This window comes from Schistocerca serialis, chromosome 5 (assembly GCF_023864345.2).
Source record: "Schistocerca serialis cubense isolate TAMUIC-IGC-003099 chromosome 5, iqSchSeri2.2, whole genome shotgun sequence".
Classification (NCBI taxonomy): domain Eukaryota; kingdom Metazoa; phylum Arthropoda; class Insecta; order Orthoptera; family Acrididae; genus Schistocerca; species Schistocerca serialis.
This window is the reverse complement of record NC_064642.1, coordinates 258,508,735-258,652,913: the sequence shown is the minus strand read 5'-3', so window position 1 is coordinate 258,652,913 and position 144,179 is coordinate 258,508,735. Positions and strand designations below refer to the sequence as shown.

The 144,179-nt window shown below is 43.2% G+C and overlaps 1 protein-coding gene across 1 annotated transcript; it reads left to right on the top strand.

The window, feature by feature from the left end:
* Window positions 1-44,316: 44,316 nt before the first annotated feature.
* On the top strand, window positions 44,317-123,085 carry LOC126481884 (putative serine protease K12H4.7). Its single transcript, XM_050105844.1, has 8 exons — window positions 44,317-44,499; window positions 58,958-59,139; window positions 75,045-75,280; window positions 87,080-87,215; window positions 100,072-100,349; window positions 109,806-109,926; window positions 112,878-113,047; window positions 122,979-123,085. Exons 1-8 carry the CDS (start codon window positions 44,317-44,319, stop codon window positions 123,083-123,085), a joined length of 1,413 nt encoding a protein of 470 aa, XP_049961801.1.
* Window positions 123,086-144,179: the final 21,094 nt, after the last annotated feature.

Below are 144,179 nucleotides of genomic sequence, written 5' to 3'. Positions count from 1 at the left end.
TATATGTAAAAGTAGATGTAGAAGCTGCGTTGTTGTATGTGAGCACAAGGGATGCCTTTGCGATATCCTCAATACGTTGCCAGTATCAGTCGTGGTCATAAGAGTCTTCTTTGTAGTTGTTCATAAATTACGTCGCAGCTAAGTGAATTCGAACTCTGGCAAATTGTTGTTGTTAGTATGGCTGTGCTTTCGTAACCAAGGCGGGGGAAGTGTTTGATGTTTTAAGATATACCATATCGAAGATTCATACTACATGCAGTGAAAGCGGAACACAACCGCCAAGTCACACCACGGTCAAAAGAACGTGTTGAATAATCATGACAGACGTTCACTGAAGATGACTGAAACGAAAAATAAGGGGATGAGGGCTACAAAAGACATTGCACAACTAATTGTTGCACTCATGAAACTTGTCAGCACCAAACAAATCCAAACGGAATTCTGTAGGCTGGGAACTGCAGGCGAGCTGTAATTCCAAAAACACTCATCGGTGATTCAAATGGCCGTATTAGGAAAAAGTGTTGCCGAACGTTTGTGGTGTTTCCATATTTTCGTGCACCCCCTGTACTAAGCAATGTCCCGTCGACGGCGAGGCTGGTACAGGAGGAGCAGAAGCTCGGAATCATCCGTAAGCTTTGAATCTACCTCTTTAATTATGTTTTGCGCCAAAGCATCCACAGGAGATGTTTTGCTGCAACACGACAACGCTCGCCCCACACAAGTGTGAGGACTGCTGAAGACATCGCAAAACATTGGTGAACAGTGTTACCCCAACCACCGTACAGACCTGACCTATCCCCCTCGGACATCCACCTGTTTCAGCATTAAAGGATGGCATTCGTGGAAGACATTTTGAGGATGATGAGGAGGTGATTCACACAGTGAAGCACTAGCTCTGCCACCAGGACAAGCATTGGTACCGACAGGACATAAACGCACTTGTTTCACACTGGAGGACCGCCACAGAACGGGATGGAGATTGCATGGAAAAATAGGGTATGTATTTCTCATTATGTTCAATAAACAACTGTTGAAGAAAAAAATGATTTGCATTACTTTCTGGGCAACGCTCGTACAATCATACGCACAAAACTCACACACAAATGACCGTTGTGTTCGGCTGTTCTAACCAGAATCCTTTTTAAAGAGAGGGTGGAAATGTAAAGAATGAATAATTGTCGGCGGGGGGAGGGGGGGGGGGGAGGGAGGAGAGGAGAATTTAAGGTATGAGATGTAGCAACAAAACCAGCGCACTCACGTAGCCGTGTGTTCTGCGTTTCTGTAGTGTGGCTCGGATGTCGGACAGTTTGCGGTTTGGAAGGTAATTAAGACACAGGAAACAATAAAAGTAAACAGCACAAGGTCAAATGGTTCAAGTGGCTCTGAGCACTATGGGACTTAACTGCTGTGGTCATCAGTCCCCTAGAACTTAGAAATACTTAAACCTAACGAACCTAAGGACATCACACACATCCATGCCCAAGGCAGGATTCGAACCTGCGACCGTAGCGGTCGCGCGGTTCCAGACTGTAGCGTAAACAGCACAACCAAGATTCATGTATAAAAAAAAAAATTAAAAAAAAAACGTTACTTGAACGGCTCCACTTCTGAATGAGATGTGATACCTTTAAGGCCAGGTGCTAATTCAAATGTGCATCAAATAGTCAAAGTTTGGAGATTTTGTTTGAGAAAATGAAAAGACATGCAACGGATCTGTGTGGGGATTACGATTGATCATATGTTGGCCTTTATTTTAGATTTTGAATACAAAAGAAGCAATACGGTCACCATAATTATGGTTTGATGAAGGGCCTGCGAGTCTGAAGGACGCTGACTTCTTGCAGTGTAGCCCCTGAGGTGTTATTGGGAATGAAAAATGGATAACATTAGTAGATACTACATTAAATTTATAGAAGCTTATACCTAACCTCAATGAAAAAACTCTAAATTTAACAATATGTTTTTTTGGGAGGTTTGTTTAACTCCATATGGCTTTACAAAAAATTGTTAATATTAATAAATTTCATATACTGTAGGTATAAGCTCCCAAGAAAGTGTTTAGTTTTCGGCCATCAAAGGTAGAAGCTAGCAAGTTGAACTATTTTATTTTAAACAGCAAGCAGTTTTGAAAAGTCGTTTTTCGAGAAAAACCTGTTTAAAGCTTACGGAAAACTTTTATATGTATTATTAGTTCAATTTGCATAAAAATTACATGTTATTATATGTTTTTGAGCCTCTGAACACAAATCCGAAGTTATATTTCCAAAATTCAAAATGACTAATCCAATATGGTGGACTAAAACTTACCTTTTGACCAAAGAAAGTGTTTCCGTTACATAGGTTTAGCCTGCAATTCCGGGACCTTCTATCAACCCTTCTACTAACTCGAATCATTCCTGGAGAGCAATTCCCTCGCGCTTCCTGGCAAGAACCGATAGAGGTTCTCAAAGTACCCTCCGCCACACACCGTCAGGTGGCTTGCGGAGTATGGATGTAGATATAGATATAGATCTGGCTGAGCTGGATATGCTACGTTCGGCTGCTTACACACTTTGTTCTTCAAATTTTTCGGCGAATAAGTTTCCATGCGTACTGCAATAAAAATTATTTTGCGAACCGGGCGTCTCCGGCTGACAGTGTCCCACGGCGACCGTGACACTACTTCAAACAATGGGCTACAGAAACGTTTCTAACGTACTGATTGAAAAAACTTTTCGTTCCAACATTCTACACACATATACATTTCAAAAAATGCAATTAAAAATCGAATTTTCGACCATTCTGAATGTGAACATGGCCTTCAACTTTAGATAAGGATAGGATCGATTAGCACCCCCCGTAAACAACGCAAGTTGGTGTTTTTGATGAAACAACTACGTCACCACACATCCAAAGCATCATATGCTACCTGGAATACGACCACAGAAGTCGATGATACCCCCAACTGTCGAAACTGGGCACGGGCACGTGAGAGTGACTTTACGTGGAAGTATCTTTGCGGTGTACCACGGAGGTATAAACGCGGCGAACCTAATGTTGCGGGGTATGTAAGATGACGGACGTCGGCTTCCGGTTTTTGACGTAATGGCAAGTCCCGTTTTTTACCTCCATGGCGGAAACAACTGAATGTGTATCTAATGTCTTTGAGATCAGAAGAGTCTCTGGATGCTGTCTGCAAGGAGTTAAAGATATTATTGCATCGTTATACTTTGTGCGTCATAACATTTCACTTCAGTAAATATGTTGTAATTAAATGCTATTTTCTGTTTGTAATAATGACATAGGCCCCCCTAAGAGTTTCTGTACCTAAGGCTAAACAGTGAGGTCACAAGGTGAAAGAGGAAGGAAGGACGTTCAGAGTATGTTTTGCAACCTCCATGGCAGCTGTATCCACGACTAAGTGCACCAAATTCACACCTGTTTCCCTAGACGTTCGTGAAGGAGAGATATGTGGGTGTTCCGAACTGCTGTTTTTCCTGATTACTTCAATCGTAGGTTTCCAGACTCTTTGGTAGTCGAAGCAGATAAAGAGTTTTGTAATTCGTGTCTTCAAGATAACATGTATTTCTTCGCTTTCGATTGGTAAGCGGATCTTACGGTCTCTGTAGACCAAATCACAAAGCAGACAAGGCTAGCAGTGTTTCACTTGGCCTAGTTGTGAATTAATTAATGCAGATTTAATATCGTTGTTCTTGATCTCTTACTTTCTTCGTCCTTGCCTTGGATGTGAGACTGGAATAGAAGGGAGAACCGATAGAGGTACTCAGGGTACCCTCCGTCACACACCGTCAGGTGGCTTGCGGAGTATGGATGTAGATGTAGATGTAGATGCGACGATGAAGAGCTTGGTATCCTTCTCTTGCTCTCTGCTTGCTGAAAAACTTTTATTTTTCTTCTATAATTACGCGGTTACCTCTTTATTGTCCAGAACACATACAATTTCTTTTGAATATCATTAAACATCGCCATCACGAGTCCACTGTATGCAAGTTGATACAATGAAAGGTGTAATCGGAATGACTTTTAACTAACAGTTGATTTGTTTTATTTCATTTTCCAGGAGCGTCTCTGCCATTGATACGAGATGGGCTTGCCGCGACCGCAATGTGGCAGGTGTAATCTGTGTCTAAGGGTAAGTGGAGCAGCATCGGCTAGTGTGGAGTCGAGTTACAGTCTGCCTGCGGACGAGGAAGTCAACACACTACCGGATGGAGTGCGTTGGGAAGCAGCCAGCATGTACGAAGTCACCGAGGTGCAACCGCTGAGCCACGTCGGCAGTGCCGACTCGCTGGCAATATGTCAAAGGAGCCTGTCATTTGATCGCTGCCGTGTATGCAGTACGGCGTCTGGTTGGAGAGAGCCTGGATACGGGCGACGAATGCAGGCTGTCTGTCTGCCCTTTTCTGCTGCCGTGCACGGAGCGTGTTACCCAGACTGATGCTGCAGATTTTCAGGCAATGATGGCAGACTCTCTCTATCTGATATCTTTTTACTGCCGCGTCTGAAGCACGGCGTGCCAGTTCATGCAATGCTTGTCACGTTCGGGTGAATGCGGAAGTGACGAGAATACATTAGCATGGTTTGCGCCTATGGCTGAGGAAGGGCAAATAGCCACCACGCTAGTGAAATCCGGAGTGAAGTCGTGGTCTGTTCGTGGTGGATCACAGAGCATCTCTTCTGGTAGTGGCTACTTGTTTGTATCCCTGTTTACTGCTGCGCACTGGTACAGCAATGTGACGCGTTTCCTAGAGCGTGGGTTTAAGTGACGTTGTGCGGCAGCCATTGTGTTGCTCAGTTTTGACTGACGTTTCTTGGGAGCCAGTGCAGGTCGTCAGTGTCCGAGCCACAGTGTTTTAAAGCGTCTTGTCTATTACGGCGTTATCCTTGTCAGTGATGTCCGTTTGGTCATGTTTGTGTCAAGTATTGTGTTGCGTTAGTGTCCTGTCCTATTGAGGATTCATATCTTGTTACACCATATATGTTATTGTAACTGTATCTACTACAAGTGAAGCGCCGCTTTAGTATGACAACGTGTTTCTTCATCCTCCCCTATTTTAATTAAATTTAGATTCTTTAACAAAAAAATAATGTAAATAAATTTGTTGTTTCTTGGGTTATGGAAAGAATCCCCATTTGTTTCCTTTCAAATGTTTTGTGCTTTTATAGCGCCGAGAGTGTGCACGCATTTTGAAATGTCTAAGAGAGGTACCATGACTCAAAGATTAATTTGATGCTCACCGGGTGACTGTTTTGTAGCTGTCGGACTGTTAAGGTTCAGAGTGTTTCTTTCACTAGGGCTATGTGAAGCGTTTAAGGTCTATGAAGTAATCTGATTTGTTTTTTACGTAGTTTTTACTATGTGCCGTTGAGTTTCGCAAGATCAAAAATTGATTAACTTACTTGTCAATGTGACCAATTATGCCTATCAAATTGACTCGTGACTAATGTTAGTAAAATCGCTCTTGCTCTCGGGTGTAATTTGGTCATACTAAACTTATTGATACATGATAGATTGTAACTACGTCCAATGAAACTCACAGCACGTGCCACTCCCCACCACCACGCTCCTAAAGCATCACTAACCATTGGTAGCGTTGTATCTACTCGTATATATTCTCCGAGAAAGTTGCGCTTCTTCAATGTGGGCCGGCGCTATTAGGAGCTCACAAATTCACATCCACTCAGATACCCCCACCCCCCTCTCATGATGTCACTATAATCGCCGTTACATATTGAAGACATTCGCCTCCCTTACCATGTTTCTCTACTCGCAAAGAAAGTAACAAATCCGCGCAATGTCGGTGCTGTCTTCTATAGTGACTAGTGCTATGGTTTTCACTCACGACTATCATTCGTCAGTAAGAACACATATGGATAGTTTACGAAAAAAATGTGTGAAATCTTATGGGACTTAACTGCTAAGGTCATCAGTCACTAAGCTTACACACTACCTAACCTAAATTATCCTAAGGACAAACACATGCACCCATGCCCGAGGGAGGACTCGAACCTCCACCGGGACGAGCCGCACAGTTCATGACTGCAGCGCCCCTGACCGCGCGGCTAAACCCGCGCGGCGATGGTTTACGTACCATTCCTTTGAAGTGTTACGTACACTCTTCTTACAACCGTTTAAGTAAAATTGCATTTTATCTCGGCTGTAAGAAATTGCAGTTGCAACTTTTCTCACTTATGTTAAACTTTTGTCCGTTCGTTTTACGGAGTTACCAAATCTGATTTCTACCTTGAAGACGGAATAGATATCCTATAGGCTCCATTTGAAATGTTTAAAGAAGAAAAAACATAAAAAACTGAGCTTCTACTGAGTTATAACACATGAGTTGTGTGTAAATCTTTCGAATTTATCTGATAGGATTGTGCATGACACTTTCGTAATCAGAAATTCAGTCTTCAAAAGCTGGTAATTACAATTTCAAAACATCTTCTAGGGTGAATATTTATGCAGTAAAAATAACTACTAGTATTAGCGAGAACCTATGAACGTGAGGGCTTTTGAAAAACACATGCTCCATTCTTTCCGATGACGAGAAAATAAATTAATCGGCGCTAAGCGCCCTAGACCAGCTTTTGCCCAGAACTGCCTGATTAGCCGCAACACTGCACGACGTAACATCCGGGCCGAGAAGCCTGGACGCAGGCGTCACCCAGTGCGTTGATTCAAATATGAACAATCCGCTCAAACGATCATTTTCATAAAACACACTAATTTAGAAAGATGATAAATTGTTATTGAATGACACCCATTATGCACGCCTGTTGTTGCGATCTTCAATCCGAAGACTTTTGATGCAGATCCTCACCCTAGTCTATCCTGTGCAAAATTAATTCTTAGCGTAACACTTGCAAACCGCGCCGTTCTGGCTTCTGACCCTGCTTACAGTGCTGAAGTCTTGTTCCCCCTCTAAAATGCCCCCCCCCCCCTCCTCCACGACAGTTTTACCCGTTACAAATTAACGGTTCCGTAATGCCTCAGGATGTTTCCTATCAACCGATTTCTTCTTTTAGTCAAGATATATCATAAATTCTTCTTCTCCAATTAGCTTCAGTTCATTATCATTAGTTGTCCGATCTATGTATCTAATCATCTACATTCTCCTGTAGCACCACGTTTCAATAGTTCTTATTATCTTCTTGCCTGAAATGTTTAACGTCCACTTTTAATTTCCGTACATTGTTACACCCAGACAACTACCTTGAGAAAGACTTCTTTTATTCGACCTTTGCATATTTCTCTGTTTCAGGAATGCTTTACTTGCTATTGACAGTCTACATTTAATACCATCTTTTCATAGACTTGTTTTTCCGCTCAAATAAGATATTTGATGTCTCATTCCTTTGGTGTAAGTCCGATAACTTGAAAGAATGCGAGGTAAAAGAATATGCTTCGTATAAACTGTGTGCCGTGCGCTGAATTACTGCTATCTACATGTAGTCATAGATCAAACGGGGACATGATGAGTCGGTTCCCTTCATACTTGTCAGCCACGCTAAATAATTGTTCCGTAGACGAAGTGCATCAAGAGTTCGTATATTGCACATGATTGAATGTGATCCTTCATGTGCAGCTAGTATTTTAAGTGCCACAGAAAACGAATGGGAGGACGTAGATGCAAGTACTAGCTACGTGATAATGTGCCAGGGTTAGAGTTTTACTGAGGACACAGACTCACAGTTTGATTATCGGTAATTTCTTCATATTTTTTGCGACAAAATTCCGACGATCTTAACTGCGAATATGAAATTCATGTAATGACAGAATGAAAATCAATTCTTATTTTCAAGAACACTTTTATTGAATCTTTTAGCTGTTCTTATATATTCCTTGTGGAATAAGATCACTTATTCGATATATTCTGATTTCTGTATAACAGTTTTTGTGTTTAGGGCTCACTATAGCATAATGAATTTTTTCAAGGTGTACTATAACTTGTGATGTTAGGCTATGCCTTTCATAGTTAGTGTTTTTCATGCATTCTTTACCTCGTTATTCTGCGGAGAACCTTCTCATATCTCATAGGTCCACATATTTTTCAGCAGTGTTCTGTAAATTATCTACACAAGTCTGTTTCTTAAATCCTCCTTGCGTCGTCCGTCAGACATAATTTTGCTTTAGTAGTAGGTATATATCATCCGTCTAAACATTGTCTCTAACTTCGATATTACGTTTGTTGGTAATCTCATTTGTGCTCCTCCTAAACATTTTCTTCCTTATTCTGTGCTTAATATACGGATAATTCCATTAGAAAAGGCTTCCAATTTTTCCTCATATTCGAAGAAAACAGAAATATCAACAGAAATTCACATCGTTGGTTACTTTTGCCCTTAATTTTGGTCTTACTCCTGATTCTTTTATTTTTTCATCGCTTCTTCGACATGTGGCTCTACTAAACACGTTTTTTAATTCGAGAACTTTTCTCCGGGTTTCCACTCTTATTATTCCATCTTGATTCTTGTCCTTTTTATAGATATATTACCAGCCCTCCACCGTAGTGTATATCTTCTAAGGATTTAGAACGCCTTGCACCATTTTACATGGTGGAACGCTTTCACTAGGTCGACATGTATTCAAATTCTTGGCACTTAGTTTTACTATGTTTAGCTATACCAATAAAAATGTAAATGTTCGTTTCTTCAAAATCATAGCTTCTCAGCTCAACAAATGTCGTACAGAAGAGAAGGGAATCGAAGTGTTTGAGATGTGAACCTGTACAGGGATTTTGAAAACTAGGAGTACTGACAAGGAATGAAGTGTTTCTATGCAGAATGTACAATGAAAGGAAAATTTCCTGGAATTTCTCGTAGACTAATACAGATGTAAATCTGCTACCTATTAATCCGATAACAATGCTAAATTTTTTTTTTTTCCTTTTTGTTATTTTCTCTTTAGCCATGTCTCTGAAACGTCTCTGAAAAAAAAAAGAAAAACAACTACTGTTCTTCTCGCCTTTCTTACTATTCCCGGCTTTCACCATTAGACTTCCCATCTGCCCTTTTATCTTTTGGAGACATTTCTCAAATATATTTTACCGTTCATTGAGTCTACTGTCTTAGCTTCATATCACACGCCATCGGGACGGTATCGACACTCGGATCAGCACTCTCTTATTACTCCTTTACACATCCTCATGAAAGAGGATGCCTCTTTTGCTCTTGGAAGCTGTTTGTCCTCTGGTTGGCTCCTTGTTCTTCATGCTGTCCATTCACGTTTTATCTGTATTTCCTGCATTCAGTTGGTCGTTTCAAATTTTTTAAAACCACCTCTGGAGGAGCGAAGCGTTTTTAGTGTATGGGAAAAGCACAGGCCATTTCGGAAAGGGCATCGAACAGACGCACGCCTATGTCTCTGGCACTGGTCTGTTGTATAATTCTGAAGCAAGATTTATGCTCGCCTATTACGACATTTCTTGAGACCAAAAATATCCTCCGTAGGAATGAACATGGATTTCAAAAACAACGAACGGGTGAAACGAGACTCAGAAAGCAACTGATACCGGCGCCCAAAAAAATTAATGGTTGATTCTCATATATTCTGAAATCACAGCACTAGGAACGAATTCAGTGAGCCCTATATTACGTCAGTGGAGGTACAAGACCGAAATGAGTACTGTATTGAATAAAGCTGAGACCATGAATGAATCTGTGATACAAAACACTGAGTCTCAGTCTACCTTAACAAGTAATTCAACCAAAATAACATACGGAGTTAACAGACGACTGTCAAATGTTCATATTAAATTAAAGTATCTGCAAAAAGTTTGTGTTTGGAGCTACTTTCACTTTACAGTAATACGGAACAATATACAAATGAAACAATTTTATGGGTTATGAAAATACCACCCAATAGACGTTACAGTAGCAGAAATATGATACATAATAGACGCCCTAAAAATTAAATTTGTTAAACGACTTTAAAAGATGGTTTATGTGACGTGAGTAAACTGAAGTTTCTTCGGTATTTTGTGATCTGGGGTGAACGAAGTAAGAATCCAGGGAGAATTCTGAAAAGGTCACAGTTTTGGAAAGGAGGAGCTGGGTTATTTTGGTACAAATCGGTTAAAATGGCTCTTTCATCTGAAAAGGCCTCTCAGGCTGTTGACTGAAATGTCACCATGCGAAGGTGTTTGCCTGAAAGCTTGTACTGGGACTTAGTATATGCACCCAGTCATTATGTGGAGCAATATTTGGATTATCTAGAGGAGAAGTTGGTAGACGTTTTAGATTTTGGACACAGACATCTTCAGAATTCAGGGAGCTGTCACCAATTAGCAGGTCCCAAAAGAAGAAATAGAGGATGTCAAAGTAAATACCTTTCAGCCGTCAATTTTTAATATTATTTTATTTGGCAACGAGTTTCGGCGTTTTACTACTCCAACTTCGGGCCCCGACAGACGTGTAAGAAGAATCTACATCGGTTGTGATCAAAACAGGGGCCAGCAATGCTGGTATTAGTATCACTAATCACTACTACCATTATTGCTGGCCCCTGGTTTGATCACAACCGAGGTAGATTCTTCCTACATGTCGGTCAGGGACCTGAAGATGGAGTAGTAAAACACTGAAACTCGTTGCCAAATAAAATAAGGTTAAAAATTGACGGCTGAAAGGCATTTAATTTGACATCCTCTATCGCACAGCCGCGTCCCGCAACTATCTCTAAAAAGATGGACATACAAAAAAAAACAAGAATTCTCCAGAGACAGCATGATAATTCCAGAAATTATCCTTGTGGAGGAGGCTAAGACAGAAGTTTCAGAAGAAATTCTAGAAGCAGACGATTTAGCGAACATTTCGGAGGGGAATGATTTAGCAACGGGAAAAAATGGTGGTGTAGACTAATGTACATGTAATATAAGAAAGTAGTAATGTTCTGAAGATGGGCATATTTATGGGACAATGAAAAATGGTGATCAGAGGCCAATGATATTGACGAATTATATAGATGCGATCTAAATATCGATTTTGCGTATGAGACATGACAGACTGAAAATATATGTTACATGAATATTCTGTTAACGGAGAGTATGAGGTTTATGACATAAAGTTGGAAGACGGAATTATATCTGAATACTTTGATTGGAATATTATGAAACAGTGAATGTTTGAGGTACGTGATACTGTGGGATTAATAAAGGATGGTGGTATGATGTAAAATGAAGAAGATTAAAAATATAAAACAGATGAAACAATCGATGAAAGGAGATTAGAATTAGGGTAAAAGAGAGAAGGCGATGGAAATGAATTTTAGGAATTACTTTTGAATACATTACGGGAAAGGCAGTGATCTATGTCTTACAAATATTTACTATTAAAAACAGTCTTGATCACTATTTATTTATCAAGGTGACCGGTTTCGACCACTACTGTGGTCATCTTCAGACCATTGAGTAGGAACCTCTTTCTGTTGGAGAGTCACTACTAATATTTACTATTCAAAACAGTCTTGATCACGATTTATTTATCAAGGTGACCAGTTTCGACCACTACTGTGGTCATCTTCAGACCATTGAGTAGGAACCTCTTTCTGTTGGAGAATCACTACTAAAGTGATTCTCCAACAGAAAGAGGATCCTACTCAATGGTCTGAAGATGACCACAGTAGTGGGCGAAACCGGTCACCTTGTTAAGTAAAGCGTTATTAAGACTGTTTTTAATAATAAAGAATTTTAGGAAGTTTGGTGAAAGATGCAAGTGATGAAAGAGAAATAATCATTGTTTTTTATGTGAAGAAGTAAGAGGAGTAGTTAGTGGAGAAAGACAGAAATTATACTGAAATACTGAATTTTTAAATGCCTGTAACTGGTTTAAGAATCAGACAGGCTGCTGAAGGAGTAAAGAAATTAGTAAAGAAGAATGTTAAATTTCTCTGATACATGATATCTGTTCTGTATAGGACAATTACAGTGTTGCATCTTGTAAGGTACAAGTACAGTCTTGAACTTTTAAGCTAAGCGGAAAGTATGAATCTTCATGTCCCAGCCAACAATTTGGTAATGCAATCTGACCTCCTGTTTTAACAGAATAAATATCGTCTCAAACACGCTTACATAATTGAAGTGTAGCAAAAATGTGTTTTGTATAGCTTCTGTTCAACATTAAATGAATCATTCGTCGAGAAACTAAGAATTGTGTTTGCTTTCAGCTTATAGCCTCCATCACTGCGGATGACGAAGCTCCTCCGAAATGTAGGGAAGAACGGGGCACATTTTCGCGGATTTTATTTCGGAATTTTTAAAATCTTTTGGTTAGATCCATTGTGTTTGATATTTTTTTGTCATGTAACAAGGTTATCAAAATATAACTTAATATACAGTCTTCTAAATCAACGTATCATTTAAGGGTGCAAAATAATTTTATATACGCTCAAGTCGAGTGTGTAAACGTGCACCGGATATGGGGCGGGTTTACGCGCCAATAGGACACGTTTACTTATACCATAGAAGGCAATAATGAGTAAACAACACTATTAAACTTTCCAAAATAAATTTTATTGGCAGTGCACGAACTTACATTACAGCCTTACTCCCACCACTTGAAATGGTAAAATGCAAAATTTTAACTGGCAGCAAAATTTTTTGGGAAATAACTTTTATTAGCATAGTATGGCTTATATAGAAGTTCGAATGTTAATCAAAGACCTATTCATCATCATTGTTCGAACTGAAATTTATGAAGACAAAAGCAATGTATCTCCTTTGGCACAATCGTTGAGAGCTCATGGACCCATTCTTGATTTCTTTATCTTCTTCTTCTTCTTGCGTTACGGCCTCTGTAGGACCATGGGTAGCCCCTTCGTGGTCTGCAATTTTTTCTTCTTCTCCCAGAACCTCTTCATTCTTTCTCTTCTCCTCTCAAGCTCTTCTTCCGATATATTCAGTTCCCGTTTCTCCTGGCGGCTCCACTGGTAACATTCTAATCTTTTCCTGTATTCTTCTGTCATTGATCTCCGGCATATTTGTCGGTGTATATCTGTTCCTCCAATTTTCCTTTCCTTCGACCTTGATCCCCAATTCCAACCAGTCCTTCCGAAGTTCAACAATCCACTTGGTTCCTGTCTTTCCCCTTGTTCTCCCTGTTGTTTCCCACACTCTCTTCGTCATTCTGTCCATACTCATCCTAACTACATGCCCAGTAAAACGTTGCCCTTTTGAGTCTGATTTCCCCGGATACTGTTCTCATGTTCCAGTACAATTCTTTCCTATGTCTTCGTATCCACCTCTCTCCACCTCTTTTGGGACCTCGTATTTTTCTCAGTATTTTCCTCTCTTCTTTCTCTAGTTGCTCTGCCCCATTTCTTCCTAGTGTCATCGTCTCAGCAGCATATAATACTGCATTCCTCACTGTTGCCTTGTAGTGGCTTATCTTTGCCTCTGTGGACATATTCTTTTTATTGTATACCTCTCTCGTCATGCAGAAGGCTGACCTCATCTTCTTTATCCTCTCTGTTATTCCCTCCTTGCTCCTGTTCCTTCCTTCCTGTTAGAAATTCTCCCAGGTATTTAAATTTGTCCACCATTTGCACAGTGCCTTCCGGTGTTTCCCAGTTTGCAGTGGTGTTTAATGTCCTTATCTTGTTATAGGCGATCCTCAGTCCCACCTTTCTGGCTACCTTACTTAAGTTGTGTCCTTGCGTCTTCTTCCGTCTCACTTACTATTGCTACGTTATCTGCAAAGGCTTGGCAGTCCACTTGAGCCCTGTTGTCCTTTTTGTCCCCCACATGGGTCTTTGGTGTTCCCATTTCCTTGTTTATTGCTTTCCACTGCCTGATCATTACGTCCAGTGCTATATTGAACAACAATGGTGACAATCCATCTCCCTGTTTAGCACCAATCTTGATCTCAAATTCTTCTGACAGTGCTCCTCTGAATCTCACTCTTGCTTTTGTGTCTGTCAGAATTTCTTTTATGAGTCCTTGTGTAGTTCCATCAACTCCACTGTTCTTCAGGATCGTAACAAGAGTCTGTCTGTCGATGGAGTCATATGCCTTTGTGAAGTCCACGAAGGTTATTACTGTCTTTTTGTTTTTTAAGGCCCTATGTTCTATCAGTTGCTTCAGGATAAATATCTGTTCTACACAACCTCTTCCCTTCCTGAATCCCGCTTGGTAGTCGCCAACTGTACTTTCTACCTGTTCTTCTACTCTCTTGAGCAATAGTTTTGACAGCACCTTGTATCCGACCTTTAGTAGTGATATTCCTCTGTAGTTGTTTGCATCTCTCTTGTCCCCCTTCTTCTGTATTGGTACTACAATTGCATTCTTCCATCCTTCTGGCAACTTCTTTGTTCTCCAGATCTGGTGAATTATGTTGGTCATGTTCTCTATTGCTTCGTTGCCTCCCTACTTTATCATCTCGGCTGCTATACTGTCTTCTCCAGTGGCCTTATTATTCTTCAGATCGCTTATGGCATGTGCGACTTCATCCCTGGTTGGAGGGCGTCTCTCTCTCTCTCTCTTCTGTGTCAGTCCCCCGTTCGAGCTCTTCTTCAGGTGGTTCACAGTTCAGCAGGCCGTGAAAGTGCTCTGCAAAAATCCGACAGTTCTCCTTCGCACTGACAGCCAGCTCCCCTTTCTTATCTCTTATAAACAGTTCTCTACCCTTGTATCCAGTCAGACTCATTTGAATTTCCCGAAAAAGTGTCTGCTGTTGTTTTTCCTGAAGTTGGTCTCAATCTCGTTCAGTTTCTGCTTCATCTTCTGTCTTCTGGTCCATCTTATTGTTCGGGCTGCTTCCTTTATTGCTCCTAAGAAAACTTCCCATTTTTCCGGGTCCTTCTTGCTGCTCCAGTCTCTCCAAGCTTTCCTGCGAGTCTCTACCGCTTCCTCAGATTCCTTGTTCCACCACCAGTGCTTCCGTTTCTATTCTTCCTTTCCCCATAGTTCAGCCTGTTTCGCAATATTTCGCTTCATGTCGTCCCATTCATTGAATGATTCAATTCCTTCCTCATATCTGGATCGATTGTGTCTTAATTTGTCTCTGTATACCTTTATGTTATCTGTTCTTCTGTTCGTCTGTGGCAGTCTGTCCCTGTTTGAAATCCAAAGGCACTTAAGTTCTGTAAGATAGTGATGCAATTCTATTCTTGTGTTCTTCCTGACCTTTGTGTTTATGATCTCTTTAGCATTTGTCCAGCTGATTGCTATGTGGTCAATTTGGAATTCCCCAAGGCAGGTGCATGGGTTTGCCCACGTCTTTTTCTTACACGGTTTGGCCCTGAAGTGTGTTGTCATCGATCTCATTTTGTGTTCTCGACACAGTTCAATTAGCCTTTCTCCTTTTTTGTTTGTCCGCTGGTGTGCAGGGTACTCGCCCACTACTCCTTTATTTTGCTTTTCTCTTCCAATCTGTACATTATAATCTCCTACTAGTATCTTTACATGTTTATATGGTATGTTTTTCAGTGTAACATCTAGCTCTTCCCAGAAACTATCAGCAAATTTCTTGTCTTTCCTGTTCTTGTCATTTGTAGGTGCATGTCCATTTATTATTGTATACTTTTTGTTCCCTGCTTGAAAAGTCAGTGTTGATATCCTTGATTTCTTTATGCTTAGTTGTATCGTTTCGAGCAGTAAACACAAAGGCAATTTTCACCTCTTCATCAGACTGCTGCTTACCGGTTGTACACAAATTGTTTACATCACTTAGTTTAGTGGTATTCTGCTTACTTCTGAGCAGAAGTGAAGAGTAGCTGATTATTTATCTGTTTTTAATAGTGCTATATATTTTTGTTGTACTAGTTTGCGTGTTTTTCGATCTTTTGTGTTTGAGTGAGTTTACCTTCTAGTGCAGTTTTCCGCCGCGGAAGTCGCCCGTGGCGCTTTATTTGATTCCACGACCGTTTCAGATAGTAAACATTCGGTACACCTGCAGCCTCAGAGGCTCAGCGTTTAATCTCGCGTTTTGTTAGTGTATAATCTGTTAGTCAATAGCGCAGTTGCTACTCAGCTCCTTTGAGACTAGTGACCATTGTAATGAGCGTATTTAGCACTCAGTTCGGTGCCAGCTGTTGCCTGTGACACATCTCCATGGCATTAAGTTTTGTATCTAGCTGTTCCTGTGTTTTTTAGTAGTATATGTTTCTTTCATTGTTTGCATGTTTTGGTATTTAAGCATTTCAGTCTCACAATTTGTGTTTTGACAGTCTGTAGCTAAGTTTTCATTTCTTCTGAGCAGTCAGCTATATAGTGCACTGAGGTATCAGCGTCACTTGGTTACACGTCAGGAGGGTAACATGTTTCTTACCTAAGTTTCTGACAGATTTTATCGCTTACTCTTCTGTTAGACTTGCTAGGGTGGGTAGGATGTGTGACTGCTGTGTGAAGATGCAGGAGGAGCTGGGGGCAGTTCGTCAACAGTTGAATGTGGTTTCGACTGCGATCAGTCTCCTTCAGGCAACTGTCTTGGGTGGCGAAGATTCTGGAGCATCGCAGGGGCCACGTCAGATGTCGCTTGTTTCGCCAAAAGGCTTTACAGTCGACGCACCTTCTAGTTACCCGATGTGGTGGATTCGTAGGGTGAGAGGCGTGTGGTAATGCGTTCACGTCGCTCAAGACGCTGTGAGTAAACAGGTGGCCATTCCTTCGGCTACGTCAGAGCAGGAACACGTGGGCATGGGTCTGATATTACTGGGAGCTCCAGTGTTAGGAAGATAGCGTTCAGCGCCGGAAAGAAAGCCAATGTGCAATATGTCTGCCGGAGGTGCCTCATCCGAGATGTGGAGGCGGCCTTGCCTGTGGCTATCGAGTGCGCAGGGTGCAGTCCTGCAAGTTGTGGCTCACGCCGGCACCAAAGACGCCAATCGCATGGGGTCTGAGGCCATCCTAAGTTCTTACAGGTGGCTGGAGGTGAAGACTGCTGGCCTTGCATGCGAGGTGCAGGCATAGCTCGCAGGGCAGATCTCTCAGTTTTCAGCATCGTTCCCAGAGTCGATCATGGTCCTTTGATTTGGAGCCAAATGGAGGGTCCCAAACATAGGCTTCGTCGTCTCTGTGATGGTCTTGGTTGCAGATTTCTGGACCTGCGTTAAAGGGTAAGGATTTGTAGGACTCTCTGTGATAGGTCACGGGTGCACTACACAAAGGAAGCAGCTACTCGGGTAGCAGAGTGCTTGTGGAGTGCACATGTTTTTTTTCTTTTCACGCTAGGCGGTAGTTTGAGGTACTCTCATGGACACTCGCCAGTCGATACGCACACAGGGAAATCAGACTGCATTCAGAATAAAAACAGTTCCACTGTAAAAATTTTATCAATAAAATAGGCTAAGTATTTGTAACAAAGTTCCCACATTTACTGTACTCGGGAAATTCTCAACCTCAAGTTAGTCTTGTTACTGAGAGCTGGCTAAAGCCCGAAGTGGAAAGCTCTGAGATATTTCGTGAATCTTGGAATGTTTATCGGAAAGACAGATTAGACGCGGTAAGTGGGGGAATGTTGATTGCAGTCTACAATACTATTGTCTCTGTTGAGATTGAAATTGAATGTGATATTGAAGTTAACTGGTCGCGCATAACAGATATAGGTGAAACCAAGTTAATTATTGGATGTTTTTGCCGACCATCCGAATCCCTTGTGACAGTTCTCGAGTCATTCAGAGAATGTCTAAGGTCAGTTGTGCATAAACACCTAGATCATGCAATACTAGTTGATGGTGACTTCGACCTATCGAGTGTAGAATGAGACGTGTATGGATTCATTGCAGGGGCTACAGAAAGACAATCTTGTGAAGTACTTTTGAATACGTTTTCCGAAAACTCCTGAGCAGCCAGTTCTGCAGCCACACGCAATAGAAATATCTTGGACCTTGAAGCGCGTTAATTGAAACATCAGACAGGAATGCGAATGTAGTATTCGACTGAGTTCAGTGACACGTGTAAAAATCAATTTTATTACACAAATAAGCTACCATGTACACAAGCCACCAAAGAAAACATTTGACTCTTCTCATACATGAAATCAGGAGGAGGGATTCCCTTATTAATCTTAGTAACATTTGCTTCAGTTTCCTCAAAATATTGTTTGGAGCTCCATCCCCCAAAAAATATACAAAGAAAGAATATCAGACGACACGACTTAAGAACATAAATAAAATTTAAAAAAAAAACTATTAACGTCCACGCTTCGTCCTGTCCAGTACAGGGATTTATCATAACAGACTAGACATGATATATGAAAGCTATAATCGGCATATTTTTACTTTAAACTGAATCAACACAATAGTTAAGGAACAAGTATCTTTCGGGCTCAATAAACCAACATATCCAAACAGTTAGGAAAGGATTACACGAAGAGGTAACAAATTATATATGAATGAGTAACGATTCCTTCCCTTTTCTTTTTGTAGGTTTGGACCCCTTGCGACGACCTCCTTTCATCCAGTCCTCGAATACGGATCGTATCAGGAAGTTCAATAAAAAAGAGACAACATAACAATATCCCAGGTCACACCTGCAGCAGCGCAGTATTACACTTGTAACACTCCGGTTTGATCTTACTGACTTATCCCGCTCGATCGGGATCTGATAGCAGCCCAAATAGACAATAATTAATGTGACCGTGTACCTAATGGGGCTGGCAATCGGATTGGACTGCTACGGAGTTGTTACATTCCATCTTTGTCCTTCTCAAATACTGTAATAATGTACTGTCTAGTGGCAGGAAGAACAACACAGCTTCATTAATCAACGACCTATATTCTCACAAAAACACAAAGTAAGGAGACAGCCACTGCCTTCGTCAATACACTGTTAATAACGGCTAATCTCAGCACAGGCCTCTTTGTTATTCATTATCGTCACACGCAGATTTTAATCACTGTATCCAACACTGCAATCCAACACTGCAATCCAAATAATGCCGGCGCGGTAGATGCGGAATCTCAATAACGGCACATAAATATCACTGAATCACTCTGTTAATTATACTTTCTCACTTTCCCGTATAATACTAACACAAAGGGGTTGAACCGCGGCGATGGCCACTCCCTTTGTCGGTAATTTCTATTAATTGCTGGCTTCTGCTCAGCTCTGCCCGCCTCGCGGGAACCTACAACACGCACTGCCTTGACTCAACTCTCGCTCTCGCGACCCGACACACTAATCGATAGTTGCCCTGTCGACCTGTGTGAGTGCAAACCTAGTAGTAAGGGCCTGCGGACCCCTTACACACTCCAGCGACGCACAACGCATAAACACTGGCGCTTCCATAAACAGTGATACAGTACGAAGCTAGTTTGTGAATACTGGTTAGTACCAATATCCACACTCGACCTGCTCTGCAACAATGCATACAGAACTTTATTCTTGTTCTGTACTAAGCACCCTCAAAAGCAATCTGCCGCGGGGTACGTATTTCAAGTCCCGCAAGGAACACACCAGTCATCCATAAGCGACCCGCTACAGACGAATGAACGGAAAAAAGGTCGGGTGGTAACATTGGTGGAATACAGACCTCAGTGACACTGCATCATCCGTGAGCAATCTTCACCTCCAGCTGGCGAGTTCTACCCATGCCCAACATTACGGTACGCCACTTGCTCATCCACAACACAAGTCCCGCACTTCGCTGGGTCCGCAGAGTTCCCTTACTTCTCGCGCCACGCGAGGACTGTCTGTCCCGCTAATGTCCCGCGAAGCCACTAGAGGTCGCCTAACCCCCGACAGGAAGCATGACTACCCAACCCATAGTGCGCCTAAACCCGTAGTGCTGTACACGGCACAACCTTGTAGCTACAAACAGTCCATACCTTACCCATGGCGTCAGTACAGAGACGGGGATTAGTGATCGTGATGTCATCACACCAGATCCACATATACCAATAAAGTTGACATTGCTCTGAATGAGACATATAGAATCATCACGGACTGTTTGAGAGCCACACCCGTGGAAAAACAGCACTGCTTATCCAGCATAGCCCCTCCGGACATCCGACGGGATACAGCAGCAAAAATGAAATGAAAAAGGCATTAACATCGAAAGCCCACCCACTACATGCTCATCAACCGGCACAGCAAAGACTTCTGTCTAGAAAGAGCTTTCTTCGCAGCACAGAAGCACTCGTTGACACTCCACACCAACACTGGGAGAAGAGGTGGCAGGCCAACATCTGGAGGAGTGGCTGATTCCACAAGAAGCTCTTCCCCCAGGCCACACAGAGAAATGATCCACATGGAAATCACTTAATCGCCCGCGTTCCTGTATCACAAGATCGAAGAGCAACCTGCAGATGTGTGGCTTCCAGTTGGACTTTCTCAAGTGTGGCTGTGGAGCTGCCGTATGCCGTATGCCGTATGCTACAATGCACATTACCTCCAACTGTGGGCACTTCGGAAGATCTTGTAAATGCTACACAAAGTGCACTGGACTTTGCTCATTTTTGAGCATCCATTGTATAGTTAAGCTACCCAATGACTAGTTTAATTTATAAACCATAATGTATGTAGTAATGTAATACAGGAATGTATTCAATAACGTTTTAAATTGCTTCCAACACGAAATAAATAATCATAGCGACTACGGTCACGAAGTTAATAAACCAGTCAAGAGGGCTAGGAGAATGTTTTCGCTAGAAAGAGCAGATAAGCAGTTGTTAGTATGTACTTGGACAATGAACTGCAATCATTTAGCTCCAGAATGATGGACATAGAGGAATTATGGTTAGATTGTAAATCGTGCTCTGGACAAGTATGTGTCTAGTAAGTGGATTAAGGACGGAAAAGACCCACCGTGGTTCAATAACGAAATTCGAAAAATGCTGAGGGAACAAAGGCGGTTGGTTGCACTCTCGGTTCAAAAGAGGACCTTTAATATTTTTTTGTTTTTTTGTGGTATTCAAATAATTTAAAAACCTCTCTCACACCAGCTTGATTTAGCTTCACTGATCAGGATAGTAAAAACATGCGTATGTTAAGGGAATTTTCATTCACAAAGCAGGCTTATCACATTCACACAGTTCAATACTGTTCTATCCTGATTAAATTGAGCTTAACTTAAATTCCATAAGGCAGTAAAGCAATTTCGAAGTCTCGGTGCAACGAAAATTGTCAGTCAATCTCCTGAAAACATTTGTAACAATTATTAACTTTCCGTGATCACATGGGGAAGACCGGAGATCTGCTGGTAAGACCGTGTTAGCCAATTTATTTGAAGTAACTGGATATCTTGAGCATACAAAACGGCAGGTTCGTCTAGTGTAAATCAGACGTTCCCCACTGATCCCGTGCAACACAGCGTAGTAAGCAGACACTCTCAATAATAATCAGTTAAATAATACGCGAACACACTTACTTTAGTTTAGTTCATCTATTAAATTCCTTCTCATACAGGACCTCATCAAGATGGCGACTAGCTCAACAATACATACGTATACATCCTCCTTCTTTCACGGCTAATCGGCAAGATCTGAATCATTCTTTCTCATAAGAGAAAACATAGATAGCAGAGAAGCTATTCCATGAAGTAAATGGACGCTCCAAGGAATAATAGGGCTTGGAACTACTTTGCATTGATAATTATCGTATATTACAGTTTAGGAATCGGTAAGATAAGAAGAGATATTTCGAGATATGTACAGTTATATAATTTATAAATTTTCTAAAATATCGCGGAGAGACCGCTGCAAGAGACATTACAGACTGCAAATGACGACAGGCAAAAATTAGTAGAGATTCGTGCGTCTGTGAAAAGACCTACGCGCGAAGCATACAACAGCTGCCACCGTAATATCTCGGTTAAAGATTTGACGAAGAACCCGAAAACAATGTGGCACTGTGTAAAGTGGCTAATCGGGTCTAAGACTTCCATCCAGTCTTTCGTGGAACAGTGTGGTTTAACAGCAGAATACAGCAAGAGGAAGGCCTACGTTTTAATTTCCACGTTTAAAAAATCGTTCACGCAGGAGATCGTACAAATGTATCGTCATTTGACCATCGCACAGAGTCCCGTATGGATAACATTGTAATAAGCATCCCTGGCGTAGAGAAACAAATGAAAGAATTGAAAATAAATAAGTCGCCAGGTCTGGGTGGAATACCAATTCGGTTTTACAAATAGTATTCTACGTCATTAGTCTCTTTCGTAGTTTGCATTTATCGCGAATCTCTCGAACAGCTCAAAGTATCAAGAAACTGGAAAAAAGCACAGGCGACGCCTGTATGTAAGAAGGGTAAGAGAGCGGACCCGTAAAGTTACAGACCAATATCCTTAACATTAGTTGCTACAGAATTCTAGAGCATATTCTGAATTCGAATATAATAAATTTCCTAGAGACTGAAAAGTTCCTGTTCATGATACACGCAGCTTGCTCATTTCTCACATAATACATGCAAACTATGGATGAAGGACAATAGGCAGATTCCATACTTTTAGATTTCCGAAAAGCACCCCACTGCAGGCTTTTAACGAAGAGGCTCCCAGATTTGTGACTGGCTCGGAGACTTCCTAAGTAATAGAACCCAGTACGTTGTCCGCAACGGCGAGTGTTTATCGGAGACAGGGATAGCATTAGGAGTGCCCCAGGGAAGTCTGACAGGACAGTTGCTATTTTCTATATCTAGCGGACAGGGTGGGAAGCAATCTGGGTTGTTCGCTGATGATACTATGGTGTACAGGAAGGTTTCGAAGATAAGTGACTTCAGGATGATACAAGATGACTTGCACTAAATTTGTAATTGGTGTGAAGAATTTGAAACAGTCACATCGTTTAAATATCTGGGCGTAACGCTGCGAAGCGCTATGAAATGGAAGAGCTTGTGAGAACTGAGGTAGGGAAGGCAATGGTCGATTCGGTTTACTGGGAGACTTTTACGGAAGTGTGGTTCACATGTAAAGGAGACCGCATATAGGACACTAATGGGACCTATTCTTGAGAACAGCTGGAGTGTGTGGGATCCGCACCATGTCGGATTTAAAGAAGACGTCGAAGTAGTTCAAAGGCGAGCTGCTAGATTTGTTAACGGTGGGTTCGGTCAGCATACGGAAATGCTTCGGAAACTCAAGTGGGAATCTCTGGAGGTAAGAAGACATTTATTTCGAAGAACGATACTGAGGAAGTTTAGAGAACTGGCATTTGAAGCTGACTGCAGAACGATCCTACTGCCACCAACATTTCGCGTGGCGACCACGAAGATAAGATACAAGAAATTAGGAATCATACGGAGGCATATAGACAGTCTATTTTCCCTCGCTCAATCTGCAAGCGGAACAGGAAAGGAAACGACTAGTAGTCGTACAGCGTACCCTCCGCCACGCACCGTACGGTGGCTTGCGGAGTATGTAGGCAGATGTAGACGTTCATGAAGATATTCGATGAGACGGGAGTGTTTGCTAACATACGCTCTGGTAGGACTCGTTTTCTAGAGGAGTGTGGGAGGGAGGTGAAGATACAATATGAAAGACGACGTAAAGGGAAGCGGAAATTGCGCGGACCGAAGAGGATGGCGGAAGACAGGAGATATTGGAGAGTTACCGTGTCTAAACCTTCCTTTGGGTATAACACTAATGATACCAGAAGTAGACCTATCCACATTTTTCTTTGTTCTTGGTTTTATCAATTTCTTGCCCTTATCAGTCCTTACTTTTATACCATTACACCTTTTTGCGTAAGATTCCTTATGTTCATTAGGTTAAGGTAGCTTTTTTTTAAACATTTTCTACCTTTTATTCTCTTGGACCTTTTTTGGACTGCTTTTCCTAAGGCTGTTGTCTTAAAGTTTCTTTGACTGGAGTACCAGTCAGGAGAGCAAAGCAAAATAGAGGGCAACGGTGCCTCAACAGAACAGTGTTAACGTATAAAAGGTTATTTTCGAAATTACAGTGGTAACTTTTAGGTTTTCAGATTAGACAAATGTAACTTGTAAAGTAGAATATGTTCCTGTAAACGTACATTCTTATAAATTTGTTCCACAAATTCAGGTCTATGTCTGACACTAGCAGACTTTCCTTGGCCAGGAATGCCCATTTTGTCAGTGCTAGGTTGCTTTTACGTACTCCTTGCTCTGTGCATCATGGGTTATTTTGCTGCGTAGATAGCAGAATTCCTTGACTTTCATCTGCTTCGTGATCCCCAATACTGATGTTACGTTTCCACTGGTGTTATTTCTGCTGCTTTTCATTACTTTTGTTTTACTTCGGTTTACTGTCACTCCATATTCTGTACTCACCAGATTATTCATTGAACTCAACAGATCCCGTAATTGTTCTTCATTTTCACTGAGGACAGAAATATCATCAGCGAATCTTATCACCGAAATCCTTTTCACCGTGAATTTTAATCCCACACTTGAACCTTTCTTTTATTTCCGTCATTGCTTCTTCGACGTGTAGATTGAACAGTATGGGCAAAAGACTACATCCCTGTCTTACATCCGTCTTCATCCGAGCACATCGTTCTTGGTCTTCCACTCTTGCCGTGTTGGGTCTTGTATACACTCCTGGAAATTGTAATAAGAACACCGTGAATTCATTGTCCCAGGAAGGGGAAACTTTATTTATTATGATCACACTGACAGAACCACAGGCACATAGACACAGGCAACAGAGCATGCACAATGTCGGCACTAGTACAGTGTATATCCACCTTTCGCAGCAATGCAGGCTGCTATTCTCCCATGGAGACGATCGTAGAGATGCTGGATGTAGTCCTGTGGAACGGCTTGCCATGCCATCTCCACCTGGTGCCTCAGTTGGACCAGCGTTCGTGCTGGACGTGCAGACCGCGTGAGACGACGCTTCATCCAGTCCCAAACATGCTCAATGGGGGACAGATCCGGAGATCTTGCTGGCCAGGGTAGTTGACTTACACCTTCTAGAGCACGTTGGGTGGCACGGGATACATGCGGACGTGCATTGTCCTGTTGGAACAGCAAGTTCCCTTGCCGGTCTAGGAATGGTAGAACGATGGGTTCGATGACGGTTTGGATGTACCGTGCACTATTCAGTGTCCCCTCGACGATCACCAGTGGTGTACGGCCAGTGTAGGAGATCGCTCCCCACACCATGATGCCGGGTGTTGGCCCTGTGTGCCTCGGTCGTATGCAGTCCTGATTGTGGCGCTCACCTGCACGGCGCCAAACACGCATACGACCATCATTGGCACCAAGGCAGAAGCGACTCTCATCGCTGAAGACGACACGTCTCCATTCGTCCCTCCATTCACGCCTGTCGCGACACCATTGGAGGCGGGCTGCATGATGTTGGGGCGTGAGCGGAAGACGGCCTAACGGTGTGCGGGACCATAGCCCAGCTTCATGGAGACGGTTGCGAATGGTCCTCGCCGATATCCCAACAGTGTCCCTAATTTGCTGGGAAGTGGCGGTGCGGTCCCCTACGGCACTGCGTAGGATCCTACGGTCTTGGCGTGCATCCGTGCGTCGCTGCGGTCCGGTCCCAGGTCGACGGGCACGTGCACCTTCCGCCGACCACTGGCGACAACATCGATGTACTGTGGAGACCTCACGCCCCACGTGTTGAGCAATTCGGCGGTACGCCCACCCGGCGTCCCGCATGCCCACTATACGGCCTCGCTCAAAGTCCGTCAACTGCACATACGGTTCACGTCCACGCTGTCGCGGCATGCTACCAGTGTTAAAGACTGCGATGGAGCTCCGTATGCCACGGCAAACTGGCTGACACTGACGGCGGCGGTGCACAAATGCTGCGCAGCTAGCGCCATTCGACGGCCAACACCGCGGTTCCTGGTGTGTCCGCTGTGCCGTGCGTGTGATCATTGCTTCTACAGCCCTCTCGCAGTGTCCGGAGCAAGTATGGTGGGTCTGACACACCGGTGTCAATGTGTTCTTTTTTCCATTTCCAGGAGTGTATATTGTATGCCACACATCTTTCACTAAAGCTTACTCAGTTTTTCTCAGAATTTCGAACATCTTGCACCATTTGACATTGTCGAACGCTTATTCCAGGTCGACAAATCGTATGAACTTGTCTTGATGTTTCTTCATTACAGCTTCCGTTATCGATCGCAACGTCAGAACTGCCTCTCTGGTTTGTTTGCCTTTCCTAAAGGCAAACTGATTGTCGTCTAACGCATCGTCAAATTTCCTTTCCATTATGTTGTACATTTTTTTTTTCAGTAACTAGGATGCGTGAGCTGTTAAATTGATTGTGCCATTATACCCGCACTTGTCGGCCCTTGCGATCTTCGGAATTGTATGGATGATGTTTTTCCGAAAGTCAGATAGTATATCGCCAGACCCATACATTCTACATCTACATTTATACTCCGCAAGCCACCTAACGGTGTGTGGCGGAGGGCACTTTACGTGCCACTGTCATTACCTCCCTTTCCTGTTCCAGTCGCGTATGGTTCGCGGGAAGAACGACTGTCTGACAGCCTCCGAACGCGCTCTAATCTCTCTAATTTTACATTCGTGATCTCCTCGGGAGTTATAAGTAGGGGGAAGCAATATATTCGATACCTCATCCAGAAACGCACCCTCTCGAAACCTGGCGAGCAAGCTACACCGCGATGCAGAGCGCCTCTCTTGCAGAGTCTGCCACTTGACTTTGTTAAACATCTCCGTAACGCTATCACGGTTACCAAATAACCCTGTGACGAAACGCGCCGCTCTTCTTTGGATTTTCTCTATCTCCTCCGTCAACCCGATCTGGTACGGATCCCACACTGATGAGCAATACTCAAGTATAGGTCGAACGAGTGTTTTGTAAGCCACCTCCTTTGTTGATGGACTACATTTTCTAAGGACTCTCCCAATGAATCTCAACCTGGTACTGTGGTGTCACCGCCAGACACTACACTTGGTAGGTGGTAGCCTTTAAATTGGCCGCGGTCCGTTAGTATACGTCGGACCCGCGTGTCGCCACTGTCAGTGATTGCAGACCGAGCGCCGCCACACGGCAGGTCTAGAGAGACTTCCTAGCACTCGCCCCAGTTGTACAGCGGACTTTGCTAGTGATGGTTCACTGACAAATTACGCTCTCATTTGCCGAGACGATAGTTAGCATAACCTTCAGCTACGTCATTTGCTACGATCTAGCAAGGCGCCATTATCATTTGCTATTTATCTTGTGATGCATGTACCGTCAAGAGCTATGTTCACCAATTATGAATTAAAGTTAAGTATTCCAACAGATACGTACTATTTTTGCTAGTCTCATACCCCTGACCCGTTCCAGACATCACGCCATCCTGCGTGAGCTTAAACGCGTGCCTTTCGGCTCCATCTCCTAGTGGCTTGGCTGTCTTGCCAAGTCACAACAGGTACCCGCCTTACCAGCAATTAATTTTATATGATCATTCCACTTCAAATCGTTCCGCACGCATACTCACAGATATTTTACAGAAGTAACTGCTACCAGTGTTTGTTCCACTATCATATAATCATACAATAAAGGATCTTTCTTTCTATATATTCGCAATACATTACATTTGTCTATGTTAAGGGTCAGTTGCCACCCCCTGCACCAAGTGCCTATCCGCTGCAGATCTTCCTGCATTTCGCTACAATTTTCTAATGCTGCAACTTCTCTGTATACTACAGCATCATCCGCGAAAAGCCGCATGGAACTTCCGACACTATCTACTAGGTCATATATATATATTGTGAAAAGCAATGGTCCCATAACACTCCCCTGTGGCACGCCAGAGGTTACTTTAACGTCTGTAGACGTCTCTCCATTGATAACAACATGCTGTGTTCTGTTTGCTAAAAACTCTTCAATCCAGCCACACAGCTCTTACTTTGTTTATCAGGCGACAGTGCGGAACTGTACCGAACGCCTTCCGGAAGTCAAGAAAAATGGCATCTACCTGGGAGCCTGTATCTAATATTTTCTGGGTCTCATGAACAAATAAAGCGAGTTGGGTCTCACACGATCGCTGTTTCCGGAATCCATGTTGATTCCTACATAGTAGATTCTGGGTTTCCAAAAACTAAAATTCTACAACAGATCGACGTCAGAGAGATAGGTCTATAGTTTTGCGCATCTGCTCGACGACCCTTCTTGAAGACCTGGGACTACCTGTGCTCTTTTCCAATCATTTGGAACCTTCCGTTCCTCTAGAGACTTGCGGTACACGGCTATTAGAAGGGGGGCAAGTTCTTTCGCGTACTCTGTGTAGAATCGGTTTGGTATCCCGTCAGGTCCAGTGGACTTTGTTGAGTGATTCCAGATGCTTTTCTATTCCTTGGACACTTATTTCGATGTCAGCTATCGAGTTACACCAATGACCTTAGAAATTACGATGGAATTTTATCTATTTCTCATGCCTTTCTCGATCTGAAGTTTCCAAAGCCCTTTTAAATTCTGATTCTAACCTTGGACCTCTGTCTCTTCTATATCGACTCCTACTTGTTCTGTCACGTCATGAGATAAGTCTTACCTTCACAGAGACCTTCAATGTACTCTTTCCATCTATCCGTTCTCTCCTCTACATTTAACAGTAGAATTTCCATCGCACTCTTAATGTTACCGCCCTTGCCTTTAATTTCACCAAAGCCTCTTTTGACTTATGTATATGCTGAGTCCCTCGTTACAACAATCACTTCTTTTTTCATTTCTTCACATTTTTCATGCAGCCATTTCGCCTTAGGTTACGTGTACTTTCTATTTATTTCATTCCTAAGTGATTTGTATTTCTGTATTCCTGAAATTCCCAGAAAATGTTTGTACTTTCTTCATTCGTAGATCAGCTAAAGTATTTCTCTGTTACTCATTGCTTCTTATCAGCTACCTTCTTTGTACCCACGTTTTTCTTTCCAGCTTCTGTGATTTCCCATTTTAGAGATGTCCAGTTCTCTTCAGTTGAGCTGTCTACTTAACAATTTGGCTACGAAGTCTTTCGCGACGTATTTCTTGAGTAAAAATTTCTCGGTGTACATGCCGCGTCAAATCAGGATAAATCTCCAAGCTTTCGACCACTACCTCCATGATCGTCGTCAGGGCTAAAACTGACTGTCGTGAACTAGCGAGGTTCCCACTTTTATATGCAAAGGGCGGCTTCTTATTGGCTGGAATACGTCAGCGATATGGCGCGTAGCGAAGTGGTGCCCTCTACTTCATAGATGTAGTTGCTATCCCGCGTTGCTTGCAGCCCCATCCCTTGAATCAGGAGGTAAAGTGCGAGAAGTTTTTCTCTGCGATTTTTCTTTATCCAGTGCACTCTTCCAAGTGTTGCTAAGTGCATAGCCGTTGTCTCTATCAAAGTTACTATCGCTAAGTCTAATTTCGACTGCTTCCCGGATCACAGAGTCCCAGTAATTCGAAAGCTTGGAGATTTATCCTGATTTGACGCGGCATGTACACCGAGAGATACTTAACAATTTAATTACTGCAGAATTTATAGCCTCAGGGATTTTCAAGGGCGTCTCTTCATTTCTTAGTACTTCTGTATCACACTTCTTTGTGCATGGATTCGTCCTGTCTAGACTCTAAAACTTTAGCCTCCTTTCCGTCATTACCAAATTGTGATCTGAGTCTATACCTGCTCCTTGGTAGGCCTTATAATTCAGTATCTGATTTCGGTACGTCTGCATGGCCGCGATGTAATCTGACTGCAATCTTGCTGTATCTCCCGGCCTTTTCCAAGTCACATCTGAAGTCAGCCACCTCGAAATTATTGGCCAATGTTTCTGTTTGTGTCTTTCATATATTTTAATTTGAAATCGAAATAAAAAAAATGATCAAACGTTACATAAAGTTTCTTTCGTCATTGACAGGCAACGTAACAATAAAATAATATCAGTTATCAAAAGAAATCGTGGACCTGCACTGGTGAACAAAACGATTACATCAAATAGATCATATCTGTGGAAGTTGTGAATTTGCATCTGCTAATGTATATTCATGGGGTCTCATTTGCTTGCCAAAACTAAATGTAAAGTCATTTTTGGACAGAAACAATATTTTTTAATTATACAATATATGCCTATATCTTAGGATACTTCACTGTTAAGTGTTGTTACTCACTATGGAGATAAGTTTATTTTATTGTTTTTGGACAAATAATTGTTTCTTGTTATTATTTGTTATCTGAAGCTTTTGTTGCAAGTACCTGAGCACGAGGGTTTGCTGTATTCGTATGCCCTCAGGCGTTGTAAATTGTTGAAACTTCGTGGCAGATTAAAACTGTGTGCCAGACTGAGACTCGAATGCGGGACCTTTGCCTTTCGAGGGCAAGTTCTGTACCGACTGATGACCCGTCCTCACAGATTTACGTCCGCCAATACCTCGTTTCCTACTTTCTCAACTTCACAGAAGCTCTCCTGCGAAACTTGCAAGCGAAAGGCAAAGGTCCGGAGTTGGAGCTTCTGTCCGGCACACAAATTTAATCTGTCAGGAAGTTTCATACTAGCGCACACTCCACTGCAGAGTGAAAATTTATCTCTGGAAACACTGTTAATTGTTGTTTAATAAAACATAGGTTGATTAAAAGTCACTGCTATACAACCTACATCCAAACCCCACTATCACCCACAAACTGCATCATATTATTAAGAGATCACATTACAGAGATCAGACACAAAGTTAGACCCACAGCAACAAGAAATGACTTGGATAATTTCCACATCCGATAGCAACCGGATAATTGAAATGCATCACGCCAATAAAGCTACAGGAACTGACGTAATACAAAATTAATTCTCGCTAGTAAAATCTCTCACGTAAGAAGTGCTTGCTGCTCCTTCCAGACGTACTACATAGATTACTATCTAACGAATCTAAGAAGTTGAAAACTAAGCTCTCCATAAATCAAGAAAACCCAAGGTCTTGGCTCTGAGCACTATGGGACTAAACATCTGTGGTCATCAGTCCCCTAGAACTTAGAACTAATTAAACCTAACTAATCTAAGGACATCACACACATCCATGCCCGAGGCAGGATTCGAACGTGCGACCGTAGCAGTCGCGCGGTTCCGGACTGAGCGCCTAGAACCGCTAGACCACCGCGGCCGGCTCCCAAGGTCTTGGCAAAAAGTTACTGACCAGTTAAAATCTTGAGTGAACGCTAGAAACTTGAGTATCGGAAAATCAGAGCAAAAATAATGGTTATGAAAAGTGAACCGTCAAGCAAGATTCCATGTGCAGCTGTCCAGATCAGCTACTGAGCTTTACCACCTTCATAGAAGTGACATTCCATGCAGTCCTCGAAGAATAGCAACATTCTGTACCTGAGGACAAGGTACGGAGGCAAAATATGATCTACAAATTTTTAATTCTTATTCCACGTAAAATGTTGTCGGGGATTAAGAATAAAATGCGAAGCGACAAACTCGCAAATGGGAACGACCAGACAGATCAGTAAGTGAAGCAGTTGTTAACAGTAGAGGCGTCCACAGGAAAGCTTCATAATTAGTCCCTCTTACTGACTGTAGTAGTAATACCCCTGTGGAAATATGAACAGATAGCTGACTGAAAACTGAATGTAAAATAGCAGTTTCCGGGTGGAATATACAAGGAGGTGAGGAAAGACATGGGACAGCGATGTGGAGATGTACAAATGGCGGTAGTGTCGCATACACATGGTACAGAAAGGCAGTGCATTGGTGGAGCTGTCATTGTTCTGTATTCAGATGTGATTATGACAGCACTAGTGGAATTAACAGACTTCACTTAACGACCGCCGTAGCGGCGATTGCGTAGACTTGGCAGTGGTAACAGACAAGCAACCTTACCTGAGATAACCGCAGTAATCAATATGGGACGTACGACGAACGAATCGGTTAGGACAATGCGGTGAAATCTGGCGTTAATGGGCTATGGCAGCAGACGACCGACGTGAACGTCTCTGCTAACAGCACGACTTCGCCAGCAGCGCCTCTCCTGGGTTCGTGACCGTGTCGCTTGGACCCCAGACGACTGGGAAACTGTGGCCTGGTCAGATGAGTCCCATTTTCAGTTGGTAGGAGCTGATGGTAAGGTTCGAGTGTGGCACAGAACCCACGAATCCGTTGATGCAGGTTGTCAATAATGGACTGTGAAAGCTGGTTGGTGTGAACTGTTTCTACATTGGACTGACTGAGTTCTGTCATCAAAGTGAACCGATCTCTGACAGGAAATGGTTATGTTGGGGTACTTTGAGACCATTTGTAGCCATTCATGGACTCTGTGTTCCCAAACATGAATGGAATTTTTGTGGATGGTAATACGCCCTGTCACAAGGCCATAATTGTTTGCGGTGGATTTGAAGAACATTCTGAACAATTCGAGCACATGATTAGGCCACCCAGCTCGCCTTACATACATCCCATCGAACATTTATGGGACGTAATCGAGAAGTCAGTCAGAGCACAACACTTCTACAATTATGGCCGGTTATAGAGACAGCATTGCTCCATATTTCTACAGAGGACCTACAATTACGTACTGATTCCATGTCACGTCCATTTGCTGCACTACGCTTGGGAACGGAAGTCGGACACGATATTGGTAGGAATCCCATGACTTTTGTCATTGCAGTGTGCGTTAGGTATTTCATGACTTGACTCCCATGAGTACATTTTGCATTACGGTTTCGTGTTAGCTTGGTTCTTTTCCACTTATATACAGATTTGCACCTGAAGACACAGCTGTAAGTTCTGTGAGACCGGTCGTGCCTAAGAATAAAAGAATCTTACAGCTGAAGTGATTTTATTTCTCTGCATGATTTACCGTACTGTGGTTGCCCAGACTATAAATTTTCTGCAATCAACTGAACACAGGTTACCATGAACTTCCGAAAGACTGGCATGCGACTATAATTGCTGGCCACTGGTGCACAGCTGAAGTAGATTATTATTAGCTATTATGCATCTATCATCTACGCTCAGTTCGAGTAGATGGCCAGCCAGGTTAGAGTTATTTTTACTGCCGGTGGTGACAGCTCTGTGAACCAACTTTGGTAAAATGTGTACCATCACATCACCTACAGATTTAACTATTAACTATACACTATATACACAATAAGAAGAAATGTTATTATTTACTTCAAAGGCGTGCTGAAAAGCAATGACTCCGAATTTCTTAAGTGAAAACGCTTTCAGCTTTTTAAATAAAACAAAGGTTCTGCATTTGTCTACATATTTATTTCACAATGTAGTAACACTGGCGAGGAACACATTTCTCCCAACAAGAGACTGTCATTGTAGAATGTCTGACTCTGTTGACAGAGCCACAACCTCACTTGAGCTTGCCCCGTCCGTTACTATCAAAGTTAAGTCCTTCAGGACCTTTTTTAAGTTTTGGAAACAGATGAAAATCGGATGGTGCCTAGCCGGGATTGTATAGAGGATGATCGATGACAGAAAACCCAAGGCGTCGGATTGTTGCAAATGTCGCAGAGCTCATGTGTGTGGTCTGGTATTATCGTGTAGAAGGAGAGGCTGCTCCACGTGTGGACGAACTTTTTCAGCTGGAAACTCGATTACAGCACACTGTTTCTTACGTGCCGACTTAGTGAAGTTATACACTGTCATATTACACGCTAGCATTCTGAGTCCTCTAGCGGCAGAGGCCTACAAATGTGCAGACATGATGAATAAATATAGAGAATCATAAAAAACGTTTAAAACTTCCTGGCAGATTAAAACTGTGTGCCGGACCGAGACTCGAACTCGGGACCTTTGCCTTTCGCGGTCACGTGCTCTACCAACTGAACTACCCAAGCATGACTGACGCCCAGTCCTCACAGCTTTACTTCCGCCAGTACCTCGTCTCCTACTCTCCAAACGGGGCGTGAGTCGTGCTTGGGTAGTTCAGTTGGTAGAGCACTTGCCCGCGAAAGGCAAAGGTCTCGAGTTCGAGTCTCGGTCCGGCAAACAATTTTAATCTGCTAGGAAGTTTCATACCAGCGCACACACCGCTGCAGAGTGAAAATCGCATTCCATGAAAACGTTTGTTTTACGTAGAAAGCTTTAATAGTTTTCGCCTAAACATTCGGAGACATTACTTCAGCAGGTCGTCGTAGTTGTTTACTACTAGACGGTAATAGTTCTTCAGAAAGTTGTGCTGAAGGAAACAGTACTTTCGATCTATTCATCTGCTACACGTATGGTTATAACTATTTTGGTATCTTCTTGAGACTGGTCAGCAAAACGGCTTAAAATGTTTTGGTATTTGCTTGAGATGGGTCATCAAAATATAACTTTTAAATTCATTGAACCCTCTATACATGGAAATTTTTACGTTTAATTTAGCTTCGTCTGGCTTTTGTCCACGAATAAGACTTTATCTTCGTTTAAGATTGTGATTAATCTCCCATTCGTAGCAAGTCTGTAATATGGCTTTTCACTCAGAGGAAGTCCCTTATAACATTACTCAATGTACAGACGTCTAATGCGTAGTGTACAACACTTCGTATTTTATTCAACGTTACTGCATATCTTCGACAGCATATAAGTTGTTTATTGCACATGTAGTTTTCAAACCGTTACCTGTTACAGTTACCCTCAAATATACCATCTTATCTCTAACATACCTCTTCTAATTGTAATTATCTACGCAATAAAAATCTTATTGCGACAGATTCCCACCGTTACTGTAAATGAACCGAAAACTTGCAACAGCATGGACAATAAATAACGAAAGCGTACTTCTAGCGCTTGCACAAATAAATGTTTTCCGCAATTTTCTAGTACTGCTGCTCCTGGGCTCTACATACAATAGCACAATAGCATCATCTGCGATCAGCATCATTTCTAACAATATACACCAGATATTTTACACTTCACGTGATTGATATTTCACCATCTCTCTTCACTCTTATCTGCAATTAACTTCCTGTACCGCAATACGGGCTGTCTTAACACATGCAAGACAAAGATACGCTTACGAGGCTGATACTTCGGTTGCGTCATTTGATAATGTGATCACAGACTATTCTGATATTGCACTAGTGCACTGCGTATACACTGAAACACATGTAATACTTTTAGATGTTGATCTTGTGTTTACACTGTTAAGTCATTTGTCCTTTTCATCACTTTGTTCAAATCCCACTTTTTCACTTCGATGAAGGATAAGAGAAGAGCCTATAATAACATGTCATCAAATTCTGGAAATATGACTCAGTAAGCACAAAAAACTATACCAAATATTGTTTCAGACAAAATGTTTGCTTCGCATTAAACAAAACCTCATTTATGACTCTAATCTGCTTGTCATTACTGTCTGCTACGCAGTATAGATTTACCAGTAACTTGGGCTTCTGTAGACTTCAAACATATAGTGTTTCGTTCTCCTAAAATGTGAACGGAGTAAGAATAAGATAGGGTTTTAAGGTTACATCGACGTCGGGGTCATTAGACACGGAGCACAACGTCGCATTGGGGAAGGCTCATGAAGACAGTCGAACACATGCTTTATACTTAGATGACGAAACTCCTAGTATCTTGTTGAACCCTCTTTTGCCGGGCATAGTGTAGCAGCTCGACGTGACATGAACTCAACAAGTCGTTGTAAGTCCCCTGCAGAAATATTGCGCCATGCTGCCCCTGTAGTGAAAGGTGTTGCCGGTGCAGGAGATTGTCCACGAATCAACTTCTCGATTATGAGCCAATAACGTTCGATGGGATTCATTTTGGGCGATCTGGTGGCCCAATCATTCGCTAGGATTCTCCAGAATGTTCAAATCGCAAACGATTGTGCCCCGGTGAAATGGCGCTTTGCCATACACAAAAATTCTGTCGTTGTGTGGGAACGTGAAGTCCATGAATGGCCGCAGTTGGTCTTCCAGTATCCGAACATAATCATTTCTAGTCAACAATCGGTTCAGTTGGACCAGAGGATCCAGTCCATTCCATGAAAACGTTGCCCACACCACTATGTAGCACAGTGGCTTGTTGATAACTTGAGTCCTTGGCTTCGTGGGGTCTGCGTCACACTCGAATCCTACCCTCAGCTCTTACCGACCGAAATCGGGACTCAACTGACCAGGTCTCGGCTTTCCAGTCGTCCAGGGTTCAACCGATATGGTCACGAGCCCAGGAGAGGCGCTGCAGGCGATGTCGTGCTATTACCAAAGGGTCGCGCGTCATTTGTCTGCTGCAGTAGTCCAGTAACACCAAATTTCCCGCACTATCCTAACGGATACGTTCGCTGTATGTCAGTCATTGATTTCTGCTGTTATTTCATGTAGTGTTGCTTATCTGTTAGCACTGACAACTCTGTACGAATTTCGCTGCTTTCGGTCGTTAAGTGAAAGCCGTCGTACCCTGCGTTGTCCGTAGTGACAGGTAATGCGTGAAACTTGATATTTCCTGCACACTCGTCACACTGTGGTTCTCGGAATATTGAAATCCCTAACGATTTCCTAATATGAATGTCCCATGCGTCTGATTCCAACTACCATTCTGCGATCAAAGTCTCTAAAGTCAGTTAATTCCCATCGTGCGGCCATTATAACGTCGGAAACATTTTCACATCAGCTGAGTATCAACGACAGCTCCACCAATGCACTGCCTTTTGTACCTTGCTTACTAATACAACAGCCTTCTTTATACCAGGTGATCAAAAAGTCAGTATAAATTTGAAAACTTGATAAACCACGGAATAATGTAGACACAGAGGTAAAAATTGACACACATGCTTAGAATGACATGGGGTTTTATTAGAACAAAAAAAAAAAGAACTCCCCATATTGGTAGACGCGTGAAAGATTTCTTGCGCGCGTCGTTTGGTGATGATCGTGTGCTCAGCCGCCACTTTCGTCATGCTTGGCCTCCCAGGTCCCCAGACCTCAGTCCGTGTGATTATTGGCTTTGGGGTTATCTGAATTCGTTAGTATATCTTGATCGACCGACACCTCTAGCGATGCTGAAAGACAACATCCGGACATCCGGACATGCTTTACAGTGCTGTTCACAACATTATTCCTCGACTGCAGCTATTGTTGAGGAATGATGGTGGACATAAGAGCATTTCTTGTAAAGAACATCATCTTTTCTTTGTCTTACTTTGTTATGCTAATTATTGCTATTCTGATCAGATAAAGCGCCATCTGTCGGATATTTTTTGAACGTTTGTATTTTTTTGATTGTAATAAAACTCCATGTCATTCCAAGCATGTGTGTCAATTTGTACCTCTCTATCTACGTTATTCCGTGATTTATTCAGTTTTCAAATTTATACTGACTTTTTGATCACCTGGTATGCACAATTCGCTATCCCGTGTCTTTTGTCACCTCAGTGTATAAAAGAATAGCACTGCAATTTGTGTCAAGTGAATTACGAAAACACCGGGATATCTAAATGTGAACAGACAGATTTGAACTCTGACTACGAGTTCATCCAAAACAGTCATAAGATGCGAGCGTAACATCTCTTTCACTATCTTAAAACAGATTTACGTCGATGATACACGTCCGTTATTATGTGCATGTGTCCGATGACTTTTTGAACACAGGGACGACCTGTCCATTTCTCCCAATAGCTTGGAACGCCGTCTATCTCCAGTGGGTTTCAATAAGAAGGGGAGATAGTTATTTCGCATATTTATTTACTTTTTATTTGTTTATTACGTTGTATCCTGTTACCTATAATTACTTACGTTGCGTAATGCAGAACAGTACAGACATCCTCATCACTTGGCGATGTGGCACAGTGGTAAGATACTGGACTGACGTTTGGAAGGGCGGCGGTTCAATTTCCCACTCGGCTACCCATATTTAGCTGTTTTGTGATTTTCTCTCTCGTATACGTTAACAGAGAACTTATATCGGTGCGAAAAGTTGGTTACAGACAACAGAATGAATTCGGAGAGTTGGTATTGTCTAAAATAATTTAATTGTCTGTCACACAGTATTGTTTCTTCGGCAACTTGTGCTCCTACTGAAACAGTCTGTAAGGCTTGTAAGAATCTTGCAGGGTGGACTGCACTGAGAGAAACTGTTAACAGAAAAATTCGATACATTGCACCAATTCAGACGTAGCTAGCACTGGATTTATACAATCAGGTCATTGCGCGCGCAAAGTCAAGCAGCTTGTCAGAAACGATGTTGTTCGTTTGGTTTCCTAAAACCGAATAACAGAGCGATACAAAAGCTGGACGATGGGTGGTAGCAAGCATCGAACTCGAGTCAGCGGCTGGACAGTCTCGTGTGCTATCCTCTGCACTATGAGAACAATTGACACTAATTGTATGTGCAGGCCGCTGGAATTTTGGCGCACAATGAACTTATTGATTAACTTCAATGATAATTTAATCGGAAACGGCGCCACGTATCAATTTTTTCTTTAACAATTACTTCTCTCCACGATCTATTTTGCAACACTCTTACAAGCTTTACAGACGGTTGCTGTCCACTCTGTATAGTATTCCGTTAGTTCACGTTTAGACATTAGCCATCGGTCGTCTTATTGGTTTGATGCGGACGCCACGAATTCCTCTCCTGTGCCAACCTCTTCATCTCAGAGTAGCACTTGCAACCTCAGTTATTTGTTGGGTGTATTCCAACCTCTATCTTCGTCTACTGTTTTTACCCTCTACAGCTCACTCTAGTACCATGGAAGTTATTCCCTGATATCTCAACAGATGTCCTATCATCCTGTCCCTTCTCCTTGTCAGTATTTCCCATATATTCCTTTCAACTCCGATTCTGCGTAGAACCTCCTCATTCCTTAACTTACCAGTCCACTTAATTTTCAACATTCGTCTGTAGCACCACTTCTTAAATACTTCGATTCTCTTATGGTCCGGTTTTCCCTGTTTCACTAGCATACAATACTGCCCAAACGTATATTCTTCGAAATTTCTTTCTCAAATGAAGGCCTATGTTTGATACTTGCAGACTTCTCTTGGACAGGAATGCCCTTTTCACCAGTGATAGCCTGATTATGATGTCCTCCTTATTCCGTCCATCATTGGTTAATTTGCTGCCTGGGTAATACAATGCCTTAACTTCAATTCGTTAGAGACAATCAATCCTGATATTAAGTTTTTCGTTCTTCTCATTTGTGCTACTTTTGTCTTTCTTCGATTTACTCTCAGTCCATACTCTGTACTTGTTAAACTGTTCTTTCCATTCAGCATATCATGCAATTCTTCTTCACTTTCACTGAGAATAGCAATGTCATCATAAAATCGTATCATTGATAACCTTTCAACCTGAATTTTAATTCCAGTCCTGTACCTTTCTTTCATTTCCACCATTACTTCAATGATGTATAGACTGAACTCTATGGGCGAAAGATAACAGCTCTGTCTTACACCCTTTTTAATCCGAGCACTTCCTTGTTGGTCTCCCACTCGTATTATTCCTTTTTGCATCATGTACGTGTTGTATATTACCCGCCTCTCCCTATAGGTTACCGCTGTTATCCTCAGAATTGCGAACATCTTGCACCATTGACATTGTCGAATGGTTTTTCCACGTCGCCAAATCCCATTAACGTGTCTTGATTTGTCTTCGGTCTCATTTCCATTATCAATCGCAGCATCAGGGTTGCCTGTCTGGTGCCCTTGCCTTCCCTAAAACCAAAATGATCGTCATCTAACATACACTCAGTTTCCTTTCCCATTCTTCTTTATATTACTCTTGTCAGCAACTTGCTCGCAGGAGCTGTTAAGTTGATTGTGCGATAATTCTCGCACTTGTAGGCTCTTGCAATCTTCGGAATTGTGTGGATGATAGTTTCCCGAAACTCAAGCGATATATCGCCAGACTCATACATTCTACACGCCAACGTAAAGTCGTTCTGTTGCCACTTCCCCCAACGATTTTAGAAATTCTGACGGAATGTAATCCACTCCTTCTGCCTTATTTGATTTTCAGTCTTCCAAAGAAATTTAAACTCTGATTCATATTCTGTATCCTCTGTGAGGAGGAAGATTTGTGTGATGTGACAGAAGAAGAAACAGGAGTCGATTTATAGGGGTATCGCATATACAAGACACAAAAGGGCAGTACACTTGCGGCGCTGTCATTTGCACTCAGATGATTCGTGTGAAAAGGATTACGACGTGGTTATGTCCGCTCGACGGGAGTTAACAGATGATAACGTGCTGCGTATGAATGTTCGCTGACTCTTTTTCCAATATGCTGATAAACATTCTGTATATATGCTATATGATGACGAGAATCGTAAAGTGCGACTGACAGAAATCACAATGGTAAGTAGAAGTTCATCAACAATTTCCGTTTAGTTTTCCAGTGGAGATACACTACTCAGAAAATAACAAAAATAATTGTAGTGAACGTCCTTTGAGCGCAGGAAAATTTAGTGACGATAGGTTTGCTTCTACAACATATTTCTCAGACGACCAACAAAGAGCGAAGTAAGGCGATCTTTGCTAATAGTCTACCGACAAATTTCGTTACATATCTTCCCGTATGTTTCCCACGTTAAGTTACTGAAGTACATCAATGTTCGCTGGTAGCAACCGGTTTGCGAAAAATGTTACCTTTTTGTCGTCTTCGATCCGAAGACTCGTTTTCTGTTACTCTTCTCGGTAATTAGTCAAGCCTCTCTACAATTTTTTCCCTAGACACTTTCATCTATTACCAAAATTATGATTTATTAATGTATCCTAGATGTACCTTATCAACCGATACACTCTTGTCGTCAAGTTGTGCAGTAAATTTCTTTTGTCTCCCATTCGATTCACTACCTCGTCACTAGTTATTCGATCTACCCACATAATCTTCAACATTTTAATGTATCAGCACAATTAAAATATTTCTGTATCATTCCTGTCTGAACTGTTAATCGTCCATGTTTTATTTCTGTACACGGCTACAATCCAGACAAATACCGTCAGAAAAAAGTTCTTAACGTTTAAATTTATATTTGACGTTACCGAACTTCTCTTTTTAAGAAATTCTATTCAACTTATTTCCAGTCTGCATTATACAGGGTATCCCAGAAACGTTGCGACGAACTTGGGAGTAGTGTAGAAATTGCCTCGAGGAATAAAGAAGAATAGGAAACCTTGTCCGGATACGCCATTCAACAGTCCCATTTCTGTACCAGTTGCAGTTAAACTTTCACTCCCTGTATTTCACCTCTGCTGTAAGGCGTAATGTAAAGACGTTGTCAAACTTTCAGGAAAGGTTCCTCATTAGAGGAATAACATGTGTTCTATGGACATGGGTCTGGAAACGCTTTATTTCCGTGTTGGAGCTCATTTATTACTTCTCTTTATAATAAAATCAATCATGGGAAGCACAAAAAGTGTTATTCATACTTAACAAACAGAATGTAAAATTTAGTGCTGAATAACTAAAAAAAATGGAAACAGAAAAATTTTTAGTGGCAAGGGAGTTCATTAATATGGGCTATCAAGAATCCTCACGAAATGGTTCACTCGTGTCATAAACAAAGTTTTTCTGTCAATTTTTGAGCTGACATTGTTGGTGACTACTTGTTAGGACCTCACGTTCTCCCACCGAAGCTCAACAGGGAAATTTAGCATGCTTTCTGAGAGAATACTCCATCTATTCTACTAGAACATCTATCTTTACAAAAGCATCAAAACATATACTTCATGCATGATGGAGTTCATCCTCATTTCAGTGTTAATGCTAAGCTTCTAAGTAAAAGATTCCACAACAGAGGGATAGGCAGAGGTGGACCAGGTCCATGGCCTTCACTCTCTTTGGACCTAAACCCACTACACTTATATCTATGGGGCATATGAAAGCTCGTTAGTATGAACCCACGATACAACGAGTACAGTGTCTTTGTGCCCATATTGTGAAAGATTGCGGAAAAAATACGCAGTGTCCAGGAACACATCAATACATCTGAGATTCAGTGGGACGGTGGATTGATGCACGGATTCTCGCTAACGGACAGCAGTTTGAACATTTCATTTAGGAAAGTGTTTCTTACTATGTTGATACATTCTTTTCCTATGTGTTCCCCATTATTAATGTGTTGGAAAGTTGTAATAAATGAGCTCTAACACAAAAACAAAGCGTTTCTGGACCCATGCCCCTATAACTCATTTTCTTCCTCTATATATGAAAGATGTTTTCTGAAAATTTGGCCGTACCATTTTTTACACCCTCTATAAACTGGGCATATAAAACTGTCATTTCCTATTAATAAAGTTCAGGCAGTGGAACTATAAGAGACATTAATATTCAATGTCTAAAAGAAGATTGTTGTGGCTCCACATGTAATTTACAAGAGCATTTAGTTCTTGAATACAAAGTCAGTGGTTTTGATTCTGATCTAAATGCTTTTTCAGCAGTATATGTGAAAACAATGGACTTGCTTAAGAGTGAGTTCTTTACAGATTCTGAGCCCTTTGTTGATTTCCAAGCGTGTGATCGGTATGAATGTATTTATTACACTGAAATACTTGTGTCTCATTAAAACAAAGTGGTTGATTGGTGCATTAAAGATGTATTATTCATACCATCTACAGTCTACCCACAAAATGCCATTCATTGCCATTTCAATTTTATTAAGTAGATAAAGCAGTCAAAACTTGGCTGTCTAAAGGAACTACCTCACATATTTATCCAAACTGTAACAAAAATTTTAAAATGATTGAATTCGCGTATTTCTACTGTGTTTGATAGCATAAAGTCAAAGTTAACTGCGATTTATTGAAAAAATATATATAATAAAATTTATATCTACTGTATTTTTTATTTGGTGCTTTTTTAATTTCATTCCCTTGTAATATATTTTAATGTTGTTATTGCATTTATTACCCGTTAGCATTACTCGGGGCTGACGTTTGCTGATTGTGATGCTGATGTTGAAGTATATGTGAAAATACTATACATAAGTTTTTTTCTGATGTTGTGTGCACACACACATGAAACGAAATTAAATGATGGGCCAGAAATGGAAAGAGAGAGAAGGCCATAGGAAATAAATATAAATATAAAAATATAAATCGAAGGGATGATGATGGGACGGATGTACGAATGTTGTAGGTAATTCTTTGAAGTTGTATGTGAAATTTATTGGCGAAGCAGTACAGAACTTACAGACGTGGAACATGATATAGTGTGTGTGTGTGTGTGTGTGTGTGTGTGTGTGTGTGTGTGTGTGATGGAGCCAATTTACACAATTCAGAGGCAACTATGTTTAAATATAGTCAGATTCAAGTGAAACTAACACGCTTTTCAACACGAAAATATTGTACATTACGCCATTTTACGCAAACATCTTTGAACTCGGTATCATTTTTACGCAGTTCAGGTGATTGGCTGCTTCGTTTTAATACCCGCTAAAGGACTACACTGTCACTGGCTACACTGAGATTACGGGAGGACGACGGTTCAATCCCGTCTCCGGCCATCCTGATTTAGGTTTTCCGTGATTTCCCTAAATCGTTTCAGGCAAATGCCGGGATGGTTCCTTTGAAAGGGCATGGCCGACTTCCTTCCCAATCCTTCCCTAAACCGAGCTTGCGCTCCGTCTCTAATGACTTCGTTGTCGACGGGACGTTAAACACTAACCACCACCACCACCACACTGAGATTAGCTTGACGAGGGAGGGGGATGGGGAAAGAGCGAGAGAGGGCTTGGCTTGTCATGTGATTATGATGAAGAAGATGTCATCGATAAGGGATGATGATGTCATGAGGGGAAACTCAAAAGTCATCTATAGCAAAGCCAAAAGACAATGATCATTTGTGGTCCTGTTAGTTGTCATCCTATAGTTGATTGTATTACATGCTCAGGAAATACAATATTGAACAACTTAATAACTTAAGTGGGTACTGCCATGTCGTGGGGTGGGCTGACTCTGGTTCGTTGGTAGAACACCCACAAGATCCAAGAGATATATTAAAGAAACATCGCACACTACACTTGCCAGTTGTCTCCTGTAGTATTACTGTGCTGTAGAAGATCCTTACCAGACAGGATGGAGAAAGACATGGGTGCAGGGGACAGAGGTTCAAGGTTATGATAAGCGAGTTGGGATGGCTATCATTAAAGACTTTTACGTTGTGGGGAGTTTGTTCCACAAAATTTCAGTTCCCAACTTTCTCTTCCGAATATTTTGTTAACTACCACTTTCTAAGCGAGTAAAGACCATCGTGATAAAGTAAGAGCAATCAGAGCTCACACAGAAATAATTAATTATTCGTTTTTCTGACACGGTATCCGAGATTGGAATGGTGGATAAATACACTGAAAGTGGTATATGTAGATGAACAGACTCCCGGTAGAAATATAAGTAAAGATATTGCCCCCATACTTGCACTTTACGCATACGTACATTGGTACAATAATACAGCTCCCATGTTATTTCATCACCATGCCGCGACAGTTATCCGTCGCTTTCGTGTGACAGCGTGTTATACACACCGTAGCGCAGCACTGCCAAGAATACCACGTTTCCTGCAGGTGCCGGTCAGAGCTCTGCTACTTGTGGTCGCCCTCGGGATGCTGCTGGCGGTCTGCACCACCGCTTCCACGGACAACCGCCCACGGCGCCGCCCCACATATGACTGGATGCGAAGGAAGCTCCGACCACCACCCGTCATCTCCAGGGCTGGCGTCGAGGAGTTGTGGTTCAGGCAAAAACTAGATCACTTCGATTCTACCAACAACGCCATCTGGAGTCAGGTGTGTTAACACACTCACGCACATACTCTCTCTCTCTCTCTTCCTCTCTCTTACTCACTCACTCAATATAAACTTTTACCCCGCAGTATATACAGACGGAAAAAATCACAGTGCCATAAAATAATTATTATGTGGAGTAACGAAATTCAGGGAATTTGTAAGTCTCGGTAACATATTTCAATGATTGACATTGCAAAATCACAGGTTAATGTAAGCGTAAGATACTCACCCGCAAATGTGAAACGCTGGTACATTAATAACCGGTGTAACAGTCATATTGTTGAATGAAAGCGTGGAAATATCTTTGCATTGTGTTGCGTAGGTGTCGGATGGCAATTTGTGGGATCGATTTCTACGCCCATTGCACTTGGTCGGTCAATACAGGATCGGTTATTACCGTTTGTGGGTGATGTCCCATATGTCCTCGATTGGAGACACATCTGGTGATTGGGCAGGCCGAGGCAACATGTCGACACTGTAGAGCATGTTGGGTTACAACAGCGGTGAGTGAGTGAGCATTACCCCGTTGGAAAACACCCCCTGTGATGTTGTTCATGAGTGGCAATACAACAGGACGAATCACCAGATTGGTGTAAAAATTTGGAGTCGGGGTGCGTGGGGTACCCACAACAGTGGTCCTACTGTCATATGAAATCGCAACCCAGGTGTAGGTCCAGTGTGTCTAGTTTGCAGGCAGGCTGGTTGCAGACCCACCTTGTAACGAACACATGGCCATCATTGGCACAGAGGCAGGAACAGCTGTCAGGAAACAAAAAAGATCCCCAAACGGCCCTACAATGAGCTCATATTTGACACCACTGAAGTCGCAAATGGTGGTGGTTTGGGGTCAGTGGAATGCGTGCTACAGGGCATCTGGCTCGGGGCTGTCCTTGAAGTTACCAATTTGTGACAGTCGTTGTGTCACAGTGGTGCCAGCCGCTGCTCAGATTGCTCCTGCAGATGCAGTACGATGCGCCACACCCATACGCCGAACACCATGGTTCTCCCTCTCGATAGTTCCACGTAGCTGTCTGGTGTCCAGTCTAGTTACCACCAAACATTCTCGTGACCACCGTTGTCAGCAATCGTATTCAGTGACTACATTCCTACCACGTCTTTTTGCAATATCACACGACCTCGCTCAAACTGAATGAGGTGTTGATAATGCCTACTACGTCGTCTTAAAGACATTCTTCACTAACATCAAGTTACCTCGTCCAAACTCAAAGGTAACTAACGCTCACGAGCGGTATTGCATGTATTTGAAGAAAACCTTATTTGGGTTCTCAGAGTGGCGCTAATAGTCACTTTTATGCGAAGACGCGAAATTTGAATAGACATCATCTTTATAATGTAGAAACACGTCTACCAACTTTCGTTTACGTCGGACAACTCCTTCTTCACACGGTAATTTTTTCCCGTCAATATATAACGTAGATTCCTGCAACTACACAGTTAATGTGTCAGCCCAAAGACAGTCTCTCTCCGGGGTGTAGATACTATGGCTGGTTCAAATGGCTCTGAGCACTATGGGACTTAACATCTATGGTCATCAGTCCCCTAGAACTTAGAACTACTTAAACCTAACTAATCTAAGGACATCACACAACACCCAGTCATCACCTAGATACTATAATAGTGCCCAGAACTAACTAGCTTATCCATCCCAAATATTCAAAAATGTATTGGGTTATCAATATTGTGTTAGGATTTACACATAAACACATTTTTAACAGTCTTCATTTATTATGGCACGTGCAAGACTAAAACAAATAAAATTATATAAAGGTTATTGGCCCTTGGTTTGGTTAAATACCGATGAGGTTTTCGTCGAGTCCTGTTCTGTCACTGACATGTGGTGACTATCTCGAGCTGTCGAGCTGCCAGCCGCGTCCATGGGCTACACAGCCATTGGCCTTCGGACGAATGCTGCTCGGTCTTTGTCAAATGGTGACTGTCAGCACTTGACAATGACGAAGGAACACTCGTTCGAAAGCTCGGAGACATTTAACCTGTTGAAGGAAGCTCTAGAAAATTTTATTAATCTATATCGCAGTGACACCTTTCATCCGGATTACATTAAAGCACGCAATCTGTCATTGAGCTTTAAAAATGAGACAAATATTTACAGAAAATCAAAATAAACTTTCTGATCTTTAGTATTCGAAAAATCTTTGACAATGTCAGTAATTTGAATTCGTGTTCAAGGAGGGTGCAATTAAACATGTGAGTCATATGAAATGAATCTTTTGCGCATGTTTCCAGGTAAAATACAGTATCTTTGAGTACAAATTAATAAATTGATGAATGGTAATAAAGTGATGAATGATACCCTCAGCGTTTGATGCCCCTGGAACAGGCACTTACATGTGTTACACTTTTTGCACACTTGGGCAGGGCCGTCTCGGTTCGGCCATATCACATACCTGAGACAAACAATACATAAGTTTACTTAGTTGGAGGTAAGAAAAATGGTAGATTTCAAATTATTTCAAGGATTCTAGGAAACTGCAGTTTGCATACGAAAAAGATATGTTACCAATAGTTTATAGTGTACAGTGTTCCAAGTTTCAATAAAAAGGATCCAAAGAGGATAGAAAGGCAATCAACAGGATAGAAAGGCAATCAATAGGAATAGTCTCTTGGTTATCTGAATAGTATTACAACGTATAAGAAATAATAAAAAATTATAAAATGAAACCTTTTGTAGCTCAGACAATTGAATAAGTGTTCATTGTTGAATCGACATATTAGGTCACACTTCTTTATAAGAAGTGTTTAAAGGAACGAATGCACATCACTACAGATCAATTTTTCTAACGTTCGTCTGTTGTAGGATTCTAGGGCATTTACTGAGCTCCCACACTATGAATTCCCAAAGTCAAAAGAAGCTACTTTCTATAAAATATATTCTTGAAACAGTATTCCTGGCTGGTGACTTGTCTATAAAATGGAGAATACTCAGCAACAGTTACTGGAAATCTGAAGAAGACGCCAGGCAACTCCGAAGGCAAATTCTGTGAGAATTTAGGGGAAACTGGCCAGTTCACTGGGGAAAAGAAACGTTCAGAGCCATTTGGTAACAAATCACTCTCGGATTCTGCTTTGGAAACTATCGGTTATGCCTTTGCGTAAGGAAAACTGAAGAAGAGCATTAAGTTGTTGTTTGTCGCTCTGTCGTGCCTTCCTCCGACGCGCTCACCGACTACAGGAAACTTCATTATCGTCCGTCGAATCTCGCTCTACAATTCCGTCTTCTATTCCATTATTCTGGTTACAACGTAGTGTAACACGTGCGTCGGATATTTTCATGTAACTGAGAATCCGGCATTCATAAAAGCAGATGTGTATTTTTTATATTTTAAAGCAAATATGAATAAGGATCCACATCAAAAATGAATCTTCAGGCTTCGATTTTTTTTTTTTTTTACAAATTTCCTTGCAAAATAATAGTTGTCGAGTTATGCGCAGAGCTATGCTATGTGTCACTGAGGATTGTTTTAAATGTTGAATGCCGTATAATGCCAGTAGAAAAAAGACAGAATCCAGTAGTATCCGACTGCAAAATTAGCAGTAGAGTCCTGGAGCCTGTCGCGTTATTTCAATGTCTAGGAATCACACTATGAAGCTACATATAATGTGACGCAACATAGCTCTTTTTTTCCTAGCAAATTATCGGTATTAAATGTTCCTTTCTTACTATTTCCATAATGGCCTATACTCACTCAAACACAATATTACACTGTGAAATCACAGATAACATCGTCAGCATGACAGAGATTGACATTCGATGCTCTTTTCGTGTATCCTACGGACACTTGAACATGGGTAACCAAGCGAGAATAGGAGCTAATTGCTAGATGCACATGTTCCTGAAATAAAGCAACGAGAAGCTGTGACAGTGGGAGATGGCTTAAAATTCCCAAAATATTGCGCTTGTTACTGAGAGCATCATCACGCGCAGCAGCCGAAAGCTGAGACAATAGCCATTGACACGCCATACAGCAACGTCCCTGCTGTTCGACCATTGTATCTCTACAAAAAGAACACTGCAACAATACCCAGCTACCTCTCCTGGTGAACTGGGGCGTATTCCCACAGACGGTGGAGCGCAGACAAGGCGTCATATTTAAGGATGAAAGCGGCTTCAACGTTGACTGCGGCAATGGGCGTACACCTCTATGACGAGCGCTGTTTTAGTATGTCAGAGTGGACAAACAGGATCCAGTATGCAGCCGAATTATACTGTTAAAATACTCGGCATTTTGCTGTTTACGCTTGTAGTCGTGATTAAGTAGCAACCTCTACTATCTGAAAACCTTTTAAAAACCCGTTCACTCTATGTGAAAAACTCAGTTATGACTACTGTAGAACAGTAAATTGCTAGGAAGATAATACCTTGCCCTCGCTGGTAGCAAGCACCACTTTTGAATGCAATTTCAGACAGAAAGTTTGTGAGCGAGCCCATGCTTCCCACATCAATTAGTCTTCCACTGGATGTTAACAATACGTTAGGCTGGTGCCTAAGTAAGGTTGTAGCGTTTTGTTTTGCATGTTGGCATTACTGTTTATAAGGGTTTCTTTATCGATTGTCATTTTTTATATGTAGTTCACTGTTGATATATGAATTTTTATGTTGTCGTTTCGTCATTCGGAGATACTGACTGGAACTATGGATACTAGAAAATGGTTCTTTGAGTTCAGTAGAGGAATGAAAGCAACGGAGGTAATCAGAAACATTTAAGCCGTGTATGGGAGTAGTCCTATTGGACAGAGCACGACATTAAAGTGCTTTTACCGCTTTAAGGACGATCGTTTTGACATTAATGACTTTCCACGCTCAGGAAGATTTTAACGGTTTCATGAACGCGGTTTAAACGCATTAATCCACAACGATCCATGTCAGTGTACTCGAAAACTGGCAGACACGATGAACTGCGATCGTTCCACCATCGTGAGACATTTGGATGCACTGGGGAAGGTTCAAAAATCAGGTGTATTAGTAATGCATGCTCTAAGCCACAATCAAAAAATTAGCGGGTGGCCCTACGTAAATCTCTGCTTGATCGTTATTAATTGACTCGTGAACAACAACAATCATTCCTACCTTGTATCGTTACCGTTGACGAGAAATAGCGCATTTATGCTAAAATAAGAGGAAAAAGGTATGCTTAATTCCAAACAAACCTGCTAGCCCCCGTACAAGGACCTGCGCGCATCCACAAAAGATAAAAATGAAACGGTGGCGGTATGGTGTGCTACGAGTTGCTTCCCCGAGGTGCAGCTAATACTGCTGATATTTATTGTGAACCGTCTTACAGATGCAGTCCAAGAATAACGACCATGAATAATGCGTGAGGGTTGGGTTGGGTTGTTTTGGGGAAGAGACCAAACAGCGAGGTCATCGGTCTCATCGGATGAGGGAAGGACGGGGAAGGAAGTCGGCCGTGCCCTTCGAAAGGAACCATACCGGCATTTGCCTCGAACGATTTAGGGAAATCACGGAAAACCTAAATCAGGATGGCCGGACGCGGGATTGAACCGTCGTCCTCCCGAATGCGAGTCCAGTGTGCTAGCCACTGCGCCACCTCGCTCGGTGAATAATGCGTGAAGTGATACTACTCCATGATAACGCCCGACCGCATTTTGCTAGACTGCCAAAATACACTATACAGGAGTTGGGCTGGCAAGTCATTTCGCACCACATTATTACTCTGATCTCCCACCCCCAGATTTTCACCTTTTCCGATCTCTGTCGAACATCCTTCAAGGAACTTCCTTTCCGGATGACAACGCGCTCCAGACATGGCTTTACGAGTTCTTCGCTACAAATTCACGTGATTTCTACAGTCGCGGAATCGAAAAGTTACCCAACGCTCGCAGACTGTTGTAAATAGTGAAGCAGAATATGTTACTAAGTCTCTGTGATGTGTACCTGTTTCGTCTTTTATTAACTTCCGGAAAAACGCTACGAATTTATGCACCAACCTTATATATTGTACCATTCGTATGTGGTGCACAGGAAGGATAATTGCCGGTATGCATCTTCTTACACCCGAATTATTGCAATTTAACCCTCATGGTCTCTATGTGAGATGTAAACTGCATTAAGGAACAAATTCGTTGACTGATATAAAAACTAAGACTCTCGTGCGTTTGAGATTAAGTTGTTCCACGATGCGCATCTCCTTTCTGGTGGTACTCTTCCTGTGGATTCTCCCGATAAATCTCATAAACCTGCCTTCCCCCTGGCAAGAGTGATGTCTTTCCACCGGTAATCGTTCCGATCAGGTGCTCGTAATTACTTGATGGGTGTGACTCAATCCAGTGACCTTATCGCAAGTGGTGTAGTCAAATGATATCAGAAAATTTCATCAGTTTACGCACGGTATCAGTTTCCCGTCTTTGAACCACGTACGTGTCATCCTCAATTCAACATTCCAAAATACCGCCAAAACTTTCTGACCGCTTGGCTATCCTACAGAAAAATCGTTGATACTCCGCAGAATTTTCTTAGTCACAGAATTCATGTCGATAAAACCAGCAATAGAGTACCCAAATTACACTAGCCTTCCTCACAACACGACAAATATTGACAAAGTGCCTGTTGGCTTCTGCCTCGGGTTCTTAGGCCGACGTTTGTTTGATGATTTTCTGGCGTTTCGCTAGCGCGAGTGGCTGGCATCGTCAAAGCTGGTGATGGACTGGAGTCGAGCTCGTGGCCGCAGATTATACGTACCTGGTGTGCCAACGTCTAATGGCCTTTCCGTGGTCACTTCTGCTGCGGTTATCTCCTTGCTATCAGCAACGGTCGTTCGCTGCAGCACGGGAACCCAGGATCCGCTCATCTCGATACTTTGTTTTTTCTTGTTGAAGCTGTTGTCATGTTTGTATATTTATATAGCTTCTCTGAACAAGCGGGTCTGATAGCGCTTCTCTACAGTAAAAATTTCTGTGTCGGCGAATTTCACTATGTGGTCGGCCTCACACGGCGAGTGTTCTGCTACGGCCGATTCCTCCACCTGCTCCAGCCTGCAGTGCCGCTTATATTCTGTGTGCCTGGTGTTGATTGACCGTCCAGTCATTCCGACATAAACTTTTCTCATGTGCATGATATGCGGTATGTTCCCGACGTTGCAGGTGGGTTCCTTTCCTCCTTTGCATGTCTGAGATACTGTTCGATTTTCTTTGTCGGTTTATGAATAGTCTTTGTCCGTGTTTGCCAAATATACGGCCGATTGTGTCCGTCTCTCAGCGAATTTATGGCAGAAAGGTCGTATCCGTCATTTCTTTTCCAGATTTGTCGTTTCGCAGTGTGCTTGCGTAGTCGGAAGTTTTGGAAATTTGTGGTAAGGACTGTGGGACCAAACTGCTGAGGTCATCGGTACCTAGGCTTACACACTACTTAAACAAACTTACGCTAAGGACAACACACATACACCCATGGCCGACAGAGGACAGGGCAAGCAGTGCGAACCGTGACAAGACGCCCTAGACTGCACGGCTACTCCGTGCGGCAATATGGCCACGCCTGAGACTTGAACCCAGCTCCTCTGATTACGAGGATGATGCGCTTGCGTAGTCGAGCATATATACCACATACGACGTAAATGCGGAAAATACTGTGGTGAAATGATTGGACGATCAATCAACACCAGGATCACCGAACATAAGCGGCACTGCAGGCTGGGGCAGGTGGAAAAATCGGCCCTGGCGGAGCTGGTGCTGTGCAAGACAGTAAACCACCAGACAGTAAAATACGGTGACACGGAAGTTTTTGCTGTAAGAAGAGCTATCACACCCGCTTGTTCAGAGAAGCTGTATAAATACACAAACATGACAACAGCCTCATCAAGAAAGAAGAAAGCCTCGAGGTGAGCGGACCCTGGAATCCTGTGCTGCACCGAACGGCTGTTGCAGGTAGCCACGGGAGAATTGCAGCGGAAATGAATAAGGAAAAGCACTTGAACATTGGCGCGAAGGGTACATGTGATCTGCGGCCGCGAATTCGACACCAGTCCACCACCAGCAATGGAGGGCGAAGGTTTCACTATGTCACCGACTCGTGCTGGCGAAATGTCAGAAACGTCATCAAACAAACGTTGGCCGAAGGACCCGAGATAGAAACCAATAGGCAGTCTGTCAACAAGGGCCACATAAACGTTAACAGTTTTGTACAACAAATATTGTTGCTTTGTTAACATGTTCATTCACCTGAATATGACGACTAAATGTGGTGTTTTCTATGTCCATCGTTGTAAGGCTCCACGCAAATAATTGATGATTAATGAGTTATGTTACGACCACTTGTTAGCAGCAGACACAGTGGCTGCGCCAAAGACTGAGATGGCGTGGAGTTTTACAATTATTTATTGAACTTTCTTTACAATTTCTCCGTCGTCATCGCTGCCCAGCCCTGTGGATCCCTCCGCCTGGTTGCTGGTGTGTACATCCTCCGACAATGCGCGCAGCGCGCGCCGCTGATCGCACTCGGGAGCCTCAGGCCACCAGTGCTCCGCTGAAGCCAGGATGCCCTGTGGTTGAGATGAACTCGTCGCCGCTCGGCGCCCGGGTACGGCACTCCCACGAAGCCGCGTCGCCCTGAGGTGAGCTGCTGACGCCTGCTGTACCGGCGGCTGGGAAGCCATCAGTCGCGATGTCTGCGAGGTCTCGTCATGAACGGACCACGCGCCGTGGGGCCGGGTTGCCGTGAAGTCCGGGCGTCAGTCCCAGACGGCGCCTGTGACCGAGACCGCGCTGCGGCCGGTCCTGCTGGAAGTTCTCACTGTATTTAGTCAGCCATGGTGCCGACCAAACTCGGGCCGACCTCCACAGCTGAAGTAGACATCTGGCGGAGAACGGATGACTCCTGCGAGCTGGAACAGACTTCAGGAATCGTCACCTACGAAGATTGAACATTCGGACACGGACCACGTCCGTCCTTAGTTCCGAACTGCTTCCTAATGGCTTCTGTCTGTTGTTGCCTGCGCTCCACTATTTATATCCGGCAGGAGGACGTTTTTTACCGTCAGTGGTAGCTTTTTGTTATTACTCCCGCAATATATTGCAGCGTAACTTAGCGTGCTGACCTCACTTCCCCTTACTCAGCACTCTCCAGGCTTCGCTCGGCGCTCAGTGTGTGTGCGTCCTTGCGTCAGTCTGTTGGTAGACTGCTGCTGTCAGCAAGGCTATCTGTGCCTGCCTACTTCGCAACGCCTCGGTTGCCGGCGTGCCTCTGTTTTTCCATTGCGTGAAGCAACGCTTACTACATGTGGCCGCAACAGTTACGATTCCCAGATAGTGAGCCAGTACATTTTGTTACAGCATCACACAATTAAGCACAGATTAATGTGGTCCAGATTAAGAAATAAAATTAGAGGCATCCTCTTGATGCATGAACTCGACGGAAGTTCGATGTGGGCGTCGCAGGGGTCGCGGTAACTCGACGAGAGCTCCGACGGATGGACCGTTGGGAGCATAAAAACCCTGAGCTGCGAAGGATTGCCTGCTCCAGCTTTAGACGCGATTTAAATACACAGCATGCGGAGTAATATCAGCGGAGCTTGGCGGCTACATGGCCCGCGATGCAGACTAGTCCTCCCTATTGCAGCGCCGCCATTGCTGACGCGCGAGGTGCATCTGAGTGATAGTGGCGCCCCTGGTGTCGCTTGTCAACAGATTTTTTCATCACAAATGCAGTATCCTTACGGAGCGATGCAATTGCGGTACTCGTAGTGAGTCTTCAGGAGGAGAACACTTGCGGTGCTGCTTGCAGGCTGCCGATGCACGTAGTTCTGGAAGCAGACGTATGAGAGTCCAGTGTGCTGACCACAAAGAGAACTCGTTTCGTATGGTCACTCGGGAATCAATACTAGCGAAATGTGAATGGCTGTCGACGAAGATTTGTTGTGACAAACACGGCAACATATGTAATGTCTCATTAAGTCTATGATACTCTGGTGAATCAAAATAAGATGAACACTGTCCACCGTTGTAGAATACCGACAGGTGGTGCTTCGGGATTGGGACACAGTAAGGAAAGTATATAAACGTAACAGGGACAAGTAAGGAGTATAGAATTTGTTTCTTTAATTCCAGTCTATGCACGACAAAAATAGACTACCAATTTCGCCCCTCAATGATTATTCACTGACAGATTAAAACAACCAAAGTCTTAGATTGGCCTCATATGTTCAACGAACTTCCAACATTCTGAAATAGATGTGGGTCAGCAGCTTCTGTTAACAAGTACGACGAAAAACCAGTCCAAAGTTGCAAATTTCACTTTTATTATTCACTCGATGACCAGTTTCGGGCCGCGACCCATTTTCAGGTCATCCAAAAACGGTATTTCCGAAAATGCAAAAACATGTTAAAAATATGATAACGAACAGCTACAGAGCATACGGATACCTGACAGTCTATCAGACTGCTGATTACATATTTGAAGTATTGACCGCTATCGTGGCACTGACATTACACGTGGTTTTGTAATGACAGTCTTTCCCTAGCTTGTAATACTTTTTTCAGTGGGTCTTTTTACACTGGAAGGACTCTGGAAGGTGTGACTAAGTCTTCACATCTATAAATCCGGCATGAGTCTACGGAAACTGCGATTGTTTGTAGCTGTGAGTCACACTGTTTAAGCGGTCAAATAGTTCTTAATGCCATCAGATAACTGGGCAGTAAACCGTTTGATAATATTTTTTTGGATTAGTGAATTATAATTTGTAATATTTATGAATTATTTGAAAATATTGTCTATAGAATGCTCTAAATTTATGTAATATGATCGGATTGATATCGTTGACACTTTCATTTGTGGGTTGTTGCGTGCGAATATTAGTTATGGGTTAGGCCACATAAAGGAAGTATCTCAGAATTGGGTCCGGAACCAAATGAAAGTGGCAGTCTGGATTCATACTGATAGCCTATTTGATTTCCTGAAGTGCATGCGGAGTAAGCAGGCATCAGTGAGAACGATTCACTAGAATCGAGTTTTTACATTTATGCAGGATAATCATCGTTTGACTGCGATCTTGATAGGCTTTGTGACTCACACTATTCTTGCACGTCTCTTCAGCTTTGATTAGAAACCAGAAGAACAGAAGTTACCTGCTTCCTTTTCTCCAGTTTGGTAAAATGATATATGAAGCTTGCAGCTCATCTAGTCGAAGGCAACGTGGTTTACTTACGTAATGCATCACTGAAAATATTATATGTTATACGGAGAAATTAATGTACTTACTACGAAGATCCACATTTAAAATATTAAAAATTTGGAATGAGGAAAAATGCACATGCAGTGTGTTCTATAATATTACACACACTAATAACAGGGTGAGTTAGGAGGAATGGTACATTCTTTGAGAGGTGATAGTATTAGTGACTCTGAACAAGAAACCCCATATAAACATATGCCCAGTTCTTAACAGTTTCTGAGGAAAGTCTTGGGAACATTGGGGGATACTACAAAGGCAGGTGATAGATAATGAAACATACTGATCTAATGTTTTCTTTAGTTGTGCACATTTCCTCATAAAACACGTTATAAAAGTCCACTGTGAACTGCAATACATTTTGCAGTTCTTGCAGACAGTTGCTGTGTTACTGATCTGAGCCCACACATGTAAAATACGAGCCGAAAGTTTCTCCCTTATGTCCACTCTGAGCTTGTAGACTTCGCTCTTAAGCCAACCCCACATACATTAATCTAATCGAGTAAGATCAGGTGACCTCAATGACCATATAGTGACTCCATGGCGACGATCTAATGCATAGGATACGTTTCAGTGAGGTACTGTATGACTGGCAGTACGGACCGTGCATCGATGAAATGGTCGGTAACAACAACACTACATAACTTAATGTCTCTTTGGTTACATTCACATTTGATTGCTGGTGAAGAAGAACATACAACTGACGTCCACGATTTTCAAACAGCTGTATGCCAGATGCACTTAAGAAAAGTTTTTGATGTTTTCTGTTCAGAATCACTAATACTATTACCATTGAAAGCATGTACCTTTCCTCCCGGCTCACCCTGCAAATGGAAAATTTAATAATGTTATATACATACTGCTACTACTGCTATGAACAATATCCGCACTGAACTGAACTTGAATGGAAAGTGCTGAGTCAAGAAAGAGCTAAGTCAAACTGCAGTTGACTCAGTGAACCAGCCAATAGTGCTGTGAGCCGAATCCGAGAGAAGATTTCAGAGAGCAGTGTCACTGTGGAGTTGCCATGTGATCCACTCCTTGTGCGTGAAGAGTGACAGCAGAGTGGTGAGTGAGAGCTGGCTCACTGGCTGTTGCGAGTCACTTCCTTGCAGCTCGCTCGCTCCCCAGTGAGTACTGCAACTCTCTGAGCATCATCTCTTGCGGGAAGCACCGAATGGACCAGCGTGACATCTGGTTGCCACTTGTCTTTTTTCAAATCAAGACCCAAAATAAATAATAGGAAAGTATTTTCTGCATTAATGCAGCATTGTAAGGAACTAATCTCTTCGATTTTTTCCTTTCCTTTTTGACACAGGTTGTTTGCAACATTAAGGTATAGAGAAACTTACATGCGTGTAGTCTACAGCGTAATTTATTTTATTTTTTGCATATAGGGAGACATTTCTTACTATAATACTCTATTCCATAGTGCCTAATTTAGCAGTTTGTGTGGGACACAATTGCAGTAGCCTACCCTAGAATCTTCGACTCAATAACGTCACTGAAGAGACAGTTCGACTCTGAAGAACTACTGCTCCCTTTTTCTGAGCCATCTATCACTCAGTCTGCAAAAGGTTTTAAGTCTGTGAATCAATTCAGGAGCAGATCACCCATCTATGCTAACTACCAAAATATTACATGGTGTAAACACACCGCTCTTGCTGCTGCTGCCAGTAAGTTCGATAAAAATGTGTTCCATAGTTAACTTAGCACAATTTTGTCGAAACGACATGGGAAACAGTTGGTTTACAGAATAATTAACTTGTTTACTTTTAAATGTTTTTATTCCAGTCTTTGGTCACAATATCTTTAGACGATAACCGGTTTCAGTCCGTAACGACCATCCTCAGATTTTTTTACACCATGTCCTAAAGTGATAAGTCCATAATGGTGTAAAACAGATATGAGGATGGTCATTATGGACTGAAACCGGTCATTGTCTAAAGAATTGATATTGTGATCAAAGACTGGAATAAAAAATATTTGACAGTATTGGATCACTGTTTGTATACGCGACTATGTCGCAGTTGGTGTTTGCTTTTGTGGTTTTGTGATTCCATGTGGTTGTTTACAGATTATTTAGTAGACCAGTGAATTAAATTTAGAAAAAAATACCTTGTTACATCTCATGTTATGAGTAAAAAACAAAATTTAAATAATAAATAGAAAACATTGTATGCCATACCACGCATGTTCCAAGTCTTTGACAGAACATTCGTCTACAGAACAAAAGTAATTGGTCATCATATCGTTCCAAGGTTGCTTTGCTGCCTGTCACGGACTATATGGTGTTGGGAAATGATCAGGGATAGACTGTGCAACACAATTAAGGGAATAATTTTTCTAAACCTCCTAGTTTTTTCCCATTGCAATGTAGAAGTTCGAAATTTGGCTAAGAGGTGTCAGCAAACTTTGTCCGTGATCATGCAAAAGTGTGTCATCCTGCGACGTCACCAACGGGCTCGGCAACGCATCAAACAGCAAGGCGTCGACACAAGTGGAAAAAGGTCTAGAGTGAAGATCATGTCAGGTGTCAGGTGGTTCAATGATGTTACATTGCACCAAATTTCAACAAAATTTTGTCCAACGCCAAAGTGAGACATGTTCGGAAGTTCTTCATACAGCTACTTACACACATTTCACCCCTTCTTTTGATGCCTCTGCAATGGAGATCAGAAAGAGGGCGCCCAGCGTTGAAAACATGCAGTTTACTTATGGGTGACCGAGAAAAGTATTTCAGACACACTGACGCACAGAATCCACACGAATAGGCCCCTTTCATTGGAGCATTGATTCCCACACACATGTCATCATTAACCCACGTTTCGTCTGACATGAACTTCTGAGCTCTGACCTTCTCTTGGCATGTGTCGGCATCTTGCTGTTTGAAGGGTCACCGAACCCAAGGCGTCGCTCTTTTGCACCTTTACAAAGCAAGCCAAATGTCAGACTTCTACGTTGGAATGGGGGACAATTAAGCGGTTTCCAAAAAGTGATTCTTTAATTGTGTTACGCAGTTTATTTTTGGATCTACATTAAAAACTCTTTCTGAGCCATTGCTTTAATAATAAAGAAAGCAACTTTTTTCGTTCAGTTTCATAGTTCTGCAGATAGGTGCTCTTCTCATTACAGTTGGTGTCTGTGTTGTAGTACATAGCCTATGAAACACTGGAGTGAAGCACATCTTTGCACTCACCAGTTGTCTCAACTGCAATAATTTGTGGCCTATTCTGCAGCTCTACCACCGCAACGACAGATACTACAAATCTGGAAATCCTGTCTTCTTGTTCATCGGTGGGGAACCCGAAGCCAGCTCTTCATGGGTGAGTGGAGGGTTCATGTTCACGCTGTCCAGGAGTTATGGCGCCCTCATGCTGGAGCTGGAGCATCGATTCTATGGTTCCAGTAGGCCCACTAGGTGAGTACACCGTATTCACGTTCCTTAACAGTTCGTAGACTGGAGTCAAAACTACACGTAATCTATTCGCCTGAATTGCAGGAGATAGACAAAATATCATCAACACCTGAGAATGAGACAAACTTCTATTGGAAGGCTGCCGGCCGTCACTTTGAATGAACAGCTTGTTACTGACGTAGGTTTGACAAACCAAAGTTATGCACATGAGACAGATCGTGGAGATGTTTGACAGACGTCACAAATCGGGAAGCAGCAAATCCTCTCGATGGTACAACTTAAAATGTTATGAGATGTGCTGGTTGTAACTACAGAAATATGTGAGCGTTGCAAACGGACACGTAAAATTTAGACACACATCGCGAATTTTCTTTCTATCAACCTGGAGTCTTCTGTGCATATGTCCATTACGCACAGTCGATAGCGCTCTGCTCGAGAACAACTAAAAGCGCTACAAAAATCAGTAGGCAGCTTGACTGTTGGATGTGACTATTCAAACATTTGACTGATGCCAACGCATTTTTATTGATGACGAGAACAACCCTTGTGGAATAAGTACCAGCTGTGTACACAGGCACTTTCGAATTATCTCACACACTTACAGTCGTACAATATCGAAATCGGTACTATTTATAACGCAAACATGCGCTATGCACGTCTTTCTCCACTCACATTCACCACCAGGATATTTACCGATTAAATGACTTTACTGAAACTATGTGCCCATGCAGTGCACCTCTTCCACTGCACGCAACTCCTGTCGTGTATTAACCTCTTGCGTCACGCCATTCTGGAGTGCCTGTTCGAACCCTAGTCAGCCAGAGGCCAGAAGAAGCTACACTTCTTTATAAGGTGATGGGAGACGAGAAATGTAATTTTCAGTTGTTACTCGTGATCGAACATGCTCCCAGTGCATAATAGCAGCGCAATGTGTGTCACTGAATTGAGTTTATTCCATATCGCACACTATGACAGTTTCCATTCATTGCATTATATGGCTGGAATGACTGTGTCCCAGTAACCCAACATAGGGTTTCAGAATTGACTGATTTCATCATATTGCTAATTAGCCATAGATCTTACAGGAACACAGTTGTACATAATTCATAACCCACCACATACGGAGTCCGTGATAAACGACACGCAGGTTGTCATGAAGCCAGTGTCTCACTAAGACAAGTCCTATGTTAAATCTCACTAAAATCTTGAAACTCCCGTAGGTTAAGTCTGAGTTCTAATTCCATAGGTTACATTATGCGTATCATGCTGATTATAATACTTATGAAATTTGCAATAGAAAAGTTTACCAGCTCCTCTAAACAGAGTGGAAAAGTTAGAGCATTCCCAGTTAGAAAGGCACAATTAGGCCCTTAGTGAAAAACACCTGTGTAACAGAATTCCTTTCGTCACGTAATGTCCCTGATGCGGGCAATATTTTCTAGATCATCGCTCACTCGATTTAGTACTACGAGTACTAGATCCAAACTTCTATACATGTGACAGAAGTTTCCAAGTTATCTTTGACAACTAATATCTAATACCGGCCTTAATTTGAGGAAGAAATTTCTGAGGATGTACGTCTGGAGTAAGCATTGTATGGTAGTGAAACATGGACTGTGGGAAAACCGGAACAGAAGAGAATCGAAGCATTTGAGATGTGGTGCTATAGACGAATGTTGAAAATTAGGTGGACTGATAAGGTAAGGAATGAGGAGGTTCTACGCAGACTCGGAGAGGAAAGGAATATGTGGAAAACACTGATAAGGAGAAGGGACAGGATGATAGGACATCTGCTAAGACATGAGGGAATGACTTCCATGGTACTAGAGGGAGCTGTAGAGGGCAAAAACTGTAGAGGAAGACAGAGATTGGAATACGTCAAGCAAATAGTTGAGGACGTAGGTTGCAAGTGCTACTCTGAGATGAAGAGGTTAGCACAGGAAAGGAATTCGTGGCGGGCCGCATCAAACCAGTCAGTAGACTGATGACCAAAAAAAAAAAAAAAAAAAAATCCCTCCGCCACACACCGTCAGGTGGGTTGCGGTTGCGGAGTATGTATGTAGATGTAGATGTAGATTATCTTCCTACTAAATGTGTATTGGCCTCACCCCGCACAGTGCATTTCTTGGATTCTAACAGAGGCGCCACCCTCAAGTGAGTTACAGTATTATGGACTAATGGACTGTCATTAGTACTGATTTTCTGAGCACGAGAATGAATTGTCGTATCTCCCCTGTCCACCACAAACACCAGATCGCAGTATTGTTGAGGCCTTGTGGCCTGCTGTGGAGAGAAGTGGGCAGGATCAATATTCACGTCCATCGTCGTTACCTGCACTTGCCACTGTTTCATACGAAGAATGGCATAAGATTTCCTTGAGAAGTATACACTATCTCTGTTTGTCCTTTCCGAGAGCACTGAAGATGTTTTGAATGCTAACGTGTGAGGCATGGTAATGTGTTGCGTTTGTGGTGTTTCCATATTTTCATCGATCTAGTCGTAGTGTCATTATTGCCTCAGTGTTCCTACATTTCACCAGAATCCACTCTTATCTCCAATTTATTCATTCTTCTGTAAATAATTTTTGTAAATGTTTTGCAACACTGACTTATTAAACTGATGGTTCTGTAATATTTACTTGTGTATTGTGCGTGTGTTGAACCTGGGACCTAGAAACGACGGAGAGGCTTCGTCCCCGTCGTAGCCCTCAGTGGTTCACAACCCCACAACAGGCTGCAGCAGTCCACTCACCCCACCGCCGCCCCAAACCGATCCCAGGGTTACTGTGCGGTTCGGCCCCCAGTGGAGCCCCCTATCCCCCCCTCTTCCTCAGGGAATGTCTCATACCAGACGAGTGTAACCCCAGATGTTCGCGTGGTAGACTAATGATTTACGCGTACGTGGAGACAGTGTTTGCGTAGCAATCGCCGGCATATTGTAACTGAGGTGGAATAAGGGACACCACCCTGCACTCGCCAAGGCAGATGGAAAACCGCCTTAAAAACCATCCACAGGCTGGCCGGTACACCGGACCTCGACACGAATCCGCCGGGCGGATTCGTGCCGGGGACCGGCACGCCTTCCCGCTCGAAAAGCAGGGTGTTAGACCGCGCGGCTACCCGAGAGGGCAATATTCACTTACTCAGCACCTTTTTTGTTTGGTATTGAAATTATTACATTCTTCTTGAAGTGTGAAGGTGTTCTGAGTGTCTCACACATCTTGCCTATGACACTTAATAGTTCTGTTAGGGTTCTCCAAAGGTTCTCAAATATTCCGAGGGACTGTTGTCTGCTCCAGGTGCTTTGTTTTGGCTTTGGTATTTCAGTGGCCTCACACATTGCTTTCGCAATATTACATCTCCCAACACATTTTCATCTACTTCCTCTCCCCTTTTCAATACATTGTTTAGAAGATTTTTTCCTTTGTATATTTACTCCATCTTTCGACTTTTTTGCGGGTATGTTTGTATAGTTCTGTCGTGTCATTCGAGTTCTTGATTCTCATACAGCTGTTTCTCCTTTTTCAGAAGATCACTTTAGTCATCCTGTACGTGGAATTCGTGTTTTCTATAGTTATGCATGATTATACAATTCTCTGTTTCTTGGCTAGACCTTCCTGCTTTGCCATTTTGCGTTTCACACCAATATAAATAATTAGACGTCCGTATAATCGTTTGCAAAATATATTTTCTGCATTTTTATATTTTTCTCTTTCATTAGTTGAATTCAGTATCTTGTGTTAGCCAACTATTTCTACTGGAACTTGTCTTTTTGCCCATTTGATCGCCTGCTACCTCTACTATTTCGTCTCTCAAAACTAACCATGTGCATTGTACTGTATTCCTTTCCCCTATTTCTGTCAATAGTCGCCTAATGCTCTTTGCAAAAATGTTATATCCTCCTGAGAAATTCTCGCCTGTATATGCCAATAAATGACTATTTTACTGCCGGATTAAGTCTTACAGTACAACTGCATGTCCTAGGGAAATCTAACGGCTTCAGCTTCCCCTTCCTTTTACCTGTTCGCAGCAGCTGCGTTTGAAATGACAAATTGGCTAACATTACAAGGCTAGATCAGTCAATCATCCAGATTGTTTCTCCTATAGCTTCTTTACGAACCATATGTAAGTCTAATCTCTCTACAGACATCCCCCGCCATTGATAAGGGGGCATCCTACTATATGGTTATCTGTCACGTGAATGTAGGTTTGTTACCAAGATCTGCTGAACGTTGTTAAAAGCGTACGTTTTCATTTTATAAAACCCAAGGTGGTACAAAATTTTCTCAGGTAAAAGAACTGCACTTAAAAACTTTATGCTAAAGTAATTATTCTTTTCCGTAATTTACGCTAAAACCTTGTATGAGAGGCGTTCAACGAGTAATGCAAACATGTGGTTTTCCTGAAAGCAGGTTGGTTTTATTCAGTTTTCCAACAAATCTCTTATTCTCAACTCTTTTCACTACAAAACCCTATTCGTCAACACAACCTCCGTTCAATGCGATCACCTTACGCCACCTTATGGCAAGGCCTGTATGCCCGCATGGTCTCACACTACTGGTCGACCCTGGAGTCAACGTGCTGCTGCATCGGTAACCTCCACATCATCCATGTACTGCTTCCCGCGGAGTCTACCCTTCATTGGGCAACTGCTCACAGATGGTTCTTCATTGTTCTTTATGGTCTTCTGCCGTGGTCTAAGGGTAGCGTCTTTCATTATTAATCAAAACTTTCTCAGTCTCCGGTTCGAAATCCGCTACCAATTAAATTTTGATTAATAATCAGCATTAGCGGCTGAAGATTTCCGGCATAGGAAGTCACCCTCATTCTGCCAACAGCCTTGGTTTCTCCGTTAGCAAAAGATTCCGGAATAGCCCCCATTCGGATCTCCCGAAGGTGACTGTCAAGGGGGAGGTTACCATGAGAAAAATATTGAATAACCAACGGAAGGATAACGTTCTACGAGTCGTGGCGTGGAATGTCAAGCTTGAACGTGACAGGGAAGCTAGAAAGTCTGAAAAGGGAAATGCAAAGGCTCAATCTAGATATACTAGGGATCAGTGAGGTAAAATGGAAAGAAGACAAGGATTTCTGGTCAGATGAGTACAGGGTAATATCAACAGCAGCAGAAAATGGTATAACGAGAGTAGGACTCGTTACGAATAGGAAGGAAGGCAGAGAGTGTGTTACGGTGAACAGTTCTGTGATAGGGTTGCTCTTATCAGAATCGACAGCAAACCAACATCGACAACGATAGTTCAGGTATACATGCCGACGTTGCAGGCTGGAGAGATAGAGAAAGTATATGAAGATACTGAAAAGGTAATATAGTACGTAAAGGGAGATGAAAAACTTAATAGTCTTGGGGGTATGAAACGCAGTTGTAGTGGAAGGAGCAGGAGAAATGGTTTCTGTACAATATGGGCTTGGGACAAGGAATGAGAGAGGAGAAAGATTGAGTTCTGTAATAATAATAGGGAATACTCTATTCAAAAACCACAAGAGGAGGAGGTATACTTGGAAAAGGCCCAGTGATACTCGAAGATTTCAGTTAGATTACATCGTGGTCAGACAGAGATTCCGCAATCAGACAATGGATTGCAAGGCGCACCCAGGAGCAGATATAGATTCAGATCACAGTGTAACGGGAGTGGGCTGAAGTTAGATTAGTCAGGAAGAATGAATACGCATTACTAAGGTAGGATGAGGTACTCTGCAAGCTGCAGCTACAGCAATAAGGAATAGCTCAGTAGGCAGTACAGTTGAAGAGGATTGGACATCTCTAAAAAGTGCACTCACTGAAGTTGGAAGGAAAATGATAAGTACAAAGAATGTAGCTGTGAAGATACCATAGATAACAAAAGAAGTCGCTGAGGAATGAAATTAATAGGAAGGAACGACAAGCTAAGAAAAATGTGAAGAAATCGAAAAAGAAATGACTGTCGGAAGGATTGACTCAGCATACAGGAAAATCAAAACAAATTGAAAACAGGGGTGGTACCATTGATACGGGAATTCCATTATTAACTGCAGAGGAGAGAGCGGATAGGTGACGAGAGTAGATTGAATGCCTTTATGAGGGGGAACATTTGTCTGATATGTTAGACGCAGAAACAAGAGTCGGTTTAGAGGAGATAAGGGATCCAGTATTAAAATCAGAGTTTAAGAGAGCTTTGGAGGAGTCAGGAACAAATAAGGCAGAAGAGATTGATAACATTCCATCAGAATTTCTAAGGTCACAGGGGGAAGTGACAACAAATAGATTATTTCACGTTGGTGTGTAGAAGTATGCGTGTTAAAGATGGATATGTAAAATAAAGTGATAGAATGTTTGAGTCTGGCGACATGCGATCTGACTTTCAGTTAAATATCATCCATATAATACCGAAGACTGCAAGAGCTGACGGGTGCGAGAATTTTTGCACAATCAGCTTAACAGCTCAGTCACCCGGGTTGCTGACAAAAATAATATACACACGAATGGAAAATAAAATTGAGGATGTGTTAGATGACGATCAGTTCGGCTTTAGGAAAGGTAAATGCATCAGAGAAGCATTTCTGACATTGCGGTTGATAATTGAAACAAGGCTAAAGAAAAATCAAGACACGTTCATAGGATTTGTCGACCTGAAAAAAGCGTTCGACAGTGTAAAATGGTGCAAGATATTCGAAATTCTGAAAGAAAGAGGAGTAAGCTATAGGGAGAGAGGGGTAATATACAATGTGTACCAGAGCCAAGAGGGAATAATAAGAGTGGACGACCAAGAACGAAGTGCTCGTATTAAAAAGAATGTAAGACAAGGGTGTAGTCTTTCCTCGTACTGTTCAATTTGTACATCGAAGAAGCAATGATGGAAATAAAAGAAAGGTTCAGGAGTGGAGTTAAAATTCAAGGTGAAAGGGTATCAATGATACGATTCGCTGATGATATTGCTATCCTGAATGAAAGTGAAGAAGAATTACATGATCTGAAGAATGGAATGTACAAGCTAATGAGTACAGAATATGGCTTGAGAGTAAATCGAAGAAAGACGAAAGTAATGTGAAGTAGCGATAAACTTAACATCAGGACTGATGTAGATGGAGTTACGGAATTCTGCTACCTGGGCAGCAAAATAATCAATGACCTGCGGAGAAAGGAGGACATCAACAGCTGGCTAGCACTGGCAAAAAGGGCGTTCCTGGCCAAGAGCTCTACTGATATCAAACACAGGCCTTAATTTGAGGAAGAAATTTCTGAGAATGTACATTTGTAGTACGTCATTGTATGTTAACGAAACATGGGCTGTGAAAACCGGAACAGAAGAGAATCACAGCATTTGAGATGTGGTGCTACAGACGAATGTTGAAAATTAAATATACTGGTAGGGTAAGGAATGAGGAGGTTCTGCGCAGAATCGGAGAGGAAAGGAATATGTGGGAAACACCGACAAGGAGAAGGGACAGGATGGTAGGACATCTGTCAAGACATCAGGGAATGACTTCCATGACACTAGAGGGAGTTGTAGAGGACAAATACTGTAGAGGAAGACAGATATTGGAATACATCCAGCAAATAGTGGAGGACGTAGGTTGCAAGTGCTACTCTGAGATTAAGGGGTTGAACTTGTGTCGGGCTGCTTTAAACCAGTTAGAAGACTGTTGATTCAAAAAGAAAGAATGGTCTTCTGTTAGGCGGGGAAGGAACCCAGCGGACACACTCCTTGGAGTATCCCACCTGCTTTACTACCAACAGAGACGTCCAGCTGTGCAGCGAGTTATTTGACTGTGATCGGTCCATCACCTCGAATGAAACGGTTTGCACGTTCCAGCAATGGACGAGTCACAGCTCTGTGCGGCTGGGACGCGAGGGATCGGGCAGGTTTGCGCGGCCTTGTTGCGATGATGACAGACACCTCGAACAACGACTCACCGTGCTTTTGTTCACTGGCAGGTCTCCGTAGACATTCTGCAAGCGCCTATGAATATCTGCGATGTTCTGGTTTTCCACCAAAAGAAACTCAATGACCGCTCTCTCCTTGGAATGCACTGCTGTTACAGACGCCATTTTCAAGGACATGTGTAGCCCCGCCATTTACCGGAACTTCATGAAACCATAGGGGCTGTACCGGAAGTATTCCACGATGCCCCACAACAAATTCCGCATTTCTTCAACCGAAATTTGACGAGGAAGAAAGTGTTGCATTACTTATTGAACGCCACTCGTACTACAGCATAACACTCTAGTATAGGTGCATCAGCTCTACGTGAGCCACTGTAATGAGTCTTCTGAATTCCCGAAGAAAATCATGAGCGAAGTGATACAGTACAGTGAACTCGCATTCACGGGGATGCTTGTTAACATCATAGGCCTGTAATATAGATTTAGGTTATCCGTAGATTCTCTGTATCGGTCCTTGGATAGTTCCTATTATACTAGTTTGGCTAAATTCTTTCTCAGTTCTTTCCCAGTCCGAATTTGTATTTGTACTCTACTTCTAATTACCTCTTCGTAGACTGGACGTTAAACACTAATTTTTCTATCATGTGGCATACAACTTGTCAATACGCTCGATAATTTATTTCCCGCGTAAGAGGCGCAGTCTTTGGCCATCGTGATAGTGAACATTAACAGTTATTTATATATACAGTCTTAGTGATTATTTACGTGAAAATGCGTACGCTCTCTCCCGGTGTATTAACAATTATCACATGTAAAGGCAGAGTATATTCAGCTTCAGCCTTAATAGTACTTTGGCGGATTGAAAAATATGTTACTATGTGAAAATATCCAGTATAATCCCTAACGGTTTCTTGTATGTCAATTAAAATATTAGCTAATATATAAGAAACTATCAGCCTCGATTGCGGTAATGAAACCAAACTTTACCTAGGTTTGAGCCCAAATAATTGAGCCTTCTTCAGGAGATATACCTGAATCTATAATTTGTCTAAGAGGGCATGGTCTAGAAATAAAACTAATACGGCCTGAATGGGCGTAGTCACATTTTAAAAATGCGGTACATAAGTTCTAAGTCAACACCAAGACTTAGTACACATTTTTAAAACGTGACTACGCCTATTCTGGCTGTTTTAGTTTTATTTCTAGACCTTGGCCTCTTAGACAAATTATAGATTCTGGTATATCTTCTGAAGAAGGCTCAATTATTTGGACTGAAACCTAGATAAAGGTTGGTTTCATTACCGCAATCGAGGGTTATAGTTTCTTATATATTAGATTATCACAATTGCTAACTGTGCTGCGATGTTGAAAGTACTAAAATATTAGCTACCTAAATGTAACTAATTAAATGATGCAATTTTAAAACCACTGCTGTTAAAAATTTGATTGTAAGCTGATGATGATCAAAATTTCGATAATATACCCTTTCAATGGCATCTATTTTCCAGACACTCAGCTTCTAAAATTTTAGCTATAGCATAAAAGTATAGCACATGTGATTCCTAGAACAGACATGGAGTCTGGCACCAGCGGTTGCATTGAGAACGTGCAGTTATGACTTGACCTTGTGCCAGTTTAATGTTGGCACGGACTTATTACAAACGCAGGTCGGAACTTCGCGGCAGTGTTTTCTCAGTGGCCGCCGTTCATCAAGGAAAAACAGCAGCATAACCTCACGTCCAGTGCATCACTGAATGGTTAAATAAGATTAAATGAACCAGTTTGTCTTACAAAACGTTGGAATATGGTATTATAATTGTAGTACCAGCAACAGTATAGAGTTTTCTCTGCCTCGTGATGACTGGCTGTTGTGTGCTGTCCTTGGGTTAGTTAGGTTTAAGTAGTTTTAAGTTCTAGGGGACTGATGACCATAGATGTTAAGTCCCATAGTGAATCTGAACCACTTGAACAGTATAGAGGTTGTTAACGGCAAAGCTATGGTTCATAACGTTCTTGTAAAAGGCCAAATATGACAGCGCAACATCTTCCTTAATAAAGATGATGACTTGAAGCTTGTTATGGATACACAAGAAGCAACTGTCATGTGTTTCTTAAACTTGCCAAACTTAGCAGCCTAACCTTCTGATCAAGTGCAGTCTAATGGTTTCGCTCATACCTGACGTCTCGCCAGAAATTCGTCATGTCCGGCACCATAAAGCCGCAGTGCAAGGCAAGTAGGATCAGGCGTCCCCCGGGGTTTGGTATTAGGTCCTGTACGTAAATGATGTGCCATCAATCTTGTCCAAAAGAAAAATACATAGGCGTTGACGACCTCTGGCTGTATCTAAGTGCAATAGCTACAGACCTGAAGACAGTTATCAGAATCTCAATACCGACCTGTGTGAACTGTCAAAATGGGCGCAAGATGTAGAGCTATAACTCAACCCATCCAAACCCCAAGCCGTATCGGTTGGTCATTCCACCGTCTTTAACCCTAAATGGGATAAATATCAACTTATTCATCAAAAAATGTAGGAGCAATTATAGATAAAAATCTAATTTGGACTGAGCAAATAACTGCAGTGTGCAAGAAGGCATGATCATCTCTCCATGCCCTACAAATATACTCTTACCTCTTGACCTGAAAAAGAAACTTGTACAAACACACGTCCAATTATTGATTTCAGCGATGTTATCCAACAAAGCCGTTCCCAGGAAACTGATTATGAATGCCTGTGTTCGTTATAGTTGTGATGTTCGACTCCTTGATCACATTTTACCATCATTTACATAGATATCCCGGCTACGTGAAGAAAAGCACAGACAGTTCCATACCATTTGTTCTCTCTACTGACTTATCAAAGAATACCGTCTCTCATATCTATCCTAACCTTAAGGCTCTTGTCTGAACAACAAGGCAGAAACAAACGTTCCCATCAGAGCAAAGTCCTTTCTGTTCCACTCCATCGTTCAGCTATCTTCTCGAAGTCCTTCTGTGTGGCAGGGTCCCAACTCTGGAACAACTTCCTACCTTATATTAGCTAACCTCCATTTTCTGCTGGCGGGTAAGTACATATCTACTAAAGCACCAGTAAGATTACCACTGTCCCTGTACGCACTCACCACCCTTGTACATCCCTCTTTCCAACCAGATCTTGGTCATTTCCCAGTAATCTTAGCCGACGTAGTCTCGTTAAATTTCGTTTTCCTAGAACTCGCTATATCGGAAAACGTCTATTCCGTCGGCCTATAAATTCTTCTTACATTTGTCGGTGTCATTTTTGTTAATAATATCACAACTATTGCCATTATTATTGTTATTATTACTACTATCACTATTAGTATTAGCAGCAACAATAGTACAAGTAACGCCTCTATTAATTTTCTTAGTTGATATTCAATATAATTTAGTCACACTGCCACTTCAGACACAAAAATCATTTTAATACTAGTTGTCTTCTTAAAACTGTTATAACTTTGGTACCTATAATGTAATAAATTTTGTATGTGTCAAATCTTGGTTCGATGTAAGAGACGGCCTGATGGCCCTAATCAGATCAGGTTAAATAAATAAATCAAATAAATAAATATGGTGAATTATACACTATGTTAGGCTCTGAAACCGTGCGTAAAAAGCCCGCAAGTATTTCAAACCCTCCACATTAATTTGCTCAAGCAAACGTCTACACTGAAATACAAGAACAAGTATTCAAAAGACTTTATGCATCGCCTTTCAATTTATCGTTCGTACTTAGTCTACTTGTAAGTGCCAATAACAACAAAAATTGTATCTCCTTCAATGGACCTGACTGTTCCGCTACTGAAGCAGTTCTCATTAATAACTGTCGTTACGTATTTATGTTCCTATTTAGGAACTTTATCGATTTTGACTTCGACTTGGTATTGTAAAATACAATCAGTTTTCACTTCCAAATATTGGGTGTGCTTTGTAGTAGAACACTCGAAGGTAAAGTATCAAGTTCGTATGAAACATCCGCAGTTTGTTAGGAAAACAAAGCAAGCAATAAAACAAAGATTAAGAAAAGATAAAAGACAAAAACCTCCACTAGCACAGGTGCAAGAGGAGTTGCCGTCATCATACATACGTAAGTAGGGGTTACGAGCGAAGCCAATTAGGAAACGCAGACACCGTATGACGATCAGCATATCTTGGGACAAACTGTCTTTTAGGTATTCTTCCTGTAAGAAGACATTGAAAGACCTAAGTCGAAACAAGGCCCCTGGAGCACACGACATTCCGCCAGATATAGTGACATTCTTGGAACAGTCAGCCGTGACAAAACTAATAAAACTGATGTGCAAGATACATGAGACAGGCAAAACACCTTCGGACTTCAAGAAGAATTTAATAATTCCAATTCCAAGGAAATCATGTGCTGTAAGGCTTGAATATTATCGAACTATCACTTAGATAAGTCACTGTTACAACATACTGAATTATTACACGAATTATTTATGCAAGAATGGAAGAACTGGGAGAAACCGATAACAGAGAAGATTAGTTTGTATTCTGGAGAAATGCAGGAGCACGCGAAGCAATGTTGACCCAACGACTTTTGTTAGAAGATAGGTTAAGAAAAGACAAACCTACGTTCATAGAAATTGTAGACTTAAAGAAAGTTTTTGTAATTGTTGACTGGAATTATCTCTTTGAAATTATGAATGTACCAAAGGTGAAATACAGGGAGCGAAGGGCTGTTTAAAACTTGTGTAGAAACCAGACGCAGGAATAAGAGTCGAGGGGCACTAAAGAGAAGCAGCGGTTGAGAACCAAGTGAGACGTTATTCAATCTGTACTTTGAGCAAGCAGTAAAGGAAACAAAAGAAAAAAATTACATAAGTTGTTAAGGTACAGGGAGAATAAATAAAAACTTTGAGGTTTGACGATGACATTATAATTTTATCAGAGACAACAGACGCGGAAAAGCAGTTGAACGGAGTGGACGTCTTCTTGAAAGAGGAAATTCAAGATGAACATCAACAACAGCAAAACAGACGTATTGGAATGAAGTCGAATTCAACCAGGTAATCAAATGAAGCTACATAGTTTCAGAGAGCATTTCAACTTTCATTCGTCGCTTCAGTCTGCATATACACATGAAATCATGTGGTGCTGAAGGAACTAGATTAGGAAACAAGAGTCTTAAAGTAGTTTATGGATTCTGCCATTTGGAGCAGTAAAATAAATGATGATGGCTGAAGTAAAGATGATATAAAAGTAGACTCGCAGTGCAAGAGAAGGGCTTCCGAAGAAGAGAAATTTGTTAACATCGACTATAGAGGTAAGTGTTAGGAAGTCCTTTCTGCAGTGTAGCCTTGCATTGAAGTCAAATGTGGGTAAGAAACAGTTCAGATAAAAGAGAATAGAGTCTTGTCAAATGTTGCACTGCAGAAGAATGTTCAATAATAGATAGGGATAGTGCGTAACTAACTGAGGAGGTACTTAAGAGAATTAGGGAGGAAAAAAGTTGTAGCACTACTTGATTAAAAGAAAGAATAGCTTACAGATCACCAGTTAAGTGTTGGAGGGAAGTGTGTGTGTGTGTGTGTGTGTGTATAGGGGGGTGGGGGGAGGAGGGGGGGGCGGGAATAGAACTCGTAGAGGAAGAACCAAGAAACGAATACAGTAGGAAAATTCAAAAGGATGTAGGTTGCAGTTCTTATTCTAAGACCAAGATGCTTGCACAGGGTAGTGTAACACGAAGAGCCGCTTCGGACTCAAGACCACAACAACAAAAACGCAGTTTGGAGTCTGTGAAAGTGTTTTATTTGCCTTTCTCGTTAATATCTCACTGCAAATAAACATTTTTAAGGTACAGTGTAATGTAGAACCCTACATTAAACTGCTTGAGGAGATGATGTGGCTACAATAATGCTGTCACAGTGAGGCCTTTCGTAATAAATACGAGGTGTGCTACACAAGTAATGAGACTAATAATGTTGCGCATAAACCAGCAATTCTGTCGCCTCTCTATTCGCACGACAGTTACTTTGGATTGTGACATTTACCAGTTTCAGTGTTTCTTAGTTACTGCAAGAGTGTGTGTATAAAGTGGAGTTTTGTTTCTCACGTATGTTACGAATGCAGATAGCAAAAGTACGAGCAATACAGCGTCATAAAATTTTGTTTGAAACTTGGCGAAACCACCGAAGTGAATAATGACAGGTCGTAGATGTGTTACAGAGTACAGTTACTGTCGAGGGCGTAACGGTTCACAAGTTATAACCTTTTTTAGGGGGTACAGGTGAAATTGTATAACTGTAGAACAGATGAAAATGTGGAAACAGTCACGTGTCCAGTGATATCAGATAGTCGATTGACAATGTCAATGATTAGCAGAGAGCTAAATTTGAACGCGTTTAGTGTCAATCAAATTCTATCATAAGTCATGCAAAAATGGTTCAGTGAGCTTGACACAGAACAGAGGATCAGTTAGAATAGTAGGTGTATTTATTATCTGGACCGCCTTCAAATGTAGCCATATTCTTCATTCTCGGTATCACAGATGCTGAATAGTGGAAACAATTCCGGCAAAAGTCTCCCTATCCGGAGGCAGCACGAATGAGTCTATCCATAAACAAAAACTCATTAGTTTCTTTACAGCTAGAGTATCGTTGACAAAGAATTCGCGCTTTCTGGACAAACTATCAGCCAACTTCATTGGGAAGTCCTTGAAAGACTCAGAGTAAGAAAGGGACATGTACAACAGCTGGATGCTCAACCATGACAATCTGCGCTGTGACACAACATTCTCCAGCAATGACCTTCTGCGAAAAGAGGTGATTTTGATACTGTTTGCAACATTCAGAAAAGCGTAATAGACGTCCTGGAAGATATTCCAGCAGAAACATCCCAGTACTGCTATGGAGACAGGAAACAATTCCCCTGGCAGCAACGAAAGGGATCTTGAAGAGGACGATGTTGGTACGTAAGAAGAAAGTAGTTCATGGTTAAAAAAAGAAATCAGTTATTTTAAAAATATATCATTTCAGTCTCTGATTGCTATTTTTTTTATTTTCAGTAACCGGTTTCAGGCTAGCTGCCCACCTTCCAATCAAATATTGCAGTTACAGAGTAACGAGTCACTACAGAACTATTGGTTTTGACAGAGAACCAATAGTTCTGCACTGACACGTTACTCTGTAACTGCAATATATGATCTGAAGACGGGCAGCTATCCTGAAACCGGTTATTGAAAATAAAAAAAAATAGCGATCAAAAACTGAAATGCCTTATTTTTATTCAAAGAACGATCGCGGCTATCCCAATAAGACAATCATCTCTAGTTTTGATAAAGTTAAATTATAATTTTCAGACAGCTCACAAAATGTATATTATTTTACTAAAGTATGTCAAACAAATCGAAACACTTGTTAGTCTCTAGATCCACAGTATATGTCGCCCCGGGAATGAAGTCCATCTTCAGGAGTGGAGATATGCAGAATTACGTGGTCGTAAATTGAAAGGTAGAAGATTATTCTTAAGTATCACTTGTGCTGCAGAAGATGACTGCACGAAAAATGCAAGACGTACAGAAAACATACAGCGTATAGAGAGTCTCTCAAAGTTTTAAACTCACATTACGATTGCTCAATCAGGGCACCATTCGTGACCTGGCAAACGACAATACGAGAGTGAAATCTACTGAAACTGTCGACACGAATTGCCTGGGAAGGCGCAACAGGAGTCAGACATAGTAATTTTTTCGTTGGGTTGCCTATCTGCAGCCATGAACTAATTCGATGTGACAATACTGAGTGGATGATTTGTCTACGTGTTGTGTGTATGACACACCTGATACCTAGCGCAAGTACAGCACAACGTGTATCACGAATCTTCTGTACACCTTGTACACAATGGCGCAGTCGTCTTCCGAAACCCCGGAAATACCTACGAACAACCCTGTATTTTACTGAAACCTCAGATTCATTTCCTCCTACAATGCAGCACTTTTTAAAAACGATCAGCGTAAGCATATTCGGTCAGCCCCCGCTTGCTTCCGCAGGGACATCAGCACGACGAACCTGCGCTACCTGAACTCGACGCAGGCGCTGGAGGACCTGGCGTATTTCATTCAGCAGCAGCGCCTGCAAAACCCGGAGCTGTACTCTGCCAAGTGGGTGGTCTTCGGCGGCTCGTACGCCGGCAACCTGGCCGCCTGGGCGCGCCTCCGCTACCCGGACATCACCGACGGAGCCGTCGCCTCCAGCGCGTCCGTTCTGGCACAGGCCAACTTCCCAGGTAGCCCTCTGCACACCAGCAACAGCTGCCCGCGTCGCTGTGATTATTCATTCCGTATTTCCATCTCCACAAGTGCTTTTATGTATGACAAAAGCGTGTCCATTGACATTTGTTTTCCAATTTTGAGTAATTAGAAAGTTTTAAATACGTTGGATGCAGTATATCACAAGAAGACGAAATTGACTTTCAACATAAGACAGAGAAATTTAAATTAATGAACGGTAATACTAAATGAACCTTAAGGAAGGTAAGGAAAGAGACACTTCTAGAATTTAAAAAAAAAAAACGCTGTCACTTGTATATGTAACTTATGGAAGTGAAACCTCGATAACAACGAAAAAGGATATACTACGAGGGTAATTCCAAAAGTAAGGGCTCCTTTTTTTTTATAAGTACATAGACCTGTTTATTTCTACAATGGTTTACATCAGTTTACAGCTTGAACACTTAGCTATTTTTCGAAATAATCACCATTTCTGTCGATACATTTTTGTAGACGCTGTGGCAGTTTTTCTACGCCCATGTCATACCAGTTCGCCGCCATGCTGTTCAGAAAGTTACGGACCTCTTCTTTCACGTCGTCGTCGGAGCTGAATCGCTTTCCGGGCAAATGTACTTTTAACCTAGAGAACAGGTGATAGTCACTGGGCGCCAAGTCAGGACTATAGGGTAGGTGGGTGATAATGTTCCACTGAAACTGTTGCAGGAGAGCAACGGTTTGCCGAGCGATGTGTGGGCGGGCGTTCTAATGGAGAATGAGTACGCCGTTGCTCAACATTCCTCCTTTCCGGTTCTGAATTGCCCGTTTGAGTTTTTTCAGAGTCTCACAGTACCTGTCAGCGCTAATTGTGGTCCCGGTGATTCAACTTCGACGACGAGGTGAAAGAAGAGGTTCATAACTTTCTAAACAGCATGGCGGCGAGCTGGTATGACGTGGGCATGAAAAAACTGCCACAGCGTCTACAAAAATGCATCGACAGAGATGGAGATTATGTCGAAAAATAGCTAAATGTTCAGGTTGTAAACTGATGTAAACTATTGTAGAAATAAACAGGTCTATGTACTTATAAGAAAATAGAAGACCTTACTTTTCGGATTACCCTCGTAATAAGTCAACCTGTAGAAATCAGATTTCTCAGACATCTAGCAGCATATACAAGACAACAGCGAAAAGGAAAAAGAGAGTTAAGAGCAGATTTACCATTAATATCCACAAATAAAAATAGAAGCAAAGAAAACATCGGTAGCATGGGGGATACCAGAGCATCAAAAAAATTGTAAAAATGTAAACGAACAAGACGGAGAAACTTAGGGACACTCAAATTGGAACGTCTTGGAACAATCAGTATAAGTGGGCGTGACAGGCAAAACCTGATACGCACAGAAGTTGATGAGGAGGAGGACATATACAGGGTGGAGGAAAACTGTGTCACGAAATTTTAACACTGGGTAGCTGATGCCAGTAGGAACGAAAATTACTAATGTTGTGTAGGTCGACAACGCACCATTTTTAAACTACGGGAACCTGGCGCCTCGCGCTCCGATTGGCTGTGGGATTGTCCTTTTGCCGTTCGTCGGTTGACGGGCAGCGCTATGGTTGTCGATTCACACATACCAACAACCCTCGCCCCGTCACTGCCCCAACGTGATACGCACACGCGTCGAATTGGTCTTGCTGTTTGTCTCCACCTCACGTCAGAGGAATTCACACATAAGCTTCGCTTCGGAGCACACACACGTCATCGGAGATTTAGTCATACAGTAAACATGGCGACACAGTATTCGTTTGAAAAACAACGAGATATGGTTTTTGTTTATGGATTAGCCGACAGTAATGGGCATACTGGTCGAAGGTTGTATGAGGAACGGTACCCAGCAAGACGCCTCCCGCACTCGCAAACGTTTACAGCAATTCACCGGCGACTTGGCGAAACAGGCTTGTTAGCGGGATATCATAGTGATGCTGGAAGACGTCGAACACAACGGGATGCTGCACTTTAAGAGACTGTTCTCGAGCGCTTCGATGAAGACCTACGACAAGTACTCGAGCAGTTGGGTACCATGGTGGTCATTCATCGGTTAGTCTGGGAGGTTTTGTGCGATGAAGGCCAGCATCTATTTAGTTTCCACCCTGTCCATGACCTAAATTGTGTGGCGGACTATGAACACAGGCTATGGTTTTGCCGGTGGTTTCTGCGACGTGTTGCACGAGATCCCGACTTCCCCCCGCCCCCCCCCCCCCCCTCCCAATTGTGTTGTTTAGTGATGAGTGCACCTTCCATCTTGATGGCCTATACAACACTCAAAACGTTCATTACTGGGCAAGGGAGAATCCTCACGTCACCTACGTCCACGGACACTAGGAACGATTTTCGCTCAACATTTGGGCAGGCATTGTGGGTAACAATCTGACTGGGCCCGTCCGTCTACCTCCTCGACTTACCGGGACAAATTATCTTCACTTTTTGCAAGAAACTCTACCTGGCCTACTGGGAGATGTTCCCATGGACATACGGCTACGCATGTGGTTACAGCATGATGGGGCGCCCGCACATGACATTCGTGCTGTGCGCCGATATTTAAATGAACTCTTCGACGGCCGGGTAATCGGCAGAGGTGCTCGTAGGACATGGCCCCCGCGACCACCAGACCTCACGCCACTGAACTTTTTCCTGTGGGGATTCTTCAAGGTTCTAGTTCACCAAGCCGGGCGTGAACCAGCTAGAAACGAAGAGGAATTAATGGATCGCATTCAACATGCCGCCAATCACATCAGGGCAATTCCAAGAATCTTTGAACGAGTTCGGCGAAATACCGTTCAACGTTACCAAGCTTGTGTCGCATCAGTGGGTCACCAGTTCAAGCACCTGCTTTAACTAAACAATGTCCTAGCTACAAAAGAGGTCCTTATCAGGGTTGACACAATTTGTAAAAGACTTTCTGTACGCGAGATAACAGTTGTTGACGGGTTTGTTTCCGGTACGTCTTGTCATGAAACTACAATGGATGCGTCGGGACCACAGACCGCTAGAGTTGGCGCTCTACTACTGAGCGTGCGGGCCGCCTTGGATACATCGCGATCTCCGGCAGGCAAAGCAGTCGCGGTTTGCGTTGTCCAGAACATCCGGCAACAGGGCAATCCAGCTGCCAATCGGATCGGGTGGCGCCAAGTTTCCGTAGTTTAGAAATTGTGCGTTGTCGATCTACACAACATTAGTAATTTTGGTTCCTACTGGCATCAGCTCTCCAGGGTTAAAATTTCGTGACAATTTTACTCCTCCCTGTGTAAAAGAATTTTTCTTTTTTTTCCTGCCGGACTTCTATGAACTGCGTTTGGTTTATGGTATTCACGTTCCTGTGCTTTCCAGTCCGAACACCTCGTGTTCTGACTCCAAGCTTCTCTCTGTCAGTTCGCTAGGGATCTCTGTTTTTTCCTCTGGTATTCTGAACTCTTTGTGTATGTCCATTACTATTATGAAGGTGTTACCATTCATTATATCTTCCGTAGCCAGACGTCTTTAGTAACTTCTTTCACCCATTTTGTGGAGGTCTTGCCATATTATACTGATCTCCTTTTTCACAGCGAAGGCGAAGCAGTCTGTGTTCAGATTGGCCTCTTGTGATCCATGTTTCTCCAATAGCAAATCCGGCACCAGATCTAATTCCTGCCCTGATTTCAAAAGGTTCTGATACTTCTCCCTGCAGTCGTACTCTAGACTTGGTGTTTGTGTCTCTTTTATCAGGTTTCTCATCTTGTAATCCCTATATCTAAAAGGGAAAGTCAAATGAAAGCGATACAGACAGACAAAGTAAGTAAATAGTTCATTTCAAAAGTAATCGTCTTAACTTATAATACATTTATCCGAATGTGAGAAAAGACGGGCAGTGCCCTCGTGGAAAAATGTTTGCAGCTGCCTACGGAACTATGAATGTGTCAAATTGTGCATCTCTGCGTCCGAACCATACCGATGACCAGGAATGTCTTTCTTCATGACTCCAAAGTATGGAAATCGCATGGGAAGAGATCGGGACTGTGCGACAGATGTGTAAGGGCTTCCTTGAGACGCTTCTGCAGCGTACTCGGAACAACCTTGGCGAGACGTGGGCCCGCTTACATCTCTATGATTTCCATATTTTTGGATCCTCACGCTGGGATACATGCAGTAACAGCTATCGATTACTTTTGTAATAAGAAACAATTTACTTGCTTTTCTCCTAAATGACTTGTTTTCATTTGACTGACCCTTAAATATATACATCCATATTCCAGAACCCATATTAACATTTGTAGCAGAGGGTATTACGTGCAGCACTGCCACGTCATCTCGTGATACAGCCACGAGTGGTGTGTGTGTGGGAAGAATTGTTGTGTGACCTCAAAATTTTTTCTGATTTTGTCTACATGGCCATTGATCAGTTGGTTGGTATGGGGTGAAAGGAACATACGTTCATCAACCCCTTTGCTTGTTAAGTGGCAATCCAAGAGTTGTCATCAAAGGAAAGAGGCGAAAGACAAAACCTGGAAAGCTGATGTGTAACTAACACAATAAAAAACAGATAAAAGTCCAGAAAAAGCATAGGCTAACTGTTGAAAGATCAGTCAAGGAATGGCGTTAAAACCAAGAAATGAAAAAGCATAAATAGAGTAAATAGGTGGAAACAATAGAGGTCAGGCTGGGCCACCCAGCGAGGGTCACCAAGAGACGCCTGGGGAGAGGGGGGGGGGGGAGGGGTCAGTTGGAGAGACGTGCCCCACCAACCCCTCAGGCGGTCTATTCCTTAAAGCAACGAATAGAAACCACATTCACAGGCAAAATGTAACACAATGTCAGCAGAATCGGCGTCGTCTCCTAGCATCAGAGGCTGCATGTCAGGAAGAGTAAGATGCCACCCTAAAGTAGGCAAATTAGGGCAGTCTATAAGTGGGCCACCCTCAGGAGGGCTTCTCATTGGCAGTGAGGGAGAGCCTCATGCCTGAGAATGCGTCCATGTGCCAGCCGAGTGTGGCCAATGTGGAATCTACTGAGGATGGTGGATTCCCTGTGAAACCTTGCTTGGTAGACTGCCACATGTTCGTGGTCTCCTTTATTGTCCTCAGTATGTTTGAGGAGATTAGGGCAGGCTAATCCGAGTTGAAGACTTCCAGCAATCGGTGGGGTATAAACGACTGAAAATCCAGTTCTGGGATCCCCATTTCCAGAATTGGCAACCTGATGGCCAGCTTGGCCAACTGGTCAGTTCGTTCATTTCCCGAAATCACAACATGAGTGGGGGTCCAAACGAAAACGACTGGCCACCCAGCTTAATGGAGGCCAGATACAAGATCATGGAAGCTGGAACAAGTGGTTGAGGAGAGACACACTGATCCATAGCCTTAAGGCTGCTAAGAGAGTTACTAAAGACTGTACTACTTTTGCCAGTGCAAGAACGAACATGGCTAAGGGCTAATATAATGGCAATCAATTCAGCAGTGAAGACACTGCAGCCATTTGGCAGAGAGTGGTGTTCACTGCACTGTGCATCTGTGTATGCAAAGCCTATTCATCTTTCGACTCTTGAGCCATTGGTGAATATCACTTCCGAACCTGAATACTTCTCAAGAACGACCAAGAACATGCAGTGAAAAATAGTAGTGTCAACGGAATCTTTTGGACCAAAGGAGACTTTCGAGGCAAATCCGTTGTGGGGGCACAAGCCATGGGGGCAGATGCAATGTCTCCCTGACCAGAGGCGACAGCATAGGAAGCTGCAGTTCCGAACAGGGACATTGGAGGCCTGCAGCAATTGTAATCGTAGTTATGGGTCGCTGCTGTGGGAGGTGGAGCTCTGTTCCAGGGAAAAGAACATGGTAGTTGGGATGTTCAGAGAAGCTACTAACGACATCGGAAGTTCACTGAGGCTTTTTGCAGATGATGCTGTGGTGTATCGAGAGGTTGTAACAATGGAAAATTGTACTGAAATGCAGGAGCATCTGCAGCGAATTGACGCATGGTGCAGGGAATGGCAATAGAATCGCAATGTAGACAAGTGTAATGTGCTGCAAATACATAGAAAGATAGATCCCTTGTCATTTAGCTACAAAATAGCAGGTCAGCAACTGGAAGCAGTTAATTCCATAAATTATCTGGGAGTACGCATTAGGAGTGATTTAAAATGGAATGATCATATAAAGTTGATCGTCGGTAAAGTTGTTGCCAGACTGAGATTCATTGGAAGAATCCTAAGGAAATGAAATCCGAAAACAAAGGAAGTAGGTTACAGTATGCTTGTTCGCCCACTGCTTGAATACTGCTCAGCAGTGTGGGATCCGTACCAGATAGGGTTGATAGAAGACATAGAGAAGATCCAACAGAGAGCAGCGCGCTTCGTTACAGGATCATTTAGTAATCGCGAAAGCGTTACGGAGATGATAGATAAACTCCAGTGGAAGACTCTGCAGGAGAGACGCTCGGTAGCTCGGTACGGGCTTTTGTTAAAGTTTCGAGAACATACCTTCACCGAAGAGTCAAGCAGTATATGGCTCCCTCCTACGTATATCTCGCGAAGAGACCATGAGGATAAAATCTGAGAGATTGAAGCCCACACAGAAGCATATCGACAATCCTTCTTTCCACGAACAATACGAGACTGGAATAAAAGGGAGAACCGATAGAGGTACTCAGGGTACCCTCAGCCACACACCGTCAGGTGGCTTGCGGAGTGTGGATGTATATGTAGATGTATATGTCATAATTCAGCATCTGTTGTTGGTGTGTGATAGGTAATGGAGGGCCTCTATCCTCGACTAGCAGGGTAGTTCAGAAGGCTCCTGTCGGAAGTTCGACCCCATAATGATGAATGGGGTCCAGTATTCATAATGTGACAGTGATGCAGAACCATATGGAAGACTACCGTAGTGAAGACAGGACTGAATCAGGGATTTTTAGGGCCGCAAAAGGGTAGAGAGATGTACACCCCAGCTACTGTTGGGAGGCAGTGAAATTTATTGAGGAATGGATGCTCGCTTAAGTTGACGAATGTGGGGAAACCACATCAGCTGCGAATCGAAGACTAGTGGCAGATATAGGTAACTGACCATCTACGTAAAGCTCTGGGTGTGGATGCGCACTACAGTGGCTACAGAAGTGTATGGCATGAGTCTGAAAACCGAAAGCCATGGTTGACAGCCCATGACTGCCCCTTTTTTTGGCTCCCTGCAGGCAACACTCAGCCACAACCATACTAGAGAGGTAATAATAAAAGCAAAAATCGTTGGCATATGAGGAGCGTGAAACCGGAGACCCTGCAGCCGCCACTAGACTATTGATGCCCACCAGAAAGATATGGACGCTCATTACAGAGCCCTGTGGGACCCCACCTGAACTTGGAATGGATGGTGTGACAGGAAATTCTTGCCAAATAGCGGGACCCACTGGAGACCTCACTCATGTAACGTAGTTAGGACGTAGCGGCGCCATGTCACGCCATAATCCTTTTGTTGGTCGAAAAAGGCAGTCATGAGATGCTGACGACGAGCGAAGACCGTCCAGATGGTGGACTCCAGGTGAATCAAATTGTCGACCGTGGAGGGGCCTTTCCAAAAGCCTCCCTGAGATGGAGTCAAAAGACCTCAGGATTCAAGAAGCCAACCCTGTCGCTCGCTCACCATGTGTTTGAGCAACTTACAGAGATTGCCAGTACGGGTGATTGCGTGCTAACTGTCAATTTCGAGGGGGTTATTACTCAGTTTCAATACTGGATCAATCGCGCTTTCTCTCCACTGAGATGGGAACTCACCCTCATTTCAGATCTGATTAAAGAGGGCAAGGATGTGTTGCTGACAGTCCACTGAGAGATATTTCAGCATTAGGTTGTGGATGTTGTCTGACCCTGGGGCTGCATCAGGGCAATGGGATAGGGCACTGGAGAATTCCCATACACTGAATGGAGCATTGCATGGCTCCAGGTGGCAGGTAGTAAAAGGCAAGCCTATTCGGTCCACCCACTATTTTATGAGCCGATATGCGGGATGGTAGTTCTCAGATGCAGATGTGTGACCACAATGCTCAGGAAAATGTTCGGTGACAGAGTCTGGGTCAGTATAAATAGCACCACCTAAAGAAGTAGTTGGTACACCTGCAGAGTACTGGAAGCTGTAGCGTCGTCTGATCTTTGCCAATACCTTTGATGCAGAATATTGTCTTCTGAGGGGGAGATCCCATGAAAAATGGAATGGTTTGGTTGGCTGCCAAAAGAATGGCTGCCACAGTATGCTGAACAACTGCATCGACACTGCTGTGCTAGTCACTAAAACAATAACAAATCGAAATGTAACCAAGATAAATAATTAATGAATCTCCTTTATATAAAAAACACATATTTACGCACAGCAAAATACACACACACACAAATATCCATATTAAAAATAAAAAAAATTCACCTTCTCAAGAAAGTATTACACAATTACACACAAATTCACACACACAACAAATGAAAAATATCATGCCACAACACAACACATACAAAAGACGGACAAAGACACAACAACAGTTGGCAACACTACACACCGAAAACACACATATGTTGATCACAAAATGGAAAGTGTAAGTTATATATGCGATGTGACAGATGTGGGTGAAAGGACGCCTGAAATCGGCCAGATGGAGTATGGAAACTAACAAATACATCTCCAGAACCACACACATGAGTCAACAGCGCAGGAAATCGTAGGTAACACCGAACGATAAGTTGAGATTACAAATTTTGTCCTCAGAAGGTGATTTCAACCCAGAAAAAAAGAGAAAGATACGACAAAATGTAATCTAACAGCATATTACATCTACCAAATAATACGTTTATTGTATGTATAAAGGAAAGATGTATTACAGGCGACTGATGATGCTTCCCAAATAAATGAAGCGAAAGGCGTATGGCAATAAACAAATTGGCTTCAATTAGTTGCATACACGGTACATACCTCTACGAAATTAAGTATTTTCTAATTAAAACAGTGCAATATATATATATATATATATATATATATATATATATATATATATATACATGCTTTAGACATTTCGGGCAAAACAATTTACTCAAATAGGTTCCTTAGATCACAACCAATAAATTTTGAGGTCGCAGCCCAGTATGATATCAGGGTGCAAGCCCACAGACGGTATATTATACTCTTAGGTAGTCGTCGGGCACTCGACATGTGGTGACAAGTTGTTAAGTTAACACTGGTTCAACTACGCACACATAAACCTCTTTTAAATAAAGCAGGGATGAAACAACAGTTCATTGGTCCCTCTCAAAAGACACAGTACGCAAGCGTAAAGCAGAAGGAGGAACAACAAACTTAACAGTGGTAATCTAGAGAGGACATGTCACCAGATTACCTGTATTTAATAATGAAACTATTGCCTAAGGAGTGCCCATGTTCCCAATAGGCTACGTTCCATATGGCACTCTTTTAGGCGGCAGAATGCTATATGGAGCGAACATACTACTATAATGCGACCAACAGGTGACATTTAAATTTGGTTATTGCCTGAGGTACTTCTAGCAATTATGTTTTGTCAGTGTGTTCCAGTTTCCTGTTTCAGGAGTATCCTGTTTGTTAAAGCTGTTTCACTTCTATGTTCACCATTTACTCAACATTCTCGAAACTCCTCTGCTCCGTGACCAAGATTACCACTATTGGTGGACAAATGAATAAGTAATGACGAATAAGGTCAACATAAAATATTGCTATAGCACGGGACCTCTTTCACAGGATCAGATACTTTCTGTCAGTACCTCCCTCAAATCTTCATTCCATTTTTCTTGAGTTATTCACTTGGGCAAGTTGAATTTAAACATTATTCTGTCACAAGTTTCCTATAGTATCCACATAAAACATAAAATGATCTTAGTTGTTTCTTATATTTGGATGCGGGTGACAAGTAATAGGTCTATGTCTCTCACTAACCAACGTGATCTCACATTTCTTTATTATACTCTTCAGGAAGATTATCATTTTTTCAGCAGATTCCAAATCACGCCTCCCCTTTTCAATGTTTCAAATATACATTGCAGTAATTCATAGAGAGCTATCCAGTCACGAAGAGAGACAAAATATCACCATAACATTGCTAGTTTGGATACAATATCTGCACTCAAAAGACCTAGGGAACATGAACTGTGTTACATACCCATTCAGTACAAATGACGCAGAACATTACATTGTTAACATATACCATTATACAAGAGGGCAGTGTACTTACTGGTCTTGGTAGCTATGGCTATCTGCTGGAAACCCGATGTCAAGCCGCTCATCAGTTTAGTACTTTGCATTTTATGTATCACGGGCAGTCAAATGAAAACGAGACAGGTGGAAGAAAGTAAGTAAACTGTTTATCATTTCAACAGTAATCATCATAACTGTTAATACATTTATCTCACAGTGAGACAGGATGGTCATTACTGTCACGGAAAGATATTTGCAGTTGCCTACAGAACCGTGATTGTATCCAAGCGTGCACCTCCTTGTTCAAAGCAAATGAACGCCCTTGATTGTCTTTCTCCAGGGCTCCAAAAATACGAAAATCGCTTGGAGACAGACTGGCACTTTGTGCAGGATGTGTAATAGCTTCCAGCGAAATTCCATCCGAATAGTCGAAACAATCTTGGTATTATATCTCAACAGAATGATGCCGATCGTCAACATTCCTGGGCGTTTGGACTTGATGGCATGTTACAATTTTTCCGAAGTGTCCATGTACGACAGTGGTTAAGTTGTGGCACCATGTTCCAGAAAGTCAATGAGCATTGGGTCCTTGTACTAAAAGAAAAATGTCATCATAACTTTACAGGAGCCGGCTTAACTGTTAAAAAAACGTATTAACGTTTATGTTGATTACTTCTGAAATAATAAACAGTTTACTTAATGTTTTCGTTTGAGTGCCGTTTACTGCAGTTTATTCATATTTTCCGAATGTTCTATCTAAGACCTCATTTAAATGCTTGTAGTCAAGCACCAATCTTTCTTGCTCATCTTCTTTTTCCACTGCCACAAAACAATTGTTACAGGCCGTTCTACAAACGTGTACAAACAGTAAGCTTTCCATTTTCTGCTGTTCTGTCTCTCCCTCAGGTCTCTTAGCAATAGAGACAGCGTACAGTTTTGATATGTAAGTATTGATAAGGATTTGGTCGAAGAGTGCGTTCGTAAATGAATACTCTCCCAGGTGAGCCAAAAACAGAATCCCTACAATTTATTAAAAACACGCTCAAATCATATATTTGTACATCTCTGACTATAGTAGGTTCAGCAAACCATTTCTGAATAAGCTTGATCAGCTCTACCGGATTATAGGTGCGTGAGACTGTAATATTTGCTGAAAAAAACACGGAGCACAGTTTGTGACTGACACTGAATGGATCTGGATTCCCTCAGTTTGAAATCTCCCATTTACTAATTTGAAACAATGAAAACTCCATTTATACTAAATAATGGTTTATGTTGGAAATCAAAGACAGTAGTCATTTCCTCATTCCTATCCATCACAAAAATAAAACCTTGCTACATAGTCAATCAGGATGAAAATAAATGCTACTTATATATGTAAGACTCAACCTATATTTTGTGCACAGCCACTGGCTCAAAATGTCAGTTTTTGGCAAAACAGCAAGTATTACTTATGTGGAGACCCTTTCCCGAATTAAAGGGAAATATTTTTCTTGCTAGGGTGAAATGCCAATTGTGAGACCAAAAACCATAGAACCAACGCATTCAAACGTCTGTGTGATTTTACTGAAATGGAGTGTCGTTGGCCGCAGAGTACCTGGAAGTGGTGGCTGAGAGCATGCAGACGTTTGATCCTAACTGCGTACCAGTGCTGGATGCAGCCATGAAAGAGTTCGAGGAGCTGCTGCAGAGCGACGCCGGCGTCTCCACCATCAACGAGCTGTTCAGGTGAGTTGGTCACACTGCGAGCTGGTGCTGCAGGTTTACGAAGCCAGCAGTCTCCACTATGCAGTTCTGTCAGTTGTGCCATTTCTCTGTTTCATTTAATATTATTCACAAGTAATGTCTGGTGACATTTTGGTATTCCATTACGTCTCAGCCATTCCATTTGTTTACACAGTTGCATTCTGGGATACTGATGGAAACCACACGTCTCGATTACTTCCGGTAGACCAAGAAGCTTGTAGTTTTATCAGTAGAACCTGTGCTTCAGATGAAAGAAAAGCTACAGAAATATACATTCTTCTTTATTTTCCAGCACACTTACATTTTTAAAAAGCATTGTCCTTCAGAGAACACGTACAATTTCTCTTTTTTATGAATGTGAAGACATCGTAACGGAGAATTCGCTACTTTGAATATCACAAAGTAAAATCCCCCGACTATTGCCTTCCTACCTGGCCACTAAGGACTATCAAACTGAATTAGTTACCTGTATAGTCAAGTTGGACAAATATGTGGTCCTGAGTGGTGACAATTCGTTTCTTCCATTGCAGGATGAGTCGCATGCCATCTCATACACTAAGATGACAAAATTTATAGGCATGAATGAATAACTTATAAAAGGGCAGTCATTTGTTCTCCGCTGATTCATGTGGAAAGCTTTCCGAAGTGGCTGTAGCCGCACGACGGGAGTTAACAGACTTTCATCGCGGCATGATAGTTCGAGCTAAACGCATGGGACATTCCATTTCGGAAGTCGTTAGGGAACTCAGTATTACGCAGTATTACGAGGTCCACAGTGTCAAGACTGTGTCGACAATACCACATTTCATGAATTACCTCCCACCACTGACAACGCAGTGGCCGACGGCCTTCACTTAACGACCGAGAGCAGCGGCGTTCGCGTAGAGTTGTCGCTGCTGACAGAAAACAAACACTGCATGAAATAACCACAGAAATCAATGTGGAAAGTACGACACTATGGCAGTACATAACCGACGCGGATGCCTTTACTAACAGGACGACATCGCCAGCAGCACCTCTCCTTGGCTTGTGACCATATCGGTTGCACCCTAGACTACTGGAAAACCGTGGCCTGGACAGATGAGTCCCGATTTCATTTGGTAGAAGCTGAGGGTAGAGTTTGATTGTGACACAGACCCAACGAAGCCATGGACCCAAGTGGTCAACAAGGCACTGTGCAAGCTGGTTGTGGATCCACAATGGTGTGGACTGTGTTCACATGGAATGGACTGGATCCTCTGGTGTAACTGCACCGATCAGTGACTGTAAATGATTACGTTTGGCTACTTGGAGGTCACTTGTAGCCATTCGTGAACTTCATGTTACCAAACATCTAGGCAAATTTTATGGATGATAATGCGCCATGTCACCGGGCCACAATTATTCATGACAGATTTGAAGGACGTTCTCGACAATTCGAACGAATTATTTGGCCACCCAGATCACCGGACATGAATCCTATCGATTATTGATGGAACATTATCGAGAGATCAGTTCGTGAGGAAGCTCCTGTTCCGGCAACGCTCTTTATTATGGACGGCTATAGAGGCGGCATGGGTCAGTATTTCTGCAGGGGACTTCCAGTGACTTTTTGAGTCCATGCACGTGGATTGCAGCAATACACCGTGCAAGAGGAGGCCAGACACGATATTAGGAGGTATCCCATGACTTCAGTGTATGTGCTCTAGAACTTTCTCTGTGAAAGTATTCAGATTCCAGGAGACATAAATATTCCCCGTCAAATGATTATGTAGCTGTACATCAGGATTACTACTTTTTACTTCTACTTCTGTTTAGTAATTTTCTTTCTTCTTCATCTGCTACCACCTAAAATCCTTTAACTACTTCCACAAAGCATACCTAATCTCTGAACAAATATGTACCAGAATGTTATATGAGTTTACAGTATAAATATAGAGTGATTAAATAATACTGAGCAATTTAATAAGGATTTATTTTCACGAAATTAAATGCAAATACATAAAGATACCACCATGTCAACGAAATGGAAGTTTAATATTTTATGACACTCTTAATTGGAAAGTCTACCATACACAATACGACAGACATCACCAACTATACTGCAACATTTCTGGGTCTTACAGCCATGATTATTTCGTTATTTGCGACCAAGAAAAGTTGCCACTAGTAGGTTTACATACAGTACTTACGTTCGTTAATCTACTGTGTTTAGCTGATGCGTAACCAGCGGAGCATGTTATGCTGTGATTGGCTACAAGGGCACGGCTTGCATACTAAAACCTATAACTACATCATACTGTTTATTAAATAAACAAAACGTCAAATACAAATTGAGAAAAAGACTAAAAGTCTTCATGGAGTGCGTGTGGCGTGCTTATTAAAATAATCTGACAATAGCATTTTGTAAAATAAGAAAAGATGTAAACAATGCGAATTACTTCATGAGTTGTTTAGTTATTATGAGCGATGCCCCAGAAAGTGATGGAATGGAGCAGTTGGCAACAGCACGAACATGGAGTGGAAGCGGCTCCAGTTTGTGAAGGCTACCGTTTATTATCACCGGTACCATTTATTAACAATACTACTAGGAACCTAATCACTAGACTATGAAGGTTCTCGTATGATTAACGAATAAAAATGTTCAAGTGTGTGTGAATTCCTAAGGGACCAAACTGCTCAGATCGTCGGTCCCTAGACTTACACACTGCTTAAACTAACTTACGCTAAGAAGAAGACTCACACCCATGCCCGAGGAGGGAGGACTCGAACCTCCGGCGGGAGGGCTGCGCAATCCGTGACATGGCGCCTGAAACCACAAGGCCACTCTGCACGGCGGTTAACGACATATGAAAGTTTCGGTCTGGCCGTCAATTGCGGACAGGTAGCCAAATGGTACAGTCCGGCTTTCGAGCCGTGCAGTGCGGACGTGCTGTTGTTTCCGCCTGCGGAGCGCGAGTGCTCGCTGTTGTTTACTTTCAGCGACCGTCACTTACGTGTCGCTTACGTGTTGCAGAACAATGGTCAACCGTTTTCGAAAATCAACACTACGATTCACCTTCTGCTGTGATTACACCCGACCAAATGCCTTGTAAATGGAACGCTTCCTAAGCGACGGAGCTAAGATCCCAGTTTTCGACATTTTGGGCATCTATTTGTCCATCTTAAGCAGTACCGTGTACGTCAAAGTCGACAAAGACGCGGCATACGAAAGAATACTTCGTGGCACCAAACATGGACTACGCTTTTGCCACGTCGACGGCACTGTCGACCACGCAGGCTTCGGCACGCGCACAATACGAGTTTTCGAGCTCCCAGCCGAAGACGTTATCGCAGCTTTCCGCACTAGTGGCACTGTACACTGCCACACTGCCGAACGCTGGGCGCAATTCCAAACATACCCCGTCCTTAACGGTGTACGACAGATCATCATCGATCTCCGCTGCCACGTGCCATCTTACCTGCAAATCAGCGGGTGCCGCGCGTTCGTCGTATACGGCGGCCAATCCCTGTTCCAGGTGCGGCAAAGAAGGCCACCTCAGCTCTGAGTGTCTTAAACGACGCATCACCCAATTGCCGGCCGCTACCGTGGCGTCCCCGACGACTGTTTTATCGATCAGCTACGCATCGGCGCTTCTAGTCCTTCCGCCAACCGCCGTCCGTCGGACCATGTACCGGTGATCCTTCGAGCTGCTACGGATACCGCCGGGGTCGACGTGTCACTCTCACAATCTGACGCTACTCCGGCACCACTAACGACAGGGACGATTTCCGATTCCCTCTCGGCTGATGGCATGGACGTACCTTCACTTATCGTCCCCACGACGTTCTTCCACCCAGAACGCTGCGACTCCCTCACGTCTCCCGGTACAGAGGGACGGACACGCGAACAACGTTCACTTAAAAGGGGCAAGAGGCGGTCTCGAGACAGCTTACCCGGGAGTCTGCAGAGGCCGGCCGGTCCGACGAGGCCTCGGAGAACCTGCACGACGACGACATGAATGACGCGACGCCGGCTCTGGTTGTGCCGGTACCGACTCTGCCGGCTCGCCCAGCTGCACTTCAACCAATGAACTCCGCCGTTACGACTGCTGCCTAGAGGGTCCCCCGCTGCTACGGACGAGGTGGAACATAAGAACGCCACAACGACAGCGCCGTCGATAGTGCTGAGTGACGACGTAGACGACGGCGTAACCACACGCTGGGGACGGAGTTCTCGCAGAAGAAGACCTGGTTAGCACGACGATGAGGCCGTTAGGTGGCGTACGGCACGGCTCGCCGTTGCCTCGCCCCTCTTCACCATCAGCTGATGTAGTTCCCCCCCACGGCGAGGCACGACTCCAAATGTACCGAATAACAACGATCAATACTAACAACAGCTACCGCGTGGAAATTCAACTGCTACGAGAAATGATATGGGCATAGGACACAGACATCGCGCTACTGCAGGAAGTCCACGTGGCCACACTTCGCGGGATATAACACTTACGCTTCTCCTGGTGACCACCTGCGACGTGGCGTAGTCATCTACGCCCGAGAGGGTATTCGGGTGGCTGATATTACCCACCTGCCGTCCGCTAGAGGTGTGGCAGTCACTATCGTGGAGACTCGTATTGTCAACATTTACGCTCCGTCAGGTTCCACCCGCAGGTGCCACAGAGCACACTTCCGTTCAGAAGAAATCCCCTTTATTTCTTGGGTGCTTTGACCTCTGCTTGCTTGGGGGTGATTTTAATTGTGTCCTGCGCCATAAGGATCAAATGCTCCACTACAACACCTGTCAATAACTGCGCCTTGTCGTCCGTGATCCGTGATCCGCGACACCTTGGAAGTTTGGCACGGCATTGCACCTGAACATACTTACCATACGACTGACTGCGCGAGCCGCCTTGACAGGATTTGCGTCTCTCGGGAACTCACACCTGCACTCCAATGTGCAGAACTTTGGCTTTTGGCCTTTTCGGACCACTGTGTCAACATTTGCAATATTCTCCTCCGCAACAAGTGGTCTGGAACAGTCATCCACCGTGGAAGCTAAACACCTCCCACCTCCAAAGTTCCGTATGTCTTCAACGCGTTACCGAGACAGGGGCCACCCGTGAACGTCGCTGACCTAAATACTGCACAACCTTGACCTCCTGGGCATTCTTAGGGACGCAACCATATCGCCGCCAGTACCAGAAGGTCACATCACACACCTGATTCCATCGTTATGCTCACAGCTCACACTCACTTGTCGAGCACGCACCTTCCTCGAACCAAAGATTTCTACACCCCATTGCTTCGTTACATATCTAGCAACAACATCGAACTCAAACGTCCATCGATGCGGTGGCCCATGGTTTGGCGTCATGTCCATCAGCGTTTCCTTCCCTCCAACGTCCGGACAACAGGGAACCAGGGCGCGTGTGAAAGTACACCACAAATAAACGTCTTCAAGCCAACGGACTAACGGACACCCCGCTTTGTTCAATCTTCCACCTCGTGAACTACGATGTCCGTCATCTGACTTGTGCTGCCACCAGTTACGTCTGAAAACTGGTTCGACAGTTCGCTGCCTGCTACTCCGCGATTCCGCCCGACTCTATTGACCCGTGGACTTTTATCCAACCTGAGGATACTTATTTACCCTCCACCAAAAATTATGCGATTGTATAGGTCAAGGGGTGGCCGATCACTTACCTGTAGGTCCGCAGCTCGTGGTCCTGCGGTAGCGTTCTCCCTTCCCACGCCCGGGTTCCCGGGTTCGATTCCCGGCGGGGTCAGGGATTTTCTCTGCCTCGTGATGACTGGGTGTTGTGTGATGTCCTTAGGTTAGCTAGGTTTAAGTAGTTCTAAGTTCTAGGGGACTGATGACAATAGCTGTTAAGTCCCATAGTGCTCAGAGCCATTTGAACCATTTTGAACTTACCTGTATGTGATAAATCGCGACTTGACTTCCGGCAGTATTTACAAAAGCGCCTACAATGACGTCGACCACCGACCGCGCTACCGCGCCTTCTTCGCCAATGGCTCTCGCGCGATCTTTACATCAGCCCCGCATAGCTGGATGGTGCCACACGGGTACGACACTCCCACTCCTCCCCCCCCCCCCCCCCCACCCCCTGCTGACACTGAGACTCCCCGCGCTACATTTCTATATCGTAACCCACGCGGAGTAGGCGCATGGAACTTTTATGCACTGTATCAGAGCACGCTGATCATTCCTCCAACTATATTATGCCCTCCTCCTTGTCTTCTGCCCTCCTTTCAGGTGCTTCTTCCTGGTAGTGGTGCCGCAGACACCGTGGCCAGGCCTCGCATGTTGACCCCTGCCCGCTCTGTTTCACACCCCATCTGCCAGGCACGGGGTGCCTGGAAGTCTTATCATATCGCCAAACCTTCTTCCCTCTTTATCTACGCCTCATACCTTTTGTCTTAATTTCAGTATTATTGTTATTATTTTTCTCCCTGCCTTATTAATAAACACTTTTGCACGTATTGAAAATGTTGAAATGTGTGTGAAATCTTATGGGACTGAACTGCTAAGGTCATCAGTCCCTAAGCTTACACACTACTTAAAATAAATTATCCCAAGGACAAACACACTTAAACTAAATTATCCTAAGGACAAACACACACGCCCATGCCCGAGGGAGGACTCGAACCTCCGCCGGGATCAGCCGCACTTTGCACATATTGTTCGATTGTAATGTCTTATGTTGTTTCCGCCTGATGGACGGCCTTTCTGTTGTATTTATGCTTCAACAAATAAAGATGTTTTGTTTACTTAACCCGTTTCCTACATTGAAAATGGTAAGGCGACCGCTGACGATAAGCTGGAAATCCGGATTCGAGACAGCTGAAGGTTGTACATAATCGCAACTGCGAATATATTTAATGCATTTCACAACGGCTGTAGTCGCCGCAGTGCCTGTTCCTTTGGACAGATGCATGTCTGATCAAAGGAACTTTGCATTGTAATTAGTAATAATATAGGCACTGCAGCATCTTAAGATAGGCAAGATCGGTGTGCTAACGATAATACGTCTGCAGTCCCCTGTAATACAAATCAACCGCACGGTTTCAAAATACAACAAGCACACAACTCAACCAATCCACCGTGATAAGCCACGAAGTTCGTAACAAGTACCAAAGCTTGGTAATTTCCTTGAGAAATACTGTGCACGGTGCGCATGGCAGTAATCACTACCACGTCCATGGCCTCCACGTACAATCTTCTCGGGATCCAGCCCTCTCTTCCTGTGTTTGGCGCCATTCTCTCGGTGTCGACAGCTTCCAACCACCACTCAACACCCCATGCGTGCTTTTTCAGACTATGCTGCACCATCCCTCCCCAACAGACTCTTCCAGTTGCCACGGCCGCCTTAACCATCCTCCTAATGCACGGGGCCGTTACCACAAGTTGCGAACAGCCACCTGCAACTCCGGTGCTCGCTGACGACTGGGGATGCAATCTCAAGAATCGACACACTGGACGTCTCACCCTCAATGCATCCGGCACTCTACACTATATCTTGACAGCCCGCTGCCGACCGCAGACCCCTAGCTCAACCCTCCGAGTACCAGCTGTTTCTGCCTGTAACCACCATTTTATTAATTATTTCGGAAGTACCGATACCTTCGCACCACCGATACTATTATAAGGCAGAGACATTGAGTGGTACACTGTGGTACTTCCATGAACGTGGTGCGTTGTAGCAGTCACTTACTGCGTTAAAAGCAACACTTAGCGCATAGATTATTCGATGTGATTATAGGGTACTGTGACACTTGGCTCTTTTACAGTGATCATATTGAAAAAAATCATTGACGGTGACAGCAAGTATATCGAAAGTTATTGTAATGAAATTTGAGTTTGTGCTACTGCTGCTATGTGTGGTTTCGTAATGAAACCACTGGAGAAAAAGGTACTTTTTATACAAATTTATTAAATTTTAGCCCAGGTTTTGCTTGTTATTTAGGACCAAAACTTGTTTTAGCCATTATGACTTCACGGATGTTTTGACATGTGGGATTTTGTCTAGCAAAAAAGCGACATTTACTTCAAATACGAGGGACGTTCAGTACTTAATTTAAGGCATTTTTTCTGAAAGCAGATTGGTTTTATTCAGGATTCCTATGTACCATATTATTCCCCCTCCTTTTCCGTTACAAAAAGCTGTTTTTCAACGTGACCTTACTTGACTGGTAAACAGTGCCCTGGCCACATTATTTGGGATCCCACACTATTTGGGATCTTCCTCGATATCAGTCACTTTCCACAATGTTTGGGTCCCTCGAGATGCGAATCCATAGAGAATCACTCTGCAGACTAAATCGGGACTGATCTGTGAGAAGAACACTGGCCCACTCTTCGGTCGTCCAGGAAGCATGTTGGTGACTCAGCTCTAGACATTTCTTTCTGTGAATACATATAGTAGGTCTCCAACAATAAAGGCCACGCTGTCGAAGCCATCTGCCTCATACAACACGTCCAGTGGATGCTGGGAGCTCACACGCCAGTTGCAGTGCAGTACTGAGGCGGTACTGTGGTGCCCCTACAGCCAAAGCACACGAGGTCGGCCTTGCTGTAGTCTTCGACACACAGCTTCGGTCTCTATAAATTGTCGCCACATGCGAGGAATGCCAGAACTATTCACATTAAGCCATCAGGCCACATCAGTTTGCGACTGTCGTGCTTCCTTTCTTTCTATGGCCCTTCTCTGCAAAGAGTCTGCTAGGTATCTTCTCTGTCCCATACTGTGCCGCCTGTGACTGTGTACACAGCGATTGTGAATGTTTGGCTACCCAACAAACACTACCTCGTTTCATGGGTGCCCTGACGTCATCGTAGGTGTGGTTGTTCGTTGACCGGAATGCCATCTTCCGTGCAGAACACGATTGTACGGGCATCTGCTTGACAGTTTGAATGATTATATCGTGAATTAGACACTGGCCTGGGAAACAGTGGTTTGTTGCTTTAAGTTTGGACACCAGTGTAGTTTCTTCCATTTCCTGAGTGCAGCACAATGCACTTCAGAGTTGATCTTTGCGCCATGAGGTACAGCATCAAGCAGAATAACCCTATCAGACTCCCAGAAGTTCGTCACGATGACTTTATTGGCTGAGGGTGCTGCCTTTGAAATTTTTCTTCGGAGGGGAGGTGGTGGGGTACCTCTCTATGGACTGCCACTTTGCTTCCGGTTCAACGTGATGAAAGCAAGTTTCATCACCTGTGATGATGTTCGACAAAAACCTGTTACGATCAGCCTCGTAACGCGCAAGCAATTCCACACAGACGGTCCTTCATTGTCCTTTCTGGTCTTCTGTTAGGCGGAGAGGAACACAGCGGGCACTCACCTATGAGGACCCCAGCTGGTGGACGAGTGTGTCAGCACTACCACCTGAGACGTCCAATTGAGCAGCGAGGTGTTTGTGATTCGTCGATCACCTCGAAAGAGACTGTCCGCACGTTCCAACATTGCAGGAGTCACAATTGCGTGCGGTCGGCCGGCTTTTGTTCACTGCCAGGTCTCCGTAGATATTCTGACAGTGCCTATGAATGTCTGTAAATCCCTAGTTTTCCGCCAAGAGAAACTAAATGACAGCTCTCTGACTAGAAGGCACCTCAGTTAAAGACGCCATTTTGAAGGCTACATTTAGCACCGCCACCCACTGAATTTTCACGAAACTACTGGGCCTCAAACAGGAAAATTTACTAATAACCGACAGCAAAATTCGCATTTTTTCAACCGAAAATGGACGGAAAACAAATGTGTTACATTACTTATTGAACGCCCCTCGTATATCTCATGAACTGACGGCTGTTAGAAAACTGTATGTCCCAGTGGTACCAAAGTGAAACCACTACTTTAAAACCATTGACTCTGTATTTGTTGTCAATTTATTATTTTATTCGTTACCGGCTATGAAAATAAAGATTATGAGAAAAAATTTAAAATTGTTTTCCAGAGTGAAATCACCTGTTCACATTATTTATTTAAGTTTTGATAATTGCTTCTTGCATTCGATGGTTACTATGATGACAATGGTCATTTTTGTGAAAAATACTAAAATTAGTTGTTGTACGTCGTTGGAACTCAAGGGGTTAAGCTGTATTCGGCTGCTTTGCTACTCCACACGCCCTCTGCCAAGCGGGTCGGGACATTAACCGTGTTGCGCAGTCATAGTGCAGTGATCTGCAATGGCTAATTAGTCGTGGGGTGTGCACCTTTCCGGTAGCAATGTGGTTGCATGTTGGCGCAAGTCTGCGAGTAATGCAGACTGATTATTAGGAAATTTATTTATTACTCTCTGTGAATGAAAAGTATTCCGGTAACATATTAGTTATATTGTATATAGATTGTAGATCACTGATTTTCACGAGCACACGAATTATTGATGATATTTTGTTGTTTCATCCAATGTGAACGTCGTAAATAAAAGAAAATTTGGAAAATTTGGACTACTTCACTTAAAAGCCTGCCTAAATCTGAAAAATACAAGCCACGTATGGTAGCAATTTTGGACAACAAGAACCAACACTTCTCCACTAACAGAAATGCGAGAAGCAACTTGGTGCGCAGACATCAGGTTAGTAAGCCTTATAGAAATCTGCGATCTTATATGATATGTTAAGGAACAATTGTGACTCCTACATGGACTGCATCCTCCATACAAATAGACCAGAACCGTGGAGAGAGTGCTAACATTTTTCAGGGAGTGTATCGTTCACTTTACACTAAACTGCAGTAACACCCAAGTAGCTCTACTTACATGATCCCAATTGATGTTGTAAGGGATCCACTATCCCACGAACATAGATATTAGTATCCGACACCCAGCTCGATAGCAGACAGGAGTCGATTGTCGAGCGCTGCAGGAGGCAGTGAACCTAGTGTCGAATGAGTAGTAGTACTGGGTGTCGAGTGAGCAGCTGTACTGGAGAGACGGGCAAGAATGGCGTCGAGTGAGTTGTAAACGGCAAATTCACCGGATTATGATGAATGAGCGCGTCCCCCTGATCGTCGTGGGGTGAACCCCCATCGATACCGATTCGTGAGTGATATGAAACCAAAGTGCCCAGTGCCGAATTGCGTATTTCGCGTCAACCGCGTCGGCCAGCAACAACCATGGAGTGCAGTGAGGATTGTTGTGAATGTTAACCATCATCATTGCGTATGACGAAGTACCTAAAATCAGCAACCAATGAAAGATATAACCGTAATTAGATGTGTAAGGCGAAGGTAGCAACTGCCTCAGAATTTGCGTGTTAGTAGTAAATATAAAGAGTGTTACAAAAAGGTACGGCCAAACTTTCATGAAACATTCCTCACACACAAATAAAGAAAAGATGTTATGTGGACACGTGTCCGGAAACGCTTAATTTCCATGTTAGAGCTCATTTTAGTTTCGTCAGTATGTATCAAATTGTAAATTTTCACAATCTACATGTGTGGGCTGACGAGAATCCGCACGCAATTGTGCAATCACGTCATGAACACAGATTTTCCGTGAACGTTTGGGCAGGCATTGTTGGTGATGTCTTGATTGGGCCCCATGTTCTTCCACCTACGCTCAATGGAGCACGTTATCATGATTTCATACAGGATACTCTACCTGTGCTGCTAGAACATGTGCCTTTACAAGTACGACACAACATGTGGTTCATGCACTATGGAGCTCCTGCACACTTCAGTCCAAGTGTTCGTACGCTTCTCAACAACAGATTCGGTGACCGATGGATTGGTAGAGGCGGACCAATTCCATGGCCTCCACGCTCTCCTGACTTCAACCCTCTTGACTTTCATTTATGGGGGCATTCGAAAGCTCTTGTCTACGCAACCCCGGTACCAAATATAGAGACTCTTCGTGCTCCTATTGTGGACGGCTGTGATACAATACGCCATTCTCCAGGGCTGCATCAGCGCATCAGGGATCCATGCGACGGAGGGTGGATGCATGTATCCTCGCTAACGGAGGACATTTTGAACATTTCCTGTAACAAAGTGAAGTCACGCTGGTACGTTCTGTTGCTGTTTACTTCCATTCCATGATTAATGTGATTTGAAGAGAAGTAATAAAATGAGCTCTAACATGGAAAGTAAGCGTTTCCGGACACATGTCCACATAACATATTTTCTTTCTTTGTGTGTGAGGAATGTTTCCTGAAAGTTTGGCCGTACCTTTTTGTAACATCCTATATATCAGTTTGTACGTCGCAACCTTTGTGGTCCTTAATAGACAAACTCTCAATCATTAACTATTCCGCCTCAGAACAGTCGCACTCGGTTGAAATACCCCCGAAATCACAGCAGGAAAACGATAGCCTTCATCCATTAAGCATACGGTCATATAATCATAATAATTAACTGTTTGGCAGCTTCGATAAATCGCTCAAAACTTAATAAAGACCGAGCGAGGTGGCGCAGTGGTTAGACACTGGACTCGCATTCGGGAGGACGACGGTTCAATCCCGCGTCCGGCCATCCTGATTTAGGTTTTCCGTGATTTCCCTAAATCGCCCCAGGCAAATGCCGGGATGGTTCCTTTCAAAGGGCACGGCCGACTTCCTTCCCCGTCCTTCCCTAATCCGATGAGACCGATGACCTCGCTGTCTGGTCTCCTCCCCGAAACAACCAACCAACCAACTTAATAAAGGAATTTAAACGGGGGTGTTTCAATGTGTCGATGCACTCTCTCAAAGCATGCAAACCTTCTTGGCATTAGTGGAATATAACAAGGTATTTTATCATGCACGCCTCCCCCCCATACCCCATGTAATTTCTCTAATTATCTGTAGCAATATACACTTTGGATGGTGTTACGGGCGACTTTATGTTATCAGTGTTTATAGAAATTTACTCCTGCTGCACAGGCTCTGTTCCCCGCTGAACGTGTCGCGGGAGTACGACGTGGCGGGTCTGACCAGCCTCGTCATCAGTGGGTTCTCCCGCGCGGTACAGTACAATGACGTCATGGTCGGCATAAACAGCACCGTGCAGGAGTACTGTGTCGCCCTGCGGAGTGCCAGTGGCAACTCGCCCCTCCAGCAGCTCACCAACTTCTTGGCTGGCGATGACACGTCCTGCTTCGACCCCGACTACGAAGCGTCCTACGAGGAATACTTGTCTACTGGATGGGATGGTGATGGCAGTGAGTATTCGTATTTTCTACTGAACTGCAAAAGCTGCTACGAAGGAAGAGCGAGCTGAAAGGTAGACAAAATATTACAACCAAACTAGAGCAGAACAAAGTCGAAACAGTCATTTCGACAATAACGTTGGAACAGAAATGAGTTTTACCTGGTGTCCCTCCTAAAGATCGTCAGGTGCACTTTCATTGGTGTTTCGGCAGATATTTCCAATTTAGATTTTATAATATGTAACTGGAGTGAGCCCGAGCAGATGCAGCTCATCACATCATTCACTCCACGTCTGCTGTCCACAGAAAGCAACAGTATATTTCTCATCAGAAAAATTATTTTCAAAGTAGAATTTTACATGTTCATTCAATATAGCGTTCTCAAATTAGTGTGGTGCGATATTCGTTTTATCGATATGTATATACATAAAGACTAAAACTGGAAGAACAACCAATAGCATGCCGTTGTGGCCGAGCGGTTCTAGGCGCTTCAGGTTCGAATCCTGCCTCGGGCATGGATGTGTGTGAATGTCCTTAGTTTGGTTAGGTTTAAGTAATTCTAAGTCTAGAGGACTGATGACCTCAGATGTTAAGTCCCATAGTGCTCAGAGCCATTTGAACCATTTGAACAACCAATACTCCATAAGCAACGGAGTAGCGCTGTTGCATGGCGGTAGCATATAGTGCGGGGCTTAGTGGAGCGCGAGTTCTGCTGGAATGCTAGTGTTCTCCTGTTTTACTGTCGCCGTTAATGCATATGGATAAAGCGAATATCGCCTAGATTAATTTGGGACTGTCCTATCGAATGGGAACATAAAATTCCGTTTTAAAAATCTTTTGTTTGTAACGATAAACAAGCTTCGCTTTCCATTGACCTTAGGAGTCGCTTGAAAGACATGATGATCAGTATCACTCCATCTACACATTACAGGAACGAAATTTAAAATATCTGCCATAACACCAGATCAAATATGCCTGGCGGCTATTAGAAGATACATCCTGTAAGCAGGGAGTACCATTTACGATCACCACCTCAAATACTTATTCGTCCAGAAGCAAAAAAAAAAAAAAAAAAAAAAAAAAAAAAAAAGCCTTTTTTTGCATCTTAAAAAAAGTTTAAGTCGCTCGGTACTGGAAAGGTACCGTTCCCTTAAGATTTTATACAGAATATGAGAGGAAGTGGCCTCTCTTTTAATGTCAGTTTACCGTAGATCATTGAGTCAACGGAATGCGCCAAGTAACTGGGAAAGGGTGCATCTCCTTAAAATTTATGTAAGAATTGCAAGGTCAATGCAGATAAGACTTATCTAACAGATTTATTTAAATGTAACCCAATTCCTTTACAGCTGGATTTTTATGCTTTTTTTTGTTTATCTCACGTTGTTAAATCGTTTTCGAGACAGTATCATCTCATCTAGACACCTCCCTCGATGAAACAACAGTTACAGTACTTAAACCTTTAGATTCGTTAAGCACGTCTACCAGTATATTAAAATGAGGTAATATTGTGCATGAGATAAATATCAAATTTTTAAAAAATCAACTGTGGGGAAACCAGGTTTCATTAGAACAAGTAAATAAAAGGTGAAAGTCCTAAGGATATCGGAACGCAGTCGGTTCAACGAAAATTATCTGATTGATATCAGTTTCTTGTAGCATTATGGAAAATACGTTCTACTCAAGAATCATTACTTCTCAGAAGACCAATTAAATCTTACGTGGGAATAAAGGTTTTCTGTCAGCACCGATAGTACGGTGAAATCCAGCTTGCTCTGTTGTCTAGTGAGATTCAAAGGGTAACAAATAGAGATGTTGCGGTTAAAGGTCGTATTTATTGAGTTTCAGAAAATCCACACAGTCGCCTAGCAAACAAACTACATGAATCTGGTGTACCTGAATTGATATGAGATTGTACAGTACAGACTTGCACGGCCAGTATTTGTGGCCTTGGTGAATTGTGTTTTATGGGCATTAATCCGCGGTCCGAGGCATATTTCTGCGTTTAGAGTTTCATCTCTTAATGATGGAGACCAAATCAGAAGCTATAAAGATGCAGTTTTTAACTTAAAATAATTTAGTAAGCCGAACTGTTTATACGTACCCACGCAAGGACTTGGTCGTGGCCGCGCGGGATTAGCCGAGCGGTATAAGGCGCTGCAGTCATGGACTGTGCAGCTGGGCCCGTTGGAGGTTCGACTCCTCCCTCGGGCATGGGTGTGTGTGTTTGTCCATAGGATACTTTAGGTTAAGTAGTGTGTAAGCTTAGGGACTGATGACCTTAGCAGTTAAGTCTCACAAGATTTCACACACATTTTGAACTTGGTCTTGACGTCATCAGATTGCTTCTTGAGGTCGCGAGATCGCTTGCGACTGCAACACCCGGATTGAGGAAATAAAGGGCAATTAGGAACAACCAATTTTGTTTCAGCAGTACTTCGGTTTTGATCAACAACTAGTCATTATTGTGCTAGGACCTAAAGAGAGGCCATAGAATTCAAAAGCAAACAAACAACTGCGGCAGTAAAGAAGGATTAAGTAGGTTGTGGTCATTAGCGCTAAGTAAGGCAAACAGCGCCACTATCGCGGATTCGCGCCGATAGTGGCGGGGTGATGAAGCCACGATCAGATCGTTGCCTGGATACGCGTATAAACAGTCAAGCTTGCTGGTCTTCTTAAAACTTTAAATTGTTTTGCCTGTATATTCTATGAAGATTCTCCAGCATTCCGAGACGAATCGTTAGGCGCGGACAGTAGCATAATGCCCATAAAACAAAATTCAACAAAGATATGAGATTGGATTGAAAACTTCCTTACCAGCAGAGATCGGTATGTCGTTTTTAATGGTGTGATAGGGCCACTACCGTTCGCAGTACGTGTAAAATACTTGGCGAATGAAGTTGGTGGTCCTATTAAGTTCAAATGGTTCAAATGGCTCTGAGCACTATGGGACTTAACAGCTGCGGTCATCAATCCCCTAGAACTTAGAACTACTTAAATCTAACTAACCTAAGGACATCACACATATCCATGCCCGAGGCAGGATTCGAACCTGCGACCGTAGCAGTTGCGCGGTTCCGGACTGAGCGCCTAGAACCGCGAGACCACCGCGGCGGGCTCCTATTAAGTAGCATGAACGTAGACGACCATCAGGTGAAAGTTCCTGGTAGATTAAAACTGTGTGACGCACCGAGACTCGACCTCGGAACCTTTGCCTTTCGCGAGCAAGTGCCCTACCAACTGAGCTACCCAAGCACCCGTCCCCAGAATTGTACTTCCGCCAGTACCTCGTCTTCTACCTTCCAAACCTCACAGAAGTTCTCCTGCGAAATTTGCAGGACTAGCGCTACTGAAAGACAGAATATTGTGGAGACATGGCTTAGCCACAGCCTGTGGGGTGTTTCCAGAATGAAATTTTCACTCTGCAGCGGAGTGTGCGCTGATTATGAAACTTCTTGGCAGATTAAAACTGTGTGCCGGACCGAGACTCGAACTCGGGAACTTTGCCTTTCGCGGGCAAGTGCACCTGGTGGTAGGTCAGTTGGTAGAGCCCTTGCCCGCGAAAGGCAAAGGTCCCGAGTTCGAGTCTCGGTCCGGCACACAGTTTTAATCTGCCAGGAAGTTTTATAATCAGCGCACACTCCGCTGCAGAGTGAAAAATTCATTCTGACCGCCAGGTGGTCGAACGGACAGTAGACGAGGTGGGAAGTCTGTATCTGATGGCAGACGTATGAGATTCGCCACTGGCCAATCACAGTCCCATACTGCAGCTTTAACGGTTTCTTTGGGACGATTAGTTTGGCTCAAGGGGAAGCAAGGACAGACAGAGCGATTTCTGACGTCGTACCTGACAGTTTTTCCCCCCATGAACCATGGACCTTGCCGTTGGTGGGGAGACTTGCGTGCCTCAGCGATACAGATGGCCATACCGTAGGTGCAACCACAACGGAGGGGTATCTGTTGAGAGGCCAGACAAACATGTGGTTCCTGAAGAGGATCAGCAGCCTTTTCAGTAGTTGCAGGGGCAACAGTCTGGATGATTGACTGATCTGGCCTTGTAACATTAACCAAAACGGCCTTGCTGTGCTGGTACTGCGAACGGCTGAAAGCAAGGGGAAACTACAGCCGTAATTTTTCCCGAGGACATGCAGCTTTACTGTATGATTAAATGATGATGGCGTCCTCTTGGGTAAAATATTCCAGAGGTAAAATAGTCCCCCATTCGGATCTCCGGGCGGGGACTACTCAAGAGGCCGTCGTTATCAGGAGAAAGAAAACTGGCATTCTAAGGATCGGAGCGTGGAATGTCAGATCCCTTAATCGGGCAGGTAGGTTAGAAAATTTAAAAAGGGAAATGGATAGGTTAAAGTTAGATATAGTGGGAATTAGTGAAGTTCGGTGGCAGGAGGAGCAAGACTTTTGGTCAGGTGATTACAGGGTTATAAATACAAAATCAAATAGGGGTAATGCAGGAGTAGATTTAATAATGAATAAAAAAGTAGGAGTGCGGGTTAGCTACTACAATCAGCATAGCGAACGCATTATTGTGGCCAAGATAGACACAAAGCCCAAGCCTACTACAGTAGTACAAGTTTATATGCCAACTAGCTCTGCAGATGATGAAGAAATTGATGAAATGTATGACGAGATAAAAGAAATTATTCAGGTAATGAAGGGAGACGAAAATTTAATAGTCATGGGTGACTGGAATTCGTCAGTAGGAAAAGGGAGAGAAGGAAACATAGTAGGTGAATATGGATTAGGGGAAGAAATGAAAGAGGAAGCCGCCTTGTAGAATTTTGCACAGAGCATAACTTAATCATAGCTAACACTTGGTTCAAGAATCATGAAAGAAGGTTGTACACCTGGAAGAATCCTGGAGATACTACAAGGTACCAGATAGATTACATAATGGTAAGACAGAGATTTAGGAACCAGGTTTTAAATTGTAAGACATTTCCAGGGGCAGATGTGGATTCTGACCACAATCTATTGGTTATGAACTGCAGATTGAAACTGAAGAAACTGCAAAAAGGCGAGAATTGAAGGAGATGGGACCTGGATAAACTGAAAGAACGAGAGGTTGTAGAGAGTTTCAGGGACAGCATAAGGGAACAATTGACAGGAATGGGGGAAAGAAATACAGTAGAAGAAGAATGGGTAGCTCTGAGGGATGAAGTAGTGAAGGCAGCAGAGGATCAAGTAGGTAAAAAGACGAGGGCTAATAGAAATCCTTGGGTAACAGAAGAAATATTGAATTTAATTGATGAAAGGAGAAAATATAAAAATGCAGTAAATGAAGCAGGCAGTAAGGAATACAAACGTCTCAAAAATGAGATTGACAGGAAGTGCAAAATGGCTAAGGAGGGATGGCTAGAGGACAAATGTAAGGATGTAGAGGCTTGTCTCACTAGGGGTAAGATAGATACTGCCTACAGGAAAATTAAAGAGACCTTTGGAGAGAAGAGAACCACTTGTATGAATATCAAGAGCTCAGATGGCAACCCAGTTCTAAGCAAAGAAGGGAAGGCAGAAAGATGGAAGGAGTATATAGAGGGTTTATACAAGGGCGATGTACTTGAGACTATATTATGGAAATGGAAGAGGATGTAGATGAAGATGAAATGGGAGATACGATACTGCGTGAAGAGTTTGACAGAGCACTGAAAGACCTGAGTCGAAACAAGGCCCCGGGAGTAGACAGCATTCCATTAGAACTACTGATGGCCTTGGGAGAGCCAGTCATGACAAAACTCTACCATCTGGTGAGCAAGATGTATGAGGCAGGCGAAATACCCACAGACTTCAAGAAGAATATAATAATTCCAATCCCAAAGAAAGCTGGTGTTGACAGATGTGAAAATTACCGAACTATCAGTTTAATAAGTCACAGCTGCAAAATACTAACACGAATTCTTTACAGACGAATGGAAAAACTGGTAGAAGCGGACCTCGGGGAAGATCAGTTTGGATTCCGTAGGAATGTTGGAACACGTGAGGCAATACTAACCTTACGACTTATCTTACAAGAAAGATTAAGAAAAGGCAAACCTACGTTTCTAGCATTTGTAGACTTAGAGAAAGCTTTTGACAACGTTAACTGGAATGCTCTCTTTCAAATTCTGAAGGTGGCAGGGGTAAAATACAGGGAGCGAAAGGCTATTTACAATTTGTACAGAAACCAGATGGCAATTACAAGAGTCGAGGGGCATGAAAGGGAAGCAGTGGTTGGGAAAGGAGTGAGACAGGGTTGTAGCCTCTCCCCAATGTTATTCAATCTGTATATTGAGCAAGCAGTAAAGGAAACAAAAGAAAAATTCGGAGTAGGTATTAAAATCCATGGAGAAGAAATAAAAACTTTGAGGTTCGCCAATGACATTGTAATTCTGTCAGAGACAGCAAAGGACTTGGAAGAACAGTTGAACGGAATGGATAGTGTCTTGAAAGGAGGATATAAGATGAACATCAACAAAAGCAAAACGAGGATAATGGAATGTAGTCAAATTAAATCGGGTGATGCTGAGGGCATTAGATTAGGAAATGAGACACTTAAAGTAGTAAAGGAGTTTTGCTATTTAGGGAGTAAAATAACTGATGATGGTCGAAGTAGAGAGGATATAAAATGTAGACTGGCAATGGCAAGGAAATCGTTTCTGAAGAAGAGAAATTTGTTAACATCGAGTATAGATTTAAGTGTCAGGAAGTCGTTTCTTAAAGTATTTGTATGGAGTGTAGCCATGTATGGAAGTGAAACATGGACGATAACCAGTTTGGACAAGAAGAGAATAGAAGCTTTCGAAATGTGGTGCTACAGAAGAATGCTGAAGATAAGGTGGGTAGATCACGTAACTAATGAGGAGGTATTGAATAGGATTGGGGAGAAGAGAAGTTTGTGGCACAACTTGACTAGAAGAAGGGATCGATTGGTAGGACATGTTTTGAGGCATCAAGGGATCACAAATTTAGCATTGGAGGGCAGCGTGGAGGGTAAAAATCGTAGAGGGAGACCAAGAGATCAATACACTAAGCAGATTCAGAAGGATGTAGGTTGCAGTAGGTACTGGGAGATGAAGAAGCTTGCACAGGATAGAGTAGCATGGAGAGCTGCATCAAACCAGTCTCAGGACTGAAGACCACAACAACAAACAACTTGACAGTTAAAGGGGTCCTGTCCCAGAGTCCTACAGTCGCCGGGCGGGGTGCGGTTGTGAGTTACCAAGTTGCGTTGTACCCAGCGTAGTCACTGATATGGCGGTATTCTTGGCTTCCATGACATCATTATGCTGGGAGCTCGGTCGTTCCCCCGTGCTGAGATAGCTTCCGCGTTTTTCGCGTTCCCTCCAACTTGCAGTCTGCTGGTTATTGACACGGGCGGTTCGGCTTCGGTGTGTTGCCAAGGTAGAATTTGGTCGAAATTTTAGTGTCTCCCGGGGATACTATCCTGAGTCCAAACACAATGGAAGAAAACCTAATAAAAATTAAGATACTTTCATAGGATTTCTATGAAGATGGTATTGTTCATCTGCATACACTACTGGCCATTAAATCTGCTACACCACGAAGCTGACGTGCTACAGCCGCGACATTTAGCCGACAGGAAGATGATGCTGTGATATGCAAATGATAAGCTTTTCAGAGAATTCACACAAGGTTGGCGCCGGTGGCGACACCTGCAACGTGCTGACATGAGGAAAGTTTCCAACCGATTTCGTATACACAAACAGCTGTTGACCGGCGTTGCCTGGTGAAACGTTGTTGTGATGCCTCGTGTAAGGTGGAGAAATGCGTACCATCAAGTTTCCTACTTTGGTAAAGGTCGTATTGTAGCCTATAGCGATTGCGGTTTATCGTATCGCGACATTGCTGTTCTCGTTGTTCGAGATCCAATGACTATTAGCAGAATATGGAATCGGTGTGTTCACGAAGGTAACACGGAACGCTGTGCTGCATCCCAACCGCCTCGTATCACTAGCAGTCGAGATGACAGGCATCTTATGTGCATAGCTGTAACGGATCGTGCAGCCACGTCTCGATCCCTTAGTCAAAAGATGGGGACGTTTGCAAGACAACAACCATCTGCACGAACAGTTCGACGACGTTTGCAGCAGTACGGACTATCAGCTCAGAGACCATTGCTGCGGTTACCCTTGGCGCTGCATCACAGACAGGAGCGCCCGCGATGGTGTGCACAACGACGAACCTGGGTGCACGAATGGCAAAAGGTCATTTTTTCGGCTGTTTACAGCATCATGATGGTCGCATACCTGTTTGGCGACATCGCGGTGAACGCACAATGGAAGCCTGTATTCGTCATCGCCATATTGGCATATCACCTGACGTGACGGTATGGGGAGCCATTGGTTACACGTCTCGCACACCTCTTTTTCGCATTGACGGCACTTTGAACAGTGACGTTACATTTCATATGTGTTACGACCCGTGGCTCTACCCTTCATTCGATGCCTCCGAAACCCTACTTTCCAGTAGGATAATGCACCACCGCATGGTGCAGGTCCTCTACGGGCATTTCTGGATACAGAAAATGTTCGACTGCTACCGTGGCCAGCACATTCTCCAGATCTCTCACCAATTGAAAACGTCTGCTCAATGGTGGCCGAGCAACTGGCTCGACACAATATGCGAGTCACTACTCGTGATGAACTGTGGTATCGTGTTGAAGCTGCATCGGCAGCTGTACCTGTACACGCCATCCAAGCTCTGTTTGACTCAATACTCAGGCGTATGAAGGCCGTTATTACGGCCAGAGGTGGTTGTTCTGGGTACTGATTTCTCAGGATCTATGCATCCAAATTGCGTGAGAAGATAGTCACATGTCAGTTCCATTATAATATATTTGTCCAATGAATACCCGTTTATCATCTGCGTTTCTTCTTGGTGTAGCAATTTTATTGGCCAGTAGTGTATATGTAAGGTTCAAATGGCTCTGGGCGCTATGGGACTTAACTGCTGAGGTCATCAGTGCCCTAGAACTTAGAACTACTTAAACCTAACTAACCTAAGGACGTCACACACATCCATGCCCGAGGCAGGGTTCGAATCTGCGACCGTAGCGGTCGCACGGTTCCCGACTGTAGCGCCTAGAACCGCTCGGCCACTCCGGCCGGCGTATATATAACGCTTACCGGCCAATGATCTTCCTCATTGCAGATGCACTCACATTGCTCAAACTCTTACGGGAATCGGTAGATTGAATGCCCTGATTAATGAGTATAGTTGGCAGGGCACTAGAAATGTAGTGTGTGGACAGTAAGTTGGAAATGTGGGTCTCACGGGGAGCGTACCAGCGATAAGTCCCTGCAATCACACTTTCTCACTCAGCTAGTAAAATGTACATCATGTGCAGTTAACTAACTTCTGTGCTTCTCTTAAATATTATAATAAGGTTTACGTTGATTCCTTCGTTCATCAAGGCGTTTCATTCAAAGCAGTGTGACGCCCACTGTTTTGCAGTGCGCCAGTGGTTGTGGCAGACGTGCACAGATTTCGGCTACTACCAGACCACGGACTCTGCCAACCAGCCGTTCGGCCCTACTACACGGACATGTGCTCCTTCATTTTCGGCTCAGAGTAAGTACGGCTGGAGGGCGCCTAGGCTGCTTATTGCTCTTTCTTGTAGGTAGTATTTCAATAATCGTTCCACGTGTAAACGTTGATTTCTTTCGATCTTCATTTAGCTGGAGTAAAGAACATTTTCTGATGTATGTTGTGCATTCGAGCGTTTTATTCTCAGAATTTCAGTCGGACATAACTGATTTGTTCCGGTACACTCTTTCCTCCATGTGTATCATGTTTAGCTAGGAAAGTTTGCAGAAGACTAACTAGATCACCATGTGAAACCTTCATTCATCCGTTGCTGGCCAGCATTTAAATAGCGGATATCCGGCCCAGTGGTTTCAGTGTGATACCATATTTTTACTTCGCTTTCTTATCCGGCTCGATGGTCTTATCTCGAGGCCAGCTCTGCACACTGACTGCTGGTGTCACCTAGCGTCAGCAGCGACAACTATTTGCAGCAGCAAAGTGACTGTTGAAGATAAGCCGCCTTTTCAGCGTAATGTGGCACTGAGTACCGGGGCTTGCAACCCAGACTTAGTTATATACTGAATTTGTAACATCTCTGTATCAGACCTTTGGAATTTAAGATAATACTTAGTTCTTACACTTCACTTTCACTTAGGAAGATATTTTCATTAATAATTATGATAACCAGTTTCGTTTCTTAAAAAAGTATGGGCTGTTTCATTTTGAAACCACTGGGACGTAATGACCTATGTAGCCATTAAAATCGTCGTAAAGTGCGAGTCGTTTCACCTTGAAACCACCCAAAATATTTTATTATGAATTTCAGATTGTTGTTATATACTGTTATTGATTTTTGTGACAATAAATCTACCTTTAGCCCTGGTGAAATTTGAGTTTCGATGCAGCAGGCTAGCAGCTATGAAATCACACCAATAGCTGAATAGATCGCAAACCGTTGCAGTTTCTTTGGAAATTTCACAGTATTGAAAACGTAAGCAGAGTATCTCGGAAATGTAAGGATGGCTCCGGTGGGGATATTTTGTAAGGGATTACAATGGCTGTATGCAGCTTCTAGACGAAAACATTATGCAAATGTAAAGCTATGAGATTCATAGAAAAAGCAAGAATTGGTGGCACAGAATTTTCTGCCACTTTCGTCGTTGTCACTGTTGTAAATGCTTTCATCATTTATAAAGAACACTGCAATCACTAACAAATATCCTTGAAGCAGTTCAGAGTCTTTGTAGCTGTTGGTCTAATTGGAGCATCTTTATCAAATCCTTACCATACTTCCCATATGCCGGAGGGAGGATCACCTAGTGGATGTACGCACTGTAGTGACGCTAAGAACTGCGTCGCACAACATCAGTGTGTAACGCAAACAATGTCGATTTTTATATAACGAAAACAAAGAACTGTTTCACTGACTAGTGTTCGAAAGAAATTGTTATATTTTTTTCCCTGTGCTTATACATGGGCTGTGAAGGGTCAACCAATCGTTCCTTGATACTCAACTGACGGCACTTCCACAGTCTGGCCCCCCGTAGAATACAAATTGCATCGTCTTAACTCCTTTCATGAAGATACCCAGCTCACCAGAAAAACGGAAAAAGCTGGATTTTTGTCATTGTTGGATGTTATGGTCAGACTGAAAGTATGATGGCTTTGGGACATTCGATTTGTCCTGGGGAAGTGGCTCGCATATTAAAAATAAAAACCAGTCGCTGACTATAGAGGACTGTTGTGTACATAGTTCCGCATAGTCAGTGCGTACACAACTTTCCCACTAGAGCGCGCCCCGCTAAGCACAACAGTGCAGGCGCAGCGCTCGTCTGTCTCCACACTACGAGATGGCGCTGCCATAGAGACGGACCAAATTCTGCTTCCGCCGATCCGCATATTAATATGTAATGCAGCAAATGAGATTGCTGCTAACGTAGAACCTTTTCTCCTCGTGGATCACACTCGCGCAGTGATACATGAACGCGCGAGGTATTATAACAAGTGTACAGACCTCCGATTAGTCAGTCTTTATTTGTCTGCACCAGTCTGTACCAGTCTGCATTTGTCTGTACCAGTCTATAGTCAAGTTTCAGTCTGCACCTAATACGATTACCATATTCCTGTACATAGCCATGAAGATAAATGTATAGACACTTTTGTCAAGTATCAGAGATATATGTGAGAATAAGATTAACATACCAATACCAAAGGACTTCAGATTGTCAATTGTAAATAGCATCCAGGACCAATTTAAGTAATTTTTATGCTTGTTATTATTTTAATAAATGTGTGTGAATATTAATCAAGTTATGTTTAAAGTTGGTTACCGTCAATCTGCTACTATAAGTGTGCAAGTGGCCTTTCTATCGTCTGACCTAACGGCAGAAGATAAACGCGCCACGATAAGACCATAAGACATATTGCTGACACTCGCCTATTTCGTTAGAGCGACAAGTCAAATAATCTGATGGTGTGTTTACTGAAGGTCTTACAGTATGCTCACCAGAAGGGCACTGCACACTAGAAAATCTTACTTTAGGTTGGTGCAGAAAACACCAGTGCTGAATTTGCATTTTTCTCCACACGTGTAGCACTGTATCTTCCACAAGGCGCTGAATGGAATATGAGAAAATGATCGTTTTGAGCAAAAGATCTTTAATTAATACGTACCCAGTTTTGACGATCGCATCACAATTTCTTTTTAGTCATGAAGTTGGTTCATATCGGCGCTTACGAAACTTAGTTTCATTGGTTTTTATCAGGATTTACGTTCTATATGTGCACAGTTCTATAGCTGCTGGTACCATTTTATTTTTTCGTATTTACATTAAAAATTAATACTCAACTGTCTCAAAATACGCTCACTATAATTCATAAAAAAGTAAATGTATCATAATATTGTTGTATAATTTTCGAAATTTGGGCGGACCAGGGCAAACAGTGTAGGTACCATTGGAGCAACACTGTCACAGCGTTTTCGTGGTTTCGCTGTTTCAGGTACACGGCGGAGAGGGTAGAGGAAGGCGTGAGGAAGGCCAACCTGCTGTACGGGGGTCGCACCCCCAACGTCACCAACGTTGCTTTCGTGAACGGCGGCCTCGACCCGTGGCACGCACTCGGAGTCCTCGAGGACATCAGCGAATCATCTCCAGCCATCGTCATTGAGTGTTAGTATCTCACACCAATACAATACCATTATATGCATGCCATAGCTTACCTTCAATCCGAGCATTCCGCTTCTGGATGTAAAATATTTGCAGCAAAGTGCTATCCGATAATTTAGACGTACATGTCATCTTAAAGCAAGGGTCGTGCCACATGTGAACACATTGTGTGTGGCCGTGCCAAAATATTATGACTACCTGCTGAACACTGCACACCAGAAAAAACTTGTCAGAGGGATTGCTGCAGCAAACACCAGTAATGGATTTGATTTTGCTCCGCACGCCGATCACACATCTTGGAACCGTGCTCAACAGTAATTCTGCGTGGCATGAATGCAATGTTTGGAGAGTTTTAAAACAAATGCTACTGGTTAGGTGTCTTAATTATTTACTATGGGCGAGATGTGAAGCTGCTAGTATATAAGGGAATTTAAAGTTCACAAAAAGTCGATTTTATCTGTCAAGTAGATTAGTACAGTGTTTTCTAGGATATAAAGCAGCTTCTTTGTACATGTTGTCAGAAATGTATAAGAATCACTGTCTGCAAAAGAAAAAAATTACCAGATTAGTTCGCCTTCCAATAAACATGCTTTGGCTATATGGTGGTATATTGAACAGGAATCGTTGGAGCAGCCACAATATTCACTAGATTTAACACCGTCTGCCTTTGACGAATGGAAGAGGTACGACAGACAACCTGTAATATTGGTACAATATACGCTCATCCTTGCCCTCTAGTGTGCGTTACAGAGTCTATATGTATATGTAAATGTAGGTGTGGATGATGTACTCCCATACTTACAGGTTAGCAAAACATTGTGGTGTACAGTGAACAGACCATGTCAACTGTTGATTGCATCTCGGGAACTGAAACGTTAGGAAAACTCTTTCGTCGACATGTGAGTGACGTTTTTACTCTAGAACACAATTTGACACAGCTTAGCAGAGAACTGCTCATCTAGCCCACGTCACCACAACACTACTCTCCATTCTCAATTCTCAACGCTATCTGGACGGCACACACACACACACACACACACACACACACACACACACACACACACACACACACACACACTTTGCTGAAGAATGGGAAGATATCATATTTCAGTCTTCTAGTACATATGTAAACATATCTTTCACATTTTAACTAATTCAACTGTGGGTTCTCGTTGAGACTTTATGTGTTGTATTTTAGCCTTGTTACACAAACTTTATTATTACTATATAAGATGTGAGCCCGTGTGCTGCAACCTTAGTAAAATGTTAAAAAGTAAGTTTCTGGCTATAGAGTACCACCTTCTCCAATATGCTTATGACACCACCTTCATGGTTCTCTATGCTACCCTTCAACGGTCCCAAAGCATCCTCCAAACCCACCTCAACCAGTTCACCACATGGTGTAACCAGTGGTTCCTTTGTCTCAATACCTCCAAAAACCAGGCAATCATCATAGGCTGCACAACCCACTCCTTCCGTCTCCACGACTTCTACCTCACCATTTATGGATTTATGGTCATCCTATCCAGCTCACCCCCACCCTGAGATACCCTGGCCTCACCCCTGACCGTCACCTCACCTGGACCCCTCACCTCCTGACCCTCCAGCAGAAAGTCCATTCCTACCTCTGCCTCCTGAAACTCCTGTCTGACTGGACATGGGGATTGCATCCTTCCATCCTCCACACCTACAGATCCCTCATCCATCCTATCCTCTGTTCCTCTGTTATGCCAGCGTTGCCCCCCCCCCCCACTTTCAAAAGGCCCTCCAAATCTTTGAACGCCACGCACTCCGCCACTCCACCTTGCCTTCTGTATCCACCTTCCTTCCCCCACACGACTCTTGTATGACCTCATCCCCTTCTCCCATCTCCTCCTTTTCCTCCAACATCTCTTCATCCTTTACATTGTCTGCAGGCTTGATCCCCCCCCCACCCCCCCAGGTTTCCTCCTTCCTCTCCACCCCCCACCCATTGCTGCACCTCTATCGCTGTATCTCTCCCTCTCTCCACCTCCACACCCTCCATCTCCTTCATCAGGGCAATTTCCAGCACCTTCCCTTCCTGGATGTTGAACTTCACCCTGACATCTACCCTTCCTTCAACTGTAACCTGGCCTTGTTCCCTCCCCTCCCCAGGGCCCCCCTTTTCCTCTCCCCTCCTTCTCCCAGAGCGGAGTTTCCTCCATTCCTCCCCTGAGTCCCTGCACCTCTTCCTCAACTGTATCCCTCACACATCCTTCCCTCCCCAGCTTTCTTCAACACGCCCCCGCCCGTCTCCCCCCTCTCCACCCCTCCCTCCCTTCTATCCTTCTCCCTCATCTTCATGCCCCTGGCAGATCCTGTGTTTGCTCATCGTCATCAGTGTGCTACATCAGTGTTGTGTGTCCAGATCTGTGATTTTAATTGTGTGCAGGACTTGTACATAGTGTTACTGTCAGCAATCGTTATGTGATATGCCGTCCATCGCTACTTTTATGCTTCAGCCATACTTCCCCTTGTGTTCTTCTATTAATTGTCCCAGTGTGAGGTTTTCTTGTGTGCAATACTTTTTTCAGGTATTTATCTCCATTTTAGAGTCGCCCCCTTTTTGTCTGTTCTCTGCATTATGTTCCCCCTTTTTATATTTATGTACTCCATATTTTCTCCTTTGCAATTTTAAGCCGGCCTGGATGGCCGAGCGGCTCTAAGCGCTACAGTCTGGAACCGCGCGACCGCTAGGTCGCAGGTTCGAATCCTGTCTCGGGCATGGATGTGTCTGATGTCCTTAGGTTATTTAGGTTTAAGTAGTTCTAAGTTCTAGGGAACTGATGACTTCAGAAGTTAAGTCCCATAGTGCTCAGAGCCATTTGAACCATTTTTAATTTTTTGTAATTTTAAATGTCTTCTATTGTATAATTAATGTCTTTCAGCTGAAGAGCAGCGCATATGCTGCTGCCAGCCCCTCCCAGATGGGACATTGAAATACAATAAATGAAAAAAAAAATTGTAATGTATGCAATGCGGTTTGCATTCCACTTTCGAAGCTGCTATGGGTTTAAGATATTATGTACGGTCAGTAGAAAATATACATATCTGCCTGTTAGTCTTCTTGAACGAACTGAACATAGTTACGGATAAATCACTATATGCATCTAAAATAATAGCTTATGAGATCTCGTAAATAGTCTGCAAGTTACCAAATTTTTTTCCTGAGAAAGTACAGGGCTATTACAAATGATTGAAGCGATTTTATAAATTTACTGTAGCTCCATTCATTGACATATGGTCACGACACACTACAGATACGTAGAAAAACTCATCAAGTTTTGTTCGGCTGAAGCCGCACTTCAGGTTTCAGCCGCCAGAGCGTTCGAGAGAGCAGTGAGACAAAATGGCGACAGGAGCTTGAAATGCACTCACATCAGTCAGTCATAACAGTGCAACGACACTTCAGAACGAAGTTCAACGAAGATCCACCAACTGCTAACTCCATTCGGCGATGGTATGCGCAGTTTAAAGCTTCTGGATGACTCTGTAAGGGGAAATCAACGGGTCGGCCTGCAGTGAGCGAAGAAACGGTTGAACGCGTGCGGGCAAGTTTCACGCGTAGCCCGCGGAAGTCGACGAATAAAGCAAGCAGGGAGCTAAACGTACCACAGCCGACGATTTGGAAAATCTCACGGAAAAGGCTAAAGCAGAAGCCTTACCGTTTACAATTGCTACAAGCCCTGACACCCGATGACAAAGTCAAACGCTTTGAATTTTCGGCGCGGTGCAACAGCTCATGGAAGAGGATGAGTTCAGTGCGAAACTTGTTTTCAGTGATGAAGCAACATTTTTTCTTAATGGTGAAGTGAACAGACACAATGTGCGAATCTGGGCGGTAGAGAATCCTCACGCATTCGTGCAGCAAATTCGCAATTCACCAAAAGTTAACGAGTTTTGTGCAATCTCACGGTTTAAAGTTTACGGCCCCTTTTCCTTCTGCGAAAAAAACGTTACAGGACACGTGTATCTGGACATGCTGGAAAATTGGCTCGTGCCACAACTGGAGACCGACAGCGCCGACTTCAACTTTCAACAGGATGGTGCTCCACCGCACTTCCATCATGATGTTCGGCGTTTCTTAAACAGGAGATTGGAAAACCGATGGATCGGTCGTGGTGGAGATCATGATCAGCAATTCATGTCATGGCCTCCATGCTCTCCCGACTTAACCCTTTCTGTGGGGTTATGTGAAAGATTCAGTGTTTAAACCTCCTCTACCAAGAAACGTGCCAGAACTGCGAGCTCGCATCAACGATGCTTTCGAACTCATTGATGGAGACATGCTGCGCCGAGTGTGGGAGGAACTTGATTATCGGCTTGATGTCTGCCGAATCACTAAAGGGGCACATATCGAACTTTTGTGAATGCCTAAAAAACTTTTTGAGTTTTTGTATGTGTGTGCAAAGTATTGTGAAAATATCTCAAATAATAAAGTTATTGTAGAGCTGTGAAATCGCTTCAGTCATTTGTAATAACCCTGTATATGTGACCTATTCCACATCATTCAGACAGGTCACAATTATGAATTACCGATGATGCAAATAAGTAACGAACTACCTTTAGGTGAAAAATCTACAGATGGAACAGAAATATTTTGTGATAAGGGATTAAGGGCCGGTTACGTATACTTTCTTCTGACGTAAAGGAATTACGGCGTATAGTAACACCTTGAACTCACAGCAACTTCGAAAGTGGGCTCTGTAATATTGCAGAGGAATTCGTTTCATTTTCTTGTGGTCAGCATTCAGGATACAACAGCCTCCAAAGATCAAAAATCTGTGTGAACATATCTTTTGTCTTGTTCGTAGTGTCATAGTGTCATAAACCCAGTTTAATTTTGTTCAAATTTTCTGTGTTTTCATCTGTAGTTGCGGTTTGGGACGTCCGTAGTACGGATAATCTTCAAGAGCGTTGTACTAACTACGATTAGGTTTGAATATAGTTACCAATTTGAGAGTTGTAGCATCGCGTTTTAGTACCTGAATAGTGTAAAATCGCGTAGTCTCCTTCCGCCGCCGAGCAGTGTGTCAGCAGTGCGCAAGTAACAGCATTACTGCATTTACTAGGCAATCTTGTATTTTAATACCCGTTTAAATTTTGTGTCGAATTGTTTGTGCTCTCTGTAGATTAGTTCAGACGTTCTTTGCACAACATATTTTGGCATGGATAGGGACTGCAACTGCTGTGTTTGGATGCAGGCTGAGTTGGCATCCCTTCGCTCCCAGCTTCAGGCAGTGTTGGCTTTGTTCTCACAGCTTGAGGCTGTTGCCAATGGGCATCACTGTGGGGGTCCGGATGGGGGTTTGTTGGGGACGGCCAGTTTGTCCCACGCATCCCCCGATCGGACTACGACTGTGGCTGCCCGGGATATTGCCCACATTGAGGCTGATCCCTCACCTGTGGTAGAGTGGGAGGTCATCTCGAGGTGTGGCAGGGGGCGAAAGACATTCCGGAGTGCTGAACGGAAGGCCTCTCCAGTTTGTCTGACGAACCGGATTCAGGTTCTGTCTCAGGCTGATACTGATCTTCGGCCGGACATGGCTGCTTGTGCTGTTCCAGAGGTTGCCCCTCAGTCTGCAAGATCCAGGCGGTAGCAGAGGGTGGGCTTACTGGTAGTTGGGAGCTCCAACGTCAGGCGTGTAATGGGGCCCCTTAGGGATATGGCAGCAAGAGAGGGGAAAAAAACCAATGTGCACTCCGTGTGCATACCGGGGGGAGTCATTCCAGATGTGGAAAGGGTCCTTCCGGATGCCATGAAGGGTACAGGGTGCACCCATCTGCAGGTGGTCGCTCATGTCGGCACCAATGATGTGTGTCGCTATGGATCGGAGGAAATCCTCTCTGGCTTCCGGCGGCTATCTGATTTGGTGAAGACTGCCAGTCTCGCTAGCGGGATGAAAGCAGAGCTCACCATCTGCAGCAGCATCGACAGGACTGACTGCGGACATTTGGTACAGAGCCGAGTGGAGGGTCTGAATCAGAGGCTGAGACGGTTCTGCGACCGTGTGGGCTGCAGATTCCTCGACTTGCGCCATAGGGTGGTGGGGTTTCGGGTTCCGCTGGATAGGTCAGGAGTCCACTACACGCAGCAACCGGCTACACGGGTAGCAGGGGCTGTGTGGCGTGGACTGGGCGGCTTTTTAGGTTAGATGGCCTCGGGCAAGTACAGAAAGGACAGCAGCCTCAAAGGATGCGGGGCAAAGTCAGGACATGCGGGGGCCAAGCAGCAATCGGTATTGTAATTGTAAACTGTCGAAGCTGCATTGGTAAAGTACCGGAACTTCAAGCGCTGATAGAAAGCATCTAAGCTGAAATCGTTATAGGTACATAAAGCTGGCTGAAGCCAGAAATAAATTCTGCCGAAATTTTTACAAAGGCACAGACGGTGTTTAGAAAGGATAGATTGCATGAAACCGGTGGTGGCGTGTTTGTCGCTGTTAGTAGTAGTTTATCCTGTAGTGAAGTAGAAGTGGATAGTTCCTGTGAATTATTATGGGTGGAGGTTACACTCAACAACCGAGCTAGGTTAACAGTTGGCTCCTTTTACCGATCTCCCGACTCAGCAGCATTAGTGGCAGAACAACTGAGAGAAAATTTGGAATACATTTCACATAAATTTTCTCAGCATGTTACAGTCTTCGGTGGAGATTTCAATTTACCAGATATAGACTGGGACACTCAGATGTTTCGGACGGGTGGTAGGGACAAAGCATCGAGTGACATTATACTGAGTGCACTATCAGAAAATTACCTCGAGCAATTAAGCAGAGAACCGACTCGTGGAGATAACATCTTGGACCTACTGATAACAAACAGATCCGAACTTTTCGACTCTGTAAGTGCATAACAGGGAATCAGTGATCATAAGGCCGTTGCAGCATCCCTGAATATGGAAGTTAATAGGAATATAAAAAAAGGGAGGAAGGTTTATCTGTTTAGCAAGAGTAATAGAAGGCAGATTTCAGACTACCGAACAGATCAAAACGAAAATTTCTGTTCCGACACTGACTATGTTGAGTGTTTATGGAAAAAGTTCAAGGCAATCGTAAAATTCGTTTTAGACAGGTACGTGCCGAGTAAAACTGTGATGGACGGGAAAAACCCACCGTGGTTCAACAACAAAGTTAGAAAAACTACTGCGAAAGCAAAGAGAGCTTCACTCGAAGTGTAAACGCAGCCAAAACCTCTCAGACAAACAGAAGCTAAACGATGTCAAAGTTAGCGTAAGGAGGGCTATGCGTGAAGCGTTCAGTGAATTCGAAAGTAAAATTCTATGTACCGACTTGACAGAAAATCCCAGGAAGTTCTGGTCTTACGTTAAATCAGTAAGTGGCTCGAAACAGCATATCCAGACACTCCGGGATGATGATGTCATTGAAACAGAGGATGACACGCGTAAAGCTGAAATACTAAATACCTTTTTCCAAAGCTGTTTCACAGAGGAAGACCGCACTGCAGTTCCTTCTCTAAATCCTCGCACAAAAGAAAAAATGGCTGACATCGAAATAAGTGTCCGAGGAATAGAAAAGCAACTGGAATCACTCAACAGAGGAATGTCCACTGGACCTGACGGGATACCAATTCGATTCTACACAGACTAAGCGAAAGAACTTGCCCCCCTTCTAACAGCCGTGTACCGCAAGTCTCTAGAGGAACGGAAGGTTCCAAATGATTGGCAAAGAGCGCAGGTAGTCCCAGTCTTCAAGAAGGGTCGTCGAACAGATGCGCAAAACTATAGACCTATATCTCTGACGTCGATCTGTTGTAGAATTTTAGAACATGTTTTTTGCTCGCGTATCATGTCGTTTTTGGAAACCCAGAATCTACTCTGTAGGAATCAACATGGATTCCGGAAACAGCGATCGGGTCAGACCCAACTCGCTTTATTTATTCAAGAGACCCAGAAAATATTAGATACAGGCTCCCAGGTAGATGCTATTTTCCTTGATTTCCGGAAGGCGTTCGATACAGTTCCGCACTGTCGCCTGATAAACAAAGTAAGAGCCTACGGAATATCAGACCAGCTGCGTGGCTGGATTGAGGAGTTTTTAGCAAACAGAACACAGCATGTTATCAATGGAGAGACGTCTACAGACGTTAAAGTGCCACTGGCGTGCCACAGGGGAGTGTTATGGGACCATTACTTTTCACAATATGTATAAATGACGTAGTAGATAGTGTCGGAAGTTCCATGCGTCTTTTCGCGGATGATGCTGTAGTATACAGAGAAGTTGCAGCATTAGAAAATTGTAGCGAAATGCAGGAAGATCTGCAGCGGATAGGCACTTGGTGCAGGGAGTCGCAATTGACCCTTAACATAGACAAATGTAATGTATTGCGAATACATAGAAAGAAGGATCCTTTATTGTATGATTATATGATAACGGAACAAACACTGGTAGCAGTTACTTCTGTAAAATATCTGGGAATATGGGTGCGGAACGATTTGAAGTGGAATGATCATATAAAATTAATTGTTGGTAAGGCGGGTACCAGGTTGAGATTCATTGGGAGAGTCCTTAGAAAATGCAGCCCATCAACAAAGGAGGTGGCTTACAAAACACTCGTCCGATGTATACTTGAGTATTGCTCATCAGTGTGGGATCCGTACCAGATCGGGTTGACGGAGGAGATAGAGAAGATCCAAAGAAGAGCTGCGCGTTTCGTCACAGGGTTGTTTGGTAACCGTGATAGCGTTACGGAGATGTTTAACAAACTCAAGTGGCAGACTCTGCAAGAGAGGCGCTCTGCATCGCGGTGTAGCTTGCTGCCAGGTTTCGAGATGGTGAGTTTCTGGATGAGGTATCGAATATATTGCATCCCCCTACTTATACCTCCCGAGGAGATCACGAATGTAAAATTAGAGAAATTCGAGCGCGCACGGAGGCTTTCAGACAGTCGTTCTTCCCGCGAACTATACGCGACTGGAACAGAAAATGGAGGTAATGACCGTGGCACGTTCCCCTTGTGTCTTAGAAACCAGTGAAGAACTTACTTGTTCCATCTAACAACCGTTATATTGGTCAACTTCCTTGCCAACGTTCATTTCCTTCAATAAGACTGTAATTTTGTCTGCCCCTCCAGTTTGTTCCCTCATTTATTCTTCTATTTTTTAGCTGGTGTTAGTAAGCCTGATATACATTTCTCCTCTCCTTGTTGAACGATTTTTAGTGCTTTTCATACTGAAAGATCATACATGACCACCACTGGTCAGAACTGGTACTACACACTGAAGGTAGACTTTCTGTTTGATGCATACCGGAAGCTTGACTTTGAAAATATTTGATTTAACCAAAGTACACCAACCTATTGTTACCATTTTTGTTATTTATCTTACTGTTTATCCAGTCGATACGTCAGCTCCTCTAAATATAATAACACCTTAATTGGTTTGATAATTCTTTATCATCGTGTACATTAGGATCTAAGTATTTTCAGAACTTGCATTACATGAATGCTCAGGTTTGCTTTGGGGTAATTCCTATAACTCGTTAACAAACACAAATGGAATAAGCTCGAAACAAAATTACTAACGTTTCTGATTTATTCTTAGGCTACAAAACATGGGCTTTCAGGCACATTTACCTACATAGTGGTACAAAAAATGTCATGTAATTAAACCGTCACTCTCAGACACGGCGCAGTACCACCAGCAAAGGCGCTCCTTACTTGGACTACGATAAAAGAAATGGGGTGGCCCTCAGGTTATTTGATTAAGATATGCATACCAGGAAGTGACACATTTGAACAAGAGCTGGGAAGATAAAAAGTGTAGCAGACAACAACGTGTAGTGGTGATTGTTGATGAAGGCCCAGTGTTCCATAGGAAATATGCTGCCGGTCGATAAAGAACTCCTGCGTTTCTGCTGCAACTGTATAGGTGACCTGGTGTGTTTCCTGTTTACAGACGAGTCGCACTGCTCGGACCTGTACTCCCCGTCACTTCTGGACATCCCACAGCTGACGGCAGCCCACGACAGGATCGAGCAGCTGGTCGCCCAGTGGATCAACTAGGGCCCAAGCAGCAGTGGAAAAAAGTGTTAATACCAATAAAGCCAGAAACAAAAAGACTGTCGTCTTAATTACTTTCCAAAACTCCTTATACACCTAGGCCTAGTCAAACGCAGCGCTGAGAAGAGGTGCCTGCTGGGAAAGATTATGCACTCACGCATCGTTCGTACCTGCGCCTGAAGATTTTTTCCAGGTTATATTAGTTTTCGTAATTACGTTAATGAAAATGATATATAAAACAGCGAATTCGTCGTTGAATGCAAAGTCAGTGAATGATTCTCCAGAAAATAAAAGTACTTTGTAACTGTAGGATTATTTTTATTACTCAGCGAGAAATTGTTAAGGAAAGGATGCTATTAAAAAAGAAGGATATTATTAAAAGCAAGATATTATTAAAAATGAACTTTTCATGTAACCATACGAATCATGGATTTACGTCTACAGAATGCTACCCCCGCTGCACAACGTTTCTTGTTTCAGTTACTTACAATCCAGACGTATAGTGACATAATCTGTTAACGTCCTGCCAATCAGGAAACAAAATCGAGTTTCAAAAGCAGTACTAGTGGGCAGTACTTGAGTTGTGATTTCTTAGTTTTTTTGGCCATGATTGGAGTCCAAGCAGCGAATACACGTAATAACAGCACCTAAAGAAGACGGCTGGGACCGTCGTCGAAATATTGTGCGGAAACTGAAACACAAACTTGGCCGAATATCCGGACATACAGCACTAATTGTTCGTATTGCGATTGTCGTTAAAGGCGCTTCAGTCTGGAACTGCGCGACCGCTACGGTCGCAGGTTCGAATCCTGCCTCGGGCATGGATGTGTGTGATGTCCTTAGGTTAGTTAGGTTTAAGTAGTTTTAAGTTCTAGGGGACTGATGACCTCAGGTGTTAAGTCCCATAGTGCTCAGAGCCATTTGAACCATTTTGCGTTTATCCCGTTCGCTGTTCACACACACACTATGAGATCAAAAGTATCTGGACACCTGGCTGAAAATGACTTACAAGTTAGTGGCGCCCTTCAGCGGTAATGCTGGAAACGTCTACAGAATGCTGAAGATAGAAAAAAGGCGTCACCAGTGCCGTCACGGTACGCAAGCTACAATTGGTACGTTTGTTATTTTCGGATTACTGGATCAGCTACGATGTTAATCTATTTTAGAAAGTGGCGAATGCGCTGTTTCATAATTAGGGTTCGCCCGTTGCTGGGCTGGAAGCCTCTACTGCTTTGTCGGGGTGCAGACCGAGGACCAGTGTGGCGCCCTTACACGCAATAAAAGAATATTCAAGACCATTCCATTTATTAGCCAGAATACAAGTCGTTGCCGTGTCTTCTGTGACTTCTGGTTTCTACGTTAGCCGAAGCGGACTCGCTGAATCGAAGAGTGGACTCACAGCTGGCAAGAGCATTGCGACAGCTAGGAGCAGAAATCGATGGCGTCCTGGTTTCCGCTGGCGAGGTAGGCGCGCCCCACCGGTAGCCCTGTTTGCAGATGGCAGTGAGTGCGAAGTGTGTGTTTGAAAGATATCATTTCGGGCAGTACTCCATGCCTCACAGATCACTGCCCTTGGTGTATCTTCGGGTGGACCGCGAAGTCAGATGTCAAGATTTCATGCTGAATGCTGAACCCGGCTCTCTTGTACAGTAGATCTTCAGACTCGTGTGAGGCTAGCGTTTTAGGCACCTTCAGCCCTGAACCAGAGCCGTGTTGGTAAACCCCTGGACTACCCATCAGTGCTGGCTGCCTTTGCTGACTTCAGTACTGGGTGCTGGACTTCGTTATCCGTGATCCGTTATCGCTGATATTCTTGTGAGGCAGTAAGTGTAAGACCAACTTTAGATCAATCTCACACACAAGATGTTGCCGCACTCTAACCAGAGAATCGAGTTTGAATGGTACGAGCGCTATCGATAGTAGTAATCGAGTGCTCTAAGCAAGTAAGGGAATGGGGGTGGGGCTCGGGAGGGGGAGGTGGAGGACGTATGTGGTAGAAGAGAACTCCACTCTACGACATCATTCGTAATGACCGAATCGCATCTGCTCTTTTCGAGTCGTCAGCGGTCTTCAGTTCCGCTACATTTGCTGAACTAATTTGTCACAGTGTCTTTACTGCTTAGTCAAACTCTTACGAGACGATGTTGCGTCCTACCTAGAGTCTCTTACATAACATTACGAGCGTAACGAAGGCAATTCGCATTATGCTCTTCGTATCAGTTCCTTCTGTCCGCAGCTAGTCGTCTAGGAGCTAGCGTTGCTGCCTCTGGATCACAGAGTCCCGGGTTCGATTCCCGACCGGGTTGGGGATTTTCTCTTCCCGGGGACTGGGTGTTTGTGTTGTCCTCATCATTTCTTAGTCATTTGTGAGAGTGACTAGATGGATTATGAAAAGAAAATCGACTGTTTAACAATTGGGACTTTTTACGGGCGCTGATGACTCGCAGTTGAGCACCCCACAAACCAAACATTATCATCATTCTTCTGAGCCCGCCCGTAGTCGCGCACAAGAGTGTCGAGGTTGCTGTCTTCCTGATCGACTGACGCTGTTAAGCTGCTTACACTTCCAGGTTTGCGGTTGTTGATACTTCGTACTGATTGAGTAATGCCGGCTGTTCAGACTTAAAAAAAATACTCTCATGTTTCCTTACAAACGTGTCAATTAATAATATATTCTTTTACTTCAAGACTTCAGTGGCCTACATGTACAACTTTCCATCTCTTTTACCATCATTAGGCATTAGTGCAATGGCTTGTATACGTGAAAGAAATGCACACTATGTTATCCTTTAAAGACAGGAAAGAAATATGCTCAAATTCTGCAAGGCACTGATCCTTTTTAGTACGTCCACTTGCACGAAAATGATTGAAAACACTACGTCAAGTTTGGCTTCGCAAAGTTGGTAATAAATTGCTTCAGCGTCTCAGTATGGCGATCGGCGAACTTCTGCAGTACAAGAATTTGTATTTCATTAATCTTGCCTTGCTGCTGCAGGCTTAATATATTCGAAAAGGCTATCGCTTTATGTTGTGCACGAGATTAGCTGTCTAAATTTTGGCTTATGCGAGCTGTATGGGAAGGAATCTGCCAATACTACAGCGAGTGCCTGCTTAGCTGAGTGGTAACGTGCTTGTCTACAATGCACTGGGCCCGGGTTCGATTCCTAGCCAGCTTGGAGATTTGCGTGTTGTGTTGTCCTCATCGCCACCGACGCTCATGTCATCCCTTGTGGCATCATGTAAAATAAGACTTGCACCTGGCGACCGAACTTCCTCGGCGGAGGTCTCTCGGCCAGCAGTCTCACACGATTACTTTATTTCATTTTTTACAGTGAGTGCAGGCTTAAGAACTCTTACCCAACTACAATTCTTTATTAATCGTTGCCTCCATGCAGGAGATCGGCGACTGTGCCCAGAGGTAGGCGCTGAGAGAGTGGAGTGCTACCGCAGAGTAACACCGGCTCGCGTTGTGCGTGGTCCGGGATCCAAGAGAAATACAGGCCCCACAACAGTCTTGTGATGTCACACCAGTCACCTTGTCTGCCATACTTCGTGAACTCACGACTCCTTGCAGGATGCGCGGGAAATCAAAATGTCTATGAAAACTTACCCACTAAAGGTCTTAAATCTGTCGTTTGCTATCGACAGCTTGCTTGCATTTAAAATGCAGTTATGAAGTTCTGAACTTGTCTGAAATAGTTACTCGCTCCTCGCCAGAGATGACTGCTGGCAGTCTTAAGACCTGCAGTTTCACGCACTCCGGCCTGTCTGTCTCGTGGGCCTGGGGGTGGCCCTTCTGACGCAAGTTTTCCACTTTGCAGTAGGTGTGGTGAGACTGCTGAGTGGTGAACTCTTCATGCGGCCCAAGGTGGCGGTAGGGGCACGCAAACGCCCAGTGTCGAACTCAGGCCTCTAGGAGTCTGGCTGGAGAATCACGTGATTGAACCCAATCGGTGGCCTCACCTTGGTGGTACTAGTTCTTAGCCCAGAGCCATCAATGATAGCTGAAGGGCTGTAGAACAGCGGATTCATCTAGTTGATGATGCTGCTCGATGAAACTGTAGCTGTTCGTCCACACATTTGACCGACGCCTGACAAGGAAATCAGAGGTCGGGGTGCTGCTACCGTTATTTACACCTTCTCTCGCCAGGTGCATTATGACACGAGTCAATAACATACACAATACCTAAGGTACAAAATATTGAAAATGTTGAAAAGAACAGTGCAGTTTTCTGGAAACGAGGATCAACGAATCAGGCAACAGGAATCCTACATTATGTAGTTTACACGAAAGCTCCACAGTCACTAGCAGAATTACACTTCATTTACACACGCATTCACTCACATAAATTACACTGAAGCGCCAAAGAAGCTGGTATTGGCATGCATATTCAAATACAGAGATATGTAAAGAGGCAGAAGACGGCGCTGCGGTTGACAACGCCTATGTAAGACAAAAAGTGTCCGGGGCAGTTGTCGGATCGGTTACTGCTGCTACAATGGCAGGTTATAAAGATTTAAGTGAGTCTGAACGTTGCGTTACAGCCGGCGCACGAGCGATGGCCCACAGCAACACTGAGGTAGCGATGAAATCGAGATTTTCCCGTATGACCATTTCACGAGTATCCGTGAATATCAGGAATCCGGAAAACATAAAACCTCCGATATCTCTACAGCCGGGAAAAGATCCTGCAAGAACGGGATCAATGACGACTGAAGAGAATCGTTCAACGCGACAGAAGTGCAACCCTTCCGCAATTTGCAGCAGATTTCAGTGCTGAGCCATCAACAAGTGTCAGCGTGAGAACCACTCAACGAAACATCATCGATATGGGCTTTTGAAGCCGAAGACCCACTCGTGTACCATTTATGTCTGCATGACACAAAGTTTTACGCCACCCCTTGGCCCGTCGACACCGCCATTGGACTGCTGACAACTGGAAACATGTTGCCTGGTCGGACGAGTCTCGTTTCAAATTGTATCGAGCAGATGGACGTGTACGGATATCGAGACAACCTCATGAATCCATGGACCCTATATGTGAGCAGAGAACTGTTCAAGCTGGTGGAGGCTCTGTAATGGTGTGGAGCGCGTGCAGTTACTGATACGGGGCCCCTGATGCGTCTAGATCCGACTTTGACAGATGACACATACGTAAGCATTCTGTCTGATCACCTGCATCCACTCATGTCCATTGGGCATTCCGACGGACTTGGGCAATTTCAGCAGCACAATGCGACACCTCACACGTTCAGAATTGCTACAGAGTGGCTCTAGAAACACTCCTCTGAGTTTAAACACTTTCGCTGCTCTCCAAACTCCCCAGACATGAACATTGTTGATCGTAAATGCGATGTCTGGCAGCGTGCTGTTCAGAAGAGATCTGCATCCCCCCTCGTACTCTTACGGATTTATGTACAACCCTGCTGTATTCATGGCGTCAGTTTCTTCCAGCACTACTTCAGACATTAGTCGAGCCCACGCCACGTCGTGATGCGGCACTTCTGCGTGCTCGCGGGGGCCCTACTCGATGTTAGGCAGGTGTGCCAGTTTCTTTGGCTCTTCAGCGTATCATTAGAGCACGAAAATTTTTGAACCATGCATCCAATATGTAGTTGCAAAGTATCATCTACACGTGTGGTTGAGCTATAATTAAGCATTCATACATGTTAACAAGTCAAAGCATGTCTGTTCCCACATGCACAATGCACTACTTCTTCGTAAAAATAACGAGGAATTGTACTGTTCAATCGATTCATTTTGAGGTGGATTACTCTTAGGCACCGAGCGAGGTGGCGCAGTGGTTAGCACACTGGAGTCGCATTCGGGAGGATGACGGTTCAAAGCTGCGTCCGGGCATCTTGATTTGGCTTTTCCGTGATTTCCCTAAATCGCTTCATTCAAATACCGCGCTGGTTCCTTTGAAATTTCACGGCCGACTTTTCTCCCATCCTTCCCAAATCCGATGGGACCGATGATCTCGCTGTTTGGTACCCTCCCCAAAATCAACCAACCAACCAACTCTTGGGCCTGTTTAATTAGCGACTATCGGCTCAGAGCAAGGGGAATCTGGATCTGGGACGAAAATCACAAGTCTAAAAGTCTAAAGCAGTTCTGAATTTTAATTTAATATTGTGTTAATCTTCTCTGTGACTTTCAGGAAGCAGCTTAAGTTTGCAGCAGTCGTTTAAATCCTGCCATGGCTTGCAGAGCATCGTCGCAGCATTACAAGATTCACAGTATTGTTGCAGCAGCGGCATATGTCTTCAGCTAAGTAATACATCGTCTTCCGTCCTGCCTCCTTTCCTTGTACTGGATCTCCTGAGAAGACAAATAGGCTCAGTAGTCGGTCCAGCTGTACGTTTGGTAGCCAACGTTACATCTGAGGGAGGAAACTCTCTCTCAAGTGCACATTACTTAGTTGCTGACATGTACCTCTTCCTTACCACAAGCAATGCGTTCTGCTCTGACCCTGCGGGGCATCGATTCGAATTGAAGTTTGGTGGCAGGTAATTATGATGTTTCTACGTCATTCCATGCTGCGTCAGCTCTGTGCCATAGCTCATCAGTCTTAGAGGCTATGGACTGGTAATGCATCAGTGTGTCCCCACGCAACCCATTGGCAGATGTTTTCAGTGGTTGAGAGATCTGCAGAACTTGATGGCAAAACCACCAGTCGAACACCCTGTGGATACAGGTAGATCAGGCTAGCGTGGGATCATGTATTGAAGGATAACACGACGAAGATGGGACAATCCACTGGCTATGAGACATCAGAAATGTAACGCTACGCATGGAAATTATTTGCTATGCGAACCGGAGGTGATCTTCTTGTGCACGGAGTGGCACCCTGCAACACCGCGCTACGTGCTGGGATCGTGTGAAGTTGACGAATTCCAGGTGAAAACACACTACTGTCCTTTAAAATTGCTACACCAAGAAGAAATGCAGATGATAAACGGGTATTCATTGGACAAATATATTATACTAGAACTGACATGTGATTACATTTTCACGCAATTTGGGTGCATAGATCCTGGGAAATCAGCACCCAGAACAACCACCTCTGACCGTAATAACGGCCTTGATACGCCTGAGCATTGAGTCAAACAGAGCTTGGATGGCGTGTACAGGTACAGCTGCCCATGCAGCTTCAAGAGTAATGACTGGCGTATTGTGACGAGCCAGTTGCTCGGCCACTATTGACCGGACGTTTTCAATTGGTGAGAGATCTGGAGAATGTGCTGGCCACGGCAGCAGTCGAACATTTTCTGTATCCAGAAAGGCCCGTAAAGGACCTGCAACATGCGGTCGTGCATTATCCTGCTGAAATGTAGGGTTTCGCAGCGATCGAATGAAGGGTAGAGCCACGGGTCGTAACACATCTGAAATGTAACGTCCACTGTTCAAAGTGCCGTCAATGCCAACAAGAGGCGACCGAGACTTGTAACCAATGGCACCCCATACCATCACGCAGGGTGATACGCCAGCATGGCGATGACGAATACACGCTTCCAATGTGCGTTCACCGCGATGTCGCCAAACACGGATGCGACCATAATTATGCCATTCGTGCACCCAGGTTCGTCGTGAGTACACCATCGCAGGCGCTCCTGTCTGTGATGCCGCGTCAAGGGTAACCGCAGCCATGGTCTCCGAGCTGATAGTCCATGCTGCTGCAAACGTCGTCGAACTGTTCGTGCAGATGGTTGTTGTCTTGCAAACCTCCCCATCTGTTGACTCAGGGATCGAGACGTGGCTGTATGATCAGTTACAGCCATGCAGATAGGATGCTTGTCATCTCGACTGCTAGTGATACGAGGCCGGTGGGATTCAGCACGGCGTACGGTATTACCCTCCCGAACCCACCGATTCCATATTCTGCTAACAGTCATTGGATCGCGACCAACGCGAGCAGAAATGTCACGATACGATAACCCGAAATCGCGATAGGCCACAATCCGACCTTTATCAAAGTCGGAAACGTGATGGTACACATTTCTCCTCCTTCCACGGGGCATCGCAAAAACGTTTCACCAGGCAACGCCGATCTACTGCTGTTTGTGTATGAGAAATCGGTTGGAAAATTTCCTCATGTCAGCACGTTGTAGGTGTCGCCACCAGCGCCAACCTTGTGTGAATGCTTGAAAAGCTAATCATTTGCATACACAGCATCTTCTTCCTGTCGGTTAAATTTCGCGTCTGTGGCAGGTCATCTTCGTGGCGTAGCAATTTTAATGGCCAGTAGTGAATTAGTTCTCCTCGGAGACTCCACGCACGGGTATGTTCATTGTGATATTGTGCATATAATCGGGACTCGTCTGAATCCTCGATAGTATGTCACTACTGTGTCGATAGTTGTCGCTGCGCGCGCCACTGACGGTGCGCCTCCGACTGCTGTTATGTCAACATAAAATAGAAAATGATGGCCACGTAGACAGTTCTTGGTGCTCGAGACGTAGTCACACTGTCCGTGTATTGTTACAAAAAAGCCTATTTCTTAACTCGTGGTACAGTATTTGACACACACTCTGGCCACCGCCAGCCACTGCAGAAAGTATGGCTCATTCATTCACTCATGGCACCGATAAAACTGGTTGCCTCTCAGAATTCTAAATCCGGCTATCTGTACGATCGGCCAACACTGCAGGATTTGGAATTTTCCGGAGTAAGATTTTTGTTCGGTTCGAGCTCTTGTAGTGTTGTATTTGCTCGTGTTCCAGTGATGAACATCGCGCACTGTAGGCGCAAAGGTGCTGTGTGAGTGCTGTGTGCGCTCCTTTCTTCATTTTTTAGCCTTGTCTGCTAAAAGTGTCAGTCTAATGGAACCTCGAAGATAATTTGCTCCATTTTCTAATCCATCCGTAATAGCAAAAACTCCCCGATATTTTTCCGCGAAAGAGCTCGCGGCTGCATCAAGATCAGAAGTCTCATCACCGTTCAGCGGTCACCGACTACCAGTCGCAGAACACCAGAAACCCACCATGTCTGATGCTGGCCGGAGCTGTCCAGCTAATCTCCGTGCAGTACACGTTGGGCACGTTGCTGAACTCACGCTGGAAAGCCTTATATAGTTTGTTATTGAAATATGATTCTCCACGCGAGATTATTTCGGTAAACTGTGTGAACACCAGGCTTCAACAGAAGTATGCGGCTATTACGTAGCATTCGACGTAAGGAACATTGAAGTGTGTAAACCACTATCACACTTAAAAGTTATTTGAAATGAAACTGGATTGTGCATAAGTTCGTAACGTTTAAGTTTGGCTTGTTGGGGCTTTGGTTCCTATGAGCGTATTCACAATTTTCAGCCTTTAGTTGAAGTTCTAGTACTTGCAGTTTGGATTATCCATACTTGAATACCAATAATGTCGTTTAAGCGTTATGAAAGGGAGTTTAAAGTGTAAGAAGCTGTAACGTTTGTGACGTATTGTTCGGTTTAGGATAATGAATGGGTGAAGGCAGCAGAGGTAACTCGAATTAGATGTGCCTTGTGCTGTGTGAGTGCTGTCGGAGAAAGCACGCCAGAAAATGCTTATCTGTATTCAAAAAACATCATTCTTGCAAGAATGATTTTCCGCATTCAAGATGTCCCAAAATTGATAAACGTGTTGAACGGCGAACATTTAACCTGCATGCGACATTTTCATTCATTGGTGAAGCTTCAAAAGTCGGGCTTGCTTGAAACCAACAAAAATCGAAGGGTGATCATATCAGCATATTATCTCCAACTTTCTCAGATCGAGCCTTCCCGTGAGGTATTGCTTCTGGTGATAAGCTTAATGGTTCTGCGTTAACTTCGAAAAAGACGTTAGCGGCAAAGCCCTAACAAAAGACATTTATCAGCTAGAGGACAGAGTGAATCTCTACATATGAAAGAAAATGTCTTTTGCTAATTCACTAACTCATCATCGCCCAACCCAAACCACAAAGGATAGAAACTTGAAATTTGGAGACAGTGCTGAGTTTTTACTGTAGGCATCGTCTAAAACGGGACTTTTCGGATTTCCACCCCTAATGGGGCGAAATAGGGGATGAAAAATTTTTTGAAAATATGTCGCTTTCAAGAAAACTTTGAAGCTAGAACTACGAAAACTGGTATTTGGGTTTTTGGTCAGAAAAAATAAATGTATGTTTCAGGGGTCGCATAGTGGATGAAAGTTATTTTTTATTTTTTTTGGATGAAACACTAAAGCGTTTTTAATGCTTCATCCATAAAATATTGGTATTTGATTGTTTGGTTAGAAATAAAAGAAATACGTGTTTCAGTATATTTGGAAATCCCACACGTAAGGGAGTGAAATAGGGGACGGAAAGCTTTATGAAACTATTTCATCATGAAAGCAGAATAGCTTTTTCGTCAGAAGTATATTTGAAAAGAATCATGCTTCTACAGCCTTAATTAGCGTAGAGAGTTTTGAAGATGTTGCAATTTCTGAACTAAATCAAAGAAAGGTATTTAACAGCCACCACAACAAAACGACTTTGCGAGAATTATATAGAAAAAGAAACTTTTATTTAATACACTAATTTATCATTAGGCCATTCCGTGGTTTATACTGACTTTTTGATCACCCAGTATGTTTATAAAATTAATTTTAGTTCTAATTACTATGCAAATTAGTCATCACTAATGGCAACGTAGATACCACGTTTCAGTGCGATTCCATGCAAGGGATATCCGTTTGACACGAAATAATTCAGTACCAGTTGTAAGACTAGCGCTAATAACTATAGAATCATTTATCAGATTTCTCTCTTTTTTTTTAACTTGCTATATGAAATTAAATTAAACCTACTAAAACACTTCAAATACGCAAAGACTACAGCCATGTCAAGGGTCACTAACTCTTTTATGGATTTTGTAGATTTTCACATGAGAAATGGGCGTAACAACATACAAATTCGATTAAAGAAAAATAAAAATCTGCCCATACCATACAGTCCACACAAGCGAAGCAGCCGGCGCCAAAGTAGTTGATGACATTCTGCATCTGGTGTGTACCACGAATTTCTCTCCAGGGGTGTGCTCATCACAGCTAACATTTATTACCAATATCTGAGATCGTTTTTCGTTGCAGTGTAAGATAAATGACCAAGAAAAAAGTACAGTAATGATCATCTGCATTCTGCTGATTTCACAAATGAAGCTATACAGGGGCTTGTTTAGAAGGTCGTCCCTCCATGCACTTATTCTTTTAACCTTGTGCTCTCAACTGTTTACACGGAAATGCGTTTAGAACCCTGATTGGCAACATCATTGGCTCTGAACCAGTTGGATTCTACAGGTATGGATTAGATAAAATCTTGGAAAATTGTCGGTGTTTTAAATTTTGTTAGCTAACATAAAGATTAATTTATCTCTTATGTTTACCGACATGTTCAATAAACCATTTTATGAATAAAAGGAATTATAGCTTACAATGATAACGTTAGCACGCCCGGTTGGTCGTGCGGTCTAACGGACGGCTTTCCGGGCGGGAAGGAGCGCCTGGTCCCCGGCACGAATCCGCCCGACGGATGTGTCGAGGTCCGGTGAACCGGCCAGTCTGTGGATGGTTTTTAGGCGGTTTTTCATCTGCCTCGGCGAATGCGGGCTGGTTCCCCTTATTCCGCCTCAGTTACACTATGTCGGCAGTTGCTGCGCAAATAAGTTCTCCACGTACGTGTACATCACCATTACTCTACCACGCAAACATAGGGGTTACACTCGTCTGTGTGAGACGTTCTCCGCGGGGTCCAACGGGGGCCGAACCGCACAATAACCCTGTGTTCGGTGTGGGGCGGCGGAGGGGTGAAGTGGACTGATGTAGCCTGTTGTGGAGTTGTGTACCACTGAGGGATACGGCGGGGACAGAGCCTCTCCGTCGCTTCTAGGTCCCCGATTAACATACCATACATACCATACCATGATAACGTTAGGACAGAAGTCAATTTTAATAAAACACAGGGAATCTGCAACGTGAGCATGCCACAATTATCCTGTGTCATACCCAAACAGTGTGGAAATATGTCAGTTGGAGCAGACGCATAAGGAAATCCAGTTAACAAAGTACCTTTCCATAGTTGTGTATTCACAGAAAACTAAAAATCCCCTTGGTAGTAACAAAAAAAAACAGGTGTTTTCAAGCATACTATATCGTAAGTTTTTTACTCTTAGGTTACTGAGTGATAAAAGTAGTGAGAATAATTACGATAGAGAAGTTTCTAAAGATTTTCTTAACAGCTTTACGATCTGGCTGCTCCTAGCTCAGTCACAGTAGAGGTAAAAGGCTGGTCTCTGCCGAGCTTGGAACAGAGATATAATACAGCCTTCACCTTACAGCGTGAGTGAACGTATGCAGTATTCATCTCTCCCCCACTGCACTAGAAAGATAACTGGCAACGTAAAATACACACATCAAAAAAAGTTTTGCAATATCCCGGTTCCCAGAACTCCTGAAGATAGACGTTGACTGTTGATATTGTATGACAGACACAGTCCCTTTGACTGTTCAGAGATGTCACTAAACCCACCAAAATGTGTAAGCAACCATGCATGAGCAGCGCCTATTAGACGGAGGGGGACCGACAACCGATCAGTTCCAGTCATTCCACAGGAAGGAGGTACACGCCTAGTGTTGTCCGTAGTTCAACCATGCCTAGGCGGTCAGTACCGCGGTTCGATTGCGTCCGCATTGTTACTTTGTGCCAGGAAGGTCTCTCAACAAGGGAAATTTCCAAGCGTCTCGGAGTGAACCAATACAATGTCGTACAAACATGGAGGAGATACAGAGAGACAGAACTGTCGATGGCATGCCTCGCTCAGGTCACCAAAGGGCTACTACTGCAGTGGATGACCGCTACCTAAGGATTACGGCTCTGAGGAACCTTGACAGAAACGCCACCATGGAATAATCTTTTCGTGCACCCACAGGACATCGTGTTACGACTCAAACTGTGAGCAATAGGCTGCATATGCGCAACTTCAATCCTGACGTCCATGGCGAGGTCCATCTTTGCAATCACTACAATATGCAGCGCGGTATAGATGGGCCCAACAACGTGCCGAATGGACCGCTCAGGATTGGCATCCTGTTCTCTTCACCGATGAGTGTTACGTATACCTTCAACCAGACAATCGTTGGAGACGTGTTTGGAGGCAACGCGGTCAGGCTAAACGCCTTAGATACACTATCCAGCGAGTGTAGCATGGTGGAGGTCCCTTGCTGTTTCCGGGTGGCATTATGTGGGGCCGACGTACGCCGCTGGTGGTCCTGGAAGGCTCCGTAACGGCTGTACGATACGTGAATGCCATACTCGACTGATAGTGCAACCATATCGGCAGGATATTGGCGAGGCATTCGTCTTCACAGACGACAATACGCATCCCCATCCTGCACATCTTGTGAATGACTTCCTTCAGGATAACGACATCGCTCGACTAGACCGGCCAGCATGTTCTCCAGACATGAACCCTATCGAACGTGCCTGGGATAGATTGAAAAAGGCTGTTTATGGACGACGTGACCCACCAATCACTCTGAGGGATCTACGCCGGATCACCGTTGAGGAGTGGGACAATCTGGACCAACAGTGCCTTGATGAACTTGTGGATAGTACGCCACGACGAATACAGGCATGCATCAATACAAGAGGACGTGCTCCTGGGTATTAGAGGTACCGGTGTGTACAGCACTCTGGACCACTACCTCTCTAGGTCTTGCTATATGGTGGTACAACATTTAACGTGTGGTTTTAATGAGCAATAAAAAGGGCGGAAATGATGTTTATGTTGATCGCTATTCCAGTTTTCTGTACAGCTTCCGCAACTCTCGGAACCGAGGTCTTGCAAAACTTTTTTGATGTGTATACGATACTAGCTGCAATTTCTGTGGAGAACGACCTTCCTGGACTCGAAACGTTAAAGCCTATAACGATCAAAAAATATTACATACTCATGATGTTTTCAGTATAACCACTAATGACGCTCCAAACAAGTGAATCACGTGTGGTAAATGAATATTTCAGTTTGCAATTTACTTAACACAGAAGAACAAAAAACATTGTGACAGTTATGATTTAAGATGTTTAGTTTGCAGGTGGTGCCTCTGACTGCAAATATTTATTATTAATTGCGCCACAGCGCCTAAACCTAAATGCAGAAATGCGAAAAAAAATCATTATGTTAGGCTGTTCATATTTCGGCTCTGACATCTTTGAGATGCAAGCAGTACCCTTCACTTCTCCGCCTGCTCGAGAAACACATTGCCTACGGAAATTTATTCTTGCTGCTGCTAGTATAACTGAGACTTTGCAACAACGCAGAATGTATTTGGTCACTCTGTGGTGCTCGAGTTACTTCCTTGATGGCAAATTAATTTCACGCTTAAATATTGTTGATATGTTAGCTGGGCATTACTTTATACAGGACCTTAATTTCCCAACTGACGCACTCAGTAACTGAATTTTGCTCTGTGATAGATACACAATAGATCGTAAAAACCTGAACTTAGGCCCATGTATACATTTATTGCGTTTTTATGATTCCTTAATATTGTTTTGCTCTTTTACCGTAGTAATAAAAATTCACGACAGAACCTTACACTGAATAACTCTGTAAAAGCTACAGTGCTCCCATACAGCTCCACTGAAGCCTCAAGGAGCTTCACGTATCACCCAATCACTGGTGCAAAGGCGCAGACTGTACTTACATCCTAAAGTTGTTATTACTGTCGCATCCGAGGTCCCTGCTACGGCACCAGTGTGGCTCTCTGTTCATTACGTCACTGGTTGATCTCGCACCTTCTCACGTCAGTTTTCCTATCTCACTGAAATCACATCCTTTTTCTTTTTTCTGTGTTACTTAAGAAATAGACAGATCTGGTGTATTATTAATTGACCTTAAATTTTTGTTTACTGCACTTCACAACACAGTGTTTCAGCAGTTCATTCCCTTCTTGCACATTGCGACCTCAGATGACTCACTTATCCTGAATGGATAGTATGGACACGATCGACGTCCAATAAAAAGTATATGAAGTTCCAATATTTTTATCGCTTTCAACAGCACGGTCAGCAGACCGATATTCAAGATATTCCAGTGAGAGAACACTTTGCAAAGGTAAGAGCTTCACTTCATTAACATCCCTGTGGCTGTGTAAAATATCTTCCATCCTAGGATTCCACCTCCTGTCATCTTGGGGGCCACTGAGGAGTTTCGAAGGGAGGACGTCAGCGGTGGCTAAAGTCAAAGGGGGACTTTCCTAGGAGGGCCTAACTGGATGGGAATTTCCTGGTGAGAGATTTATAGGTTTGAATCACAATTTGGTACGTATTTGTAATATAAAATCTCTATTATTATTGAAAAAAAAAAGAAAATATACTGAGGGCAGAGGTAGTAATGATACAGTGTAGGTGCTGTAAGGAAATACATAATTATTCTGAGAACATCTTTCTTATTTATTGTCTAATAGCTTTTAAGTGTCAGACCTTGACTATCTAAAACTAAAATGGGCTCGGATAATAGCTATTATTTTATTTATGGGATGTGACAGAGCACTGAATGAAATTTCAAGGACAGTAAGAGTTCTTGAACCTTACCCTCAAACCACTGATACCTACGGCCTTCAACTGAAAGTGAAGTGCTTATTTCGAAACATGAAGATACTATCAAGTGAAAGAGATAACGTTTCTTTGGCAGATGAATGTGGATACGCTGGCAATTTCGCAATGAAAACGAGCAAACATATATAATTGTTACGAAATTGTCTCTACTGCTACTAGAATCGATCATTCGACTATAAGTAAGTTGACTGTGAATCGCCAAGAAGATAAGGAAGGTGCTCTGAAACACCGTGCAGGCCTTACGTTATGCCGCAACAACAGGAGAATGTATCTGCCAGTTCTGTTACTGCATGAAAGTGTGCAGACATTTATGACTCCAAAGTATGAACTGTGTACACTATGTTACCAGGAATATTTGTCTGACTGTAACCTCAGGTACTGCGTTCCTCCATTCCTACATCCCTTCCTACATCGTCCGATGGTGAGCGATAACATTTTGCCTTCCCTTCTATAATTGCTATCCTCTGATTTTCAAAGAGTAACGTCCAGAATATTCAACTTAGTTAGGTCTGATGCAATTTCATTTGGTTGCTAGAATCGTACTGTACATGTATTATGTCTGTCAAAACATCCAAATTTTGAAGACAGAGGTATGTTTCTGAAGTATCCTTTAACGGTTGATATTGGAAATTGCATTTTGAGCTATATTCATTATGTGTGCGACCTCTTCGTTAAATGTTCGCACTTTTGTTCTGAGTGATTTAATGAAACTGTTCAAACTGAATTTGTTTATACCTTGAAACACCATCACAAATATGTTTCTAGTAAATGGTATCACATGATCAATGGAAACTTTCGGTGATTTGCATTATGTTTTAGCTACTTATAACTCTTTTCGTTCAGAAGGTCAGACATTCGTGAAAACTACAAACGACAGCACTCATGTATACTTCAGCCACTGAAACAACCATTTGTGTTACTCTTATTTCATCAAGTTCCTTCTTGTATTTTTCATCTCTGTCCAGGTGACAACAATAACATTCGGTATTTTCACTTCATCTAAAAAAAGCCATGCGACTGGTTGACTAACAGAAAAAATGTAGCATATTGCCAGTTTCCCAAAGAGTGCTCCGTTTCCTTGTTGCAGTTTGTATGTTTACAGTATCCACTTTGCTGACAAGAATAACATATAGAAAAATGGGAAAGAAAACTGAGGATCTGTTAGATAAGTGGAGTTTGTTTCCAAAAGGTGCTAAATCCAAGCTTGCTGGATCTAGCAAGTCAATATTTACTTACAGAAAGTATCAAATATCTTACACAGAGGTAGACAAATCCAGTATTTTACACCAAAACAAGTCAGACTCTTTGGACTTCCGTAGAAAGAAGTACGAAATCCTCTTGCACTGCTCTGGCTCAGTGCTGTGACGCCACAAACGCAGTAATCGAACGTAATTTTCCTACGTTTTACGTGGGTGGTTTGAAAAGTTCTCGGAACGGAATAGAAAAAAAGTACTTACATCACTGAAACTTTTTTTATTTTTCAATGTAGTCTCCTTGTAGATTAATGCACTTGGTCCAACGATGTTACAGTGCCTTGATCCCATCTCGAAAATGAGTTTCCTCCAGGCTTGCAAAATAGTTGTCAACTTCGGCTATCAGTTCTTAGTTTGAAGTAAATCTTCGTCCATCAAGACAAATTTTCAGAGATGGAAGTCTGACGAAATAATGAATAAGATGTGTGTGGCAACAATTCTTACCTTAGTTCGTGTAATTTTGCCATGGCATTCTCATGCGTTTTTGATCCAGCGTCCAGAATCGCGGCACCCATCTTGCAGATAATTTTTTCATTTCTAATTCTTCAGTTAAAATGTGATATACACTTACAGATGGTATCTGGCAAGCATGAGCAATTTCAAGCACTTTCAATCGGTGATCCTCCATGACCATTTTGTGCACTTCTGCAATGATTTCTGGAGTAGTGACACATCTTGGCCGACCATTGCGCGGATCATAATCTAAGCTTTCCCGAATAAATTTAAATTCGTTTGTAGGATTGGCAACAGTTTAATATGAAGGAGCAGGTTCCCCCGGTCTATTCTGGAAATAGGCTTGAATGTCCTTTGCTTTCATACCTTTCTTTACGAAGTACTTAAACACTGCTCGAATCTTGATTTTTCCATCTTCGCAAATCACTACGCGGGAACAACAACACAGCCACGTCACCCTCACAGCTCTCTTCGAAGAGCACTGACGTGGCACGTGTTCACAGGCAACAGTCCAATGAATATTACGTGAACAATTCGTTGCGCTAGCGCTGGCCTCGCATGGTGATTCCGAGAACTTTTGAAACGACCCTTGTATTTCATGTCATATTCTTGTGTTTTCTATCGTGTTTCTTTATGGCTATCATTTAAAATGAACTGTGATATGTCTGATGAATATGTCGATGTGCCCTATATTATAGAAAAGACGAGGAAAAGTGGAAGACCTTTAAATACGCCGAAGCGGAGTGTTACTAAAATCATAATGCAAGTGCAAAACCTGAAATCACGTGCAAATATAATGATAACTTTTGTAAAGCATTATGCATATCAGGAAATGATATGATACGTGAAAATAACAGATATTGAAACGCTACAGATGCTGTGAGTCAGATTTTTAATGGGGTATACTGAAGCTTAGTATCCTAAAAGGAGACGGCCTGATCAAGGAAAAAATAAGTTCAATCAAAAAGAAAGCTATAATCTATGGAATACAAACCCGCGGTAGAGGCGGTACATACACCAGATCTTTAATGTGTCCCCATAGAAAAAAGTCACACGGAGTGAGACCTGGTGATCGGAGAGGCCATTTCATGAAACAGCTGTCCTCTTTTGTAGCACGGCCAATCCATCGATGCGGCCGCTCCATGTTCAGGTACCCATAAACTCAACGATGAAAGCGGGGTGTAGCCTCATCCTGCTGAAAGATGAACAGAGAGTCCGATTGCATTTTAGGCATTAGCCATTACTGCAACATGTTCAAGTAGGAATATCTAGTGACAGTGCTCTCGGCGAAGAAGAATGGCCCGTACAGTTTTCGACGTGACAAGGCACAAAAAACATTTACTTTTGGGGAATCAAGCTCAAATTCAATGCATTCGTGTGGATGTTTTGTACCCCAGGTTCGACAATTATGCCTGTTCCCTTTCCCTTTAGTATGGAAAGTGGCTTCGTCGCTAAAATTTAAGCGGTCAACAATGCCATCCCCATCCTCATTCAACTGTTGCAACTGCGAACAAAACCCAAAACGCTTGTCTTTGTTATCGTCATTGAGCTTCTGCACTAACTCCAATTTGAATGGTTTCATAGACAGCTTCTGTCGCAGGACCTTCCACACCGTCATTGGAGCCATTTCGAGTTCATGGGATGCACGACGCACCGATTTCTTTGGACTTCTTATGAATGTCTCTCGTACACCCTCCACATTCACTTCACTCACACTGGGACGTCCGCTTCTCTTTGCCGGGCACAAGCAACCAGTCGTAATGAATTTGTTGTGCCAGTGGTAAATGACACTTCTTGTTGATGGCTTCTTACCGTACTTGGTTCCTAAAAATCCGCTGAACAGCTGTAGCACACTTGTTTTTGTCGAACTCCAATGCTGTGACGGCACACATGAAAAAAAAAACACTTTCAGAGTTTCTCTTCAAAATGACATATATGTGATATCTGTACAATGTTTGCTTTTTGTGCAATAAATAATTGAAAGTGTACCTGGACTTTATGTACACCCTGTACATTTTGTACACTTTTAAAATAGTTTTTATGACACAAAGCACCAAATCCAAAATTAAGTTCCCAATAACTGTGCAATAATAATGACGGATATATTAATCTTTTCTAAAAGACTTATCAGTGAGTCGCAGACAAACTGCATATCTGGTTTGCATACGAGAAATATTGTGGCTACAGTGAATTTTTCTGCTCTACCCAAGAATCTCCCCAATTGCATTTGGTATCTTTTGGAAACAAGCTCCATATATTAGTTTAACTTTAGTAAAGATAAAAGCACCAGAGAGGTAGTCTGACTATGCCCTTGATATTCGAAGTAAGATGTAAAAAAATCGCGACACGCTCAGATGATTTATCGAAGAAGAAGTAGCTCTCGACAATGAAAAATTGTTCAATATATACGAAGTTCTAAGGAAAATAAACGTCAGATATAGGGAAATGCGGATAATATACAATATGTACAGGAACCAGAGGAAAAAATTTTAAACGGAAGACTAACAACGAAGTACTCGAACTGGAAACGGTATAAGATACAGATGTAGCCTTTCGCTCTTACAACTAAATGGGGAATTCTTGGAAACCTGTGTAAGTAATTTTTTTTTAGTAATGATAGCCTAACCTGTGTAGCCTATTTGATCCTCTTCCCGTATTATTTCTCGCCAGCATGTCTGTCAGTTTTTCAGGAGGAACCAAACATATCACAATATGGAATTTATGAATACTTTGATCAGCCGCTTCGTTTTACCTTTGAATTTCATTTTGAGGTTTTCAAAGTGTGTAAGTCTATACTTTGCCTTCTGATATACCAATAGTTAGTTAGTTTCATGTTCCATATACCATTTACACGATAAACCGTGATGATGTACAACAAATAATTTTATATAAACATCAATTTTTTGTAAATATGCACCCATACTCATCATTAGTTTTTTAGTTTTTTAATTAAAGACAGTAATTTTTATCCACACCATTACACATCACACCAATAGATAGTCTTCTGCGGAATAGAAGAGTTGTCAATGAGAACGGTTTACAGGTTAATTGCAAATTTTACTTTGCTGTCTCTCAGGCGTTTTATATCAGTGGGTAAGCGATCAAAACTTTTGGTTGCGGCACTGTGAACCCCTGTTTGTGCTATAGACAACCTCAATGTGGCGTTATGAGTGTCTTCTTTTCTTCTTCTGGAATTGTAATTGAGTACATGATGCTGCTGTTTAAGTGCAGTGGATTATTTACAACAAACTTCATCAGAGAATAACTATACCATGAAGCAGACAGATTGCTATTTACACGCCGATGGGTAGGCAGTCATGAAGAAAAGAGCATACACATAAATATTCTGCCAATTCTCGAGAAAGGAAGCAATGCGGGCTCACAGACACACATTCATACAGTCATACGCACAAAAATCACACACACATTACTGCTGTCTCCGGTTGTTCTAGCCAGAATATGTTTTAAAGAGTGAGGGAATGTGAACAATGAATAAATTTCGGGGGGAGGAATTAACACTTTGGGTCCTGAGCCATTGCGCGCGTGTGTCTACCATAAAGACTGAATGAGATTTCTCGAGAAATCGCAGTTTATTAGAAGTTAAGTGATTGGTGATATCTTGTTTGATTTACTTTTGTTAAATTCTACTTGTTTTCTTGGTGAGTTCACCAGCCGTTTGCTTTGGGGTCGCCCCACCATTCTTCTCCGTTTGCCCACCCGCGGAAAGGTGGTTGTTTGTTAATTGGGTGGTCCGTTTTTCCCTTATAGAGTAGGGGCGGGTTAG

Excerpts from the sequence above, each read along its gene's own strand:
- LOC126481884 (XM_050105844.1), top strand. The coding sequence starts at position 44,317 with ATGCTGCTGGCGGTCTGCACCACCGCTTCCACGGACAACCGCCCACGG. Across the intron at positions 44,500-58,957 it reads ACAACGCCATCTGGAGTCAG|CTCTACCACCGCAACGACAG; the intron begins GTGTGTTAACAC and ends CCTATTCTGCAG. Across the intron at positions 59,140-75,044 it reads GGTTCCAGTAGGCCCACTAG|GGACATCAGCACGACGAACC; the intron begins GTGAGTACACCG and ends TTGCTTCCGCAG.